Here is a 144179-nt window from a genome sequence, read left to right on the forward strand (position 1 = left end):
ATTTCTGCTCATTGCAGCCTCCACCTCCTTGGCTCAAGCAATCCTCCCACTCCAGCCTCCCAAGCAGCTGGGACTACCAGTGTGTGCCACCATGCCTGGCTAATTTTTGAATCCCTCTATTGTAGAGATGGAGTTTTGCCATGTTGTTCAGCTGGTTTCAAGAAATCCACTTGCCTCAGCCTCCCAAAGTGCTGGGATTTCAGGTGTGAGCCACTGCACCCGGCAATAAAAATGTTTTTTAAAAACAGGCATGCTTCTGAAAATCCCAGAGAGCTTTACCTATATTTAGCTTAGGTTTCTTCCTTCCACTTATTGTTTGTTTGTTTGATTTTAGATGGAGTCTTGCTCTGTCACCCAGTCTGGAGTTCAGTGGCATGATCTTGGCTCACTGCAACCTCCGTCTTCCAGGCTCATGCTGTTCTTCTCCCTCAGCCTCCCAAGTAGCTGGGACTACAGGGGTGTACCACCATACTCAGCTAATTTTTGTATTTTTAGAATATAGTGTTTCACCATGTTGGCCAGTCTTGTCTGGAACTCCTGACTTCAAATAATCTGTCCACCTCGGCCTCCCAAAGTGCTGGGATTACAGGCGTGAACCACCATGCCTAGACTTCTTCCACTTATTGAAGCTAGATAATCTCAATATGTTACCATTGATATTTTTCAGACATCTACTCACAGGGGATTAAATTTGAGTGTTTGTGTATTGTGTCATTAATTGAAACCTTACAGATATTTTGAGTTAATATTTACCAAAAATCAAACCTTATTTTTAATAATCAAGGAATTTATCTTAAAAATACTGATATGGTTTGCCTATGTCCCCACCCAAATCTCATCTTGAACTGTGGCTCCCATAATTCCCATGTGTCATGGGAGGAATGCTGCGTAAGGTAACTGAATCATGGGGGCGGATTTTTCCCATGCAGTTCTCCTAACAGTGAATAAGTCTCATAAGATCTGATGGTTTTATAAAGGGCAGTTCCCCTGCACATGCCCTCTTGCATGCTGCCACGTAGAACATGACTTTGCTCCTCTTTCACCTTCTGCCATGATTATGAGGCCTCCTCAGCCATGTGGAACTGTTTGAGTCCATTAAACCTCTTTCCTTTATAAATTACCAAATCCAAGGTATGTCCTTATTAGCAGTGTGAGAATAGACTAATATAAATGCGAATTCATTTTTCAAAAAACTCCTTGATTTAAAAATTATGGGCATGTATATAAATATATGTGTATGTGTCCATATATAGACACAGATACATAGTAACAAATTATAACAAACCAGTGTAACAAATCAGTATGGTCTTGTAGTTGTGACACTTGATTGTAAAATAGTATTAACATGCTTTGTAAACAATGAAGGGAGCAGGAAGGTATTATATTATGTGTTCATAATATTTTCCTGGGTAGAAAAAGCTATATAAATCTTTAGTTCCCTTGTCCTATGTGTGCTTTGACTGATCCATGACTATTTGAACAAATTTTGAACTGTTCCCTTGGTAGGAAATAGCTAAGACCATACATTTGTAAGGCATCTATTTGGCCAAGGTCATAGACATAGCCTAGAGCCTTGAAATCATTTTTCTTGGGGAGCTCTAACTGGCATAAATGGAATTTGGGAATAAATAGTGTCCTGGCCAGTGACAACCAATCTTTTAGTCTCTGAACCGACATGACATAATCTCTTCTTTGCCAGGGGTAGGTTTGATTCATAGACCTCAGGACTATGGGCTCAGTGAGCTGTGTGTGTCATTCAGCACTGTGCCCTGGCTTCCCTGGCATCATGCACAATGAATGACTGTGAATAGGTTGGGAGTTGTTACACTTTTGTCACTGGATGGCTCGGTAGTTGGCTGCTTACCAGCTTAAGAAAGAGTGCAATGAAACTAGGAAAATCTTTAGGGATGAGAAATAAGAAAACTCAAGATGAGAAAGCAGCAAGGTCTATGGAAATTTGGGGATATTGCTGAAAATCTCTCGGAATTGCTGTTATTGGTCCCTGAAAATCTTTCAGGAGGATAGGAACCATGAAGAAAAGATAATAGAATTAATAACATTTTTGTTGTTTGCTCAAGGAAGCAAAGCTATAGTTGCCATTTAAATAACCAAGCATATCGAGTCCGGTTATTGATAAACTGTTCTCCATTTCTTCCCCTACTAAGCCCGAAGAAGTGATATAGCTTTAAACTATGGCAGTCAGAGTTTGCTTTAAACATAACACGTAGCTTCAAGACCAAAGTAAAAATGCCTGGGTATTACCTCAGTCTTATTTCTTTGTGAGATGGGCTGGAGAATCTGTGTTTGAATTTGGACCTGCCACGGGGAGTCCCCTTTTCCATTTTCATCTTGTGGATCACCAGCTTCCTTGAGAAGCTAAGACCTATCTTCCTAGTTGATGTGGACTGGACTTCCCTACCAGCTCACATTTGGCAGGAAGATAGCCCTCGATGTTGCAAAGCTCAGGATGCGATCCTAAGGGGACCGCTGGTTTTCTGAAAGGCCAGCAGAGGGAGCTAAGAAACAAGAGATTTTTTTTTTTTTTTTTTTTTTTAAACCTCTTGTCAACTATTCCGTGGTTACCGATGTGGAAAAAGAGAATTTTCTCTACCAGGTTATGATCTGGAACATGTTAAACCAAGATCAAGACCCCCTAATTTGGCAAGTGAGTGTGCCTGGTGTATCAGCTCCACTGTGCCTCGCTGAGCCAGCCATGTGGTCTTTATCTCTGAGTGCTAGGAGCACAAATGCAACACAGGCCAGCCTATGTGGATGTCTGCACTGCTTTATGATCCTCCTGAGGTGGAGGCAAAGAGAGCAGAACCCAATCACATTTTGGTTTATGAGGCTATCTGGCCGATACATTTCTTCTCAATTTTGTTTTGTTCTAATAAAGAATGGCTTTTCTTAAGGTGATACTGTTAACCCTTCTGAGAGATGCTTTATAGAAGAGTCTGATGACAAGTCCTTCTTAAAGGAAGCAGCCAAGTACCCAGGACAGATAGCATGAGGTTGGTTTTATGTTAGGTCAGCAAATGGACAAATTAGGTAATTTATAAGTTAAAAAAAATGGCCACAGAAAGGAAGGAAAAAATGACAATACTTCAACCCAGAATTGCAATTTTAAAGAGAAAAAGAAATGCTTTTAAAAAAGATTATACATTTGAACTCCAGAAGAAATTCATTGATGAACAGAATCCACTACATCTCCAAGCAAATGGAATAATAACAATAATTTTGAACTAATGGAAGACCTTCAGATTATTTCCTGGGTATTAGTGGGGAATGATGACCAGAACCAAATGGAACATAAGTATTGTTTGAATCAGTCTTTGTTCTTCAGATGTGAATGAAATGATTATGGAATGAATTGGGCTAAAAATAACTCTAGAGCTTTTATTTATTTACTTACAGAGTCTCCTGCAATGATTCAGACTTGGCTTTTCTGACTTCTTCCATAGATAAGCACCAGCCTAGGAGCACTCAAAGCTGTTCCAGCTGAAAGATACACTCAGCTTTTGGTCTACAGCGACTTCCACCCTAAGTGGCTGTGGACGCTGCTCCATCTTCCTCCATAAATATGTCTCTGCAGCAGGTAAGTGACATCTCCTTCTCAGAAGGCCAGAGTCCTCAGTCATCTGGCAATTCACAGGGCTCAAATACTTGATCCCTAACATAAACTTGGTGGCTTTTTCTAGTTCTTATATAACTGAGAGTCAGCTAGGGGGCTGATCTGCCCTTTGAGATGGAGGTAAAATTGCCTTCAACTCTCTAATAAGTGGGCCTGTGGAAAGTGAAAACCAAGATCTCTGTTACATCTCTCTAGTGTGAACTCACCTTATATGGTTCTCAGAGTCTTTTCTGCGTCCTTGGACTTCCACTTCCTCCCTAGTTGTCTAGGTCATCCTATGTCAAACTTGAACTTGGCCTTTTTAGTTTCCACCACAACAAAATAATTCATACAGAATGCATCCCCCTCCCTCTCAATGGCACCCATTTCTCTCACCTTCTTTTCTCTGCTGGATTTGCTGAGGAAATCCAATGGCTCCTCCTTTTATTTGTAGTGCATTCAGTTCCTTTCTCTTCAGCCTTGGTACTGACCTTCATGGACATCCATGGTGTGGTTGTGGTGGATGGGGAGGAACGGAGGTGAACTTTTCCCCTAAGTCTTTCTCAAAACATTTCCAAAGGGGAAGAGTGACTTTGCTAAGATGAATTTTTCTGCAAGCCACAGGTTAGTATTTTGCCAACCTCATTATGATTATTTTAATTCAATTATTAGTATTCTTGAAAGAATAGCTATTCCCACCTCCATTAAGCTCCATTCACAACCTTCATCTTGATACACAGAAATGCCTGGTTGGAGAAGGGCAGAAAGTTGAGAATATTCTTTAGTGGAAAAAATGTACACTAAAAGTATTTTTTATTAAAGCAGTAACACAGAAGAACAGAAAAATCCAAAGCGTTCAGATGGGCATACGACAATAACAAAATGTCTTGCTTCCCTTCCTCCTCTTCTCTCCCTGCTAGCACTCCCCTGAGGTTGCCACTTTTGGACATTTCTGCTTTTAGCTCTTCTGGTGTTTAGAATCATAACTTCCCTGACTGAGAGGCATGACTAACCCTGAGTATGAGGGTGGGGCTTGTGTGCTGGAAGGCTTAACTCAAATCTTGTGAGCAGGAAGTCAGGCTAGAACCCCTCCTAAAGTGCCTGGGGAGGATGGGCCTTTTCACTGTTGGTTGCTTCCTCAAATCCAGTGGTTCTCAAACTAGAACCCTCAGCACTGCCTGAAAAGTTGGTAGAAATGCAAATTCTTGGGCCCTACTGCAGACTTATGGAATCAGAACCTCTGGAGGTGGTGTCCAGCAATCCATGTGCTATTTTGACAAATTCTCCAGGTGGTTTTGATGCCTGAAGCCCCGTTCTAAGACAGCCAATCAAACAACCAAACACCACCAACAACAACAACAAAGAAACAAAACTAATTTCTCCTTCCAGTGATTGGTTTGAGGTGGGCACGTGACTCTGCTCTGGCTAATGTAGTGCAATGGGAGGCTTGTTTAGGGGCTTCTGAGGGGAAGTCTTGCTCTTGAAAGAGATGCTTGAGGAATGAGACCTTGCACTGGGTCCTTTCCCGAGTAGGTGAGAGGCGCGGGGCTGCTACTGCCATCTTGTGCACACACTGAGTTGAGGAGCTGAACCAAGGGAAGAACCTGGTTGCCTAATGAATGAATGCCAGAGCCCCTAGAGTAACCATCTCGGAGCCTACTGTAGACTTCTTGTGTGATATGTATTATTTTCTAAAGTTAAAAGCAGATTGAGTTTGGTTTAGCAGTCAGGTGCCCTGACACAGTTCCATTATGGAACGGTATCTCCTCCTAGACATATGGTAAGTGGCTGCCAAGAACAGCTTTCTGGGTAGGATGGGTCATAAAAGCCACTATTACATGAACAGGTGAGGGGAGACAGAAGGCCAAATGAACAGACCTCACTCTATTCCATAAGTATTTTCAGTCATTTTGATACCTGCCATTTCTGAGTCCAGGGCCCTGCCAGCGCCCTGCCCTCTTTCAGCCTTTTCCTGGCCATGTTCTGAGCTGTTGTTCCTTCTGCTAATGTTACTCCCTCAGTGTAATTCCACTCACTGACTGGTTTCCAGAACTTTGTGAAAATCCCTGGCCTGCCCATCCTTTCATGTGTCCACCATTCCTCCTATCCTTCCTTACTGCCATCTAGATGGGATTTGGGGAGAGCAGAGAGATAAAGGAGTGTTTGGCTTGCCAACTTGAATGGGAAGGCCCAGATTGCTTCATTTCTCACTTTCATTGAGACCTGGTTATTATTGCCCCTTTTCAAAAGAAGAAAGAAAGATAAAATAGTGGAGGAGGAGAGCTGCCCAGCAAGGTTCCCTCAGGGACATCCATGTAACCCTCTTGGAACATATACTAATGCTATGGAAGTGATTCTTAAGTCTCACATTTTGTTGCTCCTTCCAAAACACAGACTATTCAAGATAGATGGGGACACTGTGGTGAATCAACTTGATGGGGAGGGGCTCTCAGGCCTCCTGAGTTTGCTCTAGATTGCGTCTATCCTTCCCTGGAGCTTGGGTAGACACTCTTCCCTCTAAGAAGATGAAGAATATGAGTCCTTTTGCCTTCATAAGTTTGTGAAACTGAAATTTTAGTTGTCCAACAGAAGCAGAGAATGTATATACATAGTTTTATTCAAACCTTCAACCACATGATGCTATCTTGAGGTAGCACTTACATTGGTGAGAAACCACCGTGGGATCTTAGGGTCATCTCAGATAGGCGTCCTTATTCTACTGTATAAGTTTTCTGACCCAAACTTACTTCATTGTGATGTGGTTTTGCCACAGCTGATCTTTCTCTTTACTCTTTGATCCCAGTTGAAGAATGCATGTAGATTCTCTCTTTAAATATCAGAATGTGACATTCAGTATTTTTGGCGGTAATTCTTTTATGTGTATTCCTTACTGTTTCTCTTTTAGTTAAGTACAGTCACACATCATTTAACAATGGAGATACATTCTGAGAAATACGTTAGGTGATTCCAGGTGATTTCATTGTTGTGCAAACATCATGGAATATACTTACACAAAACTATGTGGTACACACCTAGACCTTATGGTACAGGCTATTGCTCCTGGACTACAAATCTGTATGGTGTGTTACTGTACTGTAGGCTATTTTAACACAATGGTAAGTATTTGTACATCTAAATATATCTAAACAGAAAAGGAACAGTAAAATACAGTATTATGATCCTATGAAATCGCTATTGTATACGGGATCTTTCATCAAGAGAAATGTCATCATGTGGCACATGACTGAATACGTTAAACATTAGGTTTGTTGCTGTGTGAGTCAGGGACCCCTACATTAAAAGGCACGGTATGGCAGAAGCACCACGATCTGGCCCAGGATCAGGATGTTGAGGTTTTTACTGGCTCTAAAACTGAGTCAATTCACTGTTTTTCTTTTAAGCTTGAGACACTTCCTCTGCAAAAGACGATAAACTAATCACAGCCTCTGACAGATTTGTGGAGTTGAGGCTTGACAAGGGTGTTAGTTAAAAAACTGCAGTCTTGCAGATGTGAAGCTAAAGGTCTGAGCTGTGAGCAAACCTATCATCATCGCTATCGAGTCACAGCAGTCACTTGGCCTTTCACATTCCAACTTTAAAAGCAGATGCATATTCCTATGGTTTTTCTTCAATAAACCCTATCCATAAAACAATGGCAGAAAAGTTTTGGTTTCTTTAAAGTGGGAGTGAAAACTACAACTTATTTTAAGGCATTCCAAGTATAGAGGTTTTTATGAGTCCCCCTTCCACTTACCCACATATGAATTGACGTATTTTATGCCAATATAAATCTATTCTACCTTTCCAAAGCCATTAACTTAATATTCATAGAGCTCTGTTTTTCCTTTTGCACTCATATTTCGTTGGTTTAAGTAACCTACTTGATCATATGATTAGAATAGTAAGTAGAGTTTATATTACCTTGGAATGCGTTAGCTGGGCAACAGATAATTCACTTGGTGGGAGTAGAAGTAAATGGTGTGCTACCAGCTGTGAGCACTTAGCAGCTACTATGCACTCATCAAAGAAAGTTACAAAGGGTTGCAGAGAATTGGGAACTTAGTTAAGGGCAGATTTGTTTTTTTTAAAAAAAGTTTCTTCTTTGCTAATCAAATGTGTTCCTTCAGAATGGTTCTCTGGAGCCTGGCTACTCACAGTCTGATCCAAGGACCAGCAGCATCACATCACATTTTCTTTTTCTGGAGGATCTAGGGGAGAATCATTTTCTTACCTTTCCCAGCTTCTAGAGGCTTCTTGCATTCCTTGCCTTGTGGCCTCTTTCTTGCATCCTTCTGACCTTTGTTTTGAACTCACATTTCCCACTTCTACAGTCAAATCTCTTCCTACCCGGCACACTTGGATAATCCAGGGTGGCATCCTCATCTCAAGATCCTTGACTTAACTGCATCTGCAAAGTACTTTTACCATGTTGTGAAATAATAAGAAATATATGTGTGTGTGTGTGTGTGTGTGTGTGTGTGTGTGTGTATAGATAGATAGATACATAGATAGACAGATAGATGGATAGATAGATACATAGAGAGATACATAGAGATATTTATCTCTGCCCTTGGTTCCTGACATACAGCTCCTATACTTTCGTAATTGCCTAAGTGATATGGGTACCAGCAGCATCATTTGTTCTAACATTTGGTCTTTGAGTGCGGTTCCTGACATGGAGCTCCTAAATTTCTTGGTATTTTCTGGGTAACAAGAGTGTCTTTTGTTCAAATGAAGCAACTCTTGATGAGCCCCTGGAGAGCTTTAGGATGGGGGATTGTCATCAGAAAGACCAAGCCATGATTAGAAGCTTAGCACTTTTTATCCCAAGCCTCATTTTCTGGGGAGGGGAGAGGACCTAGAGACTGAGTTAGTGATAGATCAAGCCTACATGATAAAGCCTCCCCCACAAAAAAATGGAATTTGGAGAGCTCTGGGGTTGGTAAACACATCCGTGTACCAGAAGTGTGGTGCACCCCAACACCACAGGGATAGAAGCTCCTGCACTCAGAGCCCTTCCAGACCTCACCCTTTATTATAAAAGAAACTGGCAAACACAAGTGCCTCCCTGAGTTTTAAAAACTATTCTAGCAAATTATCAACCCAAAGGAGAGAGTCATGGGAAGCCCAGTTTGTAGCCAGTCTGTTAGAAGCACAAGTGAGAGCCCTGGACTTTTGACTGGTGTCTGAAGTGGGAGCAGTCTTGAAAGACTGAGCCCTTAACCTGTGGGACCTGATGCCAACTCCAGGTAGACAGTGCCAGAGCCAAGTTGACTTGTAGGACACCCAGCTGGTGTCAGGGAATTGGTCAATGTGGCAACACAAAAACCCCACACATTTTAGCGACCGGATGTAAAGTGTTGAAAATGAAGAGAAAAAAACAGCTTTTTTTTTCCCCCCCTATATACATATAAAGGAACACAGTCTCAACTTCTAGGGATTAGGATGTGGATATCCTCAGGGGCCATTATTCAGCCTACCACAACTGTGCTCTCAGATACTGTTTTAAGGTAACTTAACGATTATTAACTCTACTGCTTACATGAAACCTACCTCTTATAAGAATACCCCACACTAGATGTTATCACCCTATCCATGTAGATGAGAAGTCCGGGGTTCAGAAATCACAGTGAGTAATGACTGAGCAGAGGTTGGCACCCAGACCCCCATGGGTCCAAGCCTCTGACCTTCTCTCTTGGTGTCTGGCTCATGCCACCATCATAATCACCTGCTATATTCCCAAACTCAGAATAAGTGACATCTATGGTCCAGGTTTGTTTGAACTGTCATGTCCATTGATCTAAAGCCCATGCTTCTTTTGAAAAGGAATCTTTAATGTTATATAAAGACCAAATTGATGGTTTTGGTGAAAAGCCAGAGCAACTTCCTGTGTGCTGTCAGCTGACTGATCAGGGTGCTTTTCTGGAAATCACACACCCAGTCAGGGAAGGTCCTCATGTTTAAAATTACAGGAGTTAGACAGAAATGCTGTCCCTTGGCAGGAAGTGGCTTTAGAGATGCCACTCTAATGGGCTTCCATGATAAACTGTGCCTTTAGGGTTTAGTGAAGCCGAGGGATGAAACTGGGAAAAAACAGAGATCACAGACATAGAAACATTTCAGTCTTAAAAAAAAAAGCTCCTATACTTGCTTTTTCACAAAGATTAAATTCCTCTCAATTATGTAGCCATAATCACTTCGTTGTTAGTATCACCCAAAAGGACAAGTTCTGGATGCATAATGGTCACAGTCTGCTTTTTGCCTTTTCTTCACCTCCCTCACCCCCAAAATCCTACAGTAAGGTGGGCAAAAGTCTATGTAGTTTTTAACAGTATGCAGTTTCTAATAGACTTTGTTTTGGGACATTTGAAGTTGATCCCCGTAGATTCCTCTGCTTGATTAATATTATCTTTCAAAACTGACCTAGATTTTTATCCGGTGTCAGGATTATAACTCTCCCCTTTCTTACCTACTCCTTCACCTGGTGCGTCCTACCTTTCACCTGTTGTGTCCAAGCTGATTAAGCTGTGTGCCATTGTTTGCACATGTACTGGGCCACTGAGTAGGCAAAGAGGGGCTCTTTAAACCACACTAGTGGTTTTTGGTCCAGAATTGGTCACCACCCTCAGCATCTCAGCATGCAGTGCTTTGTGGACTGAAATCCAGCTGTCCTCACAGATGTGGCTGAATGCAGAAACACTCAAGGTACCCCCAGATTCCAAGGCCTTATTGTGGCATCATATCCTCATTGCTTTTTCTCTCCTTACAGACCTGAAACTACACATGAAACTTCTTGGGGGTAACTTCGACTAATGCCAACTTGATTAACACTGGAAATAGTTGTGTTTCAAATAAAAATGTACACAAATTTTAATCGCACTAGCTACTTCAAATTTCCTAAACAAAGCTTTTTTGCATAAGAGATAAAGGATGGTGATGCCTTTTATGAAACTGGTCCAAACTCATTTCCTCTTTGTACCATCAGAACTAGCAATCAAAAATTAACTCCTTGTCTTATTTTGAATTTTATACTTTATTTTACTGATTGTATTGTATATTTTCTGACCATTACAGTTTGCAACAACTCGTGGATAAAGTATGGATTTCCGACCTGAACTGTAAGCAAATTATTCCTCCATTCCACACCTCTTTTCTATAAAATGGGATGACTTAATTTCTGCCCTATTTACATACAAAGTCACGATGGGAGTCATGAGAAGGAAGTGGATTTGAAATGGCAATGAAAGTCAAAGTGTGTTCTCTTTCCCAGTGTGTGGACTTAGTTTACAGCAAAGTTACACATTCCCACCAGCTCCTCCTCTCCCCCAGCAGGTCTGGGTGTTCTTTGTGTAATCACTCAAGGTGAACCATGACTTTTTATATCAGCAGCGAAATCAGCTGCCTTAGTCATTTCCTGTTCTGGCAGTACCCTGCTAAGCATCTCATGATTTCAGGAGAATAGAAGCTGGCTGGTGCAGCAGTCCAGGTTTGGCTTAAAAATACAGTTCTCAGGGCCAGGCAGGGCGGCTCATGCCTGTAATCCTAGCAATTTGATAGGCCAAGATGGGCGAGTCATGAGGTCAGGAGTTTGAGACCAGCCTGACCAACATGGTGAAACCCCATCTCTACTAAAAATACAAAAATTAGCTGGGCATGATGGCACATACTGCTAATCCCAGCTACTCAGGAGGCTGAGGCAGGAGAATTGCTTGAACCCGGGAGGTGGAGGTTGCTATAAGCCGAGATTGCACCACTGCTCTCCAGCCAGGGCAACAGAGTGAGACTCCTTCTCAAAAAAAAAAAAAAAAAAAAAAAAATACAGTTCTCCAACTGTTGCGTTGGATTTCCTCTCAGTGAAACCTAAGGTCAACAGAGGATTACAAGTTTGCCTTTCCATAACTTGGATTCCTTTCTCTTCACTAGGTGTCAGGATAATAACTCTCTCCTTTCCTACCTGCCCCTTCCTGAGACACCACTTCCTCCCACCCACTGTGACCAAGCTGATCAAACTGGGTGTGTCGTTGTTCACACACTTGCCGGGCCACCGGGCAGGCAAGGAGGGGCTCCTTAAACCACATCAGTGGTTTGTGGTCCAGAATTCATCACCACCCTCAGCATCTCAGTGTGCAGTGCTTTGTGGACAGGCAATGTCCTTTTTCACTCCTTTGGGTGACTCTCCCCAACTGGCTCAAGTTGGCCTTGCAGCCTGATAGGCCTTTTAAACAAGGAAGGGAAGGTCTCTCAGCACATTTTAACTTACTAGTTATTGAGCTTATTTTCTTAATAAGTCACATGGAATTGAGCTCTAAGGGCTCTTCAGAACTCATAATTTCAACAGTGGAAATTATTTTCTTCTCTTTACTATGAATTTGCGGCTGGGAGCCATGGTTCATGTCTGTAATCCCAGCACTTTGGGAGGCCAAGGCAGGTGGATCACTTGAGGTCAGGGATTCAAGACCAGCCTGGCCAACATGTTGAAACGCTGACTCTACTAAAAATATGAAAATTAGCCAGGCATGGTGGCACATGCCTGTAATCCCAGCTATTTGGGAGGCTGAGGCAGGAGAATAGCTTGAACCAGGGAGGCGGAGGCTGCAGTGAGCCGAGATTGTACCATTGCACTCCAGCCTGGGTGACAGAGTGAGATCCTGTCTCAACAACAAGAAAAAAGAATCTGATACACGCCAGGCACTATATTGAGTGCTTTTTATGTATCAGAAATAAAGCTTAGAGAGGTTAAGCAACATGTCCAGCATCACCCAGGCAGTGAGCTGAGTGGGTAGGATTTGAACCCAATCTGGCTCTAGGGCCCTTGTCTGACCCTAGCTCAGTCTCCTGAACCTCCCCATCTTTCCCCATCAAGCAGGGGCGCATGAGCCCTCAAGGACAGCTTTGCAAAGCACCATGCAAAGGACTTGAGACAAACACAAGTGTCACTTGGTATGGACATCCTCAGGCCAAGGTCAACAGTCACATACGTTCCCCACTCTCCAAACTGGGGAGAGGTGTGCTTGATCTGGAATTCAGCTGGAAACACGTGGGCTTGTGCTCCAGCAGATGGCTACCACCACCTCTCTGCTCTTTTTCTCTTATAAGGCAAAAGTGACAGCGCCTCTGTTTTACTTCTTGAACTGGCCATTCCAGTGCTTATTTAGGCTCATGGGTGATGGTCGATAAGGAGTGTGGAATATCCAGCAAATTCCACAATGCTGGGTGTGGTCATGGGAGGCAGTGGTCATAAATGAAGTTCTTGCCATGGGATTGTCAGGGAATCGGGAATCTAGCATATGACAAAGGAAGTCATCTATGATTATAGCAGTCTGTGATCATTCCCTTGGAAAAGACAGACAATTTCATGCCCTGAGAATGTGTTCAAGAAAATGAAGTCCTTTCCTCATGGGCAGGGAGCCTGTAAAGTTAGCCTTCTCGTTGTGGGCCACGCAAATCTTGGTGGGATTGAACCCAGCTCACTCAAACCACACACCACTTAGCTACCAAGCAGTCCTTCTGTATGTCACGTAGATTCCCTGTTGGGCTTCCCAGTCCTTAGTGGCTGTTTTATGACTATGCTGAGTCCTGCAGGCCTCTGTGATCTGTTGTAGGTATAATATTATGGCTCCTTCATCCGGAGGCTTCTTGGCCTTCTTCATTCCAAATGCTTTGCTCTGTAGTGGTCTCTTTTGTGCAGCACAGTCCCATGCTGCCAGCTGAGAGGATGGGGACTGCAGGCACCTGCTGACTCTTCTTTCCCTGGTCCCAGCCTGCAGATGTGATGGCGCTGGTGTTTTCCCTGGCAGAGTATACCAACGTGGAATGAACGACGCCTGACTAGGCCTGCAGAAGGGGTCAATGAGGCCCTTCAGGGTGGAAGACATCTCTCCCTACCCTAAGGGTGCTAGCAGGGTGGGGAGAGCAGTAACCAGGTTGGCCACAATGTCTATGGGCCAATAAAACCCTTAGAAGGCAGATTACTGACTCTAAGGAGGGATGGTGGCCTGATGGCCATGCTGTCAGCTGTGGGCCAAGAAAGCCCTGAGAAGGAAGGTCCCTCCTGATGGTGGATTAGCCATGGAGGGGAAACTGGGCTATAGATACTGCTGCATTCAATTATTTTGCTCTTTTTCATAGCACAAAGGACTAGGGGAATAATGGTACCAAAGATGAGTCCCAGGATGGAGTAATTCCTGTATATATATGCCATGGGGCCTGCAGGGGAAAGAGAACTGGGTTTTCTAAGGCTCATTCCTCAAGAATCTCTAGATGGAATCTCTTTGCAGTTGAAGAAGCCACATGTCAGATAGTAGGGAGTTAATAGAGGGCCTTTTATTGCAGAATGAGGTGTCTAGTCTGGCTGACATAAGGGATCAGATGCACCTGCCCCAGTCTTGAACTGGACTCACAGTGAATAAGCTGACACACCTATGTGAAGTATGTGACTTTCTAGGGACCTCAGATGCAAAGTCAGACACCCCTGCCAAGTCCACAGGCACCTGAACACAACTTGCTCTGTCCCCATGAACTGAAAGATCCCAGGCAGGATGAGTACAACTCCCAGGGTCCCTATCCAGGAAAGAGTTAGGAGAGAAAGCCTCGAAGGAGCCTAGAAAGGGAAAAGCGGATAGGATAAATCTGCCGTGGGAGCTGTCGTCTGAAACAAGATGGCTAACTATGTTTTTGTTAGATGGAAAATAGAGTAGTTGCTAATTCATAAATAGTAGGGAAAATACTGAAAGCCTGAAAGGGAAAGGCAGGCTCAGCAGAATCCTGGGAGAACCAGGGCAAATGCATGGGAAGCTGTCTTGGCACTTGTCTTGGTTGACCTGCACAGTGCTCAAGGCTAGGAGGAAAAATCTGGGCTTATGAGAGCTGCGGGAAGCCACCCAGGTGATGCACTGTAGCTGATAGCTGATAGCAAAAAGGGCTCAGTGGAGCCAAGATGAGGGAGGGAGAGTGGTCATCCAGAGATAGACAGGGGCCTTCTAGTGGATCCCCTCCATGCAGGGCTCCTCAGCTAATCTGCCCAGGCTGGTAGACCTATTTGGGGACCAGCTGCAAAATAGCTCACTTGAAGAGAGAGCTATTTGTAACTCTTGCAGCTCTTTGTAATAGCTGGGACAGAATAAGGGGAGGCAGATGAAAACCTACGGCAGTTGTCGAAGGAAAGTGGCCATCAAAAAAGTAGTCAAGGAGGAGGAAGGGTGCTCTCTCTAAAGATTAGCAACAAGTCTACCACATTCAGAGGAGTTAGAGGAGATAGAAAAGGGCACTGACTCTTGGCATCTTGGCCACTGACATCCATCTTTTGGGGCTGGTATGAGCTGAGTGATTGGGAAATGATTGTAAAGAGGGCTCCATGAGGAACTCCTCTGCTGTAGGGAGACTCCTGAACCTCTGAAAGTGGAGGGATGGTAGCCTCGAGAAGCTATCCCTCTGCCTCCTTGCTCACCTGGCCTGCTCAGCCAGGCCGTCCTGCTTTCCTATCCTGGGGGGTTAGCACTCACAGCTACATCCTCTGCTACAGGGCACCAGGGCTCTAGGCCTCATGGGTAGGGATGAGGAAGGAGGCTCTGTCACTACTATGGCCAGTCAGTCTGTAATAGACACAAATTGGACATATGAGCGTGCCCTGGGTGCTTTTGCCAACACACTGCCTGGTTCCTGGAGGTCACCTCTTGTGGCAAGACGGAGACTCCCAGATCCCTGCAGAGCTTATTGCTCCAAAGAAAAGAATAAATAACTTATTTCATTTTGGAAGGAGGAGGAGAGACCCTAATTGTCCAGGTATAGATACATCTGATACTGGGAAATGGGTGGGGTGGGAGTAAATCTCAATCTCTCTCTCTCTCTCTCTCTCTCTCTCTCTCTCTCTCTCTCTCTGTCTCTCTCTCAGCAGGGTCTCATCTCTCAGTCACCAGGCTGGAGTGCAATAGCACCATCTCAGCTCACTGCAGCCTGGATCTTCGGGCTCAAGTAATTCTTCCACCTCAGCTACTTGAGTAGCTGGGACTACAGGTGTGCACCACCACGCCTGGCTAATTTTTGTAGAATCTCTCTCTTCTTCAAGGCCCGAGTATGACAGGGCCATGGCCTCAACTGATGAGACACTGGGGCCAGAGAGCAGAACAATGCAGCTGAGCAGAACCATCAGATGAGTGACCTCTGGAGCTCTCTGGGCAGCCTGGAAGGGTGGCTTCTTTTCTCCCAGGGAGAAAGCCTCAGTCCCTTCTAGACTGGGCCCCAAACTCTCCACAGTTCACACTGGACTGGGTCCCAAACTCTCCATGTGTCAGGGAGCTGACATTTCCCCCCAACTCTCTAAACATCTGGTCTCGAAGCTTAGGCTACCCGACACCTAAATCTATAACGTTTATTTATCCTGAGCAAAACCTCTCTCATTCTAGCCCCTCCTGCAAAGGCAGGCAGCTGCCTCACTGGGGAAGGGAAGCTCTGCAATGCATGACCTCTGTGGGATGCTAAGAGGATGGGGCTGTAGCCACCTGCTGACCCCCAGGCAGTTACCAATTGCACTTGCTGATGTTCTTCCTGAGCCACTCTGAGAGACAAAAAGTATTTAAGGTCAATGAAAGAAGTCTTTTGACATTATTTAACTATACTGCAATGGACCTGTGCCCTCAACACCAGACTCAGATCCGGTGGCAGTAGGATCTCTATTTGGAGATGTTTACTGGGCATCTTTGGCCTAATGTGGGCCAACCTCCAGCCCTATGTCCAGCCTGCTTCTTCCCTGTCTTTCCCATCTCAGCAAATGGGACCTTCTCCCTTCCATTTTCTCAGGCCATGCTTGACCTTGTCATTTCCCTTGACTCCTCGCTTTCTGTCACACCTGTCACACAACTCGTTGGTAAAGCAGATAAGATCGATCCAGGATTCATGTGAAGTCTCAGCCACTTCTCACCACCTCCCTGGCTACCAGCAGAGTCTTTGCTGGTCTACATTGTGCAGCTTTTGTACAATTTAGAAAGACATCACCCCCATGACTGAATAGGTGGCAGAGCCTTTGAGTAGAGAATGGTACTCCTTCCTTGGATGGCTGAAGTGCCACAGTTAGACTCTGGGCTGGTGTTCAGTGCCCTGACTGGATTCTAGCCCACTTACCCACGAGGCTGATGCCTTGCACACTGCATCACCTGCACAACCATGTGCAGTGTGCTGAGCCGGCCCTGCTGGTGCAGAGCTGCTGTCCTCGCTCACCTTGACCATTGCAGGCAGCTCCAAGGTCTCTGCTTTTGCCCTTGCCCTGCCACTTCTCAGTCTATTCTCAATGCAGAGGCCACAGTGATCTTTGATTATTTTATAATTACAATCATTATTATTATTATAATTGAAACAGAGTCTCTCTCTGCCACCCAGGCTGGAGTGCAGTGGTGCGACTGTGGCTCATTGTAGCCTCAAACTCTTGGACTCACACATTCCTCCCATCTCAGCCTCCTGAGTAGCTGGGATTACAGGTGTGTGCCATCCTACCTGGCCAATTGTTTTCTTTTCTTTTCTTTTCTTTTTCAGAGATGGGGACAAAATTATGTTGGCCAGGCTGGTTTAGAAGTCCTGGGCTCAAGAGCTCCTCCTGCCTCAGCCTCCCAAAGTACTGGGAAAACAGGCATGAGCCACCACGTCCAGCCTGATCATTTAAAAGTATACATCAAATCAAGGCACTTCTCTGCTATAAACCTCACTGTAAGCAAAAGCCAATGTCCCAGCAAGGTCCTATGAAGCCCCATACAATTCATCCCGTATTACCTTGCCGGCCCCATCTCTAAAACTCTTCCTCTTCCTCCCTGTGCTATAAACACAAGACCTCCCTGCTGTCTCTTGAAGTGTTAGGCTTCCTCTCACCTCTGGCAGAGCTCTTGCACTCACTCCTCCCTCCGCTGGAAGATTCTTCCACACAGGTTTACCTGACTCATCCTCAGCCTGGCTCAGGTCTTTACTCAAATGTCACCTACTCTGTGAAATGTCACCTTCGCTGGCCAACTACTTAAAACTGCAATCTCCCTCCCTTCTCCCCCTCAACCTGACATTTCTTCCACCCCTTCCCATAGCACTTTTTCTTTTTCTCCACAACACTTAGCACCATCTAACACATTACATTTATTTCACTTATTTGTTTTCTTGTCTGTCTTTCCTCATTAGAACAAGCTCCACAAAAGCAGGCATTTCCTTCTGTCCTGCTATTGGCTGTGTTTGCAGCACCTAGAGCACTGCCTATCCCTAACATGTGAATGGTTTATTTTATACTTACTGAATGAATGAGTGGTGGGAAGCAGAGTGGGCCCATTATATGGAAATATATGAAATTGTTCTTGCCAGTCAAAAGCTGTCAAATATTGGCAGCTTCATGTGGTTCAAATTAATGTAATATAATTCAGAACAATGGCCAAAAGGAGGTATTATGTGAGGGATATTTGCTCCTGATTTGCTCAGTCTGCTCCCATAGGAAAACATGAGGTTCTATTTATAGTCACTTAGTAACTAATTTCCCATTTAAATAGACATTTCCTTTCCTGATCCCACAATTCACAGAGCAGCCTTCTTCCAGGTAGAGCTCAGCAGCGATAATGCCAGTCTTGGCCTTAAGGCCTCCGGTTTTAAATTTTTTGGCTATGGGACAATTTGGCTATGGGATCACTTAGAAAAAATGAAGATCAATAGACTATCAAACTGTGGCTAGACATTAGATCCAATGCCAGGGACCTTGGCAAAGGTGACATCAGTAATGAGAAGGGGTGCCTCCAACTCACTGCTCAGGGCTGGGAGGAACAAGGCTCTGTGATTTGAGCTCAGGAGCCTGCACCCTGTCCACTGGGCTCAGACAGAGCGTTCAGAGTGCAGAAATCTCTTCCTCTGCCAGGTCTGCCTCTGCTGAGCTTCCGACAGGGCATCGTCCTATTGCACAAAGCTTTTTTTCCCCTTTTTTTTCTGTTTTTTTTTCCCATATAGCCAAGGGAATGGGAATAAAACCTTGATCTTGTGCCTTATAAATATAGCTTTAAAAAAGATATAGACTGTTAAAATCCAAACGGAAAAAATTTTTACATTTGGTGTCTCCAATGCCACATTCCAGGACATAGATGCTGAGGCATCTGTCAGTCAAGACCACAAGATGCAGCCATCCAGCCTATGCACTTAGTATTTGCTAAAAGCATGGTTACCGGTTGAGTGCACCTGCAACAGGGGGGCCCACATTCAAATGCCTGCACGAGCCAGGTGGGAAATGCAAACGAGTGAAACTGGCTGACTCATGGCCAAAATGAAATGTGTTTCCTCCCAACTTGCTTGACCTCAGGCCACGTTTTTTTCTCCCCACTTTTGGATAAGATGTGGGTACAAAAAGTCTCATGCTTTTCTTCTTAAATCTATTAGAAGGAAAATAACGATACAAGTGTGACTGCAATGACACCTGGCACAGTCTCCCAGGAATGTAAAGGCTTGTGCCAATTTAGGGCACCTGATCTGCTTCAGGGGCTCTGCCTCTGCTGAGCCTCCACCTGCTGATTAACAGGGTATCACCCTACTGCACAAAGGCCTGGGTTCAGAGAAACCTCCCCTAGCTTCGTTCCGTGCCCAGGGACCTCCTGACAAAGGCCTCCAGACCACCACATTCTGACTTTCCTGGAGTCTGTTCTTCACTCTGACTCAAATTGCCTCAAGTTCAGAAAACTGAACTCTGCTTTTCCCTCCATTCAGTTCTCTGATGCTCATCAGTGAGGCAGCTGGAATAGGAGTCCTCCATCCCCTCTGCAGGCATTGTTTTAAATCCTTGCAGAAAACAACAGCTACAACCTTCATGGTGATAAGGGATGACCGTGGCAACCACAACCTGGAGTGCTTGATGGAGAAGGAGAGGGAGAGATCTGTCTTCAGCAGATCTAATCACTCCCAGGAAAATGTGAATGGCTTTTCCTGCACAGCACCGCTTAAAAGTTCTAGAGAACCAGGCAAGGGGGAGGGGAAATGCAGCTGAAGTACATAGAAAAACGTCTGCTGGAAATTTGAAATGATACTGAGCACTAGGTACATCAGAAGCAATGAATGGAAATAAGACAAAAGTAGGAGAGTTTCAGTCAAAGTTGAAGGCTTGAGTTTTAGCTGGATGTGGTCTTGAGAAGATGCAGGTTCAATGGGACTCCATCACTGGATGTTTCACGAAGCAGGAATTCTGCTTTGGAAAACCAAACCAGCCAATAAGCAAATGAAAAGATACTCAACATCATTAGCCATCAGGGAAATGCAAATCAAAATGCCAGTGAGATAATAACATTTCATCCTAGCCATCCACTAGGATGGCTAAAATAAAAAAGACTGATGATAACAAGTGTTGGGGAATACGTGGAAGAAAATGAAATCCTCACACATTTCTGGTGGAAATGTAAAATGGTGCAGCCACTTTATAAAACATTTTAGCATTTCCTCAAAAGTTTAAACATAAAGTTACTGTATAACCCAGAAATTCCACTGCTGTGTCCATACCCACGAGAGATGAAAGCATGGGTTCACACAAAAACTTGTGCACAAGGCCAGGCACAGTGGCTCACACCTGTAATTCCAGCATTTCGAGAGGCTGAGACAGGAGAATCACTTGAGCCCAGTAGTTTGAGACCAGCGGGGACAACATGGTGAGACACCCATCTTTATAAAAATAAATAGAATTTTAAAAACTTGTGCACAAATGTTTATAGCATTATTTTTCATAATAGCCCAAATATGGAAACAATCCAAATGTCCATCAACTAATGAACAGGTAGGTAAACAAAGTGTGGTCTAACCATACATACGTGGAATATTATCGGCCATGAAAAGAGATAAAGTTCTGATACATGCTACAATATGAACAAAACTTCAAAACACGCAGAGGGAGAGAAGCCCGTCACAAAAGATCACATATTACAGTTTGTGATTCCGTTATGTGAAATGTCCACATAATGGACATTTGTCTATAGACAAATCTATAGAGACATAAAGTGGTTGCCTAGCACTGGGGAAAATGAGGTGGGTCTGCTAATGGGTATGGAGTTTCTTTTGTGGAAGATAAAAATGTTCTACAGTTGGTTGTGGTGATAGATGCACAATTCTGTGAATATACTAAATCACTGAATTGTATATGTTGATGGGTGAATTGCATGGTATATGAATTATGTATCAATAAAGCTAGTAAAAACCGAGCAGTCAGGTGAAGAAGAAACATGAGAAACTCTCTCCAAATGCAGATGACAGTAACAGAGATGAGGAAATGAAAGACAAGAAGATGATAAAGTAGACAGCTAACAGGCAGATAACTTCAGCTCCTGAAGAAGATCCTGGAGCCAGTGGGATGAAAATCACAAATAAAGATATAGAAACTCCCCCTGCACTGATTCCTTGCAAAATCACTCAGACACATTGACACTTAGACACGTCTGACCCCTACAAATGACCAATAAGCACATTTAAAAAGTAACTTTAGTTTCACTATTTAATAAAAAATTATTTGCTTATTCAATCAAAAACGGTTTATAATAAAAGCAAGATAACACCAATTGTTAGTGAGGCTATGAGGGAATTGGGCCCTCCATATATTGTTAATGGACACATAAATCGTAGAACTTTTGGGAGGGCAATTTGAGAGCACATAGCAAATCTTAGTATATTCTTAATCCCTTTCCCAGCATTTACACCTCTAAGAATTCCCCCTGAGAGGGGAAAAAGACTAGATTTATCCAGATTTTTAGCCACAAGAATATTATGAAAATTTATACACATCTCAAATGCTCGATCACACAGGGATTTGCAAAATTAATTTTGCTCTCATCATATAATTAAAAATCATGAGGCCATTGATGATGTTATGGAAAAATGCTTAATGAAAGATATTTTAATTTTTTTTTTTTGTCAAGGGAAGATAACAGTTTATAAAACAGTATATGCACCATTTAAAAAATTTAAAATACATGCATGCATACATTACATGTACACATGAGTAGAAAGTGAGAGAGAAGTAGGAAACCGGGAATGGGAAAAGTTCTTACTACACATTAAGTGGTAACAATAGTTTTTATTTTCTTTATGCTTTTAAAAAACTTGTACGGTGATTATGCATAGACTTTCGTAATGGTAAAAATAATAATGAAAGATGTTTTAAAAGTTCTCCAGGCCAGGCACAGTGACTCATGTCTGTAATCTCAGCACTTTGCAGGCCAAGGCAGAAGGATCACCTGAACCCAGGAGCTTGCGACCAACCTGGACAACATAGTGAGACTCCCATCTCTACAAAAAAATTTTCTAAAATATTAGCCAGGCGTGGTAGTGGGTGCTTGTAGTCCCACCTGCTCCAGAGGCCAAGGTGAGAGGATCGCTTAAGCCCATGAGGTTGAGGCTGCAGTGAGCCATGATAGTGCCACTGCACTCCAGCCTGGGTGACAGAGTGAGACTCTGTCTCAAAAAAAAAAAAGTTCTCCTCAGGCTACAGTCCAACTTTCCAGCAAGTGCATCAGACCCTGGCCCCAGCAGCACCTGCAACTTCTATTACTGGGCATGGGGCTTCTTTGGGGGCCATATATCATTTCTGATACTTCCCTCAATGGGGGCCATATTCGTGTTTTAACAGCTATCTGCCATTTCATTTGCCTGGAGCATTCTCCTCTCACTCCCCCACTTGGCTTCTTGACTATTCTCTCTCATGGGTCACCTTTCCTGGAAAGCCACCCAAGCAGAGCTAGCCATTTCCTGCTCCCACTTTACCCCGGGAGTGCACTATTTTTCCCGGTACTGCTGTTATGTTTACACTTCTCTCTCATGAGTCATTTGAGGATTTGGCCAGGTTCTTAATCATGCTTGTGTACTCAGCATCCAACGCAGGCCTGTATAAATGTTTATGGAGTAAACGAGTGAATGAATGAATGAGTCACTCTGAGCTGTAGGTTCACATGAGCCTTGAGTACAGAAGATCCGCACTCAAGTGCCCCTTGGGTCCCTAAATCAACATGCCCCAAACTAAGCCCACCATTTTCTCCTTGTCCCTCATTACCAATCCTCACTGTTTTTGTGTGTGCCCCATCTCTGTGATTGGAACTTACACCCTTCCAGTGACGAGCCAGGGTGGTGGGTGTCTCTTTTTTCTGCCATAATAATTCTCATATGACTCCTTTGTTGTTTTCCCTTCTTTCCATGCTGCCAACCTCTCTCCCTCACTCTTCCTCTCTCTTAGATATCTGCCAGAGCCTCCTCACCCCTACCCTGCTGAAATCTCCCCAGTGACCTCCACTTTCCCCAGGGTAAAGTCAGAACTCTTTGCCAAGGCTTATCTGCCCTGTGTGATGCAGTCCCACTCAGCCCTGCCTATCTCTCCAGCTTCATCTCTCCTCAACCCCATCCCTTTCATCTTTCTTAGGAGCGACCCGAAGAGCTTTCTTGCTGCTGTGCCTCATTCACATTGTTTTGTCTGGAATCCTTTTTCCAACTCTCTTGCTTTCCTAACTCATTCCTCAAGCTGTACTTTAAAAGACTTCTTCCAGGAAGCCTTCCTTTACCTCCCAAGTTCAGTTAGACCCCTCCCATATGCACCCCCATAGCTCCCTACACTTTCCCCAACACAGCTCTTCTCACACTGTATTTAATTGTTTACTTAATTGTTCTTCTCCCTCAACAGGCTGTAAGGGGCAACAGCCAGTGGCAGGGAGGCGAGGTGAGGAAGCAGAAACCAGGTCTGCTTGTTTATGAACATTCCTCCAACGTCCAGCAAAAATTTGGTCCTTAATAAAACAACTCAGCATTCAACAAGCCAATAGATGGAAGAATGTTTGCTTGCACTACTGCAGATGCTAATCCAAACTTTGGGACCAGGCAAGGCATCTGGCTCTTCGTTTTACGAAGATCAGAGAGAGGGAGCAGCAGTACCCAGCTGACTGCCCGAGAAAGAGCTCTGTGGTGGGGGAAGGCTGCTGTGTTGGGTTTTTGTGGGGAGTGTGCTTTTCATCTGACTGCCTTTCCACATATGCACGACCAACTTCCCCCATGGGTCACGAGCTTTTCCAAGACTGACAGGAACCTACCCTTAAGTTCTCTGCGTGTTTCTTAATGCCACATTCAAAATATTTTCAAAGTTCCTGAGTTTAAAGGTCCCAGGACTGAAATTTTAGATGGGTGTCGAATTTCCCCGTGGAGATGCTGCTGGGCCAGGGCCCTGCCACGCCCACTTCATGAAGTCGGGATATGAAAAAGAGCAGCGGTGTTTGGGTCAGGCAGGCAGTAGTACGAAGTCTCCAAGTGGCTGAGTCAAGTTCAGTGGAATCCAGCTCCCTGGGAGGGTTGGAGCTGGGTAGCTGGGTAAACCGGGTGGATGTGGTGGATTGGAGTCTCCATCAGCAAACACTCTGGCCCTTGTCCCTCCCACTCCCACTGACGGCTGGGTGTACTTCCGGCCTGACTGACTTTGGGCTTGGCCATGTGACCTGTGTTGGCCAATGGAATGCAAGCAGACAGGATGTGCGCAGAGACTTAAATGTACTTGGTACGTTCTTCCTGCTTAGGCTCCTTTCATTCCTAAAGAGGGGAGTACACCCCAGGTTGCCACTGTTCCTTCAGCTTCCTTCTCTGGTTATACAGTTTGGACACATTTAAGATGGCTACTATAGATCTAAGCAGAGATCCATGAGATTTGGAGTTCAGGGGGTCTGGGCTGGAAATACTCCTTGGAATCATCTGCGGTTATGTGGCATTTAAAGCCTTGAGACAGAAGAGCTCACCAAGGTGTGAGTGTGGATGGAAAAGGAGTCCAGTTGAATCTTAATTTTCTCCAATATTTAGAGGTCAGAGAGATGAGAAAGGATTAGCAAGAAAACAGACCTGGAACAGCCAGAAAGGCAGGCAGACAGCCAGGGCCAATCATGGGCCGTGGGAGTCCCATGGACAGAGGGCTCAGAGTTGGATAGAACTATCACATGTGTCCGACACTGTGGATGGGCCCTTGAAATGAGGATAGAGCACTCACCTGTGAGTTTAGTGACGGGGAAGTCGTCGGTATCCTTGATAAGAATATATTTTGTGAAGAGTCATAGGGGCCAAAACATCAACTAAGGGATTCAGGAGAGAATAAGAAGAGAGATATTTGCAAGTTAGACAATTCTTACCAAAGCTTGGTTCAGAAACTAAGGAGAGAAATGGGGCTCTAATTCAAGGGGGAGGTGGCATCCAGAGAGATTTTATATGGAATAAAAAAGTAATAAGTTTGAATGCTGACAGGAAGGATCCAAGAGAGAGAAAAAATTGATGATGCAATAGGGATGGAAGAGTGGTAACAGCCAGTTCACCCACTGTACCAAGAAGAAGGTCAGGGGTACAGCTTGCATGCAGCTAGGTGAGCAGGTAGAGTGAGGGAAGCTTAGGGACATTCTTTCCCAGTTACATCAATTTTCTCAATGAAACAGGAAGCCAAGGTCATCAGGAAGAGTAAGCAAGTGGGAGGTGAAGAAGAACGTATGACAGAGTCATCTAGGAGAGCTGGAGAATGAATTTGGAGAATGATTTGACTACCAGTGATCTGTTTCCAGGGCCCAAATACTTAATCACTAGGTTAGGCTGATCCAGTTAAACATATGAAAACTTGTCACGGAGCTGAACTAAATAGAATAGAATAAAGGTTGAATTAATGTTTGTGGTGCAACCACTCTGTGTCAAGTTCTGCACTAGATTCTTCAGCAAAACCCTTTGAGTTGTGGTTATTATCAACCCCATTTTACTGATGAGGACATTAAGGCCTCGAAAGATTCAGTTGCTTGTTAAAAGTTGAAGAGCCAGCAAATGGAAGCCCATACCCTGTATACAGCCCACACACCATGCCCTGTGTGCAATGCCAAAGAATGCTTACCATATGTGAGTGGGTCTACCTAGCTTAAGTTGATTCATTAAGTCAAATACATCAAAACCCTCCCTACATCAGGCTGAGATCACTTGCAAACTTCATCCTGAGCAGCTGGAGAGCTTGGGACATGGTCCTTACAGCAGGAAGAATGTAAAAGAAGATAACTTTGGGGGAATGCTGGTTATTTTTCTGACCATTTTTAGATGCTTGATCCATTAGGTGAGGAAGAGGAGAGCTTAGAGTTGAGGTATATGATGGGAGTCTAGACATTTTCTTTTAATTAAAACTATAGCCTTTTATAACAGAAGCACCCATTCTGGCTTTTCAAGCATTTCCAAAAACTATTTTCTCAAAACAGAGTGCTCACAATGTATCATCCTCACTGAAGAGCCACCCACTTCCTCCAATGCAAGGAAGCAGACAGTTTAAAAAAAAAAACCCTGAGAGGCAGCAGTTGTTTATCACGACCTCAACTCAGTGAGGCCTGAGATTCTTTCGAAAAGGAGCTTTGCTTCCCATGACGCAGAGGGAAGTGTCAACTGGGACATTTCTGGTAAAACTGAAAGCAAGAAAAGCAGGGTGCCAGCCCCTGTAGGACTAAGGGTTCAGGCTGGGGGATTTTGGGTGCCATCCTTAAGTGACAGATGGATGGACCTTTCATCTAAGAGAAAAGAGGAGACACGTTGGCAAATCAACCTCAAGCCTAAGATTGCTTGTGAAGCAATCATAAGGAGGAACAAAAACAGAGGGAAAGAGCGAAAAGGCAAGAAGGGCGCAAACTGTGACAGACTCACCGCTTCACTAACTACTCACCTAAACTGGAAGCAAAATGTCCCTAAAATTGCCAAGGACCTGGGATTTCAACCTGAAAGTGGAGGCTGCAAAAATAGGTACGGTTGGTGTCTTTTCGTTGCTTCTGTGATTCTTACATTTACCTCGAGCACCATTTGCATGTTGGTCTGCAGGGAGCATAGTCTACTTAAAAATGGATCTCACAGCAAATCTGAGTTTGAGGGACCATTTGCATTTAACTTGGCATGCCACCTCCAAGTTCTAAAATGCTTGGAGGAGGTTCTCTTTCATTTGGACAAAAACAGTGGGATGGAACTCCTTGTTGTGCATGATCTGGGGTACTTTGGATGATTTAAGGCTACAGATCACAAACAGAATTGTGAGTTTTTAGCATTAAAAGTATTAAAGGATAATAAAGACCTTACATAATAAATATATAATTAAAGGGACAGAATGGGAGGGTATTCTTAGATCTAAGTTGGAAAAGAGATATATTTTTTATTATTTTAAGGGAGACTGGCATATTTTCTGAGATAGTCTGACCTTTAATCCATACCCTTTCCTTCTAATGATGATGGTGATATATTAAGTTTAATCTATATATTTGTTAGGAAGTTCTTTTTATAGATTTTTTCTATTATTAAATTGGTCACAGTAATTCATGGCAGAGCCATTGGGCTGAAAACTATTGCCTACATTTATGTATCTTGCCCGTATTGTGAGATAACTTCCTTGATATTAGACATAGATAAGCATTAAGGTGTTTCTAACAACTTGGAGGAATTTTGCTTGGAACAAGGTTTATTTAGATTTGAATCTCTAATGGGGTTAAGTGTGCTACTAAAATAAGTGCTGCATTGAAAAGTCACAAGTAGAGCATTAATGATGTAGGTCTGAGAAAGGATTGGAAAGAAAACAGAGTAATCAGAAAAGTCATTTATCTTGATAACCAGGGAAGATTAGCATTCCTGAATCAAGCTATGAATGATTGTTGCTGAGGTCGGTTCAGAGAAAAGATAGTTTTCATACCTCTTACATAAGCAAGAGATTTTCCTCCTATCACTGATGTATATGTACTTGGCTAATGCTCAATTTATGTCATACAAATTCTGTGGTTCTGTTCCTTTGCAAGTGTCCTGCTTCTACATAAATAAAGTGATTTTGCCCTTTTTCCACCTGTGTTGGAACACAGGTTATTAAGGTCTTACTCTCCTTTGGTTTAAAAAACAAAAAATGTTGAGATAATTCATACTTAAATGATTTTTTTTTTTACAAATATGGAAAATTACCACACTAGAGCTCATGACTGCATATATTCAGGTCTAAGATTTGATTGCGTGAATTTCACGATTTTTACCAATGTTTCTTGAAGCGTGGTCCCATGGGTAACCTACATCAGACTCACATCAAGTGCTCGCTAAAAATGCAGATTTCTGAGCACCATCCTTACAAAATCAGAATCTCTGGAGGAAGGCCCAGGATCCTGCATTTCAACAAGCACCCCAACTTCCATCCCCACCTGATGAGGAACTCCTGCTGTAGGTACTGTGATCTATGTTCACTAGCCTCAGACAGTTATCACCTAGCTAGTACAGAGCATAGGACTTGGACTTAACTGGACGCACAATAAATAGCTGTTGGCTGAATGAATTTTAACAAGCAGATGATGTTATTGAGTATTACTTAATGAAAAAATAATAATAAGGACATAATGAAATACAGAATAACCCATGCTGCCTACAAGTTTGTCACCCTGAAGGACTGGACTACAGTAGAATGCATTTGTAAGTGTCATGTGAACTAGAATTTGGATCATGAGCTGAGTCCTCTGATGTGGAAGAGCCCTTGACTCAGTCACAGGACTTCCAGTCCCCTCTTCAGCTTCCTGTGTCCAGGTGCAACTGCAGGAACTGGCTTACCAATATATGAGAGAAACTTACCTCTATTGGGCTCTTCCCAACTAGGAGTTATGTCAGGGAAGTCGACAATCTGTGTTTTTAATGTTTTCTCAATCTAGATACCATTAATGTTTTGGGTTGGATAGTTTTTTATTGTGGGGTCTGTCCTGTGCATTGTAGGATGTTTAGCAGAATCCTTGGCCTCTACCCACTACATGGTGGTAACACCCCCTACCACTACCAGTTGTGACAAATAAAACTGTCTTTAGGCATAGCCAAGTGTTCCTTGGGGATGGGGATGGGGTTAAGGGTGTTATCTTCTTGAACTGAGAACTTTTGGAATAGATGATAACCAAAAGGGTGGATTATAAGGTCACTTGGGAATACCCAAATATTAACCCATGATTCACTCTCTAGCTCAATTTTTGGAGGCTTTTATTGAGATCTGTCCTCAGGGAGCCAGGCCATAGCTTAGGAAAGACACTAGAATGGGCACTTGGTGAAACAGCAAGACACTGACCCAGAATGTGGCCCAGGAGGGGGGCCCCAGCTTTTTTTGATGAGCTATGCTTCCAGTTTCCCTAGAATCTTGTGAGCTGGAGTGAAAGTGAAAGTCTCTGAGAGCGACGGGAAGGACTCTCCACTGTACTTCCATCTCAGAGCTGAAGGGGGTCTTGCTGGATGGCAGACTCACCTGCATCCACTACTATGAGCCTGAAAGATTTTCATGCAGTGATGAAAAATTGTCTTAGACCTTCCTGCATCTGACCTATTGATCCTGGTGAGAATAGGGGTTGGAAGAAAAAGGAAATGCAGAGCAAATAGTCTTGACTTGAGGTGGAGCCAAGAGTGCACACTTCTTCTTTTGGTTCTTTATCATCTTCAGTTTTAGAATCATGACAGCCTTTCACTGCCTTCATGCAGTTACTCAATATTTTGCTCTTTAATTTATGTATCCTTTTAACTGAATTGTCATCACTGGAGGACAGGTCCAGACTTTCTGGACCTTCAGTCCCAAGTTACAGGGCTTTCTTGAAAAAGCTACATGGCTTCCCAATGACCAGGCCAGCCTACATGAGCACGTTTTGTACCTTATTTGAACACTGAAATGCTGGTTCCCCACGTTGGGGAATCCTGAAGCCATGTAGCCCATGGTGAATTGATCTGTGCTTGTTTGATCAGCTTTCTGAACATAAGAAAGCAGTGAGAGCTTTCTTTAAGACCTAATAGTACCTGGGAAGAGCCAGGGAGAGCTACAGCGAGGCCCAGGCAGATTGTGGGGATTCCGTCACAGAGGATGGCATGGAAATTTTGTAGAGTCCCCAGACAGGAACTGAGATACAAAAGTTACAAGGAGATAAAATAATGTACACTTCTTGTGTTATGCTTTACTCATCATCCATTTTCTCTTTGAAAGCTTGTTTAAAAACCAAAAGTCATTTTGCAAAAAAAAAAATTATAGGTCTGGCAGCCAAATGTGAAGACAGTCCTGCTGGGTATACAGTTCAGTGGGGGCAGAGACAAGGAAATAAAACTGCAAAGCGGTGAGAGAGGTGCTGTGATGAGAACAGCTATGGGAGCCCCAGATAGTACCTAAGAGGAATTCTGGCCCTGCCACCCCTGTTCCCATCACTGCCATTCAACTTCTTTAAGATACAGGTGCAGATGTTCTCCAGTGGGCCCCACATCTTTCCCACAGTGATTTTCCTGCACATTGTGTCTACGTTTTTGGAGAAGCAGAAGGCTTTGTACTATGTATAGCTCCTCTGCATGATGGAATTAAATGGAAAGTCTTTATGATCTGGCCCTGCTTACCTGCCCACCTCTCTCTTGCCACCTCCCCTTCACCTGATGCACACTGGAGACTTCAGCCACAACCTCCCTTCTGCAGCTTCCAGCTCTTTCTCATCAGCCTGGAGCCCTCTCTCCATCTGGGGCTCCCTTACCACCACACAGTTCCTACTCAAACTTTGGTCACAATGTAAACATCTTGTCCATGGGGAGTCTCTAGGTCTTCTGATCACTGGAGAGAGAGTATAGCAATCCTTTCCCAGATCATTTAAACAGAGAAGTTTACAGCTCTCAACACTATGGACTTCCTTTGAGATAAGAGACATGAACATTTCTGGACATGCAGATATGAGTCAACCCCACAACCAACTGATCCTTTGGCTTTTGAACAAAATGAATTGTTCTTAATGAAGTATGTAACACCAGCACTCTAGGCCCTCACTGGGGAGAATAATCTTAAATTGCCTGAAGAAAGGAGCTAAATTGTCCATTCACTCTTCTTGATAAAAATGGGAAAGAGAATAGGAGGTGTGGTATAGGAAAGTGTGCATGAGCTTGGGACTCTGCTCTAAACAGCAGTGAATCTGGGGCAAGTTGCTTAGCTTCTACAGATGAGACTAGTAACACATATGCGGAGAGGAGAAAATATTTCATGCATATGACATATGTTAGGTGCTCAGCAAACATCTGTTTCCTTTCTTTGTAGAAAGTCTAATTTCCAACCCCAGATCAGACTAGAGGCTGTACTTGGACTACATTATCTCGCAACCCTCACAGAATAGGGCTCACTGAGTTGTCCTTTAATGGTGCATCCTCAGTTTATATCTTTCCTGCAAATAATGATTTCATGAAATCTGCTCCTAATTGCACTGGAAAAAAATGAGAATGAAGAATGGACAATGCCAGTGACTTCTATGTATACCTTTATGTGAGAAAGTTACTTGGGAATTCAGTGCTCAGAAAGTAACTTGTCTTCTTTGAGGGACTACAGTGCTTCCTCCTTTCTAGTAAGACAGGAGTGCAACTTACTGTGTTTTCCACTTTGTCTTGGCTGCCAGAAAGCTGAGCTAAATTTGAAGCTCAGTCACAACTTCTAACGCCCATTCGATTAGCATACTTTTAGTCTTTGCATTTGATAAGAGTTTATATGTTCATTGCAAATCATTTCCATACTATTTTAAGATTTTATTTTTTAAAAATACAGATGGGTGTGGGTGTCACTATGTTGCCCAGGCTGGTCTCGAACTCCTGGGCTCAAGCAGTCCTCCTGCCTCATCCTCCCAAAGTGCTGGGATTACAGGCATGAGCCACCACACTCAGCTTCAGATTTCATAGTTTTTAGTAGTGACTGAACATTACAGTTTATCTAAGAAGAGTTCAAGGAAAGGCCGGGCGCGGTGGCTCAAGCCTGTAATCCCAGCACTTTGGGAGGCCAAGGCAGGTGGATCACGAGGTCAAGAGATCGAGACCATCCTGGTCAACATGGTGAAACCCCGTCTCTACTAAAAATACAAAAAATTAGCTGGGCATGGTGGCGCATACCTGTAATCGCAGCTACTCAGGAGGCTGAGGCAAGAGAATTGCCTGAACCCAGGAGGCGGAGGTTGCGGTGAGCCGAGATCGCGCCATTGCACTCCAGCCTTGGTAACAAGAGCGAAACTCCGTCTAAAAAAAAAAAGAAGAGTTCAAGGAAGATTAAAATGCTGAAAGTTATTTCCTTTAGTTCATAAAGTAAAACACAATTCTATGACCACAAATATTCCTTCCCTAGAGTTACATAAAATTGTGAAATCTTCAGTACATTCAGACCGGTCATTTAATTTCATTCACTCATTGATTCACTCATCATAAAACATGTATTTGCTCACCTGTGTGTGATAGGTACTTAAGCAGCATTGCCCTGCTGTGCCTCTCATGCTGCGTGAGCCCCTCACCACCCTTTCATCTTTCTAAAGAAAGTGGTGCTCAACTTTGCTACCACCATATATTCTCCTGGAGCTGCGACTAACTAAGGTGAGAGCTACTGCACTCTCTCCTTTCCTTCCTGTACTACTCATCCACCCGCAAAACATGCACACATGAATCTCAGCTCTGGATGGGGCTGGCAATACCCACTGCTGGAATTCTGGCCTATGGCTGCTGAACCACTTGCTTCCTTGTTGGTTTGGAGTTTCAAAGTGAAAGAGGAAGTAGTATGATATAGAGTTCCTGAGTCTGATGTGAATACTTTTTAATATTTTTAAATAATTTTGTAAAGTTTACAAAAAGAAGTTTCTGACAAAGTATAAACTAACCATAATGGAATGAGCCAGCTATCATACATCCTGGCCAACATGGTGAAACACCATCTCTGCTAAAAATACAAAAATCAGCTGGGTGTGGTGGTGTGAACCTGTAGTCCCAGCTGCTCGGGAGGCTGAGGCAAGAGAACTGCTTGAACCCAGGAGGCAGAAGTTGCAGTGAGCAGAGATCGTTCCAGTGCACTCCAGCCTGGCAACAGAGCAAGACTCCATGTCGAAAGAAAGAAAGAAAAAGAGAGCGAGAGGAAAAAAAGAAAGAAAGAAAGAGAGAGAGAGAGAAAAGAAAAGAAAAGAGAGAGAGAGAAAGAAAAGGAAAGCTGGCTCTGGGGGCCAGACGGCCTGACTTTTAATCCCAGTATCACCAATTGGTCACTGTGTGATGTTGGTCCTTAGGTTTTCCAACTGTAAAATAAGTGCAATCCTAGTGCTAACTCATGCAGTTATTGTGAGAATAAAAGATGATCTACGTCAAGCTTTAGCATAAGATCTGGTATTTGGTAAGTGCTTCATAAACACTAGTGATTATCATTATTGTCGTGGACATTAGCTACAATGGAGGTCTGATAACTCCTTTGACTGAAGTTGTTGGTGAAAACCACAGTCAGCAGTGCTAGGGTTTTGTTTGTCTCGGTTAAGTTTAGTTCTTCTTTCTTTTCTCTAGACATACGGTTTTTACAACATCTGCACATCTCCTTTCCTGCCCAGTGTCTGTCCCTGGCTCACAGCACACATGCTGGTTTGCAGTTGACTCGTCATGTTCTGTTTCTTACCCTTTATGCTTCCAAATGCCATATATTCACTTCCTTCTCAATTTGCATGAATTGTATCAATTTTGTCTGCATGGCTATTCTTTTTTTTTTTTTTTTTGAGACGGAGTTTTGCTCGTTACCCAGGCCGGAGTGCAATGGCGCGATCTCGGCTCACCGCAACCTCCGCCTCCCGGATTCAGGCAATTCTCCTGCCTCAGCCTCCTGAGTACCTGGGACTACAGGCACGCGCCACCATGCCCAGCTAATTTTTTTTTTGTATTTTTAGTAGAGACGGGGTTTCACCATGTTGACCAGGATGGTCTCGATCTCTTGACCTCGTGATCCACCCGCCTCGGCCTCCCAAAGTGCTAGGATTACAGGCTTGAGCCACCGCGCCCGGCCTCTGCATGGCTATTCTATGTTTTCTTCCTTTTTGCTTTGTTTTGTTTGCCTGTTTTTGCCAGTTCTTTTCCAAATCAGTAAAAGGCCTGAGTTGTGACTTTCTAATAAGGATAATGATAGTTTCTGGTAAGTTTCCTGCTGTAGAAATGTCATTGTCTCTGTGCTATGACAGGAGCAGTTCCTCAAACTTTGCTTGCTTTTGGTAGGCAAAAAGTGACTGTGGGTTATTTGCTGCATGGAAGACTCTCCTCCATGACTTAGTGCTTCCTCCGCTAGAGCTGCCGACCCTCTCCTACTGTCATGTGTATCTCTGGCTGCTGAAGTGAGGTTGGAAGTTGTTAGTTTGGGCTTCAGGGGCTCAGTGTTTACCTGCTTGTGATCACTTGCATGTGGGTTATGGCAGTGGCAGAGCAGTGTTTCCTATTTGCTGTAAGGGTCCTATACCCGGCCTAACATTCTCTTTCAGATCATTATTTGTAGATATAATTGTGGGGGAAGAGCAGGACCTTCAAAATGAGGCTCCTGTCTTTCTTGTCCTCAATTCTGCTGTTGCTACCCAAGGACTCTTGTGCATGCATTCTTCCCCTTTGACTGTCATTCTACATTTGATTCCATGCACCTGGTCATTCATGGAAGCCAGAAATCCACTTTTCTAGTGGGTGAGGAATCTTCTTATACAGACAACTCAGAGTTAGGATGACAGCAGATATAGAGTCACCTCCAGTCCATTCTCAGCCCAGCCCTTTTGCTCCGTCGTGAGACCAACCTGTTTGATCTTGATCTTGGCACTGATCTTTCTCTGAGCATTCCTCATTCTCCTTCCCAGGTAGAGTGACAGCTGGCCTGGTTTGTCTGGGACTCGGGGGGTTCCTGGGACATAGAACTCAGTGTAAAAACCAGGAAAGTCACCCTAGAATCAGTTCTCTAGGCTTGGGAAAACAAAGCTGTAATTGTGGTAGGTGTCCTGTATATTTCTTGAATTGAATTTCCTGAGAAGCCACACAATGTATGGTAAAAATTGATTTAGGAGAAAATATCTTTAAATCCGGAGTCATTATTCTTTCTTTTTAGTGCTCATGGTTAGAAGTCCTTCCAAATTCATTTTTTCAGCCTCATTGAAACTGTCATGCTAGCTTCCTCCATCTGTTTTTATGAAATCTTTTAGTCTTGCTCACCTTTTCTCCAGGAAGATTAGGAGCCACATCTGTCAGTGTATTGCAAGGTACTTCTTTCTAGGATCACACAGAAATTCCCACCTTGTGGGTCCTATATATGGGCTGTCTGGATTTTTTTTTTTTTCTCTTTCAACTCTACCCCTCCCTGCCCATTACCATGGCCACCACCCATCTCCTGGGAAGGCTTCCTGAATTACCCAGGTACGGTTAGTCCCCCTCCCTTCCATGAGATTGTTCTGTTTTACTCATTTTTTCTTCTATTCTAATTGACACATATTTATTGGACACTTACTATGTGCTGGACAGTTTACGAGGCTCAGAATGAAAGACAATGAAAAAGATTAAGATTCTAACCATCTCACTGGAGACACTCTGAGGAAGTGGGGCTGTCCCACTGAAGGGAATTAGACATATGCAGCATGACTGTGACTGTGACATTTAAAAAGCTGACACAGAGTTTGTTCTGTAAGAAAAGCTTTTCTTGGCCCATTTGAGCAATAGCCCCTAGATATCTACAAGGGGCAAGTTTTTTACATGTCCATTCAAGTCTATATGCGCCTTCCAAAAAGCCACAAATCAAGCTTCTAATCCCACATTGTTATTCTGATTTAGAGCCAATAGAGAGTGCCCGCAGACAACGTAGTTGCATTTCCACCAGTAAATATGGTCTGTTTTCATTATTTCTCCCCCAGGAAACCCTGGATTTAACCAGTTTTCTGGTCAGCACAAAATTATCCCAGTCTCATCCTTCTGTGGCCTTAAATGCCCAGCGTGGTAATGAAAGTGATTGATAATGTAGTCAACTTTGTGTCTTCACAGATAAAAAGTAAGATTCCAGATAAAAAGCATTTCCTGAAAGAGAAACAAAAGAAAGACACTTGACTTAACTAGGAAGCCATACCTGAATGTGGTAGGAAGTCTTTGAGAATGAGGCCCTTGAAGGCAGATGAGCCTGGCTTTGATTTCCAGCTCAGTTTTTTCTCATTTCTTTGACTTTGGGCAAGTCAGTTTAATGTCTCTGTGTCTCAGTTTTCTCATCTGAAAAATGGGGCCAGTAGTTCTGCCTCCTGTAGAGAACTGTTAGATAATACTTCCTCCTACCAGCTCAGCCACTCATAGTCATAAATAAACCACATCACTCCCTATAATTGTACCATCTCTGAAATCTCACTTTCAGACTTCCCACTCTATGCCTACCACATCCTATGTGCCCAGCTCACCCACTCCAGCAACTCTCTGATATGACCTCAGTGAGCCAGCGTTCCACTGGTCTCACCATTTTTTCACTATCAGTTACCCCTTTAGTCCTCCTTACCAGAGATTCATAACTAGCATTAAATCTACTACTGAACATACACCCTTAACTTTTCTGGCCATTTCTCCTCATCATAACCCCTAACCCTGTTTAAACCCAATAATCTACCTTCTTGGTGCCTGTGCCTGGACAGCTGAACATCACTAGAGAAAATCACCCCTGAGCTGCCTAGATTCACTTTGAATTTATGACCAGTCATCTGAGGTGGGCACTCAATAGAGCCAGACAAACGTACTACACCTACTGTCTTGGTCCACTAGTGCTGCTGTAACTAAACACCTGAGACTGGACAATTTATACAGAACATTTATTTATTACAGTTCTAGAGGCTGGCAAGTCCAAGATCAAGGTGCTGACAGGATTAGTGTCTGGTGAAGGCTCATTCCTTGTAGATGATGCTCTCTCAGTGGCCTCACATGGCAGAAAGGGATGGAAGGGCAAAAGGGAGGAGTGCTGTGACGTCACATGATGAAAGAGCAGAAGAAGGTGAACCCACTCCCTCAAGCCCTTTTATGAGGATCCTAATGCCATCCATCAGAGCAGAGCTGTGAGCCCCTCTCTACAGGTGTGGAGATGAGAAACTGTAAAAACAAAAGACAGAAGACACAGAGATAGAGAAGAGAGAGTTTAGGCCCAGGGATCCACTGCCAACCAAAGCGTAGAGTCTGGCAGTGGCCCCAAGTGCCTGGACACTCTGATTTTTATTGAGTGCAACGCAGGGGGCAGGGTAGGTAGGGTGAGGTAATGCTGGTCAGTGATAGGGTCAGGTAAGTCGCGTGTCTTGGAGATAGGGGCCCAGGTCTTTCAAGTAGCCGAGGCGAGGAGAAAACCTAATGTGTCAGCACTTTTCTCATACTTGTCAAGAAAGAACAAAGACATTAAGATTTATATTACTGTTACTGATTTTATCTTTTAAGAAAGGGAGGGACCAGGTGCAGAAGTGGAGCATGAAAGTAGATCTGGAACGTGACCACTGAGGCACAGCATTACACAGGGACAGTTAAGCCCCCGGATGTCCGCTGGCCTCCCTGACAGCCAGCCATCAGGCCTACCACAAGAGCTTGGAGAAGCGGAGTTGTCTCCTAACTCCCCTGAAGAGGGAGATGTCTCAGACGTTTTGGACATCTCCTTCCCTAGCTGGCTAAACAACAGGCGCTTTCCCAGCACCGGCACTGCTGCACAGCCGAGGCGCCCTCCAGCATAAGCCCGCCCCTTATGCGGGCGGGCGTGACAGAGGGCTTAGAACATCTTGCCTTAGGATCACTTTGCTTACAATGTCATCTCAGTTCCATGTTTCATAACCTGATAGTCATTAGTAAGATTAAAAGATTATATTGAGTATATATATTTCTGTGATTACATATGAAGAACTATGTGATTTTTCATGGTTATATATAGGAATAACTATGTAACTATATCTCTAATTCTTTTCTAATTCTGTATTCATATGGGAACAGGCTGAGGCTTCAGACCCTTGCCTTGGCACTTGCGGGATCTCCCATGGGGTCTCCCACCCACATCTTTCAAGCCTAGATTACACTGTAAGCCTCTTAACCATTTCCCATCTTGCACTTTTCATGGCCTTTATTCTCTGCGAGCACCACAGTGCCTGCAAGTGTCGATAGTTTCGTTGATCAGAGCAGTCACCCGGAGGCAAAAGGGAATCGTGCAAAGGCAGCCTCAGCTCTTGAGCTGAACATTCTCAACTCCTCCACTAAGTTAGTGGTTACCAAACTTGGCTGTCCTGGGGAGGTTTAAAAAAATTCTCTGCTCAGGTTCCACTCCAGAGATACTGATTTAAGTAACAAGGGCTGTGGTCTAGGTATTCGAACTTTTCTAAGCTCTCAAGTGACTGGATATACAGCAAAGTTTGTGATCTGCTGCCATAAGTGTTGCTAAGACCCAGAGCCACAGCACAATGGCAACACATCCCCAAAATGTTTGCAATTGTGTTACTTTATGGTAGTGGTTTTGAGTTTTGCAAAACTTCCTTCTCCAAAAATATACATTAAATCATTATTTAATATTCCAGAGTACAGTTTTGAGTAATGTATTAACAGTCCATGAGGTAAAAGTGATGTGTTAGGAGGTTACTGAAACCAAAGGTGAAAGTTTTTTGCTTATGAGTAGTGGGGAGGAGGCACTAATAATAGTTACTGATATCGCTTGTCAGCAGTCCCATGGAAATTAGAACAACACATCCTTTCTCTTCCAGCAAGTCCAGCTGACATTTATTTCACCTGCTTTAAGCATGAATTGACTGTGGAGTATCCTAGAAGGACTTGTTTTTAGAATAACATTGCAGACTCCAGAAATTGTATACCGCTTCTGACTCTTTCAATGTTTTTCACTTATACACAGAGTCTCATTCCATCTTAAGCGGGGTTAAAGGATGCTCCTCCTCACACGGACCCCAGGAAGGGTGCAGGACTTGCTCACTCACCCAGCCAATTGGAGGTGCTGGCCTAATCCCAGCCAGTCTTCTCACTCCCAACCTAAACCTATTGTTGGTCGGCCAGCGACTTTGATGGAAACCAGAGGAGAAAAGGAGGGGCCAGGGAAAACTCAGGCATGTAAAACATGGAACCAATTTTAACAGTGGAAAGCTAAGGTGGAAATACACAGCATATATAAACACAACTGAGGAGCCACGGGCATTTGGCACATTTTAGAGGACAGTAAGATTATAATCCTCTGGTTAGCAGTAGAATTCCTCCTCCTTTTTCTCACACATGCCCTTGCCATTTTCCCTTTCTGTTCCAAACAACTTCAGAATGACTTACAATTATACCCAGCTAACATCTGTGTCAGACCTATATTCTAGAAATTCTATGAAAAATTATATGCATATAGGCAGATTTTCAAAGGGGCCTGTAACCTCACAAAAGTTAAAACCATTGCTTTGTGTTTCCAAGTACAGAAAAGCACCTCAATCAGTAATCCTGTAATGTTAGTCTTCCTGGTCTGGGCCAATCCAAGAGCGACAACTAACTGGGAAATCCCTAGAATGGCCTGCTGAACGCTGGTCCTGGCCAGCCAACTATGAGCCCGCATCCTGTTCACTGCGATGTGCAAACTGAAGCTGGAAGTGGCCACTAGATGGCGGCAAAACTCAGCCAAGATAGGGACAGGTTTCAGTTGGCGCTACCAACTGGCCAGCTGTGTAGGCTCGTGGCAGCCATTTCATTCGCTTCAAAATAACGCGACCATGAGTAGTTGATTGAATTTTAGACCCCACGTAAAACCCTTCTGGACCCCACTTATTGTGTGGGGCAGGGATTTACTGTCCTTTCAATTCAGTCGGTATTTAAAGCACAGAGGGCAAGCAACAAAATTACCCTCCACGTCCTGACATCTCCAAGGGAATAAAGCTTGGGACTGCTATAAATAAGGAAAACTTGTTAAAGTTCATGAAGTCAGCTGTGGAAATTGTGGAACATAAGTCATGGTTCCATTTGTTTTATAAAAGTGTAAAAAATGAAATCTGTTCTTCAAGATAGAAAAAAAAAACAGAAATATGAATTCCATGTAAAGGAGACACCTGCCATTTCTGTTTCCAAGTTCCCCTGGGACCGATAGCCTTTTATTTAGTAGTAGGTTTCCAGAGGAGGGGTGGCATTATTGCTGCTTTACAGATAAGTGTAATGGGCCTCCTTAGGGCTGTTTTCCCAACTCCACCTCTCTAAAGGCTCCTGACCCAGTCTCCAAGGACTCCTGACCCAGTCTCCAAGGATAGTTACCAGCTTGAACTTTGACTTGAACATTTCGCCTTGGACATAGCCAACTAGAGCAGAGTAAACAGCTGACTCAAGCTGTGTCTATCTCATTTCCTCCCTCAGTCTGAGGTTCACAGAGAATGGGCATTTGTAAGTGACTCCTAGAAGTCAGAGGGCACTAAGAGGAAGGCCTTTGAACTCTGCTGAGAACTCAAAACCTGCAAAATCTGCCTTGATTTCTACTCCTCCTGAGCCATGATTTCCACCCCCCCAAATTTCCCTAGATATTGTGAAATAATATACTATGCTTCAAAAATTACACATACATAAATATTATATATAATATATATATAAAGAGATAGTTGATAGATAGATAGACAGATATCGAGGTTTCCCAACCTCATCACTATTTTGATCCAGATAATTCAGATAATTCTTTTTTTTTTTTTTTTTGAGACAGAGTTTTGCTCTTGTTGCCCAGGCTGGAGTACAATGGCAAGATCTCAGTTCACCGCAACCTCTGCCTCCTGGGTTTAAGCGATTCTCCTGCCTCAGCCTCCTGAGTAGCTTGGATTACAGGCATGCGCCACCACGCCTGGCTAATTTTTTTGTATTTTTAGTACAGGTAGGGTTTCTCCATGTTGGTCAGGCTGATCTCGAACTCCCGACCTCAGGTGATCCACACACCTCGGCCTCCCAAAGTGCTGGGATTACAGGCGTGAGCCACCACGCCCGGCCACAGATAATTCTTTATTGTTGGGGGCCACGCATTGTAGGGTAGTCCCTGGACTTTACCCAATTGATGACAGTAGCAGTCCTCCCTGTTATGACAACCAAAAGTATCTCCAGACATAGCCAAATGTCTACTTGGGGTAGATGCGTGGGTGATAAAACTATCTCCCAGTTGAGAACTATTAGCTATCTATCTTTCTATTTATCTGTATCTAGAGTAAACCAACTTGATTTCGTATCTGTTTCTTGCAACCAAAATATTAACTAAGACAATGAGAAAATAAAGACATAGAGAAATTATGTGAAATGCTCATATAGTAACACAGCAAGTTAGTGGCAGAATCAAGACTAGATAGCAGAGCTCCTGAACATTAGTGGGTTTTCTGCTACTTTCCACAAGAGAACTCCTGTGCAGGGTCTTTAACCACATCAACTTGCCCAGCATCTGGCTTTCCTTTATACTAAAACCCAGTACTATTTGACTTATGGAAGGAAACGCTACTGGCTGCATTTTCTTATTTGTTTGGGACACCAAAATAAGTAATGTGGTTGAGGATCATGGTAGGGCTTTCGTCACAGGAAGTTGAAGCAGAGATGGCACCTCATGGATTTCCCTAGCACCTGTTAAAAGAGCAAGCTAAATGAAGGGGTGCTATCAGTCCACTCTGAGATGTTACTCCCAGATCACCGGGGTAGATTTAGCTTGATGTCTCACTTGAACGTAGTCTTCCCCACGTCAGGTTTTTTCAGGTTACTTACCTCACCAAGTCGCTATGGAATAATAAACATCACTTGTTTTTTTTATTCAGAACTTGAATGATCTGTGGAAACATTTGAAGGTTAGGAGGAGGTGAGAATGTCAGCTCTGTGTAACAAATGTGCAACAAATGTGACCAAATGAAAACAATATTTTAAAATTGTCGTTCAGTAAAATGTGTTCATCTTGATCTGCAACTAGATGGGTTTTGTTAAATACATGGAGCCACGTAACAACCAACACAATCAAGAGTTCCATCAATGTAAAAAGTTTCCTCCGCCCATCTATTCTAGTCAGCCCCTCTCACCCAACCCAGACCTTGGACAACCACTTACCTGTTCTCTGTTCCTATGGTTTTGCTTTTTTCCAAAATGTCATATAAATGAAACTACAATGTGTAATTTTTGAAGCTTCATCTCTTTTATTCAGCATAACGCATTTGAGATTCATCCATGTTATTACTCGGATTGATAGTTTTGTCCTTTTTGTTGTTGAGTGGTATTCCATTGTATGAATGTATTTATTCATCACTTGAAAGATACTGGGGTTGTCTCTAGTTTTTAGAGATTATGAATAAACTGCTGTAAATATTTGCTTATAAGTTTGTGTGAACATAATGTTTTATCTCTTTTAAGTAAATATTGAGGAGTGCTACTGCTGGATCATATGGTAGTATATATTCAACTTTATGAGAAGCTACCAAATTGTTTCCCAAAGGGGCTGTATCATTTTATGTTCCTACCAGCCAGGTATAGAAGTTCCAGCTGTTTCTGATTCTCACTGATCCTTGATATTGTTAGTTTTTAAAAAATTTATGTTATTCTAATATATTTGTAGTAGTACCTCACTGTGGTTTTAATTTACATTTTCTTAATGACTAATGCTGTTTGGCATAATTTCATTTGATAAAGTCTCAGATCAAATATTTTGTCTATTAAAACATTTTCTTGTTTTCTTATTGCTGAGTTTTGTTCTTTTCGGACATCTGCTCTGCAAATATTTTCTTCCAGTCTGTGGCTTGCTTTTCACTCTCTTAGTGCCTGCTTTTCATTCTCTTAGTTTTAATTTTGATAAAGTCAAATATCAAATATTTATTTTATGGATTGTGTTTTTGGTGTCATGAGTTGTTTTTGATAATCTCAATGCAGTATATTCTGTAAATATTGAATACATTTCATAAATATTATAGGCTCTTTGAGTCTTTTGTTTAACTCCTGCCTGCAATGACTTGCAAACATTTTCTTTTATTTTTTTCTCTCCAGCACTGCCCACACGAACACACCCACACACTTAAGCATTATAAACACAGATTTCCTGTGTTACTCTGAACCCTCAGCCCTCCTTTTCCAGGCCTCCTCCCACAGATCATAAAAGCCACATTTTCCAAAATATCTTTTATCACTCAGAGAAAAGTGCTGGAAGATTGTAATGAGCAGTGCTATTTTTATGGCAGAACACTCCAAAATATCATACTGGATCCTCTTTTTTCAAAATTATGCAAATTAATTCAAAATGGCATTCTGAAAACTCACTCCCACCCCCTGCCAATACATCTGGGTATAACATATGCATGCTATGTATTAATTGAATTTAATGTTAAAGCCCATTAGTCAGTTACATTTATCTATTTGTATTTTGGAACATATTCCCATATATTAAAAGGAACAGAAATTTTTGTATGCTTTTTCTTGAGTCTGAGTACAACTTCTACCTACTTCTCTTGGGTCTGATTTTAAGTTGGCTCATTTCACAATTGATACACTAAGGAAATGCCAAGAAAGAGGAGTGGGTGTAATGGTTGAGTTAAAAAGTTGAAAGAGGAAAAATCTGATTTGTTCTTGAGCACACAAAGCAAATACCTTTCTTCCATTTCTACACTTTTACATTAAGATATTTACTATTTCTTTTCTAAATGTATCCTAAACCAGCTTATTATAAAACATGTTATTTTATGTTTGATGAATCTCTACAAGGTATATGCACATATACCAGAATATTAACTAAGACAATGAGAAAATAAAGACATAGGGAAATTATGTGAAGTGCTCATTAAATAAATGCTTTATTAAATGCTCAAATTTAATAAAATTATACCCTTAAAATATAGCCCATAGAGGATTATGTGAAGATGGCCGAATCTATCTCCCTGCTTAGACAACAATTACTCTTTCCGAGTCTGTCTGATGTAACTATTTTGGAACCCTGGTGTCTAATCAAAACTGGCAACTTTCCAGAAGAAGGCTTGGACAGTGAGTTGTACTTAATTTCAGTGAGTTTCAGCTCTTAACACAATAGTGGCTACCCATCTTCTACCCCTGGCACTGTGGCAGGCTTTCCAGATGTGCATACATTCCAGGAGCACCTTGTGCCCAACTGGCAGGAGCTAAGGTGGGAAAAATGAACCCTGTCCTACAAATAACAGGGATCTATGTTGTGGTCACTGATGCTTCCTCCAATCACAGAGGTACAGACAAAGAAATGGCAACCATGTGTTTGTACCGCTCCGTGTTGTTGCAAGCACCTCCCACTTTGGCTGTAGTGACTTCCAGGGGATTTACAGAGCTTGTGCCTTTTCCTGTCTCCTTCATTTTTCTCCTTTTCCCTTTTTGGGAGCCAGATATTGAGGACTAAGACATTCAAAAGTAACCACATATATGAGGTAAGTTAGAAAGATATTGAACATCCCCAGGGGAAGTTGTGGCCTCAGAAAAGACCTAAGAAGACACTAAGTTTGCAGCTCAGGCTGATCCTTGGCACAGAGACAACCTACGACAATGACAACAAACAAATAAAATCCAGCAAATCCTGTAGGACGGAGGACAATCTGATTTATAGAGTTGCCATATCATTAGGTTCAGATATCCAGTTTTTAGCAAAAAAATATGAGGCATAAAAAGAAACAGAAAAGTGTGGCCCACTCAAAGGGGAAAACTAAGACCAACAGAAACTCTTTCTCACAAAGACCTGATGGCACATCTACTAGACAAAGGAGTTTTTTTAAAAACATTACATGTCAAAACTATGGAAAACAGATAAAGCAGGAGTAAGAGGGAAATTGATAGATTTAAATACTTAACATTAAAAAGAAGAAAGATCCCAAATCAGCAACTGGACTTTATAATTTAAGGAACTAGAAAAAAAAGGGTAAACTAAATCCAAAGTTAGCAGAAAGAAGAAAATAATAAAGATTAGAACAGAGATAAATGAAATATGGAATATAAAAATAAAAGAGAGTCAACAAACCCAAAAGTTGATTCTTCAAAAAGTTCAACAAAATATATAAACCTTTAGGTAGATGGATCATGGAAAAAACAAAGAAGATTCCAATTACTAAATCCAGAAATGAAAGTGGGGTATTACTACCTATTCTACAGAAATAAAAAGAGTTACAATAGTACAACGAGCAATTGCACACCAACAAATTTGATAATCTAGATTCAGTGGAAAAAATCTTAGAAACGCAAAACCTATCAAGCCTAAATTGTTTTAGTTTAAAAAGAATAGTTTTAGTTTAAAAAAGAATAAAATCTAAATATACCTCTAATCAAGGCAATTCAGTCAATAATCAAAAATCTCCTAATGAAGTAAAGACCTGATGTCTTCAACCAAACGTCTAAAGAAGAATACAAGTCTCTTTGAAACTTTTTTTTTTTTTTTTTTTTTTTTTGAGACGGAGCTTCGCTCTTATTACCCAGGCTGGAGTGCAATGGCTCAATCTCGGCTCACCGCAACCTCCGCCTCCTGGGTTCAGGCAATTTTCCTGCCTCAGCCTCCTGAGTAGCTGGGACTACAGGCACGCGCCACCATGCCCAGCTAATTTTTTGTATTTTTAGTAGAGACGGGGTTTCACTATGTTGACCAGGATGGTCTCGATCTCTTGACCTCGTGATCCACCCGCCTCGGCCTCCCAAAGTGCTGGGATTACAGGCGTGAGCCATCGCGCCCAGCCTCTTTGAAACTTTTTAAAAGAATTGAAAAAGAAGGAAAACTTCCTAACTCATTTTACATTACTTTGATATCAAAGCCAGACAACAACATTACAAGAAAACTGCAGATCAATATCCCTTATAACACTGCTGCAAAAATCCTCAGCAAAATGCTGCAATGGAAAACTGACTGCAACCGCACATTAAAAGATTATACAACCAGACCAAATGCGATTTATTCCTGGAGTGCAAGGGTGATTCAATATACCAAAATCAATCAATGTCATTAATACATCTCATTAACAGAATGAAGGGGAAAAACATATGATCATCTCAAATGATAGTCATGTGTCCGACAAGATTCAACATTCTTTCATGAAAAAACACTCAACAAACCAAGAACAGAAGGAATCTACCTCAATGTAATAAAAGTAATAACTCACAGTGAACATCATACTCAATGTTGAAAGACTCCAAGCTTTTACTCTGAGATCAGGAACAAGGCAAAGATGCTGACTTTTGTAACTTCTCTGTGGTATATAATACTTGAAGCCCTAGACAGAGCAACTAGGAAAGGGAGAGAAATTAAAAGTATCCAAATTAGAAAGGAAAAGGTACACTTAACTCTGTTTAGAGATAAATAATTTTTATGTAGAAAAGCCTAAAGATTCGACCAAATTGCTGTTAGAACTAATAACTCCAGCAAAGTAGTAGTATATAAAGTCAAAGCTCAAAAATTAGTTGCACTTCTATACGCTAACAGTGATCAATTTGAAAAGAAAATTAAGAGAACAGTTCCATTTACAATACCATCAAAAAGAATAAATTAATTGGGAATTCACTTAACCAGGAGGTGAAATACTTGTACTACAAAACTGCAAAAACTACAAAACATTTCTGAAAGAAATTAAAGAAGAACAAAATAATGGGAAGACATTCCAGGCTTCCTAGCTTGGAAGACTTAATACTATCCAAAGCAATCTGCAGATTTAATGCAATTCCTGTCAAAACACCAGTGACTTTTTTGGGGGGGTAGAAATGAAAAAACTCATCCTAGATTTTATAAGGAGTCTCAAGGGATCCTGGATAGCAAAAAAAAAAAAATGAAAAAGAATGTTGCTAGATAACTCACATTTCCTGATCTCAAAAACTATGTGATTACTTACAAAACTTACAATCAACCAAAACAGTGTAGTAATGGCATAAAGACAGAAGTAGATCAATGGAATAGAATACAGTGTCTAGAAATAAACCCTCACATATATGTGTATGGTCAAATGATTTTCAACAAGGGTGCCAAAATAATTTAATGGGGAAAAGATTGTCTTTTCAAAAACGGTGCTAGGAAAACTGGATATCCACATGCAAAATAATAAAGTTAGGCCCTTACCTAAGACTATATACAAAAATGAACTTAAAATGGATCCATGAACTGAATTTAATACCTAAAACTATAAAACTCTTGGAGAAGACATGGGGCAAAAACTTCACAACATTGAATTCGGCTTTTGATTTCTTGGTTTCAACACCGAAGGCACAGGAAACAGAAGGAAAAATAGTCAAATGAAACCTCATGAAAATTTAAAAAATTATGTATCAAAAGACACTACCAATAAAGTAAAACAAAAACAGAATGGGAGAAAATATTTGCAAATCATATATCTAACAGGGGATTGATACCCAGAATATGTAAAGAACTCCTAAACTCTACAAAAAAAAACAAAACAAAACCCCACAAACAACTTAGTTCAAAGTGGACAAACGACTCTAATAGACATTTCTCCAAAGAAGATATGCAAATGGACAATAAACACATGAAAAGATGCTATCGATATTAGTAATCATTAGGGAAATGCAAACCTGAAGTACAGTGAGATAGCACCTCACACCCATTATGATGGCTGCTATTAAAAAACTGGAAGATAACAAATGTTGGTGAGGATGTGGAGACATTGAAACGCTTTTGCACTGTTGGTGGAAATATTAAATGTTACAGTTACTATGGAAAACAGTATAGCAGTTCCTCAAAAAATTAAAAATAGAATTACCATATGATCCCACAATTCCACTTCTAAATATACATTCAAATAATTGAAAACAGAGTCTTGAAGAGATATTTGTATATCATGTTCATAGCAGCAGCATTTGTAATAACTAAAGCATGGAGGTAACCCAGGTGTCCATTGACAAATAAATGGACAAACAGAATGTAGTATATACATTCAATGGAATATTATTCAGTCTTAAAAAGGAAGGACATTCTGCAACATGCTATAACATGGATGAATCTTGAGGACATTATACTAATAAACTGATTCAAAAAAGACAAACACTGTATAATTCCACGTATAGGAGGTGCTTAGAGTAGACAAATTCATAGAGACAGAAAGTGGAATGATGGTTACTAGGGACTAGGGGAAGAAGGAATAGGGAATTACTCTTTAATGGGTACAGAATTTCAGTTTTTCAAGATGAAAAGAGTTCTGAAAATGGATGGTGACGGTTGCACAATAATGTGAATGTACTTAATACTATTGCATTGTACACTCAAAAATAGTTAAGATAGTAAATTTTATATGTGTTTTGCTGCAATAAAAAATAATTAAATCAAACCAAACAATAAAAAATTTAAAAATCAATTTAAATAAATTTCAATAAATGTTTTGTTTGATTTTTAAATTTTTTATTGTTTGGTTTGATTTAATTATTTTTTATGTTTCAATAAATGGAAAAAATAAATCAAATCAAACATTTCAAGTCGTAGCTGGAGAAAAATAGCCCTAATCAAATATTACAACTCATTTTTTACCTTCAAAAGATCTCGTATGCTATGAGATGTGCTAAGCCAGAGGGATTTGGAATTGGGAGTGTATCCTGGTGTCCTGGTGTTCGCCTGCTGTGTCACCCACTCGTGGTTCGCCTTCTTTTACCTCCTGTTTGTGCATCTCTGGTTCCTGCTTCTTCAGCCTCTGCACAAAAGCTTAGTTGGTCCTTCGGTGACAACTGGCTAAAAACAAACACAAAAAGAAACAAAAATGGTGCTCTTCTAATTCTTCTATAAGAACTGTGAAGGAGTGGCCAGCCAAAAAAAAAATGTCAAGCAGAGGCTAGTGTGTGGGCCCAGAAAGCCCAGGTCAGACAGAGGCACTACGGTTGCTCACAGATACATACAAAATAAGTCCTGACATTTTCGTGAGGACCTTGGGTGATAAAAGAGAAACCCCCTAAAGCATTTTTCAGGCAGCTGATAAGTTTGACAGCTTTGAAGAGGAAACAGAACTGCTGGATGTCAGTGGCAGAATCACGGAGAAAACTCTGCATTCTGCAAAGCGTTACTCAAGTACCATGAAGTGTAGCCCAAAATTGATAGAAATGCTGGTAAATAATAAAATTTTACAAAAAGGTAAAACTTGATAATTTTTCACGTCATTAGCTGTAATGAAGACACTGTTTTTTTTTTTTTGTATTTGATTATCTTTCATGAATTTTAGAATGCTTTATCAAACTCTGAAAAATCTTTAGTGGAATTGCAAAGTGTCACAGCAGTGAAAATGTTCATAAATTCCACAGCTCTCAATTATACGACACAGTAGAAGTATCAGAAATTTTCTGCTGTGTCATTTTCTGTTTCTTTGAAGAATCTCAGCTATACTTCATCATTTCTCCATATACAGTTAAAACACCAAACAAATATTCGGCCTGAATCCTAAAAATGTTTAATTCTTTCAATTTTCAGCAATATAGAGCATTCTTTCAATTCTCTCCCACCCCTTTTTTTTTTGGTTTGGGATACTCTAACATCTAAGAATGTAGTCTTCTGTTCTTCATAATTAACATTTAATATAAACTAATGTTGAATTTACCAAAAGCGAGTTCACAATCTTTGAAAAAATACGACTTTTTAAATTATTGATGGGCTAAACCATTTACTAGTTTTTTAAATATTGAAGTATCCTTGCGCTGTCTTTTGCATTTGGGTTCTTTCACTTAGCTGAATGTTTCTGAGATTCATTGTATGGCATGAATCAGTCCTTTGCTCCTTGGTGTTGCCGAGTAGTATTACATTGTTTGGCTTTCCTGCAATTTGTTTATCCAGTTATGTGTTGATGGCTTCTGGATTGTTTTCAATTTTGATCATCATCCATAATGCTGCTAGAGACATTCACATACGAAAAATGTTATGGACATGTGCTTTCACATCCCCTGAACAGATTTCCAGGAGTGGAATTGCTAGGTGGTACAGTAAGCTTATGCGTAACTTTTTAAGAAGCATCCAGTTAAGGGGTTAAGGGAGGGTAGCCCCCCTCTCTGTTGATGGAGAGTTTGTTTTCTTCTTGTGTAGCTCCAGGTTAGTTGGAAAGGCACCCTCTGTTCTCACTGGTATTGTGACCTGGTTGAGGAACCAGCAGGACAGAGCTGTTAGTTTTTGTCTGGCCTGACTTTGGGCACCCAGGGTAAACTGAAAATAACATGCCTCAGCCAGGCCTCTGTGAGCACTTGGAAGTAGCTCTCGGGTCTCTATCTGTTCCCTGCCTCCAGTGCTGCTGCTGTTCCTCTCTAGGCATTGTTAGTGCAGATTTTTCTTGGGTCCTTTCCACTCCCTCTGTGGCAGGCTGTTCTGTGTGCACTGAGTTATGGGACCATCAGCTCTCTTCAGTTTAGCCTTGCCTAGCCTACATCTTATAGAAATCGTTCTTCCCCCAAAATGGCATGTAGACAGCAACCTTCTTTACTTTTACTTTCATTTCAGATTTCCCCTGTATTAGTGAGCTAGTCCCTTTGTCATTTTCATGGAAATTTGGAAATGGAAGCTCTTGCCATGAGGTCACCTAGAATTCTAGGTAGTCATTCCTTCCTGAGTTCCCTCACAGGCCACCCTTGGCTCCCTCCAGTTCCTGCTGTCCTTTCTCCCTCTCTGCTAAGTGTTGGGGTAAAAGTGGACTTAGCAGGAAATACTGCCCATACTGGAAACCTCGGGAGTCCCTCGGTTCTTCCCATTCATCATTCATCAGCTGATAAAGTGACAGTGCAGGGGCACGGAGGGCGGATCTGTCCGGGAGGGAATGTGTACGTGAGTGGTGTAACATCTGTGCAGTGTCATTCCACTGTGCTCTGAGGAGTAACCGATCTGAAATGCAGGCCTTGGAAAATGGACAAGTTGAAGTTCAGAGCAATAGCTGACATGTGAAAAAAAAAGCCAACAAGCTTATAGAACTTATTTTTAAGCCTAATAGAATCTTGAAAAAGATTATTTATTATATCAACATTCCAAACATCAACAGAGAAAATATAATGAATCCTTCACTACTGAAATTCAACAGAAGATTTTGTCACATTGCTTTATCTATCCGTTTCTTTTTCTTTTATTCCCTTTTTTTGCTAAGATATTTTAAAACAAATCCCAAACACATTTTTCCCCATGTTTAAGTATGCATCCTTAAAAATATGGAAATTTTATTTTCTAACCACACTGTCCTGATCATAACTAACAGAACTAATCAATAATTCATTGGTATCATCTATCCTCTATCCGTCTTAAAATTTCTCAGTTTTTAATGGAATCTTTTTATCAGGTTGTCGAATAGGAGGAACATATTATGACTTGTTTCCTGGTCCCACCCCACTGCTAGCATTATTTGTTGGTCACTTTAACTCTCAGTAGAGTTAAACTTTAAAATCACTGTTCCCTAAGACCTGTAGCGGCCCAGAAACTGACTGGAGTGATGTCTGTTAGGCTGTAAAGGCTTGTAACCTCCCCAAGGGCCAGTGCTAGTACTTAAGCATTGTCCTGGAAGGGTCATTATACTCGGGGCATATAATTCATCCATGCTTATGCAATACAAATATTTCAAGCATCCTAATACACTTATTTATTTATGAATGCTAGTGACCAGTGAAGCAAAAGCTCTTACCTAAAATGAATGACTGGTTTTGACAATGGAGGAGTCAGTACTTCGATTGCTCTTCCTAATTTAACACACCACTGGGTGCTGGGCAGTGCTTACTGCACTAATTATCCTGCAGTCCTACCTGATGAGAATTGCTCTTCCTTACACTCATGCCTGGGAAAGCAGGTAGCTTGCATATGCAGTTAACTAACTACAGTGTCACCACAGAGAAAATTCGCCATCTGATTGCCAAATCTCCACTTTGCTTTGTGCTGAGGAAAAGGCAGCTCTGGGGCAGTGTTCAGTAGGAAACGTTCATAATTCTGCAAGCTTCTTGTTATTACACGTGGCTTCCTGTTATGCAGAGATAGGCAGAGAGGGCGGGGTAAGGTGTTGCAACCGATGGAGACACGCAGACCCACAAGAGGCAACTGCATTCTAAATTCCTAAGAAACCCAAAAGCCACACAACATGAACACTGGTGGGGTGGCCCTGGAGAAGCACCCTCAAACAAATTTGTTGGAGTGCAGAAAAACCTTGCAAGACTTGTTGCTGGCTCAGGTTTCCAGAGCTGCTGATGAGAAAGAAGAAACAGAAAGCCAGTTCTCCACCCCCGACCATTTCTCTCTCTCTCTTGCTCTCGTTCTGTGGCATTCTCTCTCCCTCTCTCTTTCTCTCTCTCTCTCACACACAGAGATAATTTCCCTCTGTCTCATATTGCTACCAAGACAGCATTTTTCCTGTAGAAGACATAGCTATTGGTGCCAAGCCTTTTTCCAAAGCAGAATTTGTTCCTTTAGGTTGACATAGTCACCTGTCAAACAATAAAGGACATTTCTAGAATCCACAGGACGTAAGAAAATTAAAACTGCCCAATTCCCAAGTATTCCCAAGTATTGAGGCAGGCATTTAGGGAACGGCTGTTAGATATTTCTATGAATTAGGTTATACAAATTTGTCTCAAGGGTGAGTGCCCTGGGAAGACCCGTGTGGTTTAATTTCAGGGTACAGAGAGAAAGCTCGTTTGCTGTCATCAGTCTCACAGTAAAGATGCCTTTTGAAGGGGCAATGCTTTTCATACTAAAGTTAAAAATGAAACTCAGAATTAAAAAAAAAAATCCAGAAGAGGAGTCACAGGATAAATTCATCGTAAGTCTCAATGCCTGGTTTTAAAAGTGGAAAAGTTGTACAAGTCCTCCTAACTCCCTGAATGATGGGTGCTTTTCAATGGAGGGCTGTTTCTTTTGAAGACAGAAAAGGGATGCAGAAAGTGAGCCTGAAGTTTCCAAAGTCAAACATCCTAATTTCCTTCTGGGTGGAAACTGAAGGCTACCATCCCACAGTCTGATAACAGGATAGGTGGAGGGACTGCACGTATGTGTGTGTGAATGTGGTGGAGGTGTTTTGTGTGTGTGTGTGTGTGCAAGGTGTGGGCAAGGACATATGAATCTTTTTATCATTTCAGGAGGCAGCCATGCCAAGTCTGCTGTTTCAGAGGGCTCGCCAGCAGGTTCCCTCTTCAGCTGCGATGTGGGCCTGACTGCCGGCCCACAGCAGCTTAGCACAGTCTCCCTGCCCCCAATGCCTCGGCCACACTGGGCCTTGCTCAGAATCCCTAGGTCTCTTCACGTGAGCTTGGGTAGCAGCTGGTAAGACGTGGCAGGATTACCTAATATGTCTGTTTTCCTGTTGGGGTGTCAGCACAGCCTCAGTGGTGGGCCTGAGGTTTCAGTGCCATTTCTCCGTCACTGTTTTTTCAAGGCCTGCTGAGCCTTGCAAAGCATACACTGGTGGAAATAGTGGCACAAAGATTTTTATGCACAACATAGAGGTAAAATGAGTGGGGCCGAGGCAGCTGCTTCACATGATAGGTTAGGAATAGTGGCTTTGTTCCCAGCTCAGTGAAGGGTGGCATGGTCTCTCCTGTTCACGTCACTATGGATTCTTTAACTCTGTGAATTACTAGACATGGATTCCATCTCCAATGTGGATGCCTCTGTTTACCACAAAAACACATGCTCCTTTCTGGGTTGTGGCTTAGGTATGGATATTGGGCTTTGAAATAAGATTGCTAACTATTAACTGGAGCAGATCATTTCACCCCTGTGAGCTTCAATTCCTTGTCTGAAAAATAAGGGTGACAACATGGTGCTTACCATGAAGAGCATGAGCATAAATGACACAGCCGTATAAAGTGCCTGCACTGTGGCTGGCTCATGGTAAGTACTCAATACATAAGTAACTATTGATATTCATTATTGTTAGATCAGGGATTATACCTTCCATTGGCCACTTTGCTCAAGCGGGTACGGTGAACATGTCCAGAAATCCCACGAATAGGTAAATTGGCCAATATTTCTTGCAAATGCAAAATGCCTGCATGGCGGCTCACATTTCATTCTAAAAGATTTATTTTATTAACTCAGCGAATATTTATCAAGATACTTCAATTGCCAGATGCTTTTCTAGGTGGCATGGAGCTCTACTAAAAATCCTGAGGAAAACAGCACCCTTTTCTGTCTTGCATCTCGGTTTATCCCCATAGCCTTGAGTTAGAAATGCTTCCCTCAGTGACGTCTTCCTCTGTGCTGTCTTTTCTTTGGTTTCTGATCATCTATGCAAATACTTTTCTGGTGGGAGATTTTCATGTCATTCAAATCTCCTGGCTTTCACTTGTACCTCTTTTCTCCCCCTAATCTCTTTCTTAATTCATAAGCCTTACTTATCAAAATCAAAACTCTTGGGAAGCTTGAAGCTCTCAGTCCATGCTCACACTTTATCATGTCCAGACCTGGACTCACCTGCCTATTCAAACTGGACTTGTTCTCTGATTTCGTTCCTTGCTTCCATGAATGGGTCTCCCAGATCTGTCAGGGCTATGTCTGGCAGATCTCATATCCTTAGGACCCAAAATGGTTCTGGTGAGTGTCAAGTGCTCAACCATGAATGAATGAATGAATGAAACGAATGAATGGGGAAGGCTATTTTACTTGAGCCACTCAAACCCCAAATCTCACAAAAATCTTTGTCCCCTGATCCTCCTTGTTCAGCAGGTGGCTGAGTCCTGTTGGCATTAGCCTTTCATATTGTTTCCTCTTCCATTCTAATCCAGGCCTCTGGCTTTGCACCTGGGTTATTGTGCAATGTCTAGCTACTCTTCCTCTGTTCCATCTCTCTCCCTCTTTTCGTCCTTCCCCTCCTTAATATCTTCTTTCTTTTCTCTCATTTAGTATAAAATTGTGTCCATACTATGATAATAATTGCTTTCATTTAATGTCCATGTTTTAAGAAGCAGGCACTGGCTGGGACCTGTACACCTAACCTTACTAATCCCTGTGGATGAATCACCCCACAAGATACATGTGATTATCACAGTTTTACAGAGGAGGAAACTGGCCCTGAGAGATAGGACACGGCTTACCCAAGGTTGTGTATATAGAAGCCTGTGCGCTTCTGCTACTTTCTCCTTCCCTCTCTGTGTTAGGCACTGTGTTAGACGCAGGATACAAGGATGAGCAAGGCCAAAACATCAAGGCAGTACCCCTGTCTTCTTAGAGTGCAAGTGGAGAGGGAAAATAAGGTAAGAAAAAAGTACCAAGCAAAGTGATGCAGGCTATGATGCACATGTGTCCCCACTGACAAGGGTCCAGAGCCATGGAGCAACTAAGTTTGGCAGGACCGGGAAGGCTTCTCACAGGAAGTGGGGCCTGAAGGGACTCTTGAAGGGAAGTTTTTTTTGTTTGTTTGTTTGTTTTTTTACACCAGTGTCTTTTACATTCATTTTTTCAGAAGTCCACTTTATAAGAGCACATACGTTCAAAAGCAAACAGAGAATAAGAAACATAAGCTTCAGAATCATTAATTTATGAGGCATTCAAAAATGACACCACTAGGAAAAGGGCCTTACAAAACATCAACTTATTAACTAAACTGGTTTTCTTTTTAAAAACAGCAAAGTATAATTCACAAAAATATATATATTACCAAAAAATGGGAAAACTGAATCTTAAGTAACTGTTTTGAATATCAAGAGGGATGTGGAAAATGTTAACTAGAAAAGTGGGGGCAAGGCAGGGAAACGACAAAACCAAACACATCAATAGCAAAGGCTAATCCCAGACGGTTTTCCAAGAGGTGGAGTTGGATGTAGGTGGGGGGCGGGGCGGGAGGACATTCCAGCAAAGAGACTAACATACTGTCCTGGAGAAAGTGCAGCATGGGTATGGAGAAAGAGCAGGAAATGCAGTAGAAAAAGCCATGAAGGACTCCAGCTCCGTGGTAGTTTAGCCTTTACCTTTTAGGAGGGAGGTGTTGAGGGTCATCAGAGGCTTTTAGGCAGGGGAGTAACATGATCAGACTTATGTTTTAGAAGGCTCATGTCATAAGTAATGTTGTCTGTGCTCAATATAAGGAACAGGCTGCTTTCTGTGTTGATTGGTTGGCTGGGAGAATGTCACTCAAGTACAACAGAGAGACCAGCGGAGGTAAAGCAGGTTTGGGTGTGTGTGTCAGTGCTAGCCAGGGGAATGGTAGAGGTGAGAAAGAGGAAGGTGGTAAGTTTGATGAAGTGGTAAGCAAGATGAGCTTGACATTCTCACGGAGGTGCGTTCGGAAGCTGGATGGATGGGTCCATAGCTCGGAAGAATGGGTTGGGGGGAAGTCATGTAAATTCTACTCCCTTTTCAAATCCATTTAAACATGGTTCCCAAACAAATCCATGGCTCATATCAACATACTGAGGAAATATCTGAAATCGTTTCCCCAGCTCTGAAAGAACTATTCACACCTCACCCACACATTTACAGCCATCCAAAGTAGAATCTAGACTGAGTCAGAATTGAGAGCAGATAATTTTGAGGGTTAGAGGGCAGAAGATGAGAAGATGAAGAAAGGAAGTGATAATGTTTCTCAGCTGACTTCTCTGTTCATACTTCCTTCTTTAATTTTCCCTTGCCTCATCTTGGGGCAAAAAGCTGTTAACTTCTCCTGCAGAAACAACATCCCTAGGCATGTGGCACTTCTATTTCTCTTCTTTACCTTCCAGTACTCTCTCTCACCTGCAGACTAAAATTCAGCATGGACAGTCCAAGCATACAACTATATTTTATCATGATCCTCCCTTGCTCAGGAATATGAAATAGCTCCCTACTACCTCTCTAATCAAGGTTGAATGCCTCACTCTCTCACCTAAAGCATCTTCTTCTCTGGGCTCTCCAGCTTGATTTCTCTGTTTGATAAAATGCTACCTTACTTTTATGGCCCATTTCCATCCCACACTTTGTAATGATAGCACTTAGGTTCTAGGAAGTGCTGACCAGCAAAACTTTCTGTGATAGTGGAAATGTTCTCCATCTGTGTTGTCCAGTACTGTAGCCACAAAACACATAGGGTTACTGAGTGCTTCAAACATGGCTAGTATGACAGAGGAACTCAATTTAAACTTATTTAATCTATTTAATTCATTCAGGTGTACACAGCCACTCGTGGTTAGTAGCTACTGTACTGAACAGTGCAGTGCTAGGGGCGTGCTCATCCTCTCTCTACTACAGTAAGGTGAGGTTTCTAACCTCACTGAGGTCCTCATTTCTCACTCACCCCAAAGTGTTCTGTAAACACTGAGCAACTGTCTTCCCACCTTTCTCCCCGGTCTGCCTGCAGCCCCCTCTCCAATACTCAGCCTGGTTCAGATCTCCTTCCTGAAGGGCTGGGAACCTGCACTCAGGGTACAATGACTGGCTCACAAGTGAAGCTTATCATGGTTATTATTTTCATTATGAGAAACAGCTCCATTAATAGTAACAGATCTCTTTGTTTACTTTATCCGGAACAAGTCACACCCACAAAGAAGAGAGACTGTTCAAAGAACCTAACAAGGAAAGTTAATCAAAATCAAGACAAACTCAAGGCCCCCAGACTTTCTTCTTAGATATTTTAATCATCTCATGCTAGGCCTGGTAAGCAACACTGTGGGCTAAGGAGGGAGATGGTGCTGCACATGGGATAGAAAGTGTCCCTGCTTAATACCTAGCTCATCTGAGACCCCAACTGTCTCCCTCCTCCAGGTTGGGGCCTAATTCCAGCTATCCCCACTCTCTAGCTTGTAACAGGTGGCCCAGTACCCATAGGCACACCAATTATGGTGGGATGTTAACAGGCACTAAAGAAACATTGGCTGGATATAGAGTTATAGTATCATTTATGAATATAAAACACGGCCAGGCAGAGCCTTGATGAGATGTAGGCAGACAAGGTGGTTGCCTTTCTGCCACAAAGGCATCAAAGGTCCTCTTGGCCAGGTCTGAGAACATAAGATGCTCACACTTACTCCTGCCTTTGTCAGGTCATTCTGCTATGCACACATGCTCCTAGGAGGGTTTTTTGTTTGTTTGCTTTTCTTCTTGTTGTTTTTATTGCAACAAAGCATGAAAAATCTCACAGAACTATAAACAAGATACCAGAAACTAATTTCTTCTATGCTGAGCAAATTCTCTCCCATCTGCAGTATCTTTTTGACTTCTGCTCACTCCTTCCCACTTCTTCAATGCTGTTGGAGACCTTCAGTTTTCCCTGTACCCCATAGTGGTCCTAACGATGTCTGTGGGTCTCTAGGGGTGGCCCAAGGGGCCTGAGTCCTTCTAGCCACCATGTGGCACCTCCCTGATTTCCCCCTCTCCTGAGTTGCCTCCATTTGGTGGCATCACCCCAGAAGCCAAGTAAAGGTTCCCCATATGCCACTGCTAGAAGGGGGTCCTCCCTTTCATGTCTGATGTTGCTTCAGTTGAATGGTCACAAAAGCCACATGGGGATGGACTTCACTGAGGCTATTGAGGTGGGAAAGAATGCCTCTGCATTTGCTGGAATGCCTCACTCTTCCATTTTCTTCAAAAGTTTTGTGTGTAAACTATCCTTTTCATTTTTGCCTACTCTCTGCCCTCTTTCTAGGACAGATAAGAGTCCTTGCAAGGTATAGTCTGTAACTTAGAGAGATACAGAGCTGCATACGGTCCTCAAAATCCCCCCTCCCCATTGTACTCTGCCAAAATCCTTCTGTAGTTCCTTCGGGATCATTTCCACAGCCTCAGAGCAAGTGATCAGCCCAGAGTGGCTGCTCTTTAATTACAGATAGAAGACCTTGAAGATAGCAAGTAACTGAGGAACAAGATCGCAGATAAAGTTCTTAACTGGGCCTGCCAAGACACATTGATATAAAGCAAATCCTTTGGAAACAAGCTACCAAATTGTCATCAAAATATCAAATTGCCTTTTCTACATCTGAGTATAAGCACTCTGATGATGATGTCTGTCTAATGGGAAGCTGATTCAAATATTTCTTGCAACCTGGGATACAACCTAGTAATGACCTCACCAGGTCCCTGGTGGGAGGTAAGAAGTGACTGCCAGACGGAACCAGGTATAAGGGTATATTATGGGAACTCAGACCCCTTGTGAGGGTCAAGGAGCCCAGTTATAGTGGAGTCCTCTTCAGACAGCAATACTGGACCGAAGGGTGAAATGTAGAAATAGGGTGATAACTCTGGATACTATTGGAGATAGCTACAGAATGCAGTGGCTAAGGCTGTGAGAATGAACTTTCATCCCGAATCTTGGGCCTAGGTCTCTTCACCCACCCAACCTCATTGCTTTTTTGGCCTTTGTGGTGTGAGAGAATAAAAGAGGAGCTGAACAGTTACCCCTGGTCCCCCCGCCTTCTCAGCCCTCTCTGGGGTCCCTCCAGCAACACTGGGCAGAAGGAGAGGAATGCAGACACTGGGTATTAGCAAGTGTGGACAGCAGCACAGGCCAAGGAGACAAGGGCATCATTGAACTGGCTGGGAAAGAAGGAAGATGGGGATCAGAAGGAAGTGTTGACTGGGAACGAGGGTGATCGACGGAGTGCTGTGGAGGCAAGGAAAGGAGAGAGTGGTCCTGGGTGGGAGTTACCGTGGAGAAAAGATGTGTCGGTACAGGCCTCACTTAATCCAATGGCAGGCAGAACTCCTGTGGGAAAACAAAAGCCAGTTTATAACCAAGCAGCAGGTTGAAGGGGCTCTGGCTTCAAATCCGGCTTCTGAATTCTATTGGCAGTGAAAACCTAACCGTAAAGGTAATAGGAAGGCAGCTGCAGTGAGGTCCTCGTACAGCAAAAAGGGCTGGGATACTCTCCCCAGGCAGGGGACAGAACGGCACTAATGACACTGGGTGGGAGAATTCAGAAGATGCCAACTCCCTGCAGGCTGGCCCTGTGGCCGGGGACTGGGGTTTGAGTGGGGTCGGCTGCAGGAGGCCTGCTTTCCACAGCGAGGCCGGAGCTCACACAGGGTGCGGCGCGCGGCCCCTCCTCTAGCCGGCCGCTGTGGAAGAGTGCCCAGGCGGCTTCCGGCGGCCTCTGCAGCTGCGTGGGACTCACCCCGAGCCCTCAGACGGAGGCATTATTTTCTCTTCTTTCTTGACAGATACTAACTCCCACGCAGGAAAAAGGAAGCACCTTTGTCAGATGCTGCGGCCACTTCCTCTTCAGAAGGCTCCAGCCAAGCTTTCGCTTTGCAGAATGACGGGGCCCGCGGCGCTGCCGGACTGCCTGTGCAGCGAGCCACAGGCCACCAGGGTTTTGTTCCCGGCCTGGCCCTGACCGGGAGCTGGGCCCTCGGCTGCTTCTCTGGCTCAGGGGGGATTTTCTGTGATTCAGATCTGGACCCCTGAACTGGACCTGGCTGTGGTCCCCCCCCCCCCCCGCTTCTCAGCCCTCTCTGGGGTTCCTCTCCGCCTCTTTGCTCACTGCCACATGTCCCTCAGTCAGTCCGCCTGTCTGTTCCTCTCTATAGCTCGGTCAAGGAGCGTGATGACCGGCGAGCAGATGGCGGCCTTCCATCCATCGTCCACCCCCAACCCGCTGGAGAGGCCCATCAAGATGGGCTGGCTGAAGAAGCAGAGGTCCATCGTGAAGAACTGGCAGCAGAGGTACTTTGTGCTGAGGGCGCAGCAGCTCTACTACTACAAGGACGAAGAGGACACGAAGCCCCAGGTATCAGCCAGGCCGTTTGTCCCGTTCCTAAGGCGCGGAGGAGGCGGGCCTGGAGCCCGCTGGGATTGCACTTAAACTCACAGGGGCCTTTTCATTAGGACTAGACACACCCATTGGAGAGGAGATTGCTTTTTCCTTTACACCATTTCCTAGATACATAAACTGAGTTGCAAAGATGACAGAGTGGCCCTTCAGGAAGCGCCAGGATGGTCACTGTGGCATTTCCTACTCAGGGCTCTAAGTCAAGACTGGCAAAGTGCGGTGATGGTGGTGACACTCAGCTAAGGGCTCAGAGAGAGTGGACTGGGGTTCAGGAAAACCGATTCTGGGGCGCATTGATTTGTTTGTTCAATAAGTATTTATTGAGCATTTATTATATGCCAAACACTGTTCTAGGTACTTGAAATAAACTATTAGCAAAACAGATAAAATTCTCTACCATATGGAGCTTGGAATATGGAGGAAAAGACACATAAACATAACAAATAAGAAAAGTATGTAGTTTGCTAGGAAAAAGATTAGTTCTATGAGAAAAAAAATAGGATGAGCTAACAGGTATCAAGAGTTAAGGGAAGATGCAATTTTAAAAAGGATGGTCAAGTGAACTCAGGAAGAGGGTGACACTGGGGCCAAGACTGAAGAGGGGAGGAAACAAGCTGGGTAGATCTCTGGGGAAGAGTGTTCCAGGCAGAGAGAACAGCCGGTGCTAAGGCTCCTAAGGGAGCACGTCTGGACTGGGAGGGTAATAACGAGGAGGGCACTGTGGTGGGAGCAGAACTAGAGGGTAGAAATCAGAGGGAATGAGGTCTGAGAAGCCAGAGGGCAGTCAGGGGTCAGGGTGCAGACTGCTGGGGCACTACAGGCTGCTGTAAGGACCTGAGCATTCACACTGAGGGCCACAGGGAGGCATTACAGGGCTCTGTGCAGAGACTGACAGTCTTTTGTTTATACTGTGAAAAGACAGCTCTGGCTCCTGTGCTGAAAAATAGATTGGTGGGGGAAGACACAAGTAATCTAGGTAAGGGGTTATGATGTTTAGGATCTCAGTGGGAGTTGTGGGCTGGAGGAAAATGGTCAGCTTCTGGATATACTTTGAAAGTAGACCAAACGAGATTTCCTGATGTGGTGGCTAAGCCTGTGAGAATGGGCTTTCACCCTAAATCTTGGGCCTAGGTCTCTTCACCCACCCAACCTCATTGCTGTTTTGGCCATTGTGGTGTGTGAGAATCAAAGAGGATACGCTGAACAGTTACCCCAGGACCTCAGGTGCAAACTGGATGTCTCAGGGCATCCAGCACAGCTGGTCACCCACCTAGAACTCATGCCTGTGGAGATGGAAGGGTGGGCTTGGCCAGAAGGAGCTTATTCAGGAAGACAGACTCTAGAATCTTCTGTAGCCAGAACAAAATCTCAAGAAAGGTGAGGACAAGAAGTGTGTAGATATTGGGGGTGTATGGGACCAAAATGAAAAGGTCACTTTGGAAGAGGACAGTTTTCTTTAAGGGCAGTCTTGAGGATCCATTACATATCAGCAGGTCTTAGTTAACCAGTTCCTCAACTTAGGAGCTCTGAACTCTGAGTGTTTGTCACTGCAGAGGCCAGGGAGGGATCACAGGGACCCCACCACAGACTGGACTCTTGCCTAGTGTTCTGTGCATGGTAACCAGACTTCCTTCTCTTTATAAACACCCCAGACCTTATCAAAGCCAAGCAATCCAGGCTAAGATGGTGGTTGACGTGTTGAGACAATAGAGGAAGTCTTCCTATCTGTAGAGTGTAAGGGAGATGGCAATAAGGCTTTATTTGGCCACCCCAAATCAATGAAAGGGGAAGCTGAGTGTGTTTCCGTGAAGTATAGAGGTTGAGAGGTACTTTATATCAGATCATGTGTTCTTTCCCTGGTTCCACCACTGTTTGGTCCTGTAATTTAATTTTTCTGGGCTCCTGTTTATTCTTTTATAAAATCAGACAATACTTCCTGGCCCTCATTTGTCACAGGATCAAATGATATGAAGCAGGTATAAAAAACTGTTTTGTAAAAATATAAACTAATGTCAAAGAGTAAAATAAATACCTAAAGGTTCTTGCTTCTCCTCTTTACTTCTGGGAGGAAGAAACCCAAAGCCTTCTCAGGACTAAATTAGCCTGAGATAATTAGGTAGCACTTCTAGGATGACAGGGTAATTTATTTTGGGGAAATCTATTGATTTCAAATCAATAGGTCAAGTAAGCAAAACCACACAACCCTTCAATAGATGGCTGAAAAACATGTTGATAAAATCCAACACTTATTTCAGTTATGAAAAAGAGAAAAATAAAACTTTTAGGAATAAAATAATAATTCCTTAGAAAGAATAGTGTATTTTACTGCATGTTGACGTGTACATTTTGATTACAAAAGCTTTTGCATGGTAGGAAATTTGGAAGATGCAGAAAAGCACAAAGTAGAAAATAAAAATTATTCACAATCCCATCAGTAAGAAGTAGGCATCTATATCCCCTCCACGTTCAGCCTTCCCTATACATATGTGTTTAGGAACTCATCTATTATAAATGCAAAATAAGTATAATAAATATTATTTAATGAAAAATTAACAATATGTCATGAATTTTGCCTCCTAACATTAAATATGATTCTACATTGTAATTTTTAATTATGTCAAAACAATCAAGAATGTTCTATAATTTATATAATTAATTTTCCACTGTTGGGAATTTGGGCTGATGTTCATACTATTACCACAAATAACAATTAAGTAGATTCCCCACAGCTTTGTTTATATTAGTGATGTAAAGACAATGACCACTGGTAGGGGCTAACTTATATTAGGCTACATTTATGTCTATACAATAGAATACAATTCAGACATTGATGCTCCTAATTAATACTTTTTGAAAAGGAAAGATGTCCATAGTATTATTGTCTTTAAAAAGCAGTTTATGATGTATATACTAATCCCATTCTTGAAAAAAATCATGAATTTGTATTTATGGAAAAAGGCCTAGAAAGACATATACAGAAGTATTAACTATGGTTATCTCTGAATACTGGGGTTACACATACAAGTTTTAATGTTTCTTTTACAATATTTTTATAATTAGAGGATAATAGTTGTAAATTTAAAAGGAATGCACACAATCATTTGATGTATCCCCCAAGATACTAAACACACAATAATCTTGGAGCAATCAGGTGTAAGAGCCCTCATATACAGTGATGATGTGTGTGTCCATTGGTACAACCTTTCTAGAAAGTCATTTGGCTAGATTTACTAAAAATGAAAAAATTGTCATACCCTTAGACACAGTGATTCTGGGTCTACAAAGTTCCAAAAGAAATAATAAGAATATTCAATGCTTTTAAAAAAATTTTTTTCATCCTGGTCAACATGGTGAAACCCCGTCTCTACTAATACAAAAAATTAGCTGGGCACGGTGGCGCGTGCCTGTAATCCCAGCTACTCAGGAGGCTGAGGCAGGAGAATTGCCTGAACCCAGGAGGCGGAGATTGCGGTGAGCCGAGATCGCGCCATTGCGCTCCAGCCTGGGTATCAAGAGCGAAACTCCGTCTCAAAAAAAAAAAAAAAAATTTATGGAGACAGAGTCTCGCTATATCAACCAGGCTGGAGTGCAGTGGCACGATCTTGGCTCACTGCAATCTTCGCCTCCTGAGTTCAAGCAATTCTTCTACCACAGCCTCCCAAGTAGCTGGGACTACAGGTGCATGCTGCCACGTCTTGCTAATTTTTTGTATTTTTAGTAGAGATGGGCTTTCCCCATATTGCCCAGACTGGTCTCAAACTCCTGAGTTCAGGCAATCGGCCCACCTCGGCCTCCGAAAGTGTTGGGATTACAGGCGTGAGAGTAGAAGCCTCACTTCTACTTATAATGAGAAACATTGAACCTAGCATCTGACAAAGGAGAATGTAAATAAATTATGGAACCGTGTATGATAGACTTTTCTATATGTGTTTTGGGGAATCTTGTGGTCCTAGAGAAGACGTCTATGCATTTTTTCTCTGAGTTCTCAGAAAGATCCTGTCCAGTTTCAACATGATAAGGCTGTGTAAGTCAGTGAACTAGCTCTATATAAACCATTCTAAAAAGTTCTTTGTCAGGGAAGTTGTTTCAAACAGAATTTCAGCTTATTGCCCTCAAGTTTCTGTTACAATGATGGTCTCAGACAATCCTAAGTAGTAAGGTTGACCCATCGTCCCTTTTTCTCATCTGTTTTCTGAGACTTTGCCACAAGTGATTGTCTACCAGCAATGTGCTGGTAAATAGTTAACAATCAGCCCTCTGATGGGAGAGCTGATTGAAGTGCAGCATTTGCTAATTTCTGTGCTGCAGATACTCTGGTTATGACTGATGCAACATGATACCAACATGATAGTTTGAACACTGAACTCAGAGTTGAGAAGAGACATGCAATAGCACCACATCATATAGGATTTCCACCACACAGAGAGAATAGAGGAAGTAATCACAACAGAAGAAGTGATAGCAAAATATAGCAAAGAAACAGAAAGTTGTCAATTTTGAGTATCCTTACCTTTTTAATAGAAAATACTTCATTGTAAGCTTATAGAATTTAAGTTTTAGTAATAGCTGTGTTTAACTGGCTTAAAATGCAATAGTTAAGTTCTCATGAGCCAATATAAGCATTTTTAGAAATGCTTTAACAAGGAATTGGGCTGAAATTTAGTTCTAAATGAACTTATAAGTGGATTTAAAAGTTATAGCTAGAGAATTCTAGATATTCTTGTACCTCACTGTCACAGCTGTCTCCACTGCTTTACTGCTGAAAGACTTATGGCCTCCTGCATAAATATTTCCATCCTTCCATCTTTAAACAGAGTCCACCCTAGTCAACTTGCTAAGTAGATGAAAGTGGCTCTGGGTAACTTGGGCCCTTCCCTTCCTGGAACAATTCTTCCTTCCCCATCAGTGTCCCCACCCTCACCCCTACTGGTGTCTCTTCCTCTCATCTACCTTCCTCTTGCCATTTATGAAGTTCAAGGCTCTCATGCTGAGTAAAAGGAAAGGGCCTGCAATTAGTCATTTGTGCCTTGGTGTGAACATGTTTAACTCTGATTGTTAATTTCTTTCAGCAAGTGGGACTTGTAAGTAAAGTCTTATTTGTAATTCTGGAATCAGACTGACCGAGGCTGGAATCATAGATTTCTTATTATCTAGCTTTTGTGATCCTGGGTCAGCTAATTAACTTCTTTGAGATTTACTTCTTCATTTCTCCAATGGGAGACAATAACGATCCTTCCCTCCTAGACTTCTTATGAAGATTAGATGTGCTGATATATTCAGGGCAATTAGCATAGAGTTGGACACCTAAGAACTGCTCAATAAATGGCATATATATTTTTAGTATTTTATTGCTACAATTTCTGAGGAAATGATTTTGGGTATCAAATGACAGTTTAGAGAGGTACTTAGAGGAGGCAGACACCTCTGTGATTGCCCTTTCCTTCTTTTACCAGACAGTGCTCCGCCCTGTCTAAAAGAAACTTGGCCTTTTATTCTGGTGCCATAACTCATCCAAAGTAGCTCAGCAGTACAACCTTGGGGTCATTTTTTCTGAAGGCATTGATGTGATTTATTGAAGATGGTGAGGACTGTGTAGGTGGAGGTTATTTTTAAATAATAAAATTAGAGGAATGCAGAGGAATTGCAGAATTCCATTTTTTAGACGGATTTTCTTCTCCTCCTTCCCCTTCCCTTTTCTCCCTTTCCTTGCCTTTCATTCTCATTCTCTTCCTCCATTTGTTCTTTCTCCTCTTCCTTCTCCTGCCCTTTCTGTTCCTTCACCTCCTCCTCCTCCTCTTCTTGTCTTGTTCTCCCTCAGTCTTAGGCATTTTTATTTCTAGACCCTCAGGAAACATTTATGTTCTTAGGCTCCTGACTAGATCTTACTTCTGAGATTTCCTTAAGACGTTTTTGCCTTTATAGTGTTCTCTGCCAACAGTCATCTCCATCCACACTTTGTTTTGAAATAAAAACACGTGTTTATTCAACTCAGAATCAGACCTGCTACCTTCAACAGCCAGCGAGGTGTAAATTATAAATAACTAGCTCCAGTGCAAATTAACGATGTCACTTTGTGCAGTCGTTTAGACATTCCAAGTGTCAATTTCCTCGTCTGCAAAGTAGCAGTGATAAATCTTGCTGTGCTCTAGATATGGAGCTGTTGTAGGGGTCTAATGAATTATCTCCAGTGGGCCAGGCGCTGTGGCTCATAGCTGTAATCCGGCACTTTGGGAGGCTGAGGTGGGTGGATCACCTGAGGCCAGGAGTTCAGGACCAGCCTGACCAATATGGTGAAACCCTGTCTCTACTAAAAATACAAAAATCAGCCAGGCGTGGTGGTGCAAGCCTGTAGTCCTAGCTATTCAGAGCCTGAGACTGGAGAGTTGCTTGAACCTGGGAGGCAGAGGTTGCAGTGAGCCAAGATCACACCACTGTACTCCAGCCTGGGCAACACAGCAAGACTCCGTTTCAAAAAAAAAAAAAGAATTATCCCAAGTGAAATGCACTGTAAGTGATCAAGCACCATGCACACACATGATAGAAGTAGCTTATTTTTCTGATAACATATCTGTGTGTAAGGGATAACAAATCCTACTAAACCCTCAGTCTCCCTCCATGGATCTGGGCTTGGAGTTAGGGTCATCTGACCGTTTCCCACCACCTTAGCTGTGATGGTGAGTAGCACTAGCTTTGGACTGACTTCTGAGATGAACTACCATTCTGGCACTCACTAGCTCTATGACTTTGGGTAGATTACAGAAGCTTTCTGATCTCTTTTCCTCACCTGTAAAGTGTGCGTGATACTTTGCTTGGAGGACTGCTGGAAGGACTAAATGAATCATACATTCAAGGTGGTTAGCAAAGGTACGGGCACCTGCTACTCAATACACCATCCCCTCAAATGGTGACCTGAGTGGTTCAGTCCTCACCGAACCCCTCTGGCAGGCTGGCAGATAGTATGGTCTCCCCAGCCTCAGCATTGCCTTCACAAAGACCAAATGTCTCATTTGGCCATGAATTTGGGTCCTTGGAAAAGTGGGAAGAGGCAAGTATTGGTGATGGCACCCTCTTAGCTCATTCTTATATCAGAACCCTGTCTTTTCTCTCTGGGAACCTGGTTTGCTCTCGAATAGTTGCCCTTTAAATTGTCCAATGCCTGAGTAGCCAAAGGGGCCCCATTAAAACTGACATGCTAGCTTCCCATGTCCCTCTCCTCCTGCTCTCCTCCCCATCCCATCATTATCCTATCTGTTCTCCAACTCAATTTTAGTTCATTGATGTTAAATTGCTGCTTATCCTTAAAGCCTGACTTTTCATCTTTCAGGGCTGTGTATACCTACCAGGAAGTACAATCAAGGAGGTCGCCACAAACCCAGAAGAAGCTGGGAAGTTTGTCTTTGAAATCATTCCAGGTAGGCCACAACAGGTAGGACACAGGAACAGTACAGAAGTAAAAGTCTTACAGAAGTAAAATTCTTTACAGAAGTAAAATTTTACTTCTGGATCCTAGAAGTCAAAGCTTTATTAGGGGAGTCATTCAACCAACTAACCAACCAGACTATTAAGAGCATACAGTGGTTCTGTATACAGTTAATGAAGCTATCCTCATTTATTAACTAGTATAAAGTGCTTGAATGATGTCCATGAAATAAGTAGGTGAGCATTTTGTTCAACGCTGTGTGCTAGGAGCCGGGTACTGTACCAGGAACTGAGCCACTCACTTGAAAAGTACACTCTCTCTACTCACTAAAATGAACTCAGTCTAGATGGTGAGTAGGTCATTAGATTTCAGTTAAAATATAAATGGGACCATGTGAAATTGCCATTCTATGGGTCAAAAATTGTAAAAAGTCAGCAGCCTCAGGTGGTTCCATGGACCTAATGAGAAATGACAGCTCCAACTTCCTGAGTACTCAGCACACGTCAGGTGCTTCATGCCACCTATTGCATACATGACTGGCACATTGGAGGGTGTTCTTTCAAATCAAGAGTTTCCTTCCTCGAATGCATTTGGAACAAGGGGAGTTTGGGTCATGCTCCTGGATCTGCCACACCGAGATGCTTCTACCCTTCTCCTTGTCTCTTGCTCCTGTCCTAGCCTAGCCCTGCCAGGGGCTCCAGAACTAGTGACTAATCTGTCTGTGTCACCTTGCTGCTATTACTGTATTGACCACAGCAGAGGAGGCCACATGACCCCTGAGTGCCCTTTTTCTTCACTCGCTCCTTCCCACTAACACAAGGTGACTGTGTGCGTAAGAAGATTGATGGAGAAGGCAGCACAGCATAGAGGTTAGCAGTGTCCAGTCTGGAGCCAGCCTGCTCTGATCCTGGCACTTACTATTTGTGTAAGAGGTTACTTAATTTCTCCCTGCCTCTGATTTTTTGTCTATAAAATGGGGATAATAGTGATGATAGTGAGGATTAAATAAAGAAATTGATATGAAACATTTGGTACAGTGCATATCATATCAGTGTTTGATATTTGGGAATAATCTAGAGATAGTTATAATGTTGAAAAATCCCAAACTTGGCTATGACTATTTATAGAATACAAATTAAAAAATTTTTTAAGTTCCTTGATGGTTCCCTCAGGGCACTCTCTTGTTTGCTTTTTTTAATTTTAATTTTAATTTTTTTTTTTTGAGATGGAGTCTGGCTCTGTCACCCAGGCTGGAGTGCAATTGTTCGATCTGGGTTTACTGCAGTCTCTGTCTCCCCAGTTCAAGCAATTCTCGTGCCTCAGCATCCTGAGGAGCCGGGACTACAGGTGTGTGCCACCATGCCCAGCTAATTTTTGTATTTTTAGTAGAGATGGGGTTTCACATGTTGGCCCAGCTGTTCTCGAACTTCTGACCTCAGGTGAACCACCTGTCTCAGCCTCCTGAAGTGCTGGGATTACAGGTGTGAGCCACAGTGCCCAGCCTCCCTTGCTTTTTTATCTGAAAGTCTATCTTCCTCTCTTTCTCTTCAGAGGAAAATCAGGAAAGTCTGTTTCTTCAGTCTCTCCTAGCTAGGAAAATCTCTCTCCCTTTCCACAATGGTTATTTTATTCTTAGGATTCCTCTTCCAGTGCAATTCATGGGACACAGCCATCCATGGTAACATGTGTATCCTAAAGTCTGGATTTTCAACCTAAAGAAACCCTACTGAGAGATCCAGCTGAAAATTCACTGTGGGTTTTGCACCAAAAATACATACTCTTCAACATTGCTATACCAGTGCAGGAGGAAAGTTTGTTCTGTTATTATCACTCATGTTTGCAGCAGTCTCCTGGGCTGCTAGAGGAATTCTCAAACAAATTCTCTCTCTCCTGTATCTCCCTCACCCCACCCCCACACAAATGCATCTTATAAAGACAAATAATTCTAAAGTAATAGTAAGAATTTTCCTAAAGATACCATCATCTTCCAAGGTTCCACCCAACCCTAAAGTGAGACATCCTTCATGTTATAACAGGGAATTTTTACTTCCTCTTTTTATCATCCTCTTTTGCAAGATGATTCTCAGGAGCTAATGTTGGTATAAGAAATGGGCTTCCTAGATAGGATCCTCTCTCTGTGATCACCAGTTTTAGCTGAACAAAGGCTACTCGGAAACCTTCAATTGTAGTCACACTAGATTTTTTTTAAATTGGGGGCTGGTGACAATTTAGGGTAGGCTTCCCTCTCCCTACTGACCTCTCATAGAGTAACTATTCTCCTCCCTGATTCCCAGGAAATCACCAGAGATAAGGGGTTGTTCCTTCTGTTGTGTATGTTATCTTATTTAGTTCTCATACCACTTTATGATCTGTCACTCATTTATACAACAAATTCACTGAGCACCTCCTATGAGCCAAGTCCTATTGTAGGACTGGGAATGTAGCAAAGAACAAAGCAGCCTGAGTGCACCTTGCAGTCTAGTGGGAAGAGACTAGCAGCAAACCAAATACATGGGCAAATTATATAGTTTTTTGATAGGATAACAATTATGGAGAAAATTGAACCAAAGAGAGAGAAGGTGCTGGCTGAGGTGGTTGATTGGTTATTGTGAACAGAGCCAGCAGAGTTTGTGTCATTGAGAAGGTGATTTTTGGGCACAGATCTGAAGGCAGTGAGGGAGTCAGCTAAGAGCACAGCTGGAGAAAGAGCATTCCAGGAAGTGGAAATGACCAGTGCAAAGTCTCCAAGCATATTTCATATGTTCAAGGAAGGTCAAGGAGGACAGTGTGATTAGAGTGAAATGATGGCAAGAGACAAGAACAGGACATTTACTCAGGGGTAGGCACAGATTTCATAAGCACTTGCAGGCAATGTGAGAATTTTAGCTTTTCTGCTAGAACGATGGGAAGCCACTGGCAAGTTTTGAGCAGAGGTGTGACGTGACATGACTCATGTTTTAAAATTCTTTTGAATTGAAAATAAAAGTAAGTAGCAGGGGCAAGGCCAGAGCAAGGAGACCAGTGAGGAGGCTTTTGCAAGAATCCAAGTCAGAGATAGCAATGATAACGGGTCTGAGAAGTAAGCAATTTCTGATTACGTTTTGAAGGTAGGGAGGGCTTCATTTGCTAATGAATTGGATGTGGGAAAGAGAAATCAACGTTGACTCCAAGGTTTTGGCCTAAACAATGGAAAACATGGATTTGCTGAGCTTTGCTGAGATTTGTGCATGTAGCAAGTTTTTCTGCAGTTGGGGATGAGGGCATTAGTTTTGGAAATATTAAGTAACATCTCCATTGTACTGGTAAGAAAACTGTTGCTCAAGATAATTTAGCTACTGCAGTGATAGAGGTAAGGACAGGATATTAAGGGATTATAGAATAAGGACTCCTCACTCAATTTGGAGTAGGGGAAATAAAAGGTCCCTAGAAAAGATAACATTTGAGTTGGGTTTTAAAGAATGGATAGGAGTTCCCTAGACAGATTAAGAAAAGAAGAGAGGTCCATTTTCAACAAGAGAAACAGCCCAGTGGGTAACACATGTTGAACAGCCTATGTTTAAGTCAGAGAAATGATGTGCCTGAGGTCAGTGTTGCTTTTCATGAGTTTTGCATTCATGTCAGGCACTTTCTCTTAATGAAAGTCTGTCCTACACCCCAATTATGCCCAAATATTTACTTTTTTTTGTAGGACAACAGAAGACTTTTAAGTCTCCTTTAGTTCTGGTCTCTTGGACCTATCTTAATGTCATCAAGCTTCACCTTATTTCACCCATTGGGACAACCTGTTTCTCAATCATCCTGTCATCAGGCCATCAGCTCTCCCAACCAGAAGAGTTAGTTCATGGAAGTCCTCCTCATTCAGAAACATCTTGAGACCTGGGTGTTTCCCAGTGGGGTTGCTCATGATAGAACAAAAGGACCACCCAGGAATCAGGGTAAACTGAGAAGGCATGTTTTAACAACATAGTAGACTGGAGTTGAGGCATGGTAGAGGGGGAAGGGGAAGGACACCAGATAAATTTTGTACAAGATCAAATTTAGAAGTGGTATAGGCCAGTGGAATCTTTCATGGGAGTAAGGAGACCGAGGGTCTTGCCCTGCGTTTGGCAGCAACTCACTGGATACTGATGGATTGGTGCATTTGCATCTTTGGGATTCAGTTCTATTATCTATAAAATGGAAGTAATACTAACTCCTTATTCTATTTCAAAGGGATATTGTAATTCCTATAGGGTCTTTTCATCCTTCCCTGAGTATTTTTTACTTATCATTTTACTTCTGAAAACATATGGGTCTCAGGATACTCCTGATGGCCAGGGCCTTAATGAACTGATCCTTCTGGTCAGAAAAGCTGATGACCCAATGACAAGATGGATTCAGAATCAGGTCATCCCAAAGGGTGAAAGGAGGTGAGGCTTGGTGATATTAAGATAGGTTCAAGAGACCAGAACCAAAGGGGATTTAAAAGTCTTTTGCTACCCTGCAGGAAAATACAGGTTTAGGCACAACTGCTCAGCTAGAGCAAGCTCTCTGAGGGAGATGACCTGCCATTGTGAGAAGAATGGATTGATGCTTACAAAGACACTTTGAAATTTAATAGTATCCCATAATGGAAACGGATAACTATTATTTTCTTGTCCCCTTTAATATCTTTTTATTTTGATCAACTAAAGAAAATCCCAACTTCGAGGATTTCCATTTGCAAGGAGGTCCATGGATGAAGTTAGAGTTCAAGTCTCAGATCTGATACTAACTAACTGCATGGTCTAAGACCTGTGTTTGATACTCTCCTTTCCCCTCTCTTGCTTCTTTCTCCCTATTTTTCACTTTCCCACATTCTTTCTTTTAGTCTCCTCCCTGCTTCCTGTCCCCTTCAATTTCTCCTACCTTTTTTGTACATTTGAGAGCACCAACCAAGGAAACAGTTCACCTATCTGTAATCTTAGGTTTGAAGTGAAAATGGTAAAGAAAGTTCTAACAAGTTTCATGTATCCATTACCTGAGTATTGAGAACCTTCATTTGCAAGGTCTTATGTGGTCAGGAGAGCAGAAATATGATCATCAAGCACCAATTTTGTGAAAAAAGCACACATGTGCTCACTGTCACTCCCACCTGAGGTTTTCATCCCCTTCGCTACCCCCACAACTGAGCTCAGGGCTAGCTTAGGAAAGTAGCAATGATTGGCATGATGATCTAAAGTATTCTAACTTTTATGGACTGACCCTGTCTCATCTGTGCTGAAACTGCACCACGAACCTCCTTTTCCTTTTGGTAAGAAATGACTTCTGTCCTCTTAATGAAAGCAGCTCGCAGCCCAAGCCATCCCAATTGCAAACCGTTATGTTCAATGATTTGTCTGTAGAGTTAGAGCTTCAGCAAAAACGGTAGAAGCGCCCAAATATCCAGTTCTACTGAGGATAATTAGACAATGCATTGTGTTGTTTGCCTGGTAGTGCTTCACTGAACCAAGAAATCAATTCAGGTCTGGTTCCTTTCCCCTTGCTTTCATGCCCTTACCACTCTAAGACCTTCACAAGTGCTACTTCTTCCTCCAGCCTCATGGGACCAGAATCGCATGGGACAGGACTCCTATGTCCTCATGGCCAGCTCCCAGGCGGAGATGGAGGAGTGGGTTAAATTCCTCAGGAGAGTTGCTGGCGCACCCTCTGGAGGTAAGGACCCCTGCAGGCTTTTGTGGGCAGGCACCTACAACATCTCAGGGAGTAGGAAGTAGCTCCGGATGTGACAGCTCCTTGAGCAGTGCTCAAGAGAGACAACCAGAAAACAGTTCTCTGCATGGCTATGGCCAAGTCCTCTGTCAAATGTGGAGAAAAAGTGGACTGAGAGCTTCTAGCTTCCCACCCCCTGCCCCACCCAGGTCATCTCAAAGAGCCATCTCCAAATTAACTGGAGGGAAAGTAAGTCCTTTGCACTGAGTAAATGTGCTTGATCTCTAGGAGCAGTTTTTTCTCCTCTCTGGGCCAAAGTACTCTCATCTGTAAAATGAATGGGTTGGATGAGCTGACCCTGGGTCCCCAGCAGCACTGGCTCATGCAGCACTGTGAGTCTGCCTGGTTCTGGGAACTGATGGCAAGGGCTATGTTGAAAGCATGAGGTAGGCTGCATAAGTCAGCACAGGAAAATAAAGCTGCTGTCCAAAAGAAGGATGGTCAGACTGGGGAGGGTTCAGGAATTGTGTCTGGAATCTTGCAGGTATACACTGAAATGCTGATTTCTGTACACCTGCAAGCATTCAACACTTTTCTGGGTTTCACAGCTTAAGAATTTGAGCTCTCTGGGAATCCTGGTGATGTTTCTACATTTGAGGAGGGTCCCGACTAAAGAAAACGGATGCAAAAACCATCTGAAATTAAGAAACACATGAATCTAGTATGTTTATCTCCTTTTATAAAAGTATGAAAGAACTGACACATATGAGTTCTCAAGCTAACATTTTCCTTCAACTTTTTAGGAGCATGCCTACTTGGGTCAACTCCAGATAACCCTAAATATATAATTATGTATTGACTGCGTGACACATTATTTTGGATATCATTTAGGGAGGCTTTCATAGTTTGAATGTTAAATATTTATTGACTGCCCAACAGCTTCTTTCAGAAATTTCAAGAATACCTTGAAATTTTATGAAAAGTAAAGAAAAAATACTCCACCAGAGGCACTTTTATGTTTTTCTTTCATCTGCTGTTTACATCTACACACTTTAAAAAAATTTTTGTGGCTTAAGCATTTCCCCCAAGTTGCTATGGAATCTTAATTGATACATTTCAGAGTTTATTTGGTTACAAATAGAAATCATATCCAATAATGTCAAGCAATCAAGAGAAATTTGCTGGTTAGATACATTAGCTTCTCAAAGAAACCAAGAGCAGGAACTGCCAAGAGGTCTTATAAGAGTCTGGGACCAAGAAAGGGGACATCAGCATTGATTTTACCCTGTCTTTTTCTCTGGGAGCAAATGACCAGCAGGTACATAATTGGGCAACATGCCGGAACATCTTAGCTGTGACCTTCCTTATTGTGCTGGACTGTGAGATTGTGAGCCACCCTTTTTTTCCCTCCAGTTCAGTGCTTTAAGTTATCTGCATAGACAAGGGTAGTGGATGTTGCCTAATCATGCACCTGCTCTGAGTCAAAATGCTATCCGTGTACTTTCACTAGGTTCTGTGGCTACTGTGATGCTTGGCTGAGCCTTGCCATAGTGAACTGTTGTACTCTGTCATGATACACATGGGGATTTTACCCTCACCACTCCCCAAGACCACCACCCTGAGAAGCAAGTCAAGCATAAGTCCTGTAGGCGGTGGAAAGTCCAGGGGAGGGAAAATCAGAGTGCAACACCACTTACTTATCCAAAAAAATGTTGCCTCTGATACGGCATCTCAGAATTTTTTTTTCTTTTGGGGGATGGGGTCTCGCTCTGTCTCCCACACTGGAGTGCGGTGGTGCGATCTTGGCTCACTGCAACCTCGGCTCCCTGGGTTCAGGCGATTCTCCTTCCTTAGCCTCCCGAGTAGCTGGGATTACAGGCGTGTGCCACCACACCCAGCTAATTTTTAATAAAGACAGGGTTTCACCTTGTTGGCCAGGCTGGTCTTGAACTCCTGACTTCAGCTGATCCACCCGCCTCAGCCTCCCAAAGTGCTGGGATTACAGGCATGAGCCACTGTGCACAGCTATTTTTAAAGTTACTAACCAAAATCATAGATTCCAGAATGTGAGGGAACTTTTAAGACAGTATAGTCTCATTTTAGGCCACTTGGGCTAATCAGAAATTTGTTCTTACTATTTGTAAGTTAGGGAATGTTGGTCTTAAAGGGACAAATGACCTGTCCCATGGGCCCAGCAGGTGAGGGGCAAGGCCAGGGCTTTACCACAGCACATTACCACTTGGAAAGCACTTCTAAAATGAGTTGACTAGATGGGCAAGTGTTGGAAACAGATGCTCAGTGCCACAAAGAAAAATTAGCACTGAAACAAAGGATCACTCAGCAAAGCAATTTTTACTTTCTGCAGGAAGGGTACCCTCACCAGCCATCTTGCCACGAGAGTACTACAAACAAAGGAAAAGCAGACATATTTATCCTTACATGTTTGGGGATTGTCCTTACTGCCATATCTGATCTCTGTTGGCTGGAGCCAGACCTCACAATCTAAACTAAAACCCAAATGGCTAACAACTTAAAACTTTTCTAAACAAGTAAAAGCAATGGAGAACAAAAAGGAAGTCCAAATAAGGAAAGGGCATAGGCTATGAGCTGGGACATGCCTGTGAGCACATTCAGCACAGATAATCTTAAAGTACAAGGACATAGAATGTACTACGTGCCTGTAAGCATGTTTAACAGCTATATAGGATAGGACTTAACAAAGAGTTATCAGCAAAAAGCAAGAAGGATTTGTTATTTAACAAACAAGGAAACTTTGAAGAGGAACTTTTCTGCTTTCCACAGCAAAATCTGCCTCCAAAATATTGTGAAGTCACTGAGACATGTTGCTGCCACCTCCTTCTTGCCCTTTGTGAATCTTTCTATGGTTTTTTCCACCCAGAGCCTGTACCCTTCCCACCACCTTCACTACCACCCTGATGCAATTGGAATCCTTTCTTGTCAAATTACAGTACTAGCCTTCAAATCCATCTCCACACATTCACCCCTGCCATCTCATAGTCTGTTTTCAACAGAGCGGCCAGAGTGAGCCTGGTAAACCTGTCATACCAATATTCTTCTCAGCTCATCATTCTCCAGTAGCTTCCTTCCTCACTCAGAATAAAAGTCAAAAGCCTTATAATAATCTTATAGCACACAGTCTGTCCCCCTCCCCTGCATTTCCCCTCTGAACTTGTTTTCTAGAACTCTCTCCCATGCTCATTTCACTAGCTTCATCAGCCTCTTCAAACATCCTAGCCTCGTTCCTGCCTTCAGGCCCTTGCACTTGCTGTTTCCTCTGCCTGGAATCCTCTATCCCCAGGTAGCTGCATGGCTTGGTCCCTTAGCTATCTTCAGGTCTTTGCTCAAACATCACTTCAGTAAGCCTTCCTGTATCATTCAGTTTAACATTGAACCCTTCTAACATGCTAAATATTTTATTCATTTGTTATGTTCCTAACTAGACTCCCCTTACTGGAACAAAAGTTTCAATCTACTTGGCAGGAACTGTTTTTCTCTTTTTTGTCTTGTACTGTATCCAAGAATCTAAACAGTACTCAACAAAGATTTATTAATAGAATGGGTGAAAGAATGACCTCATTTTCCCATAGTTGCACTATGTTCTGCTCCCTCAATAGGCTCTTTTTGGTTAGATGATGATCAGATTATCTGAGAGATTATTCAGTAAATGGTTTGTGTCCTCTAGAATTATACTGTCTTCCTTCAAGTATGTCAGTGGTGAATCTTGGTGAAGCTCTTGCTGGTGCAAAGACCCCCTTGGAGAATCTGATGAAAGTTATAGAAACTCTCCCCAGAAAAAAATACCTAGACAAAAACAATTTTGCTTTCAACAGCAAAATATTTTCAGATACCTATAGCCCATCGGTACACCCTAGGGAATGAATCCCAATTTTCAGTTTTAGAAGTTAATCTGATGACAATTCTGCAGAGCTGATACCTCTTTTGGCCCACAGTCCGCTTTTGGGCTCCTTTTCTCCTTTGACTGGAGAGATGGCCCACATGGTTTTCACAACATTCCTAACTTCCTCCTCACTTCTTCCTCAGGGCTTCTCCTGCCTGTAGTTGGCTCTGAGCATTCCTCTCACCTTAGAAAGCAGCACATTGGTATTTCAGTCTTTTTCTTCTCAGTGGGCTAATTTCTTACAACCCTTTCCTAAGGGCTTGTGACTTCTGACAAGTCACTCTCAGCTTACTCCTGCCCATTTTCTCTAAACTACTCCCTCCTTTTAGTAAGACATCCATGCCTTCTCTGGATCTCCACACTGAAACCTGGTCCCTGTCCCATCTCCAGGGGAGCAAGCAGTTCAAATTGCAAATTGTCACTCTGTCCAGACCTGCTTTTGTCCTCTTCCTCCAGAGATGAGCCATCTGAGGTTTTGCTCAGGCCATTGCTGAACGAGGAAACAATGCATTACGTTGTCCGGCTCTACCCAACCCAAATTTAAGGTCCTGAAACAAGTCCTATGTTTTTGAAATTATTATTAATTTCTATAAATTTTGGAGTACAGGTGCAATTTTGTTACATACATAGATTGTGTAGTAGTGGCCAGGGCTTTTAGGGTACCATCTTCCAGATAACAAACATTGTACCGATTAGGTAATTTCTCATAATACACCCCCTTCCATCCCCTCATCCTTCCAAGTTTCTGTTTTCCATAATTCCACACTCTATGTCTGTGTGTACACATTATTTAGCTTCCACTTGTAAGTCAGAATGTGTGATATCTGTCTTTCTGTGTCTGACTTGTTTCACTTAAAAATGGCTTCTAGTTCCATTGATGTTGCTGCAAATTTCATATTTACTTTGAAATTTCATATTGACTAGTCTTTGGCTGAATAGTAGATATTCCATTGTGTCTATATACCATATTTTCTTTATCCAGTCATCTGTTGATGGACAGTTAGATTGATTCCATGTCTTTGTTATTCTGAATAATCCTATGAGAAACATACAAGTGAAGGTATCTTTTTGTCATAATGATTTCCTTTCCTTTGGGTAGTTACCCAATAGTGGGATTGCTGGATCAAATGATAGTTTTATTTTTAGTTTTCTGAGAAACCTCCATACTGTTTTCCATAGAGGTTGAACTAATTTACATTCCAGCCAACAGCGTAAGTGTTCCCTTTTCTCTGCATCTTGACCAACATCTGTTATTTTTTTATTATTTGATAGTAGCCAGTCAGACTGGTGTAAGATGCTATCTCATCAAGGTTTTTATTTGCATTTGTCTGATGATTAGTAATGTTGAGGATTTTTTATTGTTGTTTAATTATTTGAGCTCCTTGTAGATTCTGGATATTAATCCTTTATCATCTGCATAGTTTGCAACTATTTTCTCCCATTCAGTAGGTTGTCTGTTCACTCTGTTGATCATTTCTTTTGCTGTACAGAAACTTATTAGCTTAATTAAGTCCTATTTGTTTATTTTTATTTTTGTGGCCTGTGCTTTTGAGGCCTTAGTCATGAATTCTTTGCCTAGACCAATGTCCAGAAGAGTTTTCCCTTCGTTTTATTCTAGCATTTTTATAGTTTCAGATCTTAAATTTAAGTTTTTAATCATCTTGAATTGATTTTTGTATATGATGAGAGATAGGGCTCCAGTTTCATTCTTCAGCATTTGGCAATCAGATTTCCCCAGCACCACTTATTGAAAAGGGTGTCTTTTCTCCAGGGTATGTTCTTATAGACTTTGTCAAATATCAATTGGCTGTAAATATGTGGCTGTATTTCTAGGTTCTCTATTCTCTTCCCTTGATCTATGTGTCTGTTTTTATACCGTAACATGCTGTTTTGGTTATCATAGCCTTGTAGTATAATTTGAAGTCAAGTAATATGATGCCTCCAGCCTTGTTTTGTTTCTTTTTTGTTGTTGTTGTTGTTGTTGTTTTTGTTTTTTTCTGAGGGTTGCTTTGGCTATTTCAGCTCTTTTTGGTTAAATATAAATTTTAGGATTCTTTTCCTAGGTCTGTGAAGAAATGACTGACATTGGTATTTTAATAGGAATTGTACTGAATCTGTAGATTGCTTTGGGCAACATGATCATTTTAATATTATTGATTTTTTTGATGCATGAACATGAGATTTTTTGTATTTGTTTGTGTCATTTACAATTTCTTTTGCCAGTGTTTTGTAGTTTTCCTTATTGAGATCTTTCATCTCCTTTGTTAAATATATTCCTAGGTATCTTATCTTTTTATAGCTATTGTAAATCAGAATACCTTCTTGATTTTGTTTTCAGCTAGATCGTTACTGGTGTATAGAAATGCTATTGATTTTTGTATGTTGAGTTTGTATCCTGAAACTTTACTGAATACATGTATCAAATCTAAGAGTTTTTTGGTGGAGTCCTTAGGTTTTTCTAGATATAAGATCACATCATCAGTGAATAGGGATAATTTGACCTTCTCTTTTCCAGTTTGGATGCCATTTGTTCCTTTCTCTTGCCTGATTACTCTGAGTATGACTTCTATTGAGTAGGAATGGTGAAGTTGACATCCTTGTTTTGTTCCAGTTCATAGAGGGAGTACTATCAACTTTCTCCCATTCAGTATGATGTTGACTGTGCATTTGTTGCATATGACCCATATTATTTTGAGGCACGTTTCTCCTATGCCTAGTTTGTTGAAAGTTTTTATTATGAACAGATGCTGAATTTTATCATATGCTTTTTCTATGTCTGTTGAGATGATCATGTGGTTTTTGCCTTAATTCTGTTTGTGTGATGTATCACACATTGATTTGTGTATATTGAATCATCCTTACATTCCTGACATAAAACCTATTTGATCATGATGTATTATCTTTTTGATGTGCTGTTGGATTTGGTTTGTTAGTATTTTGTTGAGGATTTTTGAGTCTAAATTCATCAGGGATATTGGTCTATAGCTTTCTTTTTGATTGTTGTTATGTACTTGTCTGGTTTTGGTATCAGAGTGATACTGACTCTGTAGAATGAGTTAGGGAGAATTCTCTCTTTCTCATTTTTTGGGAACAGTTTCAGGAGGATTGGTATTAAATCTTCTTTGTATGTTTGGTAGAATTTGACTGTAAATCCATCTGGTCCTGGGCTTTTCTTTTTTGGGAGATTTATTATTACTGATGCAATTTCACTTCTCTTTGTTGGTCATTTCAGGCTTTCTATTTCTTCCTGCTTCAATCTTGGGAGGTATATGTTTCAAGGAAATTATCCATTTACTCTAGGTTTTCTAGTTTGTGAGCATCTAGTTGTTAATAATAATCTCTGACTATCTTTTTATCTCGATGGTATCAGTTGTAATGTTTCATTTTTCATTTCTGATTTGATTTATTTGGATCTCTTTTTTTCTTTTTCTTGGCTAGTCTAACTAGAAGTTTAAGACTTTTGTTTATCTTTTTGAAAAGTCAGCTTTTTGTTGAATCCTTGTATTGTTTCTTTGCTTTCTATTTTATTTAGTTCTGCTCTGATCTTTGTTATTTCTTTTCTTCTGCTAATTTTGAGTTTGGTTTGTTCTTGCTTTTCTAGTTCCTTGAGGTGTGAAGTCAGGTTGTTAATTTGTACTCTTTCTACCTTTTGATGTCGGTATTTAATGCTATTAACATCCCTCTTTGCTTTTGCTGTATCCTACAGGTTTTGGTATGTCGTGTTTATATTTTCATTTGTTTAAAAAATTTTTAGATTTCCATCTTAATTTCTTCATTGACCCAATGATCACTCAGTAGCATGCTGTTTAGTTTCCATGTATTTGTATCGTTTTTGAAGTACCTCTTGGTATTGATTTCTAGTTTTATTCCATTATAGTCTGAGAAAATACTTGATATGATTTCAGTTTTTAAAAATTTGTTGAGACTTGTTTTGTAGCTTGACATATGGTCTGTCTTGGAGAATATTCCTTGTGTTGTTGAGAATAATGTATTATTCTGCAATTATTGTATAGAATGTTCTGTAAATGTCTGTTCATCCCATTTGGTGTAAAGTCTAATTTAAGACCAATTTTTAAATTGATTTTCTGTCTAGATGATCTGGGTAATGCTGAGAATGGGGTGTTGTGTTCCTACTATTATTGTGTTGCTGTCCATCTCTTTCTTAGTTTTAGGTGTGGTAATATTTGTTTTATGAGTCTGGGTGCTCCACTGTTGATTGCATATATATTTAGAGTTGTTAAATCAGTTGGTTTATGTAGTTCCAAATGACTCAAACACTTTGTTCATTCCTTTTTATTCTTTTTTCTTTATTTTTACCTGGTTGGATTATTTCAAAATACTTGTATTCAAGCTCTGAAGTTCTGACCTTTTGCTTGGTCTAATGGCGGAAAGCTGAAGCTTTTGAATGTATTTTGTAATCACTTCAATAAATTTTTTTTGGCCCAGAAGTTCTGTTTGGATTTTTAAAAAGATATCTGTCTTCTTGGTAAATTTCTCATTCATATCCTGAATTGATTTTCTGATTTCTTTATATTGATTTTAGATTTCTCTTGCATCTAATTAGGCTTCCTTAAAAATTGATATTTTGAATTCTTTATCTGGCATTTTGAAGATTTTTTTTTTGGTTAGGAGCTATTGCTAGAGAATTATTGTCTTCCTTGAGGGTGTCCTATTACATTGCTTTTTCATGCTTCCTGTATTGTTACATTGATTTCTGCACATCTGAAGCAACAGTCACTTCCTCTTATTTTTGAATTTACATTCATTACGGGGTGGGGGGACATTTTTTCTTGAAGATATGACTATGATGTTGGTTGGGTAGGGCCATTTGGCTTTGCTTCTTAGTGTATGCAGTGGTGAAGACTCTGTATGATTTCCTTGGTCATAAATAGCCTTAGTGGTATCTGTGGATTCCTTAGTGTGTTAGGGTGAAGTTATTGGTTACTTTTTCAGGTTTCAGTGGTAGCAGTGGGGGGCCAAGTGTGTTTCTCCTTGTGACCTCAGGCAGCAAGCATATACTGGCACCTGTTTGGCAGTTCCAGGCAGGCCAATTCTTGGGCCTGTGGGGGCTTTTTTGGATGCTGATTGTAATAGTGAGTGAGCTTTTGACCTTTTGGGCAGCTGGGATGGTGGGGGCAGTGACCGTAGCAGTGGTCATGAAATGTTCTTCTAGTTCTCAAGCACCATGCTTTTGTGTCAGCAGTTGTTGCAATGGGCTGTGTGGGCCAGCCTCCAGGCTAGTAGATGGTGCTTACAGGTAAGAACCAGCTGTGGGGGTAGCATGGCAATTTATGCCTGACCTCTGTTCCCCAGGAGAGGTATTTGGGTGACCCAGGTGGTAGTTGGAATACCCAGGAGCCTGGATCCCACACTCGGTCTTGGAGTAGGGGGCAAAGTTGGGTGGAGCTGGACCAAGCAAGCTTGTACTGTGGCTCTCCAATGGCATATGTATGCACCAGCCTTGACTGGGGGTAGAGGAAGTCCTTAGGCCTTTTGTGAAATGCTTGGTGAGGGGCAACCATTGCTGTCCTGAAGTCTTAGCATAGGTTAGGGCTATCCCAGTGGCCACCACTTTGGCCCGCGGGAATGAGACTTGCATTTGTCTCACATCCCAGTCCCAGCAGGGTTTCCTCCTCCATTCTGGCTGTGGAAGCCAACCTTGCCACCCAGTCAGTCCTAGTAGGCTGCACCTAGTCCACAACTCAGCCCTAGGCCATAGGAGATGCCACTCAGCTTAAGACCAAGGCTCCACAGCAACTCTCTGCCTGCTTAGGACCTGGGATGGTGGTGTGCCCAGTTCCAATGCCAGTGGCTGGAGCCTACTCCTCACTTGCTTCTCAGGACTGGCTGCAGCAGTTTATCCCCCACTCAAGTCCCAGTCCTGCAAACACCACCCAAGTTCCCCCATGCACAGTCTGCTAAGAGCTCTGATCCAGAATGTTGTCCCACAGCAGCCAGCTAGGTTTCAAAGAGGGTACAGGACGTTTCCTAGAGCAGTTCCTTATCATAGTCTTCTTGCCACTCCTCAAGTTAGATTCATGATGTGGGAAAGTCAAGGTGCTCTCTCATGGCCTGGATTGTATGATTCCCCAGAGGGAAAGTGGACAGCAGAAAGGCACTCACTCACCCTCTCCCATGTGGGGAATTCGCTCCCCTTTCCCAGCTGGCCTCAGCCACACAGCCTTCCTGTTTTCCTTCTTTCTGGATTTCAAAGCTTCCTCTCACTTTTTTGTTGAACTCCCAAGTTCCTTCTTGAATACAGTATTTAAGGTGTGGTTGTCTGCACACTAGTTTGGTTCCTCTAAGTGGATAAGATTACTGAAAATGCTTGTAGTCAGCCATCATGGAAAAGAAGATTCTGTGTTTTAAGCATCATTGTGTGTTTGCCAACAGGAGGCATACGGTATGTAAATATTGAATTGTTATATACCTTGGATTTCTTTTTCCCTTTCATTCTTTTAATTTCTCTGCACCCTTCCGAGCATGATTTCATAATCCACAGCATAGTTTAGCCTGGTGGAGTGTGCGGTAATTATTATTCCATGTGTTCTGGTCTTTCTTACCAGCTACACTGGATATTAAAAGAGATGATTTTTACTTATTTCCGTGAATTCCTTCATCTCCCCTGCCCCCAGCTCCTAACAACAGACAGATACTTATTTATTTATTTGGTCAACAACTCTTTCTTGAATATGCAGCATGTGCCCAGTTCTATGCTAACACAGGGCCTCAACAGTGAGAGAGAGAGAGAGAGAGAGAGAGAGAGAGAGAGAGAGAGAGAGAAAAGCCAAAGTCATTTTTCTCAAGGAACTCACAAACTAGGAGAAGACACAGCAATTACTTTTAAAGAGCCAAGGAAAAACATAGTTACAACTGTGAAAAGAGCCATGCAGGAAAAACACATGATTCCATATAGGGAAAAATATCTTTGTCAAGTAGGTCAAGGAAGGCTTCCTTGAACTAGTGATGATTGAGCTTAACTCTGAAAGGCCAGCAGAAGCTAACTAGACAGAGAACGGGTGAGCAAAATAGTGTCTCAGTCACAGGGAATAGCACGTGCAAAGGTTCTGTGACAGGAAGAACAGGCTCTGGAGTGAGGGGAGAGTAATAACAGAGGAGATAGCTTTGTTAATGATGTTGGTCTTCATTCTAATAGCAATAGGTAACCATTGGGGATTTCAAGCAAGAAGGTGAAAAAAAAATCAGATTCTATTTAAAAGATTATTCTAGTTGCTGTATGGAAAATGGATTGGGCTGGAGGTGGTAGATCAGAATGAAATCAGGAGATCAGATATGACACTCAAGCCATTGTCCAGGCAGAGAGGACAGATGGTGGGTGGTGGCAGTAGAGATGCAGAAAACCAAACAGGTTTGCACAATGTTCTGGAGGTAACATTGCCAGGGTGTGGGAGTGAATTTGACATGCAGAGAGAATGTGGAGTCAGAAGAGTCTGTGATTCCTGGCCTATGAATGAAAGGAGAATGAACACTGGGTTGGCAGCATGAGACTGCCCCAGGGCCCTTCCGGACAACCTTGCTCCTGTCTGTCTCCCCTGACTGCTGAGAGCCCAGTGCCTTCTCCTGGGCATGTCTCATAGGGTTGCTGCACTATTTACTGTATCTGCTTATCAGCAGGACAAAATCATCTCAGTGTACCCAACAACCTACCTTCAAGATCATTATCTCTGAAGGCCCCCACAGAGCCATGTACAACTCTGAAAGCATTTCCAGGGAATGGTGGGCTGGCTTCATAAACACTAAGTGAAATTCTGTGTTTCTGCCAGACACTTTGATATATGGAGCAATGCTGGTAAGGGTTCCCGTGTGGGATTTTTTTTTTTTTAACCCACCTCGGAGGTATCCCCTGAATGGCAGTTGACAATTAGCTGCTAAGTAAAAGGAGGCACTTATTTTTATTGCGGGCCTTGACAGCTTTATGTTCACTGTTTAAAAGCCCAGAGTCCTGTGTGTAAAGGTGAGTGGGGAGGGGAAGTGCTGGGGGAAGGAGGGCCGGGAGGGCTGGGGCAGGTACGGACAGATCCCATGGTTTCCTTTTTGAGTCAGAACCTGAGCAGTATTTGCAAGCATGTGTTGATCTGGAAGTGAGAGTAGAGGGTTCTTCCAGCCTGGGGAGGAGGGAAGGCCTGAGGCTGGCTCATCGGAAGCGTGTGTCTTCGGCCCGCCATGCCTCACATCCCCAGGATGCCGCGGTGGGAACTGAGCTGTGGCTTTCCTGCCCTGGCACTGTTTGTTTGCTGGGATTTCAGGAGGAAAACCCCCAAGCTCCGAAAGAAAGGTATTTCTTCCTTATTTTGTGATTGACTTCTTCCACTAAAAGACACGTTTCCCAGCGCCTCTTCGCTCTCCTGTCAGGGGTGGGCAGCGCTTCTGGAACTGAGCCCCTGGGAAGCAGGTATCAATGCTGGGCTGGCCAGCGAAGTGTGTATGGGGGTGGGGTGCTCTCCTGGAGACTTGGGCTGGGCTAGAGGCGGGGTGGGAGGGGCTCTTGTCCTCATCCTTGGAGCGTTCCAGTGATGACAAAGGAGTAACAAGGTGGGGAGGGAGGTGACAGCTGCTCTTTCTATTTCCACTTCCCCAAATCAACCCAGTGTCCTGGAGTTTTCCAGCAAATCTAAGGAAGGGGTTGAAGGGTAAGAGGTGGAGGATGAACTGTGGGAAGAACTAGGGCAGTTACTAGAGTGGTAGTGAGGTCTCACCCTTCTGTGGTTGCTCAGGATGGGATCCAGAACTTTAGGTCTGAGGACTGGAGACAAAGCAGACATGGTATGAGGGAAGGTGGGGCTGGCATTAAAGGACCCTTACCCCCTCGTCCTTCCCCTTGAGACTTGATCTCTGAAGTTTTGTTACATTGTCTTTAAACTTTAAAAGGAATTAAAGCTCTGACAGGGTAAATATGACCTTGGAAAAATTCCTGATCCAAATCTCAGTTTTCTCACCTGTAAAATGGAATAATATTTACTTTGTAAAGTTCTCATGAGAACGAAATGAGACAGCACATGTGAAAGTCTCTGGGGTCAGTTCTCAGCGTAATTAATTCCATTGGTTAATAGTTATAATTATTATTTTACATTACTATTATAATTACATTATGGTAATTATATTCCATATAATTATTAAAATTAATTTATGAAAATTTATACCTATTAAGATGGAAATGCTCTGCTAATGGCCCAAGGGGTGACAGTTAGGACCCAGAGGTCAGACACTGGTGGAATTCAGGACCAGGCTTTTGGAGTTCCAAGGATGTTTCTGATTACAGACTCCTCATGTGATCTGAGATTAAGAGTGACGAAACCTGACCTAGCCAAGCTAAAACAAACAAACAAACAAAAACAAAGATGGGCCGAGGTAGGTAGATCATCTGAGGTCAGGAGTTCAAGACCAGCCTGGCTAGCATAGTGAAACCCCATTTCTACTGAAAATACAAACAAAAAATTAGCTGGGTGTGGTGGCGCATGCCTGTAGTTCCAGCTACTCAGGAGGCTGAGGCAGGAGAATCTTTGAACCCGGGAGGAGGAGGTTGCAGTGAGCTGAGATTGTGCCACTGCACTCCAGCCTGGGTGACAGAGCAAGACTGTCTCAAAACAACAACAACAATAAACAAAGATGATTTTTCTCTCATGTAAGAAGGGACACTGTTGGTTCTAATGTCTCCAGAGCATCCAGTGGTTGGTTCTTGTTGAGAGAATAGCTTTGACTGATTTCTAGGCTGCAGATGTCAAGTTCAGAGTCTTCATCATATGGGTGAAATTTAAAGTGGTGAGACTATGAGAAAGTGCATACAGATGAGAAAGGGAGGCCCTGGGACCCTCCAACATTTAGAGGACAGCAAGAAAAGGAAGAATCCTCAGAGGAGGCTAAGAGCATCTGATGAGACATATGGAGAACCAAGAGAGACTGGTGTACCAAAAGCCATGTGAGAAAGTGTCCCAAGAAGGAGACGGTGGTTTGCTGTGTCACATGCTGCTGATAGGGCAGTTAAAATGAAGACAGAGGATGTAACCCCAGATTTGAAAACGTAAAGGCCATTGATCTCCTTGATAAGAGCAGGTTTGGGGAAGTACTGAGCATAGAAAAGGGGCAAAGAATGGGAGGAATAGGAGGCACCAGGTAGTGACAGCTCTCTGAGGGCTAGTCCATCATGCACCAGGCTTTGAAAATAGATGCTGAGCCAGATGGACTCTCTGCCTTTGAGGAGTCCACAGTCCAGTGGAAGAGAGGGATGTTTAAATGAATCATCATAAAGTTACATGAGAAGTGATAACATTGAGGAACACACAGGGAGCTCTGTAAGTCGAGGAAAGAGTGCCCAGTTTTCTCTGAGAAGACATCCAAATTCAGGAAGACTGGGTTTCCAGGAGGAGAGTAGGAGGAAAGGCATTCTCTTGAGAATTTTTAAGAGCAAAGACCATTTTTCATTCATTCTGTCATAGTCTCCAGCTATCAAAGAGCCTGGCACACAGCAAATGCTCAGCCTACATTTGTTGAATGACTTTGCAAATTCTGGTGGAAGGAATTTGCAAGAAATAGAGTTGCAAAGCAAACCATTATAATGATATAGGCAACAGCAGTGAGAATAGAGAGCTGGTTTAAAGCATGTTTAGAATGTACCAAACTATTTGGAGAGAGTGAAGGGTGTTACAGATAATCCTAATGCTCACAATTTTGCTAACTGGGTTAGTTAAGTGTAGGTACCTTGTGTTAATGGCTTTGTATTCTCAGTGCCTAGGAGAGTACCTTTTCTTGACTGATGGAATGAATGCTATTGCCTTTAAGGAAAGCTACAGGAGAAGCAGTGATTTAAGAGTGGGATGATGCTGAGATTAGAGAATATACTGGGAGAATTGCCATTACACACTGAACTTATGGTAATAAAGGAAAGAGAGAAAGAAGATGGAAATAGGTATGGAATAATTCCATATATTACAATCATATAATAAAACACATTTTTCCATGAATATAATGGTAAAGAGAGGAAAGCAAATGTTGGTCATTTGCGTGAGAGCTGAGGTGGGGATTATTCTTTCATAAATTATATCTATCTATCCATATGTATGTGTGTATGTGTGTGTGTATATATATATATATATATATAGAGAGAGAGAGAGAGAGAGAGAGAGAGAGAGAGAGAGAGTTCTGGACCAGATATGCAGATTAATAAGTTATAAGTTTATAGGAGATATCTAAATGTGTGGAATCATACGCACTTTCCTAAGGAGAATACTAGAGTGAGAAGAAAACAAGTCTGAGTTGGAATCGCAGGACATGATGCACCAAAGGAGCAGGTGGAAGATGGAGCACAGTCAAAGAGATTGAAAGGAGTCATCAGTGAGATAGGAAAAAAACAAGAGTGGTTGGATTTATTGCAATGTAGGGAGAATGTATTGAAGAGGAAGGAGAATTAACAACATCAGTCTTCAGAGGAGACCAGAAAGCAGGGTGTGGAATGAACATTAGGAGAGCACTAGAAATCTTAGTGAGCAGATTTAGTGAAGAGGTACAGGCTAATGAAACCAGATTGTGATGGGTTGAGAGGCTGAATAGTGACTGACAAATGAGGAAGTGGGGCAGACATCTCTCTAGAAGTAGACACATTTTTCTACAAGTATATGGCAAAAAGAAGGAAGGCAAATGTTGGTCGTTTGCATTAGAGCTGAGGTGGGAGACAATTCTTTCAAAAAATGGCGAAGACCTAGACTCACATGGGATCTTTCAGTTGAAAGAGAAAAATTTTAAATACAAAGAGAAAGAGTAAGTACTGGAAGAGATGGGAAAAATGAAGCCCACACTTCAGGAAGGCATCATCCTAGATGAAAGGTAGGACCCTTTTCTTCCTCTGGGAGAAAACAGGATCACAGAGGAAGAAGGATGGGAAAGGAAGGGACTAGAGAAGAGGGAGTTCACTTATAGCCTTCCATTTGGTAATGGAGGGAAAGAGGAGCCAAGATCACCTGTTGAGATAGAGAAGGGAGGGAATGGGTGTTCCCCACAGCTCAAGAGGAGTGGTGAAAATTTGGAACTAATGTCTTGCAGAGATTGGAAGGATAGATTTTCACAATATGGTTATACCTGGTCTCTTGTAGTTCTTAGTGGTGTGACGAAGGCATGCAGAGGGTGGTAGGAAGCAGCAGGGTATAGGTGAGATTAATATCGAAAGGGCTGCATTTAAGGCATGAGAGGCACAGAGGATGAAGGCAGGACAAGGCTGATAGACTGGGATGATGAAAAAAGCTAGAGGACTAGACACACAGAGAGGTGTAAAATGGAGCATCTGCTTTGAGACCTCAGATATGGCGCTTGAATTTGAAAGCTTTGACTTCTCTGTGCATATCCTTACATTGTGTTTGGGGTGTCTTTCCCTATCAAGTCCAGTGGACCTCTGTTACCTGAGTTTCAACTGCTTCAACAGACATCTGCCTCTCCCATTGAGGGGTCACTCTCTGGACCTCTCAAAGAGAATTTTCCAGATGCCATGTGGTCCACTTTAAATCAGATTGTTTCAATCATGTTCTATCAATTTAGTGAAAAGATCTGTCCAGCTCCTTTTATAGACAAATAGAAACCTAATTACATATGGTTATTGAAGTTTTTTAATTGTTTCTCACCATGTTTTGTGTGGTCCTGTTATTTTCATAACTTGATGATATCATTAAAAGCAGGAACCAGGTCTTCCATGCCCCTTGTCTGCACAGCCCATCCCATGGGGCCTGCTGCTGGCACAAAAAAGGGCACTCAATGCATGCTAGTGTGAAGCTGAATTCATATACCAAGGAGATTCCTACTAGTGTTTGCAGTAAAGAAATGCCAAAATAACCATTAGTCATGGAAAATACTTGCTTAAAGACAAATTCATTCACTAAATGCTTCAGCAAAATGTGTTGACTGTCTGCCTTGTGCTAGGGGTTATGCAGAGTGGTGCTTTAGAAAGGCAAGCAGCAGGAGGGTTTCGAACATGGTAGAGAGAACAGACTGCAGCAGTTACAGGTGAGAGAGGAGGTTGGCCTAGCCTGGGTAGTGGGTGGGAATGGAGAGAACATGAGAGATGAGGTGGGAGATTAATCTTTCAACAATGGCAAAGACGTAGACTCACGTGGGATCTTTCAATTAAAAGAGAAAATTTTAAGATACAAAGAGAAAGAGTAAGTACTGGAAGAGATGGAAGAAATGTAACCTACAGTTCAGGAAGGCATCATCCTGGATGAAAGGCAGTACAGCTCTATAAAGGTGGAATCCACAGCAACTCAGGATGGGATGGAGGGCATCAACCTGAGAGAATCATGGGGAGAGTCAAGTGACTTTGCAAACGATGTCCTAAGGATTGAAGTGCTGGGTGCAGCAGAGCCCTGATGATGGCAGAGGGAAAGTCAGGCAGAACAGGATGGAAGCCACGGCTTGTCTTCTGAAACTCCAGGGCATGGAAGCCTAGTGGGAGAATGGATAGGCAGTGGTTGGCCTGATTTGTAAACTTGTCTTGTCACACTGCCGGAGCAGGGAAACTGTGGAGACACAAGTTTGTCCATGTGGACAGAGCTGGGGTGGAGCTGGCCCACACTTGCTTTGCTGGAGGCAGGGTAATTTGGGAAAATATTTTTGGAAAGCAATTTGCATACCATCAAGCTATAAAAATGTTCAAACCGCTTGGCCCAGTGATTCTACACATGGGAAGGAAATCATTATAAGGAAATAGTTCAAAAGACTGAAACGATTTTTGTTATCCATCCAAATGTTAATTAATTAATTAAACAATTAATTAGAAATTATGCCTTGTACTGCATACATTCCAGGATCTCTGCCAGGTGAATGAACATGTTTGCTGTGGCAATGTTTATAATCAGGACATAGTAAACAATCCAAATTATTTTAAATGCTGCAATGTTTTGGTACTATGAGACATCTATGTGATAGACCACAGTAGTCCCTCTTTATCCTTAGGGGATATACTTCAAGACAGCAGTGGATGCCTGAGACCTCAGATAGTACTGAGCCTTATATATACTACGTCTTTTCAGTCTTATAACTGATGCAACAACTAAGTGACTCCCGGGCAAGTAGTATATACAACGTGGATACATTAAACAAAGGGATGATTCATATCTCAGGCTGGACCAAGCAGGACCACGAGAGGTTTCATCATGCTACTCAGAATGACACGCAATTTAAAACTACTGAATTGTTTGTTTCTGGATTTTTGCATTTAATGTTTTCAGACTGCAGTTGACCGTGGATAAGGGGGGATGCCGTACCGCATTATGCTTTACTAATCTGTGTCACGAGTGGAACTCAGACAGCCTGCTTGCTGCCATGGTTAGGGCACATTCTCAGGAGTTCACTGCCTGGGCTTGAATCCCACCTGTGCTGTGCTCTGAGCTGCCTGACCTTGGCAAGTGTCTAAGGCTCAGTGTCTTTAACAGTAAGGTGGGCATGACATTAATACCACCTCATGGGGTTGCTGTCAAGATTAGAGGAGAAAAGTGTGCGATTCCTAGCAAAAAGTACTCAGTAAAAGCCAATCGTTATTTTAAATATGTAAGAAATATGGGTCAATGTAAAAAGACTGGCAAAGACTGCCTCAAATTTACAGGCCCCTATTTCTAGCTTGAAATATTATGAGTGATTTCTCTCCCATATTTTGTCTAGTATCATTGCAATAAAACCTGTGAAGTCACAGGTGACACAGAAAGTCAAGAAATAGTTCATCCAATGAACGACAGAATGACGGAAAGGTTCTATTTGCTCTCACCTCAGCAGTGTTTGGCCAGCGCTTGGATGAGACTGTGGCCTATGAACAGAAATTTGGCCCCCAGCTGGTGCCCATCCTGGTGGAGAAATGTGCAGATTTCATCCTGGAGCACGGTCGGAATGAAGAGGGCATCTTCCGTCTGCCTGGGCAGGACAACCTGGTGAAGCAGCTGAGAGATGCCTTTGATGCCGGGGAGCGGCCCTCCTTTGACAGGTACGTTGCCCTACTGCAGTGTCCCGCCTCTGCCCACCCCTCGCCTTGGCTTGGCTGGGAGGGCCTCTCCATTCCAGAGGAGCCATGGGACTTGCATAGACACTTCTAAGAGCCCTGGCTTGCAACAGAAAAAGCCTTTGTTTTGCTCCTGATTGGGAATTTGGGAGACTGGAGCAGAGTTAAGAGAGTGTGCAGATAGTTTATGTGAGAGATGATGTGAACCAGAACTGGAATCCTGCTGGGCAGATTCAGGTGATGTTTAGGACACAGTTCGAGAAGGGGACATGCAGAGAAGGGGAGAAAGATGGGTCCTAGCCTGAGGCTCACCCTTCAGGTCAGATGAGGAACATCGAAGAGCTGAGCTGACTGTACAAACACTTGGTGTGGTGGAGAGTGCACCAGATCTATATCCAAGGGCACCAGCGGCCTTTGTTAGCATTCCAGGAGTGGCCAGAATTAGGACTTCTTGTTAGTTTCCAAGATCACAGTACTACGTGATTCTGACTCAGTTCTGAGTCCTTTTGCAAGGAGCACATCTGATATCTTGGCATCCTGGCATTCCTAAGTCTTTCTTGTGGAGGTCTGCCAGCCCTGTTTGGGGCATATCAGGCATAGTGACATTTCCTCCCCCCACCCCCTTCCTCCCCACCTTCGCCAGCCACTCAGTTCAAGTTCCTTCTCTGCCCACTCGGCTAGGACAATCCCCACTCAGTGTTGTGCAATCTTCGCCCCAACTGCCTGTGTGAACTTGTCCTGCTGGCATAAGATTGACTGCTCTTTCCAAACTAGCAGCCCATAAACCAAGATTTAGTAAGATGGGCCTGAGCTCTATCCAGTTTCCAAAAATGAAAGTTGCCAAGCTTATTTTGGACAAAGGGGTTGGGTTGATTCTGAGAAAATTATGAAGACCTAAGTGTCAACTTGTGTGGAAGCTCTCTCACCCCTCACTCTAATCACCAGTGCTGCCCATTTTTCCTCCAAGCATCTCTGAGATCTCTTACGGCCACGGTCATAGTTTGGATCACCATACGGGCATCTTTCCTGCCCTTAATAAGTAATAAGTTAATTTCCCAAGGGTGCTATATTTTAGCACCCTAGGCTCTCCTAGGGAAGCAAGAGATGCAGTTGTTATTGGAATAATAGCAGGTTATGGACATCAAGCACAGGGACCTTTCAGCAGCCCATAAACGCATTTTGTTATCAGGCACCTGTTTCATTATGCTTGCCACCTTTATATTCAGTTTCTTTTTATGTGTTTAGTTAGCTTTGACCTGATGGAAGATACAGGTGGGTTGTTGCTAGAGCAATGCTATATGGTGTGCCAAAACAAATAGATGCAATTGCTGGGATTTGCCAAATAACTGCCTTAGGCTTTGGCCTATGCACTATAGAGTCGGCATGGGTGGTGGTGTGGGAATCTTTGATTATTTTGAAATATTTGGGGCTGAAAGGAGGAAAATTACCTAATCTTGTCATGACATCTCCACCCCTAGAACTGAGGGGTAGAATTTACACAACCAGAAATAGGAAGGTCATCAGGGGCTTTTCAGGGGCTTCCCAAGCGTAGCTCTTAGGTTCACATAACCCTTGAGAGGACAAGTCTGATTTGGGAAGTGTGACTGGCTCTTATTTGATTCTTATTATTTAGTTACACTTGAGCATGTTTAGGAGAGACCAGGTCTTCTCTCTCTCTGGTTTCACTCATGATTCTGAAAACCTCTTTTTCTCCTTTTCCTGCCCTCTCTCCACACCTTTTCTTACTCCCAACTTCTCATTCCATGGGTGTGTTTTGGTGTTGAAAGCTGTGAGGGTCAAGACAGGGTTTTCAGAGTCATGAGTGGACCAGGAGAGAGAAGCTATGGTTGTAGCTTTTCTGCCTCCTATAAAAGGAATTTTAGGAGTCAGTGGGTGGAAGAAGGGATATTTGGGAGAGCAAGGAGTCCCATCCTGGTGTCCCCAACTTCACGCCTGTGGGAACTCACCCAGATCCAGATCCTCTGCATTGGTCATGTGCTAGGCTCCACCCCAAGATGCCCTACCCATTACCTCACTAGAATAAAGGTGAGCAAAGGAGCTGCTGTTTGGTGAGACTAGTGCAGGTGTACCTGGTGTCCTTAGACACATAAATGTGAATTTTAAAATCTCTTGCCAAGTTTCTACCAGGATGGACACTGCCTGGCTACAAAGCCAACGTGCTTCTTACCCCTGTGTGTCTGTGAGAAATGCACTTACAGACAGGCCACATTACAAGCATCAGAGCCATCTGAGGAGTCTTGGGTAATCCCTAGTGCATCAGCTGTTGAACTCAGAAGCCACTTGGCTCCTGACTTACTCTTAGCCCTTGATTTTTTTTTTAAAAAAGAATGATTCAAAGTTGTTCTATTGGGTTAGAAGAACAGAAAACTCAGAAAAAAAATAGTGCTACAAATTTAGTCCATCAAATAGATATCTGAATTAGCCCTAGTACAATGGGGTGCTCACATTTAAACAAAAATTTATAGAAATAATTGTACAAGTTACATGGTATTAAGTGCTAAAAAGGAAACTCAGTACTGTGAAAACTTAGAACAGGGGCTTTTCATATGGTCTGGTGGATTTAGGGAGGTCCCTAAGAAAATGACATTTAAACTGAGACCCAATAAACAAGAATGAGGAGTTAGCTAGGCCCAGCAGTGGGCATAACTGAAGTATCCATACTCTAGCTGTGTTTATAACCCCTTTCTCTATTCTAATGATGGATGTTTTTGCTGTCTAAATTTCTCCTGATTAAACTGTCTAGCTGTCTTTTTTATTGTTTCTGTTCAAAAGATCCAGTTTCTTTCTTTCTTTCTTTCTTTCTTTTTTTTTTTTTGATATGGGGTCTCACTCTGTCACCTAGGCTGGAGTGCAGTGGTGCAATCTCGACTCACTGCAGCCTCTGCCTTGGGGTTCAAGTGATTCTCCTGCCTCAGCCTCCTGAGTAGCTGGGATTACAGGCACCTGCCACCACACCGAGGTAATTTTTGTATTTTTAGTAGAGACGGGGATTTGCAATGTTGGCCAGGCTGGTCTCAAACTCCTGACCTCAAGTGATCTACCCGCCTCAGCCTCCCAAAGTGCTGGGACTACAGCGGTGAGCCACTGCTCACAGCCAGGATCCAGTTTCTTGACTTAATTATTTACGCTGTTTTTTCCATTTCAAACTCTGTTTTCTTCACTCATTCCGTTGGTGTGTTTCAGTGTTGAGAGCTGTGCTCTGCAGTGGACAAAGCATAGAATACTGGAGGCATAGGGTAGTGAAAGGAGGGGAGGAGATTACAGGGATCAGCCTCACTTTAGGATAATAGAATTGAAGAGATTTAGAAGGCTGAGTGGATGGAGTGTGTGAAGGAGAGGCCCCAATCAAATGGGAGTCCCAGGATGCTGATAGAGACAAGTGGGTGGACTGCAGTGTAGGGACTTTTAGGGGATGCAACTTTTGGACTTTGGGAGGATTCTGCTCCTGCAAATTGTCAGCTGACTGTCTTTCTGCCACTTCTCGGGAATTTGTCCTAACTTATTTTGACAAGAGTACTTTTCCTAGTCTGGCTTTGCCTTGGGTATTTTTAGGCAGTGACTCAGCAGGGAAGGATTTTCCAGAATCCTCATGTTAAATGAATGGTTCTCACCCCAGATTTCCTGAGGGCAGCCACGGAGCATAGAGAGGGCTCTGTGCCAGCCTGTGTTTTCCTATTCAGGTAAAGTTCACAGGCTGCAAAGGGGGAGCCTTTTCAGAAGACAGCTCCAACAACTGGCTGTCAAAACCAAAACCAAATTCACACAAAGCGCCAAGACAGAGCTTTACAATCAAGGCCCAGTGTTCTTGTTTCTGTTGCCTCAGATGCTTCCCTTCTCCTCCTCTTGTCCAGATCTGCCCCTCCCTTCCCTCCTAGGACCAGGAGGCATGTCCTCCAGCCTATTCTATATTTCTCATCACTGAAATCAAGGAGATTCCCAGGTTGTTCTGGACCTCTTGCCACATCCTTTTCATGATGCTACCAGGGCTGCTGCCTAAGAATGCCAGGTTTTATAAATATGAAATAAACATTTCTTCAGTAATCAGCTTCAGGAATATGGTAGTGAATCTTATTTTCTCTTGTAGCATTGCAGAATCAATACAATCGCCTTGTAAGCCAGGATCAGCAAACTGTTCTTAATGGGCCACATATTAAATATTTAGGCTTTGCAGGCCAGATGGTCTCTACTGCAACCACGATACTCTGCTCAGCACATAAATGAACAAGCGTGGTGGTGTTCTTCCGTAATTTTACTTACGGATGCTGACATCTGAATGTCCTATAATTTTTACATCAGGAAACACTCTTCTTCTTGTGATTTTACCCTCAGCTATTAAAAAATGTAAAGATCATTATTCGTTGACAGGCTGTATAAGTAGAGGCAGTGGGACAGATCTGGCTCCTGGCCCGTGCTTGTGAAGCCCTCCTATAGATGGAGAAGCTGAACTGAAGAGCAGTGCCTTTTTCAGTCAATCAGGCCCATGGTGAGGCCTCCTCTCCTCATGTTCCAGGCTGACACACATGCTGCCTGCCTCACGCCCTAACTCCTTACCACTTTTCAGAGCTCATTTGAGGTACTCTTTCATCTGAGAAGTCGCTTATGTGTTCCCATCTCTGCCTTGGGTGTTCTTTTTCCACACTTCCATAGGATCCTGAATCCTGGGCTTCCCATAACATGGCATTAGCCACACAGTATTGTAAGGACCTTGTAATGCTTGAATCCCCATAGCTCTGTGGCTCAATGGGGTAAGGGCTCCTGCGTGCCCCTTGGATTGGTTACTGAAATCCCAGTGCTTGACAAGTATGTTGCACCTGGCAGGTTTTCTCAATGCTTATTGATTGATTGCATTAATGAATCTCAGCACTATTTTAGGCACTCTGGAAGATTAAAGAGATGAATGGACCAAAGATAGAAAGGAGTTAACACATACAAAATTATAGACTAATTAGACAATGCTAACTGTGAGGCACTAAATGAGTTGAAGAAAGAAGAATGCAATAAAGACTAAAATCATTAAGGAAGGTTTAGTAAAAATGTGGACCTTGAACTTAACTTTGAGGTAGTTGGGTGGAAGGGACAGAGGAAAATGTATTCGGGATTGTTGTTCCAGAAGGGTGAATTAGCAAAAATGTTTTGCTCTGATTCTTATTTATCAGACTCTACTCCTCTGCAGAATTCCCCTTTGTAATTTATGATTCTAGTCACTGAATCACCAGGATGGAAGTGAGGAACATCCTAATGTTTTTTTTTTCAAAGAGTTTCAAAGAGTGTTGCTTATTTTCTTCCAGAGACACAGATGTGCACACTGTGGCTTCCCTGTTAAAGCTCTACCTCCGAGACCTCCCAGAGCCCGTGGTTCCCTGGAGCCAGTATGAAGGGTTCCTGCTCTGTGGGCAGCTCACGAATGCAGACGAGGCAAAGGTTTGCATCTTCTTAGAGTTAGTTGTCCTGCTTTAGAAGCAAGTGATTGGTTTTCTGGACACGATTTCACTAGGCAACAGTGGGTCAAGGGGCCCATACTTTTTGGTAAGATAGTCAAAATGAAACTTCCTCAGCAACAAAAGGCATATGAACTCAATCATAATGACTGGCAAACCACAGCCTTCATAAGATGTAATAATCCAATAAAGAATTGGTCCATAATCAAATACTACTGGGTCATATTAAAAGTAGTAAGAAAAGGAGGATACATCGAAGGAGGGTTTCAAGCACTATGGCCCTGCTGAGACTTGCTGGGACACAAGGACAGGCTGGAAGGCAAGTGTGAGGTCACATAGTTCAAGCCCTACAGCAGCTGTGAGTGTCAGGTGTGGTTGTTCAAGGAATGCATGTGCTAGTGAGAAGAAGGACAGGGAAGGTTTTTTGATTGTCATTCTTTTTGGCCACAGCTGCCAGTAGGGTCTGTAATCACCATCTGCAGCATCATGCTTGTGAGAGTGTACAAGTTGACCAGCAGGATTTCTTATACTGTATAAATTATTTCTAGAAAGACCTCATAGTCAACAATGGCCACACTATAGTCATGTTACTATAATGAGCCAGCCAACCAACCAACGAAGGAAACTGATGAAATCCAACCAACAACAGCGATTCTTGATGATTTTTAAACAAGATTTTCAAATCCAAGTGATCCAAGAAGAAGTTTATGTCACACTGTTAATACGAGAGTTTAACCTCTTTAAGTAGGTTGGTTTATATCAATGACTATGTTAAAAGCCCTCTCTGTCAAAGTGGTGCACAGAAAAATCTATAACAAAGACCTAGATTTAACTTTGATTTTGCCATTAGACAAATTATGCATCTTTTATAAGACTCAATTTATTTACTTAGACCAATAGAACTTTCTATAGTAATGGAACTTTTATATATCTGCACGATTCAATATGGTAACCACAAGCCACACATGGCTTTTGGGCATCTAAAATGTGGCTAGTGCACCTGAGAAGAAGCCAAATTCCTAATTTCATTTAATTTTGATTTAGTTAAATTTAAGTAGCTACCTGTGGCAAGTAACTGCTCTATTGGACAGAACAAACTTAGATAATTTTCATAATAATATCATCCATGCCTAGGATTGTTTTGAGGACCCAGGGATATGATAACGGTGGGTGACTTAAAAATGTTTTCAATATAAGGGGAGGTTTATTATCTTCCATGCTTCAGAATTTATTAAATAGTCTGCTCCATAGAATATATTTACTTAAAGTGAATGAAGAAATAGCACCCTAGCCCTGTAAGAAAACACGGCTGTGAGAACTTCCATCCCTGACAGACGGTGCGGGGAGCATCATGATTTGAATAGGTCCTGACATAAGAGAAAAGCTGACTTTATATTTCAAAATTAAGAAAGGAAGAGAACAATAATGATACGGCTAACATAATACAGGTTTTGTAGCTCTTCTCCAAACAAAAATTAGGTTGCATAATCTGATGTATGATATTTTGTGCATAATTTATGAATTTTATTGAGGGAGGGAGAAGGGGATACGAAAAGTCTTAACTTACACTGGTATATCTGCTCACCATTGTGAAAGTAATAACATTGTATGGAATAAGGTTTAAAAGGCAGCTAAAAAGGTAAATGTTTCAGATAGCATCTCACCCCTGGGTTCTGGAGAAAGTAAAAGAGGCACCTAGATGCTGTTCTGATGATAAGATTCCCATCCCCGCACTCACTTTAGACCTGCTTCTCCCAGCTTTTCTCAATCTCAGCGTCTTTGAGAGTTTCCACCTCTGTGGCAATGCATGTCTACACACAGGGACCAAGGTCCTTCTCACTGGTGAAAACATGGCAGAGGTGGCAGCTGGGAGGGGTGAGTCTGTAGCAACCTTTGCAAAGAATTTACTTGACTCAGCTGAAGAAGGGATCTCAGCATGAAGCTGACGCTGCACTAAGAAGGTCTACATCTACAGGAGGTGTCACCTGTGGGCCAACAAGGTTGGAGGGTGCGTTTTCTGCAGGAGAGCTGCTCAGGTTTGAGGAATGCCTGCATGCCGCATGGGAATTGTGTACCCTCTTTTTTTGTTTTGTTTTGTTTTTGAGACAGAGTTTTGCTTTTTTGTCCAGGCTGGCGTGCAGTGGCTTGATCTCAGCTCACTGCAACCTCCGCCTTCTGGTTTCAAGCTATTCTCCTGCCTCAGCTTCCCGAGTAGCTGGGATTACAGGTGCACACCACCACACTCAGCTAGCGAATCGTGTACTCTCACAAGCACCATGTTGCAGATGGTGATTACAGACGCTGTAGGCAGCTGTGGTTGATAATACGGAAAAGCTCCCTTCCCTTGTCTCTCTGGCACATGCATTCCTTGTAGACCTTGCCTGACATCCACAGCCATCCACTGCAGAGCATGAACAGTCTCGCCTTGCACCACCCTCCAGCATCTTCTGCCTGTCTGGTCTCAGCTAGGCCATAGTGCTTGAAATCCTTCTCAGAAGTATCCTCCTTTTCTCACCAGTCTTAAAGTAATTCTGAGATATCTTATTATGGTCTTTTTCTTTATTGAGTTGTTACATCTCAAGCATTCATTAAGCAAACAATTATCGTATGAGTTGTTAAACAGTCCTTCCTTAGAGTAGCTCAGGGTCAAGGGTAGGGTGCAGTGGCATAATCACAGATAAATAAAAAGTACACATAACAAAAACTATGAACCTTTTTTTTGAAATTCTATGAAAATTTAGAGCTATTTTCATTTTTTTTAATCCGTAAAACTACAGGGACAGGAATGACTGCCAAAGTGTCGTTTCTGCACAGATACAGCAATTCTGTTCCAGGGTCTTCTTGCTGGCACATGGGCAGGGTCATTTACTGGTTAATGATTTACTTGTGTAAATCTCTTCCCAGGCTCAGCAGGAGTTGATGAAGCAGCTCTCCATCCTTCCTCGTGACAACTATAGTCTCCTGAGCTACATCTGCAGGTGAGAGGCCCCTGGTATCCACTCTACGGTTTTCAACCCCATCAGAAAGAAGCTCCTAGTTAGAAGAGGAGGGACTACCTCTGTGAACACAGAGATTCTGGTCCAGCACTTTGGAATATCAGCTCCATTCACATAACACTAAAGTAGCTTCCTGTATAATTTCAAGGATTCTGAAAACCTGGTTGACCCAAAAAATGAACATGCTCCCTGCTTTAGGCCTGCCTCAGCACTGCCCAGAGTCCTGGGACATGCAAGAGAACCCAGAATCCTTATAATGTTTCCAGAATGATCTCCCATCTTCGTGACTGTGAGCCATAGCTTAGTGCTGGGGAGACATTCATTCTGGGTCGCCCTGGTTATTCTCCTTCAGCCCTTTCTGGAGACCTGCCATGCACCATCCCTGTGGCAACTCCAGCTATGGATTGACCCAGATCTGGCTGGGCTGGGAACTAGGATCTTCATCCCAGACAGACCTGGATTATGTCCTTTATGTTTTAAAAAATACTTTGTTGTAGTTCCTCGATTATAAAAGTCATACTTGCTTGACTTGGAAACCAGGAAGATATAGCAAATGGTAAATGAGAAATAAAAAGGACCCACAATCCCCTACCTAGCAATAAGTACTACTAACACTTGCGTTTTTCCTTCCGGATGTTTCCTCTTCATGATAGATCTTTTCATACCTCAGTATAAATATAGGGGAACAATATTTCATGCTAAATTAAAATTATACCATATATATTTTTATATATCTGTAGATACATATAAAGATTGTATCTTGCTTTTTCGGTTTAATTTTTTATTATGAGCATTTCCCTATGTCACAAAATTAGATTATAAATAACTTCATAGTATTTCATAACGTTTCATCATTTGGACACATCACCATTTATTTAATAATTGCTCTGTATTTGAAATTTTGTTGCTTCATTCTATCAATTTTTAAATGGTTCTTAGAGTATTTAGAAATTCCCTATTTTTACAGTGAATCTATAGAGCTTTGCGCCTCAAAGGGGTAGAATTTTAGTAAAAATTCAGTGTTATGGAGCACGTGCTGAGAATTAGCAATGCTTGTGCTCTAATCAGAGGATGAGAGCAAGGAGGCACCATGGATTCCCCAGCCCTGAGACATTCTTACCAATAAAGTTTTTCTCTCTGGAGACTTGGGTGGGATGGGTGCTGAGAGCTGGGATATAAGCCTATCAAGGCAAGACGTGGATATGGTCAGATATCCATTTTACCTTTTCTAGTCCACTCTGAGCTCCTGAAGTGGCTCTTACCTCCTGCTTATGTGATCCCACCCAACTCCCCAATACTGCATCCCAGCAGCTAGGCAGGACCCTCCTGGTTTCTCTTCCTTCCTTGGTCTTGGGTCTTTCAGGATGAGTCTAAATTCTTGTGGGCAAAGCAGGCTGGTCTCATTCCTGAGACTAGGAGGAAAGCATTGAGATCCATCCTGGAGTTCTCACTGGAACCACGTGATGCTTCCTCCTGGCTACTTCCTGCTTTCTACCATGGAATTTCTTGGCTGCCTCCAGGTTCCTACATGAAATACAGCTGAACTGTGCTGTTAATAAGATGAGCGTGGACAACCTGGCTACTGTGATTGGTGTGAATCTCATCAGGTCGAAGGTTGAAGACCCTGCTGTGATCATGAGAGGTATGGCTGGTCCCGTAATGAAAGCAGATGCACAGGAAGTAACAAATACAGCACTCCCCCTGATATTTGTGCACTGCTCTGCAGTTTGTCAAGCATTTTCAGCTGGTTATCTTTCTCATCTGAATTATGCAGTAGGCTTGTGAGGTAAGCAGGGCAGGAATTGTGTCCATTTTCCAGATCACAACAAAAGACAGAGACCAAGGGTTTGCCCAATGGTCCCAGAGTACAGTAGGCTAGCACAAAAATAGCTAGCTAGTATTTTTTAGTCTTTCATTACTTTTAAATACCCTTAGCCAGATCAAGCAAGCAGGTTTCATTGTATTTATTTATTTATTTATTTATTTATTTACTGAGATGGAGCCTCACTCTGTTGCTGAGGCTGGAGTGCAGTGGTGCGACCTCAGCTCACTGCAACCTCCATCTTCTGGGTTCAAGTGATTCTCCTGCCTCAGTCTCCTGAGTAGTTGGGACTACAGGCACACACCTCCACACCTGGATAATCTTTGTAATTTTAATAGAGACAAGGTTTCACCATGTTGGCCAGGCTGGTCTCGAACTCCTGACCTGAAGTGATCTTCCTGCCTCAGCCTCCCAAAGTGCTGGGATTAGAGGCATGAGCCACCGTGCCCCGCCAGGTTTTATTTTATAAGCCAGCTCACAAAAAGGCTGCTTATGAAACTGTGCTGGGCAGGCTTCTGAGGTTGTGTCTTGGTTCAATGAACAAAAGTCCTGGCATAGAGTACTGATATCTGCCATGGATGTGGGCCAGGGGCAGTAAGCCTGGCATATATTTGCTGTGTGTCTGATAAGAAACCAGATGTCATATTGAGGACCACATCATGAGAGAAAACTGTTTTCATTTTTTCTTCTGTTTTATTGCCTACTTTCCTGATCAAAAACGAATCCAGTGGACTATTGGCTCCCTCTAAAACAGCTCCCTCTTTAATTCTACTCCCATATCCTTTTATTCCATCCCTTTCAACATAATCTCCAACTCCAAGCAATTAAAAAGGGTCTTTTGAGAAGGAAAATGAGGCCCTTCTGGGCCCTGTAGTTGTAGAACTGAGTTTGGGGACATCCACAAGTGGAGATCCTTGAGGACTGACTACCTGCCTCCTACACTACACTACATATCTTTTTCTTCTTTCTTTCAGGGACTCCTCAGATCCAAAGAGTGATGACTATGATGATCAGAGATCATGCAGTCCTTTTCCCCAAGTCCAAGGATGTACCTCTGTCACCCCCTGCCCAGAAAAATGACCCCAAGAAAGCTCCAGTGGCCCGAAGCTCTGTGGGCTGGGATGCTACTGAAGACCCCCAAATTTCTAGGACAGACAGCTTCAGCAGCATGGTAAGGTGCAGAGAACCATCTGCTTTCATTGGGTTCTTCCTTTAGTCCAGGCAATTCCATGTAAGGCCTGCTCTGGGGTGGCAATTTGGGGAGTTTTAGATGATGCAGTGGCAGTGGGCACAACTGATACAGACTCATCTGAACATACCTTGAAAGCCTGGCCTCTTTCCAAATCTAGTTTCTTTCTTTCTTTCTTTCTTTTTTTTTTTGAGATGGAGTATCACTCTGTCACCCAGGCTGGAGTGTAATGGCACAATCTTGGCTCACTGCAACCTCTGCCTTCCAGGTTCAAGCGACTCTCCTGCCTCAGCCTCCTGAGTAGCTGGGACTACAGGCATGTGCCACCACACCCAGCTAATTTTTTGTATTTTTAGTAGAAACAGGGTTTCACCATGTTAGCCAGGATGGTCTCGATCTCCTGACCTCGTGATCTGCCTGTCTCAGCCTCCCAAAGTGCTGGGATTACAGGCATGAGCCACCATGCCTAGCCTCCAAATCTAGTTTCTATTGGCGTTCTTGAGGGGGGTGAGTGACAAGTGTGCCAATTGCCCAGTGACTGAGCAGTGAGAGTCCTCACTGAAGCCTACTCTAAAAGAGAGACTCAAATGAAGCCCAGAGAAGTTCAATGGAAAAAATGTATACCACATTGTAAATGTTTTAATGAGAATTGTTGAAAATTCTGGGTGAATGTCCAGAGAAAACTGGTTTCCTGCTAACCCATGAAACGTGATTCCTTTCTCAGAGTATGTGATATGTTTGTGTAATATTTCTCATTCCTCGATAAGCTGTCTCAGCCGTGTCAGCCCCCACGTTTGTGCTGAAGGGTTGAAACTCACGTTCCCAGTGTCCAAAAGCTGTGCTGACTCTGAAATGTAGACTATGTGAGGGCAATAATTTACGAAGGTCAAATATTTTTATATATTTATAGGAACAAATATTTTTACAATGAACATGTGAACTTTATATAATAGCTTGATCTTTATGTGTGGCCAAAAAATGGATTTAAGATTTCTAGTTGACCAGATGATTCAAGTTACCTACAGTACTGTTAATCCTGAAGATTTTTTTCAAAGGCAGATAATGAGTAGTGGTTGTGATTTTTCTTAGGATAGGTATTTCTGGATGCAATGCATTTTACTAACACTCTAAAACTAAAATAAAATTTTAAAATGCTCATGCTTCATGTAACGAGATCATCCCACAGTCCTTGAGAAGAGCCATTATTGTACTCATTTAACAGATTTCTGCTGTTTATTGATTTCTGTGGGCAGGAACTATACTGGGAAATTTATACTGATCACTTCTAGAGTCCTCATATTACATAACATTGTAGGGCAGAATTTATCATTCGTATTGTGTTACTGAGAAGCAGAAACTCAGAGAGGTTGAGCAGTTGGCCCAACTTAGTAGCACTAACTTGTCATAAAGGAGGACTCAAATCCAGTTCTTCCTTCAGGACTCAGGTGCTTCTAACTGTAGGTGGGGTTTCTGAAGCAAATGATTGGCTACCAAGGTCAAAGGGAGGGCTCGAACCCGATTGTCTGATTTTATGTTTAGGTCTCACTTGATCTTAGCCAAGAGGAGCTAAGAAGCAATTGATTTTATGTTTAGGTCTCATATTCTCTCTCCTTTTTCTTTATGATTTCATTGAAAAATATATAATATATGCACATGATTCAAATAATCAAAAAGATAGAAAAAAGTTTACATTGAGAAATTCTACTCCCTCCCGTATTCTCACCCACCCCATCCCTCATTGCCTTCATTAGTTTCTTATACTTCCAATGTTCATTGTTCATTTTTGAAAATACAAGAAAACATGAGTGTGATTTACCTCTCTACCGTCGTCACATACATACACACACATTCACACATACACTGTCACATATAACTTTGTATCTTGCATTTTTGTACTTAGCAGTATATCCTGGAGACTTTTTCATGTCAATACCCAGAGAACTACCTCATATGACCTCATCTTTTCAGGAGGTATATAGTGTCCCATTCTGTAGTTGTACCAATCCCTACAGATAAACAGACTGCCTTCAGTTCTTTTTTTTTTTTTTGAGATAAGGTCTCACTTTATCACCTAAACTGGAGTGCAGTGGTGTGATCACAGTTCACTGCAGCCTAGATCTCCTGCTGAAGCGATTCTATGGTCTCAGCCTCCCAAGTAGCTGGGACTATGGGTGCACACTACCATGCTGAGCTAAATTTTTTGTCGTATTTTTTGTAGAGACAGTGTTTCACCATGTTGCCCAGGCTGGCCTCGAACTCCTGAGCTCAAGCAATCCACCCTCCTCGGCCTCCCAAAGTGCTGGGATTATAGGCGTCAGCCACTGCACCCAGTCTTTCAGTTCTTTAGACTACAAATCAAGCTGTAATAAATAACCTTGACCAGACCTCCTTTTGTACTCAGGTAGATGTGTTTCTCACATAAATTTTCAGAAGTGGGCTTGATGGGTTAGAGGGTAAATCGATTTGACTGTGTGATTTTAAAATAAATTATTGGAGTTTGTGTCATTTTATACTTCCAGAAGCAATGCATGAAAGAAATGTTTTCCTACATTTTCACCAGCAGAGCATGTTGTCAAATTTTGGGAGTTTGCTCACGTGACAAGTGAGAACTGGCCTTTCAGTAGGTTTAATTTTAATTTGAGTTTCTCGTATTATGAGAGAGGCTGAACATCTTATTTTAGGTACAAGGGCCAGTTTCATTTTTTCCACTGTGAGCTGCCTGATCTTGTCCTTTGACCATAATTATATTGGTTTTTAATCTTTTTCTTCTCAATTTTTATGAATTTTATCTATTAACCAGTTGTCTGATATGCATTGCAAATATTTTTTGCCAGTTATTTGCTTTTTTAGTTTGGTATGTGGTGATTTGCTTCTTTGTTTTATTTTTATTCTTTTTAATTTTTTAGGTCATGGAAATCAAAAGGTCAAATTTATCAAACTTTTATGGCTTCTGGGTTTTCAGTCATATTTACAAAGACCACTTATTCTAAGATTACCCTAGGATCCCACTTTAGGATTCTTTAACTACTAACACTTGATTTTGGTGAGCACTTCATCTCTAGAACATGGTTCCTTTAGTGCAATATCATTTTGGAAAAAATGCCAATGCAGATAATCAACTAATGTGATATATTAAGAGTTTCATCGGTATGCTACCAGGAAACATTTGTTTTGGGGTCTCGAATCCTTCTTGGGAGCATGACACACAGAGGTGAAAACCCCATGTGACATCCGTGGCCATTTCTTTTCTAGACAAGTGACTCTGACACAGCCAGCCCCACTGGACAGCAGCCGAGCGATGGGTTTCTGGAGGACAGCAGCAAAGCACCCAGGGAGAAGCCAGGAGATTGGAAGATGCAGTCTCGAAAAAGGACTCAAACACTCCCTAACCGGAAATGTTTCTTGACATCAGCTTTTCAAGGTGCCAACAGCAGCAAAATGGAGATCTTTAAAAATGAGTTCTGGTCACCTTCGTCAGAGGCAAAGGCAGGGGAAGGGCACAGGAGAACGATGTCTCAAGACTTGCGCCAGCTTTCTGACTTCCAGAGGACTTCTACCTATGATAACGTCCCTTCCCTGCCAGGGTCCCCTGGGGAGGAAGCCAATGCACTCTCTTCCCAAGCCTGTGACTCCAGGGGAGATATTCTTGCCAGTCCAAACTCTGAAACTGGGCCTGGAAAAAAGAACTCTGGAGAAGAGGAACTTGATTCTTTGCAGAGGACAATCCAGGACTTACAAAAGGAAATAGAAACACAGAAGCAAATGTATGAGGAACAGATTAAAAAGTAAGTCACAGACAGAGGGGCACTGGGCGGCACTTGACTTCCATCTTTAGAGACAAGAGGGATTGTTCTCATCCACCAGAGAAGTCACATCATAGAGCTTCCGTTTTGGAAAGACAGTAATCTGTAACAGGCCTAGAAAGGAAAGAGTAAAGGGAACAATGAGACGACTAAATAGGTGCACACTCTAAACTTTAGACTAGATTTGGGAAATGTAAATATCTAGCTTAAGTAGCCTAATCAACATTTTCCAAACAGTGGTTCTTTAAGAATCAACGTGCTTTGATTAATTTAAAGAAACTTAAAAAAATTTTTTTTATGTTAAGATTATTCATTGATTCTGCAAACATTCCTCAAGCCTCTCTGTGCAAGACACATTTCGGTTGTTAGGGAATAGCACTGAATGAAAAAGACAAAAGTCCCTGTACATTCAGAACTTTTTTCTAGTGGGGACAGATGGACAATACAAATATATAATGAAATATATGTTATGTCAGCTGATGGCAAGTGCTGTGGAGAAAAATTAAGTGGGTCAGGAGCTTGGAAATTTCAAGGAATGGGTTCCAGTGTAAAATGAGTTCTGGTCAGGGAAGGGGGTCAGGGAAGGCCTCCCTGAGAAAGGCAGCAGGTAAGTAAAGGCCTGAAGGAGATGAGGAGTGAGTCAGGTGCCTAGATGGGAGATGATCATGGCTGGTGCTGAGGCCGTGAGAAAGGAGCAGGCCCCCATGGTTCCACCCAGGAAGAGTGGAAGCTGCCTGGGGCTAGGGAGAACGATTAGAAGGAGATGATGAGGGTGGAGAAAGTACAGGAGGCCAGGACGCAGGAGGATTTTGTCAGCCACTGGAAAGCCCGAGTAAGACAGAAGCTTCTGGGTGGTTTCCACCTGGTTTATTCTTCACTGGGTCCCTGGCTTCCCACTGAGCACCAGCTGCAGGGGGGCAAACAGAAATGGGAGGCCAGTTAGGCAGCTGTTGCCACAATCGCATGCAAATTCCCAAGATCCATGCACACAATTTGTTCTCCTGGGTAGGTAAAATATTTTCTTGAAATCTTTTTCACACTCCTGATTGGCCGGCAAATTTGTTTTCAGGAAAGAAAACCTTGATCTAGCTGTGCCCATATCAGCACTAGTCATGAGGCAGTGAAATGTGAATTAGTGGGCTCTTAGATTTATGGATATGTCTTAGTCCAGCAGATTCAGGTATCTGAAGGGAAGGCTTCTGTGAACCCTCATTCACTGTTCCACATAGAAAGCTGCCATCTAGAAGCAAAATGTAGTTTGTTTGTCTAAGAACCTGAAAACAATCTTTTGTAGAATTAAAGATTTCTATGACATCTTGGCAGGGATCAAAGCAGTCCCAGAGAAGTCTCACACTTCTCTGATACCCTGTTGAAGATATTCAGACACGATGGCAAGTGCTGTGGAGAAAAATAAAGTGCGTGTCTTCAACAGGGTAGGAAAAGAACTGGCTGCCACAGAAGTGGCTGCTCCTTCTCAATGGAACAGAGTCTTCTGAATCCAGCTGTCAGGGAAGCCTCCCATCCCAGGCTTCTGAGCCTACACAGATTCTGCCTCCCCACTGGAACCCATCGACAGGACCTAGCACAATGCCTTACATGGAATTTCTTCTAGAGCCAGAGGGGTACGGAAAACTTGGAGGAAAAAAGTAGATTTGTAATGAGAGGGCCAAAGGAATGAGACCAATTTAGCTTTAAGAAGAGGGCCAGGCGTGGTGGTTCAAGCCTGTAATCCCAGCACTTTGGGATGCCGAGGCGGGCGGATCACGAGGTCAAGAGATCGAGACCATCCTGGCCAACATGGTGAAGCCCCGTCTCTACTAAAAATACAAAAATTAGCTGGGCGTGGTGGCGTGAGCCTGTAGTCCCAGCTACTTGGGAGGCTAAGGCAGGAGAATTGCTTGAACCCGGGAGGCGGAGGTTGCAGCACCGAGATTGTGCCACCGCACTCCAGCCTGGTGCCTGGTGACAGAGTAAGACTCTGTCTCAAAGAAAAAAAAAAGAAGAGATAGGCGGGGGTAGGCAAAGTTCTGAAGATGGATTTTTACCCACAGAATAGGCCAAGGCCTTTGAAGATAGAACCCACGTTATGGGCTCACATGGGGGCTCAAGTCTCCCTTGTGCAAATGGGTAGGCCACTGGGGGAGAAGGGAGGCACACTCTACAGAATGAAATTCTGAAACAAATTTTCAATCACACAATCGGCATATGTATACCCATTCCTGAGGGTCAATTCAGCACAGTCTGGTAGGGGGCAACCTGGCACTACATTAGGATTTTGGCCAAAACCAATGAAAATCCTGGCAATGCAGGAATCCCACAGATTTTTCACCTGGCATGGAATTCAGAAATGAGGGTGAGACTGCCAGGACCACTGCTCCCCTAAGGGCAGTTCCCTCTGTTTCTCAAAATCTTGGTCCTCAGGAAATCCTTAATAAGAGAGGGTGCTAGTCTATGCTCTCCATTGACACAGGATGAGGAGGCATTCATGAGCACAGAGGTGTGAGAAATCTGGAATATGGATGGGGCTTCCAGGACTGATACAAGGTGCTGTGGGAGTGAATACATAGATCTATCAGAGCTGGTCTCTTCTTTCAAAGACTTTGTTACCTGGTGGAAGATACAAAACAAAACGACATGAAAAAAAACCCAGAATAGATGTCACAAGATAGTGTTAAATGACAAAGGAGGGGCTCAGAAGTGCTGTGGGAATTCAGGTTTCCTGGGACGTCTTCAGGTGGGAAGAGGGACATATCTGAGAGGTTGGATAAGGGTCTTATGATTTGAAAAGGAAAATGAGCAGAAGGTTGTGAGCAAGGGTGAAGGAAGAGCCTAGAATGAATGCCATATTCTTTCCTTCTTTTCTTTCCTTCCCTGTAGCCTTGAGAAAGAGAATTATGAAGTTTGGGCTAAGGTGGTGAGGCTCAATGAAGAACTGGAGAAGGAAAAGAAGAAGTTTGCAGCCTTAGAGATCAGCCTCCGCAATGTGGAGCGTTCCCGGGAGGATGTTGAGAAGAGGAACAAGGCCTTGGAAGAAGAAGTCAAGGAATTTGTCAAATCCATGAAGGAACTCAAGACCGAGGAGGCTTAAGGGTTGCAAGAGTACTGCAAGAACAGCCTGAGAGAGACCCAACTCTGACTCCTTTCTCAGTGCTACCTGATGACGGGGAAATAAAATTACTCTCTAAGAGGGAAAGGACATTTTGAAGGAGACATCAACTTTCCCCATAAATAAAAGAATGGAGTTTTCAGGAAGGGGAGGGGCAGCAGAGATGTGTGTGGACATCTCTGACCATCCATTGCTATGTTCAAATGGATCGTGTTATTTCACTCTGGTCTCAGGCATGACCACGTCCAGCGAAGATGTTTGAAGCAGGTCACATCTCAGGACCCAGGCAATAGACTGGCCCCAACACGGCTGAGCCGAGGTGTGATTAATTCTTTGTTTTTTGTATGGAACAGCTCACCTTGTCAGACAGCCTCAGGGCATCTCTGAGACACAGGGGCAGAAAATGACATTCAGCTTTTGAGTCCTCATCTATGTAATGCTGTGTTGTTGGGAGCTGCATCTGCTGAAGCCAGAACCCCATTTGGCTACCCCACCATGATACCAATTCTCCAGGGGTTCTCCAACTTATTATTAGACTAAACCAGAACAAGCAACAAACTGTATTTATAAAAGCAAAATTGATGAGAAAATTATGTTACAATAAAGCCAAAAAAAAAAAAAAAAGCAAGGCTATTGCTAATCCACAGGGCACTTTTGTGAGAATTAGCAAGACACTCCTTCCTTGGGTTGGTCAGCAGGGCATGGGCTGGATTTCAGTCCTGACTTGCCTTTCAGGGACAGGTGTTTCTGTACTTCCTGAGCCCCCATTTTTTTTTCTGTATTTCACACAATTATTGTGGGAATTACATGAGAAGATGTAATCTAGTCCCTACTTGCCTTTTAATTGTCTATGGACTGCCTGGGAACAAAGGCTTCTTACTATGATATGGCCTCTTTATAGGTTTGTTGTGGGTTTAGATAGTAATTGTCATGATAGTAGTTTCTTTTTTCCTATTTCACCAAAATGCAAGTGATTTTACCCTTTAAAGGGGCAACAGGCACTAGACCATAGGTGGGAGAGGGGCTTTCCCAGTGGACAGCTGATTCTTCCCCTTCTATGTCAAGCCAGCCTGGCAGAGGCCCTGGTCAGACCCCAAACCTCTAGGTAGGTTGGTTGAATCTTTTTTTGTTGTTACCATTCTAATTAATGGTCTCCAAGCTCTTTTGACTGGGTACCTCATCAACAGAAAATGTTTGAGCATACACCCCCCAATATATGTATTTATTTATTTATAAATTATATACATGTACTGCTATAGTACTCCACATTTATATTATAAAACACACAGAACAGTAACTGAATAATGAGATAAAAGAAAAGATTGACAGATGTTCCCAAGTGTGCTGTCAGCTCTGGAGACCCTGACCCAGTTCCCCAGCAAGTATTACCTGTACCAAATTCATATCGTTCATCCTATTGCTCCCACAAATGTGCTTGAACTCTCGAAGCCCTGTGGCTTAAGTAGTGGTTTGGAATCTATGGTTCCGCAGTGAGAGTTTAGCCTTCCCCAACACATGGACCTCGTCTGTCATTCCTTTTTCTCTCTCTCTTCTTCACTCTAGTTAGTCTTTCCTTCCTATGGCCATGACTTACTACCAACAGAGTGAAAGTACAGACAGGAGCATCAGTGTTTCTTGGTCCTGCTACTCAGGCCCTGCTCCACCAACGCCACAGACCCTTTGAGGACCAGACTGATGGAGAGGGAGGGTGATTCTTAACAGCATTCCCATCTAGGCCTGCTTGCAGAAGATTGAGGGGAAATTAATCTGAATATTCATAAGAAAAGCAATAAAATACTTGGTTTCCTAAGTTTTCAGTGTTTTTAAAATACAGAATAGCAAACATGGAAACACTGCCCACCTAATTTATGTTGGTAAGTGCCTGTATTTCTGCGAGGCACATATCCTTGTGTTCTCCCACAGATTCCTCACACTGACTCTTTGGGGGCTAAAACAGAGTTGAACAAGGAAGCGGCTGCTGTCAAAATTTCCAAAGGAAACATTTGTCTGAAGGTACAAAGAGGAGGTTCTCAAGTCTGTTTTGAGGTCCCTGTCATTGGACCTTGCTGGGTCCAGGAGCCAGAGCTCAGGCTGAGTGGGAACCTTTGGATCCCAACTACCTCCTGGTTTGCCAATGTCTCACATTCTATTTTTTTTTCCACCAGTATTATGAGAAGACAGAGCAGCTGTTGGCCTTGGAAGCACTGCAAGTGTCAGTCCCTCTTCATAATCAAGAGAAGAGTCTGGCTCGCTTAAGTTGCCACTAGTTGCTCCTGTGCCACCTTGCATGCAAGGAGAACAAAAGAAACAGGGTTTTTCTAGGACCCTGGGACCTTATGAGTCCAAGAGACACATGAACCCCTTCATCCTCCTGGGAAAGGCTGGGAGGAGGGAGCTCCTGAGGGCCAGAAAAGATGATCTGGGATCTGATGGCACTGTTTTAATGCCCTCAGAAAGCATGTGTGTGATTGCATGACAGGGTAGCTCCAGGCCTCACCTGGACCAAAGGACCAGGTTCTAGAAGGCAAAACCTGGAGACTGACCTGTGTCAGGTGTGCTATTGGACTCTGCAGCTCCTACCTGTATTTCCATGGCCAGGACTCTATCAAATCTGTCTTTTTCCCAGCCACACTCTTACCTCTAAATTACCCACTCTCCTCTCTGCTCATGGGCTAAGAACCTAGAAAGGTCTTCAAAGTGCATTTGAAAACCCCTTGCCCTCTTCCCTCCCAAACTCTTTTCTGTCAGAGCCTCAAGCCTGCCCCTTATCAGGGTACTCTTAAGTTTGGGGCAGATATGATGATTTTCCAGTAAGACTGTACACTGGATAGGACAATTCGTACTAGAGGATTGGCTGGGATTATTCCCTTCCAGGGGGTTCTGGTCAGAGTCTGCAGTCTGGAGAGACTATGTGCAGCACTCCTAGAGCAGAGACAGCTGCATAGGATGTAAACTAAAAACATGTTGTTGTTTTGACCAGCTTCCTAAAACTGCTCAAAGGTCTGTCCCCTCAGAAAAGAATGAAGCAGAAGACTCCCAGGCTGCTCAAGCCTGCTGAGAAGGGGAGGCCAGAGAACACAGTGGCACAGCAACTGCTGGCTGGATTCCACGGGCTCTGGACCAGAAGATGTGTGTACACGAACGAACGCCCTGTAAACTTCCACATTCCACCACTTCCTTTGCAGATAGCAGCAGTGATCAGGTCACGTGCTAGCCGGAGAGCAGAGAAAACACTTGGAGGCTGTTCCTGCAATTAAATGTTCCTGCATTTACGAGAATCACACAAAACCCTTCATCCTGCCAGAGAAGGCTGGGAGGGAGGTCCTGAGGGTGGAGTTCTAGCTGCTGCTCAGAAACACAGGCTGGCATCTGGCCAGCAGCAGAGAGGCTGGAGCCAGGGGGCTTGTGGCTCAGATGATGTCCCAGGGCAACTGGGAATAAGCAAAGAATATCAACACAGCTGTGTAACTGTAATTTCTATTTCTTCTGATGCTGGAAACGCTCTTAGAATCATAGGGTAACACAACTGGAAAACAATCCGATTATATTTAATTCAACCCATTTACTTCATGGACAGGGGAACCAAGGCCCAGTCACATAAACTAAATGGCCAGTGCTCATGCAGAAATTAGAAAGAGGACTGAAGGAAGTGATTTTTGAGGGCTCCTCTAACCCCTGATTCAGTGATTCTTGTGATTCTTGCCTTCTCTCCAAGGGTTGTTTCCCCTAAACTGCAACCATGGTGTGAACTCTGCTGAACATCCGTTGCTGAGTGCTTCCAAAATATAGAGCTCTCCTCAGCTCATGATTATAACCAAGACCCACCTAATATGATGCCAGCTTTTCACCTACTGTGTATTCCCAATACTATTGTAAAACACGGGTTCTCAGTCTTGGTGGCACAAGAGAATTACTTTAGGAACTTTTTAAAAAATTTCTGATGTTCAGATCTTACTTCATATCAATTGAATCAGAATTTTTGGGGATGGGGCCTAAAAATTGGTATTTAAAAGAAAAATTTCCAGTTGATTCTAATATGCAACCAGGATGGTTAAACAGTTTTAAAACTGCTAAGTTTGGCTTTAGTCACGACTAATGATAATATTATTATCGTCTTTATATTATTTATCTACCTGCTCCCCTTTCCCATCTCCAGTTAACACTGCTACATTCTCTGATTTACAGGCTGGTTTTTATGTGTTTATTCATCTAGGATAAGACATGATTAAGAGATACAGAGTGGATTTATGTTATATACCCATTTTGTGGATGGCAAAAGTGAGCCCAAAGATATTTTTTAAAAATCAGTATAACAGTAGCTTAGTATGAACAAATCCAAGGGTTTTGAAAATTCCTTATTATATGGGAACACTGTTTACTTGCTTTAAGGGTTGACTCTAGACACATGCAAAGAAGATAAGCACTTGAGGGCCTGACTTAAAGAGTACTGAGAATAGCTCTGATGAAAGTCACCTCCCTTTCAGACTCGCATTAGATTAAGAGGTCCCTACCAGTAGCCTTTGGAATATTAACCACAAATGTGATATTTCTGGAAGATTCCATGAAGCCTCCACTAATCAATAGTATTGTCTTTATGTTAGTTATCTGATTCTTAGAAGAGAACTGTGTAATGAAGGAATGAGAGCCTGGCCAGATAAGTTGTGTTGTGGGTGGAGGAACAGATCAAGAATATGGATGTCACCTAGAAGTATTGTACTGTGGAGCCCTAGCCGCCTGAGGTGGAGTGAAGGTGCAAAAATCAGGCCTTAAGAGGGGAAGGGGGACTCATCAGCAGGGTGGATGGAGAAATGGTTTGCCCCTACGCACACCTGATACCTGCTCAAAGTTTGGCATTTTGCCTCATTCCTTCTCTCTGTTCTCCCCTTTATTGATGCCCTGTCAGTCCGGCTGAAGCCATCCCATGTTAAACATCACCCTGGGTTACGAGTCCTTGGTCAGCATCAGTAGCAACATCATGACAATAATTACCAATAATAAGAAACAAATACCATTTATTAATAATTTCTGGCAAGCACTGTACCCATGTCATTTCCTTTAAATCTCAAATCAACTCTTCTGATTGCAATCAAACCTCTTTTACTCATGTGGCATAGCTAGGAACTGAAGTGTATGTACAGTCTGCACAAGGCTACATTATCTTTGTCCTACAGTCTGCACAAGGCTACATTATCTTTGTCCTCACCTAGAGAAGGAGTGCAACATAGAAAATGACCCCTTGGTAGAGATGGACTAAAGAAACATTTGCAAAGACTTTTTCTTTAAAAAAGAGAAGAATGGCAGGGGTTCTGGAAAGAACCACTAACTGTGCCTTATCTGACTCAGCATCAAGATGGAAAAATATCTAGAGGCTGTTGCCTTCCTCACAGCCCAAGTCAAATCCACCTGCTTGCTCTGAGGATGGCTGGGAGGCCACACATCACCATGTCCTTTCCTGGAGTCAGTTCAGGTTCCCATGTCGTTGGCTCTGCCCTCAAAAGAACTCTGGGAATGGGGTTGTCTTGGAGTCCCTGGTTCCATGTGGCTAAGGAGTGAGCCTCTCATATCTCCATGCTGAATTTCCTCACTCATTCTTAAACCTCCTTTCCATTTCAAGAAACATTTTCTGTTCCCACAAGCCTGGGAGGGCCCACAAGTAGAGCATATTGGGTAAGTTTGAAGGAGTACTGCTAGTGAGACCTTCAAGAGACTCCGTGTGAATGGGCTGGTGTTGGTGGGAGGAAACAGGGTCACGCATGTCCCATCCCTTCCTCCTCGTAAGATGTGTCATCAGATAAATATAGACTCTGACCCTGTGGAAGTTTACAAGCTAAGACAGTCCATCCTGACTGGGGGCTCACAGCTTCTGAGAGAAGGGCACTGGGATGTCTTCAGCCCATTTCACACGGTCTGACTGTTTCCAAAACACTCCTGGTGGGTCAGCGAGCAGAGGAAATATTGCCATGTGACCACTTTGGAAACAACACCCACCTAATGATGCACTAACATGGACTTTCCCTCTGCTTTTCATGTTCGATCATTGCTGACACTTTGGCGAAGTAGCACCTTCCCTGGGTGTGAAAGACAGGGTTCCCTGTCTTCTTTTAGGGAAAAAGCTGGGCGAGTACATGACCCAGCTTAGCTGGTCTGGGGCTGAACACAGACACAATTGTGAGAAGTTGAACTGAGTCACCAGGAAGCAGGTGGTTGGGATTAGGTACTGTGTCTATTTCAGGGCTAGATATTGCCTTTAATGAAAAACTATACCCAATCAGAAAAAGCCAACACCATGCTCTGCAATACTAAGTTGACTTACCTGTTGAAATGCTGGAATGCTGGTTATTAAGCAAAACTAATACCCTCAGAATTCCAGCTTTCACTTCCAAGTTTCTTTTTTTTTTTTGAGACGGAGTTTCGCTCTTGTTACCCAGGCTGGAGTGCAATGGCGCGATCTCGGCTCACCGCAACCTCCGCCTCCTGGGTTCAGGCAATTCTCATGCCCCAGCCTCCTGAGTAGTTGGGATTACAGGCACGCGCCACCACGCCCAGCTAATTTTTTGTATTTTTAGTAGAGACGGGGTTTCACCATGTTGACCGGGATGGTCTCGATCTCTTGACCTCATGATCCATCCACCTCGGCCTCCAAAAGTGCTGGGATTATAGGCGTGAGCCACTGTGCCCGGCCCCCAAGTTTCTTATGTGGGATTTCATAGTATCAGGCCCAATAATGTGTACATCAATGGTTTGGCTTGCTGTTTATTCTACTTACTTACTCAAGCAGTCACTCTGGTGTGTTCTCATGGCTCTCCTGAAAGTATTAGAATTCAGCTCCCAAAGAATTTGAGGGCTAGTGGAGAAATAAAATACATGGAAATCATATGGCATCCAGCAGTTGCCATGCCCATCTTGAGATAGTTGATCCCTAGATAATCTTGGTAGTTGTGTTGTCAATGATGTCTTTACTTAGTACAAGTAGATTGCACTCAAGTTATAGCAAAATGTTACAACACTGCTTCTTCCTCCCACAGTCAATGGCATTTTAGAAGAGTTATGATTGACTGAAGCCATCTTTTTTTAAAAAAATGCAAATATTGAGTGGTTTCAATTCCCTAAGCATGGTGTTTTCTGCTTTACCTGCGATGTCTTAATTAATTTTCACAGAAAACTATGAGGTAGTAGCTAGTATCATCCCCATTTTACAGATGAGGAAACCGAGGCTTAGAGAGGTTAAATAATCTGCTCAGTCTCACAGTTCATGTCCTATTTCTAAGAGACATTTTTTTTTGTTCCAATACTTTTGAAATTCAGTATGTATTTTACAGTTGATTGGTGCATTTAAAATGGAACCTCTTACAAATTGTTGGTTACTTAGAACTGAGAAAATATAAGTGACAGAAGCAAGCACCAAAACCATGTCTCCCTGATTCTAGTACTGGGTCATATAACCACAAAGGAAACACTCAATCTATCTAAGTCATGACCATAAACATAATAACTAGCCCACATTTGTATTAAAGATTATGGCTCATATTCTTCCTACCTATTTGATACTATATACTATATTAGAACAATCAACTGGTTTGGTCGGTTCAATTAGATTAATCTGTCTATTCTTTGTAGAGTATCATCAGTTAAACCTTCTAACTTCTGGGCTATCCCAGCCAGAATGAGCCATGAGATGCGGCTTATATTCTTCCTACCTATTTGATACCATTTACTCTATTAGAACAATGACTGGTTTGGTCGGTTCAATTAGATTGATCTATCTATTCTTTGTAGAGTATCATCAGTTAAACCTTTTTAGCTGAGAAAGCTTCAGGCTTTTCATTTCTCTAGTGAGAGTTGTTTCAAAACACATTTAAATAGTCAAGAGCCCAGACATGGGTATGGTCACAGGCAGGAGGATCTGAGGCTCCCTGAAGTTTGAGTGCTCAGTGCCATGGCTCCTGCTGTCCTTCCAAGGAGACAGCAGTCAAGTCCGTTGGGGAGAGATGCTCCATCCATGGTTTAGGTAATGACAGCATGTCTCTAACTCGAAATTAAGTTTCTGTCCTCTGAAGATCTCAATGTAATTCATTACAGAGGTGCTTCCCAAAACTTCTCCTTGGAAGGCTTTTCTTTATATGATACCCTCTTTGAACAATGGATTCCATCATCAAATAAGTTTATAAAACCCTCTTCTCCCTCAAAGATTCAGAAGTCAGGGCAATCACATGATATTGGGAGGCTAGTTCATAAGTCAATAAGATAAAAATCCCTTGTGGTCAGAATTATCCTTGAAAATCACCAGAAATTCTTTATAAGGTCCCCAATTTATAGCTTTATGTGTACACCCTGGTCACTAAGGTGTAAGTGTAGTTATAAAGCACTATAAATTATGAGACTAAGAATACAGACCACTAGGGTTGCAATTTTCTTTCCCTGGCATCCTCATTTAAGTTGTTATTCTTATTTTTCATCTAGTGCATAGTTTGATTCATAGAATTTAACTGCATATATTAAATTAAAAGTAATAATAATGATAATAGTAATAGTAATAATCACTGACATTTCTTGGGGTCTGCCTTTTGCCTGCCATACTGCTCTAAGTGCTTTATTTGTATGAACTGAGTTAATCTGAACAAAAATTTCAGGGCCAGATACTATATTCTCTTTTTACAACAAAGTCACTTGCTTCTGCGTTTGACAACACAATGACTCTGCAAACTGTCCTGCACCCAGAGGAAATGTTTTTCTGAAAACTTCTGGACTAGGGCAAATTTAGGGCAAAGTTAACACTTCAAAAAAATCTCCAGTAATTGAGTAAATTGCTCATCTGACAAATTGGCTTTTTGGCAAATTAGTCTGCTTGCACATATTAATAGCCAAGCTCAGCCAACTTGAAATACGGAGATTTACTGGAAATCATAGTGAAGTGAAGAGAGAGGCAAGAGGAGAATTGAAATTCCCACCTGGCAGTAAAAGAGAGTTATATAGAGGGTACCAGGCAAGGCGGAGGCACTTCCTGGACCACTCAACTGAAGGGCACAGCCAGCAGTGAGGTGTGGTGGCCCAGAGGTTAGAAATCCCACAGAGGGAATCAGAGGGAACTCCACTGGGTGAGGGCCTCTAGATCCCAGGTACTGTTGTTGACTGGGGGCAAAATGCTACTCCTGCCAGGGCCTGTGACTCACATTTATAATCCCAGCACTTTGGGAGTCCAAGGTGGGCAGATCACTTGAGGTCAGGAGCTTGAGACCAGCCTGGCCAACATGGTGAAACCCCACCTCTACTAAAAATACAAAAATTAGCTAAGCATCTGTAATCCCAACTACTCAGGAGGCTCAGACAGAAGAATCACTTCAACCTGGGAGGTGAAGGTTGCAGTGAACCAAGATTGTGCCACTGAACTCCAGCCTAGGTGATAAAGTGAGACTCTGTCTCAAAAAAAAAAAAAAAAAAAAGAAGCAAAGCAGCTCCAGGCCAGCCTGCACTGTCTTCTTGAAGCCTTTGACCCTGATGGTTCAGCCAGGGAAAGGGGGCCTTTTCTTCCCTGCCAAGACACAGTCAGCTTCCTAAGCCTGCAAGGTTACATCAGTCCAGAGTAGGCACTGTTTTCAGCTCACACCAAGGAGCCATAGAGGCAGCTGAATGACTCTCCAAGAGATGGTCTCAGTAGAGATGGCAGTGTAGCACACTGGCAATAAGGAAGTATAGGTGTGCCACAGTTGTTAGTGGAACCTAAGTAAAAACCAGAGACAGAGGAATTTAGCTCCCCAGAGATTTCTTTTTTTTAATTTTGTTAATTTTTATTTTTATTACACTTTAAGTTCTGGGGTACATGTGCAGAACGTGCAGGTTTGTTGCATAAGTATACACATGCCTTGGTGGTTTGCTGCATCCATCCCCCCGTCATCTACATTAGATATATCTCCTAATGTTATACCTCCCCAATACCCCCACCCCCTGTTATCCCTTCCCTAGCCCCCCCATCCCCTGACAGGCCCCAGTGTGTGATGTTCCCCTCCCTTTGTCCATGTGTTCTCATTGTTCAACACCCACTTATGAGTGAGAACCTGCGGTGTTTGGTTTTCTGTTCTTGTGTCAGTTTGCTGAGAATGATGATTTCCAGCTTCATCCATGTCCCTGCAAAGGACATGAACTCATCCTTTTTATAGCTGCATAGTATTCCATAGTGTATATGTGCCACATTTTCTTTATCCAGTCTATCTTTAATGGGCATTTCAGTTCATTCCAAATCTTTGCTATTGTAAACGGTACCACAATAAACATATGTGTGCATGTGTCTTTATAATATGATGTTTTGTAATCCTTTGGATATATATCCAATAGTGGGATTGCTGGGTCAAATGGTATTTCCATTTCTAGATCCTTGAGGAACGGCCACACTGTCTTCCACAATGGTTGAACTAGTTTACACTCTCACCAACAGTGTAAAAGCTTTTCTATTTCTCCACATCCTCTCCAGCATCTGTTGTCTCCTGATTTTTAACGATCACCGTTCTAACTGGTGTGAGATGGTATCTCAATGTGGTTTTGATTTGCATTTCTACAATGACCAGTGATAATCTCAGCTCCCCAGAGATTTCTAAGAAGCCCACCTAAAGAAACTCTTTATTAGTAAATGAAACGATTATTGTTGTTATTATTACTAATAGCAGATGGGAAGATCTTTTTGTACATAAAGAAGTCAATACTGGAAAGATTTAGCAGTTGACAGATTCAGCAGGCTGCAAATTTAGAAGTTCAGACTTCCAACTCTAAAAGGACTTCCTTTGTCTAGTCTAAGCGGATGGTGGTGCTGGTTAAGTCTGAACACAGTATTGCCTTGTGAGAAATGTTCCAAACTTTCAATTGTCTACTTCCATATTCATCTAATAGAACTACCATGCTACTCTCTGCCTTATAAGCCTTTGCCTGCCAACAATACAAACTCAGATACCTTCCCTGAGTGTGGCAGGTACTTACAGAATGGTCAGTCTGGGTTCCTTTAGTGAAACCTGCTACCATGTGCACATCTACATACACCCTTTGCCCTTGTGCTACCGTGGGAGCTGCTTTGTCCACTCAGCCCCAGATTTGTTTTCTTTCCTTGGGACCCCAGGACAAATGCCATGACAATACTGTTGCAGGAGCCAGCAGTCAGCTACTTAAGGTTGCCTCTTCTGTACACATATTTGTGCCATTCTTTGGCTGGCAGTATTGGTGTCAGTCAGGGTCATCCTATGAGACATCACATTCCTCACCTGTCAACTGTGGTAGTGGGGAGGCCTGGCCTGCTCACTTCACAAGAGGTCTTTAGGACAAAATACATTAGTATGGATTAAAAGGCCACATCAGGGGTGTCCAATCTTTTGGCTTCCCTGGCATTCATTAGGAAAGAAGAATTGTCTTGGGTCACAAATAAAATACACTACCACTAACAAAAACTGATAAGAAAAAAAAATCACAAAAAAAACTCATAATGTTACAAATTTGTGTTGGGTCACCTTCAAAGCCATCCTGGGCTGTAGGCGGCCCGAGGGCTGCAGGATAGACAAGCTTGGGCTACGTGGTACCGGTGTTAGCATGAGGATGAGCGTATATTGCACTTCATAACCCTCAGTATAAGGGTTCTCCTTAAAGCAGGCTTTCTGCCCAGTTTTCCTGGTGGCACGCTGCTCCAACAGTGAGACCTGCCACTAGGCAAAGTGGAAATTCTTCCCAGCTCCTCTGAGAAATGAGGCTTGGGGATGAAGGTCCATGCCACAGTGAGATCCTCTGTGCCTCTGGCATAGATTGAGAAAATGGGCTGTGATCGCATATAAAGCCACTATGGGAAGTCTCAGGTCCTTGACCCAATGTGCACATTCTGAGCTTCCGGTTCAGCAATGAGCTGACACAAATCAAGGCGACCTGAGGACCCCGACCTTCCGTTTTGTCTTTCAGGACCCCCGTTCACACCAGCACTTGTTTTGGAGGAAGCACCTAGAGGAGATGCAGAGTCTAGATGTGCGCCCTCTGCCGGAAGCCTGCTGCACCAGGACAGAGGCGTGGAATGGTTCTTAACACGTTTGGAGAGTAGTCTTCACTTAAAAAAAAAAAACTTCCTCCAAAATGTTCGTTAATGGCTCTTTAACAGCTCTTGTTTCAAAACAGTTCAAGGTGGTAAACAATTAATATTTTCCATTATTAATTGTCAGTGTTACTATTTTGTCAGATGTCTTGTCAGTGTTACTGTTTTGCTAAGCTGCTTCATTCATGCCTACATAATTTTTTTTAAAGGGAACTTTAGTTAATCAAGTGATAAGGGACTTAAATATGAATTAGAATGGTAGCAGAAAAAGATACCTTTTCTGGATATTTTAAAGTTTAAAGGTCAGTTTCTCTTAATCTGATTATGTGCTCATAAGAAAATGGCACATATACATGTAAAATCAGGCAGTATGCATTTACTAATTACTGCATTTGACAAAGGAAACTTAAATTATAATGTGAAACCTGGTTTTATGAAACCAAAGATTAGTGCAGCATTTCGGTATATATATATATATGAAGGGAATTACATGTCACATATCAAATGAATGGAGACTTAACTTTGTTGAAACTTTAAAAAGCAAATTTACTCCAAAGACTCCTATTGGAAATTACATACCTTTAATACCTTTAAATAAAAGGGAATATTTTCAAAAATAAAGGGAATTATTTTAATGACTTAATTGGAATGATACTTTTACACTAAAAATTATTTCTTAGGCATTCTGAATCTGGGATGAGAAACAGGATTGTTTCATAATAATAAGCACATAATTTTTAAGGCCAAAGCACATTTGACTCCTGAGATGAATTTTTTTGTGGTCATAATGACATACGTAGTTGTTTTTGATGCCCAAAATAAAGTGAGAATGTTAATTTGCCAGGAATTCTTCATAACAGTATCTTACAGAAAACATGTTGCTCTCTTCACAGTGTTATGTGTAAAGTCATTGTTTAAAGCATGAATGTTCCTTCTGGGATGCTTGTTAATGCCAAATTTATTTTGCTTCCCTCCACTTAGAAGTGCTGCAAATTTTACAGCAGCTTCCTTTCTTTCCATGGCACTGCCTAGTTAACAGAAGTCTCATAAAAATTTAAAAAGACATGTTTCATATAAAAAAGTGAGAGTTGAATGAGGTAAAATGGCCTTAGCTGGCCCTATATTTTTTAAAGCTATATAATTGTTCAGCGTCACTTTTCTAAGTACTTATACATCTCTAAACGTGTCTTCATGGTTTATACTTTCACTTATATATGCTAGGCTGGATTAAGCTTTGTTGTGATTGTGACCAATATTCGGGCCACGTGAGCACTGTCTTATCAGTTCGCCAATTAGTTGTAATAAACATTCGACGTACAAATACTGGCGTGTGTTTTTATCTCTTTCCAAAAGTTTGTCAAACTATGGAGAGCTGCTGAAGAAAGAATTTCTAATTTTTTTCAGTAAAATATTGAAAATTCCCCTCCATTTGAATACGGTGGTTGTTATAAGCACACACAAGATACATGGTGGAAGATCTAAGGAGTCTTCATGCACTTCATTAAATAATGGATTCTATGCTGTTGTGAGCTTATCTACACATTTATTTTCAATCAGTAAATGCTGCTTTTAAAACCTTAAAAAAAAAACACACACACACATTATATCTTTCTCCTTCAAGAGCCATAGGTTCCCAAATTGCAGTGCCCTGGAATACTACAGCAAATTCAGAGTCCCTGGGGTATTTCAAATTCTAGTGGAGAAGATTGTGATGCTTGACACTGGCCCACACCGTGTGCACTCCAAGCCTGAGGTAGTTTGTAGTTTCAGCCCTAGATGATATGCTGTTTGATGTCAAAGGCAAGTCACTGTAATGAAATAAAATGGAAAGAAAAGAAATGTGGGTGATGGCGTCTCAGTTTGCTAGGGCTGCCATAACAAAGTACCACAGATTGGGTGGCTTAAATGGCAGAAATTCATTTTCTCACAGTTTTGGGGGCTTGAAAGTCCAAGATCAAGGTGTCAGTGGGTTTGGCTGCTCCTGAGGCCTCTCTCCTTGGCTCACAGATGCCTTTGAAGGGGATCAGAATATGCCATCCCAAAATATTTTTTGGCTTGAGGACCATCATGAGTTGAAGGCAGTTAAGGACCAAGAAATACAGGAATATCTGTCTGCTCTCGCCTCGTCTGCCTAGAAGCAGGGCATAAATTTCCCTTTGTGAAGTTTCCCTCCTTTTCCGTTGGAGGAGAAGAACACTCTTACCGATAAGATGAGGAGTCAGCACCGAGATGAGTTTGCATAAACAGATCTTACTAAACCTTATCTGCCATGAGTTCTCCCATATATTTCCTATTCACCAATACATGATTCACCATCCTTTGAAGCCCAACCTCCCTTTCTTTGTTAAAATGATGCATAAGCCCCTGAGTCTAACAGCTGCTTTGAGTTCTACTTCTTTTCTGTGAATTCCTATACATGTAGATATTGAGAAAAATGATGTATCTTTTCTCCTGTTAATGTATATTTTGTTCATTTAATTTATAGGCCCTGAGTACTAAACCCCAAAAAAATTTCCTCCCCTACACGTTTTCTCTTTGTCCTCATGTGGCCTTTCCTCTGTGCATGTACATTTCTGGCACATCCCTTCCTTTTCTTTCTTCCTTTTTAAAATTTGAGACGGAGTCTCACTCTGTTGCCCAGGCTGGAGTGCAGTGGCGTGATCTCAGCTCACTGCAAACCTCTGCCTCTTGGGTTCAAGCGATTCTCCTGCCTCAGCCTCCTGAGTAGCTGGGATCACAGGCATGCACCACCACGCCTAGCTAATTTTTGTATTTTTAGTGGAGACGGGTTTTCACCATGTTGGCCAGGCTGGTCTCAAACTCCCCAGCCTTAGGTGATCCGCCTGCCTCAGCCTCCCAAAGTGTTGGGATGACAGGTGTGAGCCACCATGCCCGGCCCCTTTTTTTTTTTTTTTTTTTTATAAGGATACCAGTCCTATTGGATTAAGGCCCAGTCATTCTGGCCTCATTTAACTTTATCTCTCTAAAGGTCCTATCTGCAAATATAGTCACACTAGGGTTTAGGGGTTCAACACATGGATTTTGAGGGGATACCATTGAGTCCACAACAGGTGCTGTTTTATCTGATTGTGGAAGCAGCAGCTTCTCTGCTCCTTCTGGAACCTCTGCCTGGTTCAGCCTGCCTGCCTCCACCACCATGTCCACCAGGATGACCCAGAAGTCATACCCTAGGGTGACCCAGGAGTCCACCTCTGGCGCCTAGGTCTTCAGCAACCACTCCTACATGAGTGGGCCTGGTACCTGCATCAGCTCCTTGAGCTTCTCCTGAGTGGGCAGCAGCAGTTTATGGGGTGGCCTGGGAGGAGGCTATGGTGGGGCCAGCGGCATGGGAGGCATCACCACTGTCATGGTTAACCAGAGCCTGCTGAGCAGGCCTGGACCACAGAGACTCCACCTCAGAAAAAAAAAAAAAAAAACATAAAAAATGAATAAGGAGCACAATCCCACTTCTGTCATACAAAAACTTTTGTTATATAAAAACACCCACATATGTGCACAGAAAAAAGACTGAAAGGATATACTCTAAAATATTGAAAATGTCATCTTTCAATAAGATTGCAGATAACTTTTAATTTTTTCTTAATAATTTTCTCTCATTTCCTTTTTTAACAATATTTATTATTTATATAATAAAGTGTGTATGCATTTTTATTACATATATTAAATTATATATATAGAATATATATGAATATATATAGTTTTTTTTTTTTTTGAGACAGTCTCCCTCTGTCACCCAGGCTGGAGTGCAGTAGCGAAATCTCAGCTCATTGCAACCTTCTCCTCCTGGGTTTAAGTGATTCTCCTGCCTCAGCCTCCTAAGCAGCTGAGACTACAGACACACGCCACGATATCCAGCTAATTTTTGTAGTTTTGGTAGAGACAGGGATTTTGCCATGTTGGCCAGGGTAGTCTTGAACTCCTGACCTCGTGATCCACCCACCTTGGCCTCCCAAAGTGCTGGGATTACAGGCATGAGCCACCACACCCTGCCTCTTTCTGTATTTCTTTGTGGAAAGCCATAGCTCTGCCCAGCAGCCCTCTTTAAGCTACTGCCTCTCTTTCAGGCTGGTGGTTATCACATCTTCCCTTGTCCCTTCAAGTCTTGGGTGGTACATGCTTTTGCTTGTTTCCTGCCCTAAGGAGAGCCACTATCCCTTGTTAAAATGGTCCGTTTATTAAACTCGCGGCAGACCTCCCTCCTGCAGAGTGCCATGTTTCCTACCTGGACCCTGCCTGGCTCGGTGACTTTTGTGCTCAGCCCTCAAGCTTTCTCTGGTTCCCTAGAGTCTGAATCAAGCAAACCAAGTCACATGTTCTGCAGACAGAAGAAGCCATTCTGCCACGTGTAAAACTGGATATTGTAAAAGAAAAAGAATCACACAGGAAGAGAGGTGTAAGGAGGAAGTTGTAGTCACCTTTTTGGGGTAAAACTTTGTTTTTAACCTGAACTCACAGACATGCTAAGCAAGCAAAACAAGGAAGAAGATCACCTTTTCTTGAGCATCATTACTTTGTCAACCAATTAAAGAATTGAAAAAGGACCAGTGCCCCAACTTCCTTCCTTCTTTCCTTCCTGACTCCCTCCCTCCCTTCCTCCCTCCCTCCCTTCCTTCCTCACTCACTCCCTCCCTCCCTTCCTCTCTCCCTTCCTTCCTCTCTCCCTCCCTTCTTCCCTCCCTCCCTCCCTTCCTTCCTAACTCCCTTCCTTTCTTCCTTCCTTTCTTCCTTCCCTCCTATGTTTACATCCCCTAGCGTGACCCAACATCAAGCCAAGAACACATTTTTCTCAGGCCTTCACAGTCCTCACCTCCTAATGTGGGGTCCTCATCCTAAACATGGTCCTATGTGTCCCAACATCAGGGCTGCTCTAAAATGTTGACCAGACAGATGTGAGCGTGAAGTCAGGCGAGAACAGGCCTAGGCGCATGGGTGCGGCTTAGAAACCTGGTCCAGAAGCTCTGCCCAAACTCTACCTGCTATCTGGGCGCAGCCTGAAGTCTATTGCTCATTTGAAGATGTAGCTCTTCTCTGAACTCTGAAACAATTCACCATGAATTCAGTGTATCCCTTCTTTCTTTCCTGAATTAATCTGTGAACTCCCAGATCACCTACATTATAGGGATTTACCTTTTAGCACTTCCCAGGGTGTTGGATGCAAACAATTCTGTGTAGATGAACAGACAAGGGAACTGTGTATGGCCCATGATAATTATAACAGACATAATTACCCAGACATAATATGGCACTGTAAGCGTCACCTCCTGCCATGTAACAGGTCACTGCAAATTCAGCAGCTTACACCCATTTATTGTCTCTGTGGGTCTGGAGTTTGGGTGTGGCTTACCTGGACTCTTAATTTTTTACACAACAAAAGACAGCTAATACACATACCTCCATAGACTTACACACACACACGTGCGCATACGTGCACACGCACAGAGACACACACACACACCGTATTCTAAACAGTACCTGTGGGAGGCTATCTGCCTGTTATGACTGTGAAAATCTAACAACACTTTCAACTGTTTCTGAAAATGTCTTTAAGGAACAGATTAGCAATTAAAAAAATAAATCCCATTACCTCTGTCTCACTTAGCCAGTGACCAAAAATATGATAATCCAGCCCCATCACTGATATCATGCCCCAAACAAGTCCCCACAGCACAGTCTACTGACAAAAACTAAGGTCGTCTTTAAAGGGAAAAGTCATGCCATGGCTGAGAATGTTCCATCTGCTGTCAGGGAGTCCCTTCAAAGAATGGACCACCAGCTCGAAAAGAAACACCAAGAGCTGGCGGGGGGCTGGTCTCGGGATGACCATGATGGAGTGCTAAATCAGTGAGCGCTACTGGCAGAGTCCCTGAAATTCAAGGACTGTTTTAGAGTCAGCCTGTTTTAAAGGACACAGTAGTCACAGTATGTACAAATTCTCGTCAATTTGTTTTCAAAACAGCAGTGACACTGTTTTATAATCACTCTGAGACACAGTCCTCTAGAAAAGATCAATTCAAAATGCCTTTATGGTGGGACCATTTACATTGACTTTTAAAAGCATTATAGTTTGGGTGAAATTGATACTTGCACGCTACTGAAAATTGGCATAACCCTTTGGAAGAGCATTAAGGTAAGATGCATCAAGAGCCATAAAGATGTCCATACCATGTAACTCTGCGATCCCTCTCCAATTTACACTAAGAAATGGTTCCACCGGAGAAGAGAAATACACCCAGAATGTACACAGGCACCTCTACTGGAACAAAAATTTAGATGTCCAACTCAGCACACTGCTTATGCAAGTGGTGGTGCTTTCAACTCCACAGGATATCATACAACATGAAAAAAATTATTTGAAAAACTAGTAAAGTGGAAAAAATATTCAGAGTGAGAAGAATAGAAATAATACAAAAGTTATAAATACTTACAAGGATGAACTGCAAATATGAAACGTTTCTCTTTCAGGATGGTGAGATTATAGGAAGCATCTCTCTTTTCAGAAACTATGCTTCAGAGTCAGTATCTTTATCTTTAAAAGAAAATTCACACCAAGAAAAAGCAATGCCAGAAAAATACATCTCAGGAATCTAGGTCTCAATAAAGTAGCTGTGTGTTCAGTTTGCACTTTGAGTTCTCTTTACCTGGCACTGCTGAAACCCCACCTGGGAAGACCAGAGCAAGTGACCAGTGTCATTCTGCCTCCTACTGACCTCTGTCTCAGTCAGATGAGGCAAGTCATCGGGTTTTGAGGCAGCTTTGTGTCTGAGCCTTGAAGCAGAGCAGGCTGCAGGCTCCTGCAGGGATGCAGTCCTTGGAGGGTGGCTGGAGATAAACACGTGGAGCTCAGACAGCCCTGCAGAAGGAAGCATTTCCACTCTAACTGTGGTGCTAAAATAATTAAGAATGTGGGATGCCTGTCCACAGGCTCTCATTAACCTACAGGATGCGGGCGCAAAACCAGCCGAAGGGTCAAGGCTGTGGCCCACACAGAGGATCACTGCGCAGGCGTGCAAATAGAACACACCCATGTGGGAGCTCTGCAAAGCGAAGCTGCCAGGACTAGCATGCAGATAAACTGCTTCGCTTCTCTAACTCAGCTACCTCATCTGTTAAACGGGGCTGAGGGCAGCCTCATGGGGCTGTAGAGAGGACTAAATTAGGTAAGACATATGAAATGCACAGCAATGTTAAGTGCTCAATAAATATTAGCTATTACTATTGCCACATGAATACTTTAAGAATGTACCTTCATGCAGTCCATCATTGTAAGGAAATTTCTAGCAGCTGGTATTTATAGTTCCACATGCAAGAAGGCACAATGCAAGTAATGTGTAGGCCAATTCTTCTTCCAAATTATTTTTTATTTTATAGCATATTTCTTTAAACACAGGGTCCAAAACTCCAGGGACCATTTTGCCACAAAACTCCTGAGAATCGGAAAGTCAAACTTTTTCATGCAAAAGATTTTAAGTCATTGACATTGTCCTGATACTGAAGTTATTATAAACACCTAAGTGCCCAACGTACAACCCAACCCCAACCCAACTGCTATAATAGTAAATAATCACACATTCCATAACCCAAATTTACATTAGGGTTTTTTTTTCAACTAAGAAATTGAATTTAATTTTTCCCACTATGACAACTTAAATAATTAAATAAAAGTCATAAAAACAATAACTAGGCTTTTATCCAATTTAAATAAAATTCTTTCTATACTCTTTTCTGAGAACAGGTTTTCATTTTACCCACTTGGGGCGTGTTTTGCCATTACTGGATGACTAGAAAGAGTTCTGTTAAGCAGCAAAATTGAGTTACTTTTCTGCCATGCCTGTGTAGACTGTCTCTGGCCAGCAGCCTTGGTCCCAGCGGCTCTGCCATCGGAGGACATGGTGACACTGGTCCCCGGTCAGGTCCTGCTCTCCCTTTGGCAGAATGGTGAGGCCTAGGAATTCCTCCGGAGGGTGATTTTGGGTAATTTTCATTTTATGCAATTATATGGAACACAGTTATTAATACATTACTTAAAAACCAACTTGAGACGTGGAAATCTACATATTTCCTTATTGACACGCCAAATGAGAGGGTAGCAGCAGTGCTAATAACAACTGTAATTTAAAAACAATGATAAAAGCAATGGCTCTTTCAACACACCTGCAGAACTATTACATAACAGGGAAATAATGATCATTTCTCTGATGACAAAATGCTGTGGGCTATGCTACCTACATTCATGAGGGAAGGAAATACTGAATTTCAGTGAAAAGCTGGTGGAAATAAGGATTTTTTTCCCACCCCAAAGTTCACGGATATCCTGAAGTCAATGCACTGATCACCACAGGCCCATGTTCAGGATACCTTCTTCAGGAAATCACTCAGACGTCATACTACATCAAGACCCTGGGCCATGAGCTTCAGCAAATCCCTAGATTCCAGAGTCCAGACTACAGAAGACAGAGACTGAACCCCTTTCAAAGCAGAGGGCTCTTTTGCTGCTGTGAATCCCAGGAATGCCTGCTGATGTGAGGAGGCACTCTGACAGCAAGAAGCCTCCGGGCCTGGACCTAGACCCCCCTGGTTTGATGCTCTGCCCATCAGCTGCCTATTTCCTCCACAAGGCCTCTTTCAACTTGAGAGTTGAAGGAAATCTTTGGAGATCCCCTGGTTTAAGCCCACTCTTAACTCACAGAAACTGTGCTTCCAACAAGCTTCTTCTAAGGAAAATCCAAGAGCAGTCCACTCCAGAAACTCTGTCCTTGATTTTCTAGCAAAGCGAAAGTCCTTGTTTTCAGGTCAAGTGATTCATCTACACAAAGCCACAAAAACCCACACTTGCAACTTTAAATTAGTCAAAGCAAAAACTTAGAAAAAGGACAAGATATTTTTAAAATGTATCAGAAATCTGCAGGTCAAAAGAGAAAACAAACTATAACACAGAGGCATAGATTGAAAAGAAAATAATTTTCAAAAGGGGCAGTGCACATGTCTTTTTTTTTTTTTTTGGTCATACTCTGTTCCTGGCTGGTGTGCAGTGGCCTGATCACGGCTCACTGCAGCCTCGACCACCCAGGCTCCAGTGATCCTCCTGCCTCAGCCTCCCAAGTAGCTGGGACTACTGGCATTGTTTTGTAATTTTTGTAGAGACGGGGTTTTGCCATGTTGCCTGGGCTGGTCTTGAACTCCTGGACTCAAGCAATCCTCCCCACTCAGCCTCCCAAAGTGCTGCGATTACAGGCATGAGGCACCGTGCCTGGCCCAATCATTTTTTAAAAAACAGAATGCATTACTATAAATGATATCCATGTGCATGAATACAATAGTCTCTCATCTGTGTATAATAGTTTGGGGAGGGTGGAGCAGGAAGTAGTCTCCCCTACCTGGCCTTCCACCCAAACCTGGAATGGTCTCATCACTAGAAGGGAGAAGGTAGTGACCAGAAAGAGAAACAGGCTAATGGCCTTAACCAACTTTTCCTGTACCCAAGAGAAAGGTCAACCACTCCTCTCTCCCAAAAAAAGATTATCTGGAACCTTCAGTCAGTCAGCCAGGAGTTAAAAGGACCCCTTCAAGCCCCTCCCCACCACCGCATTGCCCACACCTCCACTCCCACACAAGCCTGGGCAGGGCAGGAGCCTGCTGCCCAGAGGAGGCCTGGCAGGCTGGGTAGGCAGGGTCACCAGAATGGCACCAGGGCAGATTCTGGTCCCCATCTATGAAAGGAGTGCACCTTACTGAGACACTGGGTCTCTAGTCACTTGGCTAGGACCACTTCATGAGCCCAGTCACAGCCGAGGCTTCTTCAGATGGCACCAGGGTTATAGCCACCCAGACCCTAAAACCAAAGAAACCTCTTCAGGCCACTGCCCTCCTACTTCAACCAGGGAATGTGCCCAAGAGCTAGGGCTGTCCCAGAGCACAAGGCATCGGACACACGTGCAAACTAGAAGATTTTCTGGTGATTTTTAATTTGCCCGAACCTGGACACAGTCCACGTGGGGTCTCAGTCTCTCTGTCTCTCTCACAAGTAACAAAACTGTTTTCAGACAAGTCTGGCCTCTATGAACCTCCCTACTCTGGCCCTGACAATAGGTTTCTCAGCTGTAACTGGTTTCTCCCTTTACTGGAACTCTGGGTCCACCAAACTAAGGATGAAGTTATCCAGAAAGCAAAGACCCTGGGTTGATACAAAGGGAGCCTCAGATGGAGAGATCCAAGAGGTGGTCAAAACCATGGAAAGAGTGGTCACACAGGGGCCCTCTGCAGGGGAGCCTTAGAACTAGATGCCACCAGCAGGGATGAGGTGTGGGCAGTGAGGAAGGAGGTGAGGGCTTGACCCCTGGCCAGCACACCTAGGGTTCAAGTGCTAATCCACAGCAGAGGTTCTCAACTTTGAATATGCATCAGAATCACTTGGGGAACTCGTTCAACAGGAAGAATTCCAGACCAACCCACCCCACGAGACTGAGTCAGGAGATTCAAGGCAGGTCTCTGGAATTTGCATTTCCCCACAGTCCAGGACCACATTCTAGAAACCCTGTGCCGGGGCACCATCCTATCCTATCACCTCCTCCGCAACAGTGCCAAGGGGCTGTCTGTGCAACAGTGCCTTCTATCCCCGCTGAAAATCTTGGTCCCTTGCGGGGGAATAGATAAATCTCCCAGATAGAATTCTAAATAACTAATGTAAATACAACCCCTCCAAGAGATAGAGCTGAACTCCCTCTTCCTTAAGTGACTTCCTTCCAAAGACTGAAGTATGGAAAGATGGGGAAGAGTCACTTTGACAATGGAGACCCCTGACAAACACTAGCCGGGCCAGGTGATCAAGGTCAACATCATAAGCCATGCCGATAGCATGGACCCTTGATACAAAATAGCACATTACCTGGGTGGCCTTCCTCCTCAAACGGTAACTCCAGACTAATCACGAGAAAAACATCAACTGAGGGATAGTCTACAAAAAACCTGAAAAGCAGTTTTGCTCCTCAAAGTTGTCAAGTCATCAAAAACAAGGCAAGTCTAAGAAACTGTCCCAGAGCAGAGGTGCTATGGAGACTGAATGAAATGTACCCTGCATAAGATCCTGGGACAGAAAAAGGGATGTCAGGGCAAATAAACCATGAACTTTACTTAACAATAATGTACCAATACTGTTTCATTACCTGTAACCAATGTACTAGAGTAATGTAAGATGCTAATCACAGGGGAAAGTAGACGCTGGTTCTATCAGAATTCTCTGTGTTATCTCTGAAACTTTTCTGTAAATTTAAAACCTATTCTAAAATTAAGGGCTTACTTAAAAACATGTACCATATGTTTTTATGTGTAATATCATACAAAAGCCTGTATGCACAGGGCAACATGACTTTCAACAGTAACAAATGATGCTTTGGAAAAGTTAATTTCTCTGTTCTCAACAAAAGGAGATAAATACCCCTATTGATCAGCTTAATACACTAACGTGAGGGTATTACAAGGTTGAAATGCAATACAATTTTCTGCTTTTTCCAGAGAACATATTATGTGGACTTGAATATGTAAAATGATATACTGCATGAGTTTATGAACAAATGAAAAATCTTGCTTTCTTGAATGAGACCAAATAAAGACTTAACACATGAAATTATCTCCTTCTGAAGGCCCAAGAACCAGGAATCTAGGTATTCCATCAATCTTTAAAATTGTATCACAAACTCAGATCTCAAATTAAATTCTCATTATTCTCAAATTAAGTTCATTCAAAATACCAAGCATTAATTATACTCTACCGCTAATTAATTATAGTAAATCGCCGAACCATTTTACATTAATCCATGTCACCAAAAGCTAAGGGAAATGTCTGCTGGAGTTCACTGTCAAATAGAGGACAAATCACTAATTATGATTTTACTAGTTCTGAATGCTAGCATTAATTTCGTTTCAGATGTTAAACAGAGCTTAAATGTAAACCCTGAAATCAGTTCCAATCTTTGGAAAATAGTTTTGTAACAACTTACTGTCATAACAGCACAGTAATCTGGGTACTGGGTAGAAGTACCAGTCTTGACTACTGAGTAGAAGAAGTCAAGAATTTGAAACACTGCATTTAAAAGACACAAAAATGAGCCAGGTGCAGTGGCTCACGCCTGTAATCCCAGGCTTTTGGAAGGCCGAGGCAGGCGGATCACAAGATCAGGAGTTTGAGACCAGCCTGGCCAACATGGTGAAACCTAGTCTCAACTAAATATATAAAAATTAGCCAGGGGTGGTGGTGCACACCTGTAGTCCCAGCCACTTGGGAAGCTGAGGCAGAAAAATTGCTTGAACCCAGGAGGCAAAGGTTGCAGTGAGCCAAGATCGTGCCACTGCACTCCAACCTGGACAACAGAGCGAGCCTCTGTCTTAATAAAAAATACAAAAATGAACATCTACAATGGAGTAAGAAATAAACTAAATTTCCAAGCACAGCTCAAATGAAACCATCAATAGCATAACAAACAAACCTGTAAAAGGTGTTCACAGGATTGATTTGCAATATTCATTACTAATACAAGACAAATAATGTGATTAAATTATTTACATCTCTATATTAAATGTGATGGCATAATGCATTTATACTTCCTTATAAAAAATAAGGAAGTATTAGTGTGCTGACACCTGCATTCCATTCAAAGCACCAAGTAGTTTTACTCATTTTTAAGAGATAAAGCTCTTAAGCAATAAACAACATATAAGTAGAGTTCACATTATCTGAAAATTAACCCATAAATCATGTGTTCATCCTAAGCAAACTCACTGAGCTTCATTCAGGCCCTAGAATAGTAACAGCCATCCCAGCATGAGAGAACAGGGGTGCTTTGTCCCAGCTGTGAGAGAGACCAGGCTTACAACTGGCATGAGGAACGTCTCAGCTCAGGTGACAATTCCAGTATCCAGGAGTTGCCTGCGCACTGAAGAGCTTCTGAGGATCTTGAAAAAAACTATCCTCCAGAAAGCTTCAAGTGAATTCTGCCTGGCCTTGGGGATAGGTTAGAGATTTAGAGGGAGACTTCCCCCACCCAGAGATCAGGAAAGTCATTTTCCATACTTGCTAACTAAGATTAGGAGTGTTTTGTGAGCTTGTGGGATCTTCACATTCGTTTACAGGCTCCCTGAGGGCTGGTGTTCGTGTGGTTTGCTGTGGTTTTCCCACGGCACCCAGCACAGTGCCTGGCCCACAGCTTGTCCTTTGTAGGTATGAAGTGCAGGCACACAACTGAGTGAAAACACAGTCAGGAGAGCAGTTCGACCTGTCGGTGGCATCCGGATGAACAATGCAGCCTTTCCACATCTCTGGACTCGTACACTTCCAGCCCTCCTAACTACATTCAGAGAAAAGCAACAGCAACATCAGCTTACACATACGTCAGTTCATCCCATGCCACTTTGAAGAAAAAAAAACCCCTAATAATCAAGGATGTGTTCCATCCCAATTTTAACACTGAAAGTCAGGGCTATAAAACGCTATAAAAGTACATTACAGGCAACCCCTAGTTTCACAGAAGACAAAACAGAGATCAGGAGAGTTTAAAAATTAGCTATGCAACTTTAGCCAAATTAGTAGCAAAGAAAAAGGAGACTCTACATCTCTATTTCTCATGTGAATCAAGATTGTTGAAGTTCAGATTTACACAAGCCATTAATAAAGTTCAGAATGGGGCCAGTTGTGGTGATTCATGCCTGTAATCCCAGCGCTTTGGGAGGCTAAGGTGGGCAGACCACCTGAGGTTGGGAGTTCAAGACCAGCCTGACCAATGTGGAGAAACCCCGTCTCTACTAAAAACAGAGTATCAGCCAGGTGTGGTTGCGCCTGCCTGTAATCCCACCTACTTGGGAGGCTAAGGCAGGAGAATCACTTGAACGCAGGAGGCAGCGCACACCACTGCACTCCAGCTTGGGCAACAAGACTGAAACTTCATCTCAAAAAATAAAAAATAAAATTCAGCCCGCCAGCCCTCCCTCCCTTCCTCCCTTCCTTCTTTCCCTCCTTTCCTCTCTTTCCCTCCCTGTTTCCTTTTTCTTGCTGATTTTATGCAAAGGGCTAGCATTCTCATCGCTCTTTTTTCAGGTTTAATCCTAATTTTAATAAAGTTTTCAAGCAAAAAGTTAAAATAAATAAATAAAATAAAGTTCAGAATGATACTGTTTGAATCCAACTCCCATTGTAATGGAAAACCAAGCAGTCACTGCACAAAGGCAAATGTTATGAGGGAGGAAGGAACTTCAATAACATCAATATAAAACCAGAATGAAGTCCAGGGCCTGCCACTTGGGGGCTGGGGCATCCCACAGGCCACAGTGCTTGGTCCTGACATCTCCCCATGGCCACTCACCACAGAACCCCAGTGGGCCAGTCACTGTGCCCTGGTGAGGGACCCACACTTTCCTCACCTAAAAAAGGGCTAATTAACAACACTGGCCTCCCTCTTCCTGACAAAGTTAGAACCAAATGATACGAAGTGTGCAAGTAATAAAGAGATACACACATTGTTCCATAGCTGCAACTTCAGAACTTTCCAATCTGTCCAAGGAATTACTATTAATTTCTCTCTCAGAGGTCTTTCTCAGTCCATTTGAGATGGGACAATTGAGGAAAAGAAAAGATTGATTGTCCTTTTAACTATCTCCACCAAGGAAAGCTCAAAATTTTGCAAAGTGCTGATTTTGTGTTTCCCAGAAACAGAACAGGAAGAGAGGGGTAAGAAGCAACAAAGTCAAAAGGAAGAACAATGGAACAGGAAATAATTCATACAAAGCAGACAGTGAGAGAGCCAAAAGAACTTCTAATTGACAGCTCTCTGCATCTCCAGGCTTATCTTACTTGATCAAGTAAGGGCCTATTTAAAAAGGAAAAAAGTACTTTCAGACAGCAATATCATACGCTAGGCCAGGTAATAAGCAGCTTTGTAGACACCGGGAGTCGGCAACTAGCAGCCAGATTAGAATTTCCCCTTTCCTTTTCCCTTCGTAAGGTCTAATTTGTGATATTTTTAGTCTCTCTCCCCTGAGGAGTTTATTTTAGAACTATACAAAGAAGGAAATTAAACATTCAAAAGCTAACATATGTGACCAGCTCAAAAAATTATCAGGCTGAACCTAGATTCCTATGAACCTTAGTAACAACAAAGACAAATTTGCTTCTGTAGACAATCACCAGCGTAAGGCTTCTGAGCTGAGAAAACAGATGTCTTTGATTAGGCCAAACTCTGAAAATCAATTACTTATTAAAAGTAATTGATAAAAGCTCCTTCATTACTTCCACGTCAGTGGGCATTGTGAGGGGAATATACTTTTATCACATCCCGGCAAGATATCAAAATGTTTCCTACAGAATCAGCCTTTTGTATGTTTATGATTGAAATATGTTGAATGAGAAATAAAGTAATGTATGCCATTACTTTAACACTAGTATTATTACAGATAAAGAAAAAACACGGCTAAATCAGTTACATTACAGTTTCTCCCTTGCATGCTTAACTGCATACATGTATAAATCATGTTTAGATCTCCACATATGTATTGTTTCACCATGTTTATTAAAATAGAAGAAAAATTGATCTCCAAAGGCAACTGTGTGAATGAATGCATGTGCCCCTGACTTAAACATTTAAATAAAGCAGAGCAGCATTCACTTATATCAAGGTTGCTTAAATACTGACATTTGAGCCAGTTAATTCTTTGCTGTGGAGGCTGTCCTGTGCATTGCAGGATATTTAGTAGCATCCCCGGTCTAGCATCCCACCGAATGCCAGTAGCACCCCACAGGCATGACAATTAAAAATATCTCCAGACATCGCCAAATGCCCACATGGGCAAAACTGCCCCACTTGAGCATCATTAATTTATAGACATGGGTTCAAGTCTCAATTAAGTTTCTCAAAATACTAACATTTAAAAAGGTATTTGTGTACCTGCACAAGTAAATTGTTTTTACTTCCCAATCTAGTTCTAATAATGAATAAGAGCTAAAATGAATGAGAAGCCATATGTACAAAAGTGCAGTGTGTTGAAAACATATTTTCTTCCTTAGACATGGAACCCTCATCAACCAGATGCATTCATGAAAGGAAAACCTACTTCTTACAGGAGATGGAATTAGCCACACCCACTGGGATGGCTGAGGGATGATGAGATGCTTGGCACAATCAAGTTTAGAAGCAACAAATTCAACACTAGACACCTAATCTATAGGTGATCAATCAACTGAGCTTTCGTTCTACCCAGCAAAGCTTCAAAATGAAAATCAACAGCATGGTGTCTGACACCCTCCTCTTTATTTTAAAGATGATAATGCCACCGTTTCTTCATAGTCACCACTGGGTCTTGTCTACTAAACCATGTAAAATAGACCTAGTAAGAAAACTACAAAAAGGGAACTGAAGCAAGACAGATGGCTTAATTTAAGGGAAGAGAACCTTGTAAACCCAGGTTAGGAAGGTCCTAAGAAGACAATAACAAAAGTACATAAAGGAAAGTTCATGTGAGTGCAGTAACAAAGACACATAGGAAACAGACAAACTTTAAGATAAATGGTGTTCAGGGTGGGGGAGATGGCATGAAGGGAGTCACACACAAATGTGAAAAGTGAAAGGAGAGCCAGAAGAATACAAAGAATGGAAATGGCTGGAAAGAAAAAAATTTGTTTTTATAACCATCTTTCTAGATTCTGCTACCAAGTTTGTTTGTTTTATTTTAAGTCACTTAATGAAAATTCACTCTTCACCTATATTAAATTTCCCAAAAACTGTCTCTAACATAACTCAGTGAATCCCTTGTTATTTAAAAATAGTCAAGCAGCTTGTGGTTTTCATGTCAATGTCTCCAAGCTGGCTTCCATCATGCAGAACAGTTAAAAAAAAAAAAAAAAAAAAGAGGAGAGAGGGGGACTGTTTTATTACCAATGCAGCCCCCCCCCACACACAAACAGGGATACAAACTTTTAAAGTGATTGTCCTTAAAATGAAGACAGGTGATGAGAGGGAAAGCATGAAACAGACAGCAACTGCTCTTCTCTCTGGCAGCCAGGCTCATAAGTGACATAACTAAAATATTTGTTGACTTGCAGACATCCTTAAATACTCAGCCAAAATTCTTAAGATATTAAATGGAGACACAACCTTTAAGGAAAATCAAAGGACGCATTGAAGGACTTTGTCCTCTAAGATGGGCATGTGCATCTTTTTAGCCATCCCCCTGTGATCTCCCCACCGTCTAACTTAGTTTTCACTTCCAATGCCCCTACCATTGCTGGGAAATTAAGCATGTTTAAGTAAACAAATCTTTGCCACTACACATCCTGGAACCTGCTACATATAGAAGTGGCCACGTGAGAGGCAGTGTGATTGCAAATCTAAACCTGTGAGTTGAAAGAAACTGCCCAAGTTGCAGCCCTTCTGAAACTTGGAATATGCAGGAGCTTCTCCCAACAGAGACGCCAGACTCAGTCTATCTCAGTCCCTTCTGCTCCAGAGAGGGCTGCTCAACCCTCTGATGGCCCCCAACAGCCCTCTCAACACAAAAGGGTAGGTTCAAGAGGCTGGCACAGACAACTCGCTTGGAAGGGCAGCCAGTGTCAGAGTTTGCATCAGGACCTATAGCAGCAGTCTCCCAAGAATCCACACTTGGATTTGACCTGGCCTCTCTCACAACCTCAGAAGCAGATTCCAAAGCCACCTTGGAATTCTTCAAGACCTTCCCAGATGTCATAAAAGCACAAAGGAAAAGGATTTGGTATGTCCAGCTACAAGGTTTTCATCAAGAATCTAATTGCCTATCTTCACTTCAATAATAGCAACTCATTAAAGAAAAACAGCAGCAGCAAAAATGGCCTCGTGCAAGCTATTCCAGGGCATAGAGGTCCAGGGCCACTTGGAAGAGTGAGAAGACACACAATCCCGTTTCCTCAGCCCCCAGTGTGGAGGAGATAAGGGTGGGGACCCACCACACAGCTGCTGATGAAGAGGCACATCACACAGGCATCTATGATGGCACCTGCATGGCCGCTTGAGCTAATACACTGTGACTGCAACAGAAAATACTCCCTTTCTCCCAGTGGCACTGCAGTTCCCTCCAACAGTGGTTCTCCCCAGGGGATGCTAGTGCTTCCTGCCAAGTTGGAGACTTGGGCAGGTGGGGGACCACCAGCCTACAGAACACGGCAAGGGGGTTGGGTGAGAGGAGCAGCCAGGCCAATGGTGTCCACTGACGATGGTCCAAGGCTTCCCCTCCTCCAAGGTATTGGTTACTCATTATGTCCTTCCAAAGTCCAGGGCCTTCTCCAACCACTTGGCTGATAAGGGCTTCCCAGAATGAACCTGTATCCAAGCTCCACTCCTTATCAATGATTTTCCACCAATGTTTCTCAAATCTTACACCATAATAAAAGTTTATGATTCTGTTTTATGTATTTTCAGAGACATCTTAATGAAGGGATGGCGGCCAGCTTGGTCAGAATCTAGCTGTGGAACCTCAGATATGGCAGCCCTTTCCTTAGCCATGAAGGTACAAACAGAAAGTAACCACATGCTCTGTTAGTGAGGACCCAGTGAGTTATTATGTGTAAATAAAATGCTTAGAACAGTGATTACAGAGTGTGTGTGTGTGTGTGTGTGTCCGTGTGTGAGGGAAGAAACTAATGTTCACTTTAAAAATATATGATTTTAGATTGTACTTAACATGTATCAGAAATATGTTGAATACTACAGATGACTAGATAAAGAAAATAGACTACTATTCAGCCATAAAAAAGAATAAAATTGTATCTTTTACAGCAACACAGACAGAACTGGATGCCATTATCCAGATGGAACCAGAGACCTGAAGGGTGATGGGATCGGAAGGGATTACTCAATGGATACAATGTATGTTACTTGAGTGATGGATACAATAAAAGCCCTGACTTCACCACTAGGCAATCTATGTAACAAAATAACACTTGTACCTTATATCTGTATGCAATTTTTTTTTCCCTTTCCTGAGGTGCTGAACAAAGTCTTTAAAAAGAAATGTGTCGAATACTGACATACAAAAATGCCATTTTACACCGGTAACTTAACTTCTAGAATTCAAAGCACATTTTTATTTTATTTATTTTTTATATATATATATTTTTTGAGACGGAGTTTCGCTCTTGTTACCCAGGCTGGAGCGCAATGGCGCAATCTCGGCTCACCGCAACCTCCGCCTCCTGGGTTCAGGCAATTCTCCTGCCTCAGCCTCCTGAGTAGCCGGGATTACAGGCACGTGCCACCATGCCCAGCTAATGTTTTGTATTTTTTTTAGTAGAGACGGGGTTTCACTATGTTGACAAGGATGGTCTCGATCTCTTGACCTCGTGATCCACCCGCCTCGGCCTCCCAAAGTGCTGGGATTACAGGCGTGAGCTACCGCGCCCGGCACATTTTTAAATAATTGTAAAATGAACAAGGTATTTTGATGACACCTTCAGTTTTAACTGAATCTGATTTTAGTGCCCTAAAGCATCATGCACTGAGTGCATGAAGTAGGACATTATTCCTTATATTTAAAAAGGTTACACCTTTCCCAATAAAGCACAATAATAATTACCATTATAATTATTCTACATTGTTTCCACTTTGTCTCTTTAGCTATCTCAATTTTGGAAAACAGACAGCAAATGCAGCTTAAATCATGAAAAGTGTATAGACCCACACTCTGCAACAAGGCTGGTGCCACATATGGCTACCAGCCACTCAAACTGCAGTGAGAGGGAGCCAAGAGGTGCAGTAAATGTATACACTATATGCTGTATTTCAAAGCCCTCACACAAATAAAAGAATGTGAATTATCTTATTAATTACAACTTATATTGATTGCATATAGGAAGAGTTTATATATATATTGGGCAAAAGAAAATATATGATGAAAATTAGTTAACACTTGTTTCATTTTACATTTTTAATGTGGCTACCAGAACATTATGACTACATCTGGGGCTCGCATTTGTGATTCACATTGTATTTCAAGGGGTCAGCACTGCTTGACAACCCATCAGTTCAAATGACATTTGCAGGAAGATGGTCTGCATTCAAACACACATACGCACCATTTTCTGTACTTAGTCTCCCCTCCTCCTGTGACAGAGAGCCAGGCCCATGCTCAGTTCTATGCAAAGCTGTAGTGGGGAAGCCCTGCCATTACTGCACAGGAGAACCCTTCACCAGTCACAATGGAGAGAAGTCTTTAAAAACAAACTGATTATAAACTTAGTTTTGTTATCACAATTAGCAAACTGTCAGTGGGCGGCCACAGATGACTTGTAGCTCAGCATGTGTGTATGTGGAGAAGGGGATATTTAGATGCTGGGAGAAACAGAGGAGCAGCACAGTCATGCATGCCCATGCCTGCCATGCTGGGGAGTTGAGACACTGACCTGAGGGCAATGGAGAGCAGGTCATGGCCAGACTGTGCGGGTGCAGTCACCCTGGGACAGATTGGCAGGAATGGTTTTGATGTCCAAGGGAAACAGAAAAAGGATGGCAGGGCTGAGATGTTAGATCTTTTGGAGGTAGAATCAATAGGAGTTGATAACTAGTTGAGAGGTGAGGGAGAATTCAAGGATGACCCAGTGATTTGGTGATGCGGAAAATAACTGAGAAGGCAGGCAGGCAGGAGGAGATGCTACAAATGGTTTGGGATGGTGGAAATGATCAGTAAGAACTTGGATAATTCAAATGATGAATGAATGAATGAATGAATGTATGAACTAACTAAGGAACAAACAAAGCATGAATGAACATACAGATCTGGAGCTAGAGGGAGGTCAGTCATGCAGGCACTGCCCCTGCCTTACGTCTGAACAAGGCAAACTGGCCTAGGTCAGAAACATTCCAGCCGTGCTCGGGGTGTACCTCACCACCATCATGCACATTCTGCTAAGGGATGTTTGCTCATGTGGCAAAGACTGCACAATCACAGAGATGGCAGGTTCAGAGGGGACAGCCTCTCCACCCTGGCTGCCATTGGCCCCACCTCTTGCTTTGCTCTCTTCGTCCAGGGCTCAGAAAAGACTTGCCTTCGCATATCACTGATATTTTATCATGGTCTCCAGCAGAGACAAACCAACCCCCAAATAAGTGTCTCCCTACCTATGTAGAAGAGAAGCTTCCATAAATGAAATCAAGTCAAGATTTTTCTCTCTCTTCACTCAAAACTTTTCCAGCCTTTGGAAGGCCAGCACCTTGTTCCCTGTTATGGGGTGCTACAACCAACATGTGAAGAGTTGACATTCCCTCCTTACTTTGACTACTCCAACCATCCCCGGGTAGGTGTCCCCAAATAAAAACAGATCCCAGATCAGGATAATGGGAGCACCAGGTCTTCCTGAAAGCACTAGCCCTGTTGTAGAACCTAGACAGACACACTGGGAAGTCCTGAATTGTCCCCCCTAAATTCATATGCTGAAGCCCTAACCCCTAAGTGACTATATTAGGAGACAGGACACTTTGGGAGGCAATTAAGATTTTAAAAAAAGGTCAAAAGGGTGGGGCCCTGATCCAACAGGACAGATGTCCTTATAGGAGGAGGAGACACCACCAGACCGCTCTCTCCCCATGCATTCACAGAAGGAAGTCTACGTGAGGACATAAGAAGGCGAGCCAGGAAGAGACCCTCACCAGAAACCAGCCCTACTGGCCCTGGGATTATGGACTTCCAGCCTCCAGGACTGTGAGAAAATAAGTATGTGCAGCTTCAGCCACCCATTATGTTGTTGTGTATATATTTTGTTTG

General features: G+C 42.6%; 1 protein-coding gene and 1 long non-coding RNA gene across 4 annotated transcripts; one reads left to right on the forward strand and one right to left on the reverse strand.

The window, feature by feature from the left end:
* Nucleotides 1–25915: 25915 nt before the first annotated feature.
* Nucleotides 25916–110948, forward strand: ARHGAP25 (Rho GTPase activating protein 25). 3 transcript variants are annotated; one of them, XM_012475600.2, is made up of 11 exons: nucleotides 25916–26353; nucleotides 59727–59926; nucleotides 67293–67380; nucleotides 72945–73061; nucleotides 91744–91951; nucleotides 97276–97408; nucleotides 100330–100403; nucleotides 101942–102063; nucleotides 103218–103414; nucleotides 106685–107217; nucleotides 110113–110948. In XM_012475600.2, exons 1-11 carry the CDS (start codon nucleotides 26293–26295, stop codon nucleotides 110321–110323), a joined length of 1944 nt encoding a protein of 647 aa, XP_012331023.1. In that variant the 5' UTR covers nucleotides 25916–26292; the 3' UTR covers nucleotides 110324–110948. The 3 variants fall into 3 exon arrangements, with proteins under 3 accessions (XP_012331023.1, XP_012331024.1, XP_012331025.1); XM_012475601.2 differs by having other exon boundaries at nucleotides 91747–91951; XM_012475602.2 differs by lacking the exon at nucleotides 72945–73061.
* LOC105733278 (uncharacterized) lies at nucleotides 33451–59441 on the reverse strand. Its single transcript, XR_010337948.1, has 5 exons — nucleotides 59312–59441; nucleotides 58846–58902; nucleotides 47826–48023; nucleotides 41093–41154; nucleotides 33451–35422 (listed from the first exon to the last, which is right to left on the reverse strand). It is a non-coding gene; the product is annotated as an uncharacterized LOC105733278 (long non-coding RNA).
* Nucleotides 110949–144179: the final 33231 nt, after the last annotated feature.

The sequence above is a fragment of the Aotus nancymaae genome, unplaced genomic scaffold (assembly GCF_030222135.1).
Source record: "Aotus nancymaae isolate 86718 unplaced genomic scaffold, 86718_ANA_hifiasm-v0.15.2.pri h1tg000057l, whole genome shotgun sequence".
In the NCBI taxonomy this organism is placed as follows: domain Eukaryota; kingdom Metazoa; phylum Chordata; class Mammalia; order Primates; family Aotidae; genus Aotus; species Aotus nancymaae.

Excerpts from the sequence above, each read along its gene's own strand:
- ARHGAP25 (XM_012475600.2), top strand. The coding sequence starts at position 26,293 with ATGTCCCTAAAATTGCCAAGGACCTGGGATTTCAACCTGAAAGTGGAG. Across the intron at positions 91,952-97,275 it reads GAGCGGCCCTCCTTTGACAG|AGACACAGATGTGCACACTG; the intron begins GTACGTTGCCCT and ends ATTTTCTTCCAG. Across the intron at positions 100,404-101,941 it reads CTCCTGAGCTACATCTGCAG|GTTCCTACATGAAATACAGC; the intron begins GTGAGAGGCCCC and ends GGCTGCCTCCAG.